This window comes from Pieris brassicae, chromosome 10 (genome assembly GCF_905147105.1).
Source record: "Pieris brassicae chromosome 10, ilPieBrab1.1, whole genome shotgun sequence".
Lineage (NCBI taxonomy): Eukaryota > Metazoa > Arthropoda > Insecta > Lepidoptera > Pieridae > Pieris > Pieris brassicae.
In genome coordinates this window covers 739,119-883,297 of record NC_059674.1, presented here as the reverse complement: position 1 = coordinate 883,297, position 144,179 = coordinate 739,119, and the positions used below count along the sequence as shown (strand labels likewise).

Genomic DNA, 144,179 nt, shown 5'->3' with positions numbered 1-144,179 from the left:
AATCAAACTCATTAAGATAAATATCCCCATATATATATAATAAACAGCCCCCCACACTTGGTCAACAGCGAAACAGTGCAGGGCAGAAAGAAGGAGTGGGCCTGGAGGAGGCCGTTTCGGGATCTGCTTGATTTTTTGTGTGTCTCTCCTCACACAATCTTTAAATAAATTATATAAACGACCACCAAACTTAGGTGTATTTTTTAAATATATTTTCTTACAACATTCTATTAAAACACCAATCAATAAGTCTATATTGAGTAAATTAGTCGAAACGTAACGCACGAGCTGTGTCTAATTCGCAAGCGGACACTCGACTTAATACTGACAGTTAGCAATTACAAATGGTGGCTGAATAATCGGGTGTGGAGTAATGAACACAAGCCCCGGGCCCAGGAGTTTAATTTTCCTCTTCCGCTGCTGTCCGCTGGAGCTCATTAATGGCGACAATACCTCGCGCTACGCCATTTGCTTCGCGCTTTCGCCATACAGTCAACAGCTTAAATAAAACAGCACTTACAGTAGTAAAAAGGTCGCATTTTACATGATACTGACAAAAATCAAAAGTATTGAAAGAAAACTTTTTTTTAACAGGATTAAAGCTATTTGTATCATTATAAAATTATAATTATTTTATTTATAACTTATAATTTATAACTTATTTTATTTAAAAAATTTCCGACACTTCGCGTGCTTTTCAGCGTGCTTGGTTACGATGACTCGGTCAAAACTATTGCCATAATATTTAAAAATAAAACTACTATTTTACATTGATCATGGTTAGAGATTTGAAAGTATATATAAACTGTTAAAAATTATATGAAATGGGTGTTTATTTGATACATAAGTTTTGTTATTATACTCTTAGTCTACCTTAGTTACTATTATTTCCGTGGCTTTGTGTTCTGCAGCACCCCTTTTGGGTTTCCATTTGAAATTGTTCTTAGCTTTTTCCATCCAATTGTCCATATTTTTTAAGTAATGGAGTATTATTTAAATGAATAGTGGTGTTAATTAATGTGTTAATGGAATACAGAAAACCTTATGAGGAAACTGGCCAAAATCGAAGTGTGACAGAGAGGTAGAGGTTAACAGTCACATCATATCATATCTCATTTAAAATTGATGTTAGGAGTATCACGTGTCGGAAAGCAGACAAGGCTCTGCTTTCTGTTACCTCATCCCGGCTATTATTCCCGTGACATTTAGAGGGTAGCAAGTAGCAAGACCCACGACTCCTAAAAAAAACCAGATCAATTTACTGATTTCATTATATACAATATGATTTGCTATGAATTTAAGACAATGTCAAAAAGCCTAGTCTCCTATATGAAATAATTTTTATTTCCAGACAGTTATTTCCACTACGAAAAAAAAAATTGTGCTTAGCCAATTTTTATAATCTGTGGCTATGTTATTCGCGCCTTCGCGCCTGCCGGTGCCATCGAACGCTAAACAATAGGTTTCTACATTTATAAATAATGAACGCTGTATTAAAATATTCCCTTGACATTTGAGTTTATATCAATGTTGAAAATTAATTTCTGAAATAGTGTCATTCCAAATATTAAAGTCGCATTGTCTGTTATATTTCAGTGAAAGATTTATTTAGCATTTGATGGCCCAGACTGTCTGCTTACTATATAAGTAATTTATTCTGTATTTTTAAACGATTAAAAACACTAAAGGTGGTGGTTATAAATTATGTCAGATTCTAAAACAGTAAGTTTTTGCATCCCCAACATGGAATCGTTCATTAAAACCATAACATTCAAATATTCAGTAAAATTTTCTTAACCTACATATAATAACAAAAGTAATTAAATTTAAAAAGTTTGGTCCCTGTGGCAGTGTAGCTTTAACAGTGACAGCATTTTGTCGCTGTGTTGCCATACTTATTTGTTGAGCAAGGAATGTATTAGCTCTGGGGTCACCAGTACTATCTACCAGGCACCAACTTAAATCTTTAATGAGCTCCTGTGAATTTGAATCCCACGGCCCAAGAGTCTACTCCAATGGGAACAAAATGGAATTATTTTTGTCTGTGGCATACGCGTTGGTTTACTATTTGCAATTTTGTAAAAACCTATGAAGTTTTATATAACTTGGAGGTGTAAAAGGATACTCTGTCTGCGGTCGACACACTCGGCATTCATTCAAAAAACTTTTTATCAGAAAACATTTGTTTGATCTTTTAATTTTTCTTTGGTAGTTAGAAGAATAGTCTTTGGATTACGACCGACCATTTGAATTTTCTGGTAACTATTTTATTGTTTAAAAAAGTCTCCTTGGTAAGCATAAACGAATACGAATTGATGAACTGCTTAAATTTAAAATTGGTATGTGAATGTATTAATGTCGTGTCAAATTAAAAAAAGGAGTTAGCAGTGGACCTTTTATACTTATTAGGCAACATACTTATGGTATTGATTCTGAACCAACTCAATTTATAACATAACTCTTTACGTTTCTTAATTGTCTACGGTAAGTAAATTGTGAAAACTGATAAGTTTACTTTTAATTACTTAATTTTATAAGTAAAACTTGTATATTTAAAACTTTTAAAGTTAAACTAAGACACGTTTTACGTCATAGCAGTTACACCAATTTGAATTAAAAACTAATCTTCATCGTAACTGTCAGGTATGAAAAACAAAAGTATTGTATAGGTACATGGAATAATTAAAGTTTAATAAAGATCCAAGAAAAATGTCCCAAAACAAAACTATCGTAGTAAATTCTCAATAATAGTTTAAGAAGCACATTAGTCTCATGAATGAATCATTGCGAACCCGTCCCCAGACCCCGGTGGTCGTATTCGATTAGCAGGAATAATTTTGAAAGGGAAATTGAAAAGCTAAAGCGATGCCCTCAGGACTTGCTCTTTCTGTTATTTGTGGTCTGTCCCGCGCCGTGCGGAATACAAAGCTGGATTCGTATGATTTAGTGATTCATAATGTTAGCAAGAATGTGTTAATCAGTGTCATTTCTAAGAGCCGCTTTTAGTAAACATTATTATACAAACCAATTTTTCAATTTATGTTGTTTTAAAATTGAAATTGCAGTGTTGGCCTGATGGCTTCAGCGTACGACTATTATCCCTGATTTCGTAGGTTCGATCCCCGGCTGTGCACCAATGGGCTTTCATTCGATATGCGCATTTAGCATTCGCTCGAACGGTGAAGGTAACTGGCGTACATAAAAAAATTTAACTAATAAAATGCAAATGTGTGAAAAGTCAAATAAACTTTTATTTTATTAAACATAAATACTACGAATAATTTTTCTCATGTTTTATTTGTTGGGACATGATTTTTAAAAATAAGTCTAAAACGTAAAATAAATCAATGGCGCTATAACCTTTATAGGTCTGGGCCTGAGATTTATGTATCTGTTTTACGATCATGTGTCGACTTTTTAAGACTAACGCTGGCTATAGACAGTCCGCATGTTGCAGCCGAGACCGACTGCTCTAGAGCCGTCGCCACATGGTGATCTGCAGTTTCCATACTAAATTTATATCCGCAATACACGGACCGCTCGAGCAGTTCCTAAGCGGTCGTAGCAGTCGCTGTGTGGTCGACTTCTTAGAGCTGCCGGACCCACCATACACGGCCCGCTACAAGCGGTTGCTTCCGACCTCGCGCCACTCCCTCCCCGCTCCCCGCTGAGAACCAATCCCTTCCTCTCGACTTAAAATACTAAATAATTCATCAAATGAAACTATAGTCTAAAGTAGTTGAAATACTTTTTAGTGTCTTCTCTCAGCTGGGGTTACAAAGTATGAAATATTTTATGTTGTTCTCCTGATTGTAGTACACACCCACATACTACGGTATCTTCTACACCTACGCTTGCGTAATAGTCGTATAAGAAAACAACTGCTCCAAGCAGTCGTAGGCTACTACACATTATGCGGTCGGCTTGCAGTCGACTGCAACATGCGGTCCGTCTAGGGCCAGCGCTAGAGAAACAGATACATAAATCTCAGTCCCAGACCTAAAAAGGTTGTAGCGCCATTGATTTATTTTACGTTTTAGAATTAATTTAAAAATCATGTCTCAACAATGTTTTATACATTATGAGAAAAATGATTAGTAATATTAATGTTTAATAAAATAAAAGTTTGAGTTTTCACACATTTGCATTTTATTACTTGAATTTTTTATGTATACAAACGGGCAGAAGCCCTCTAGTGTTAAGTTATACTGTCGTTTATGGACACTAACATTGCTAAAAGGCTCGCAAGTGCGTTGCCGTCCTTTTAAGAATTTGTCTCTTTTCTTAAAGGACCCTAAGCCGAATTGATTCGGAAATAATTCATTAGGCAGCTGGTTGCATAAATGTTAATAATTTATTATATATTATATATGCCTTCATAAGGCATTTATTTGTATTAACTACATGTAATTTATACACAAAAATGCTATTTGTATGTGAATTATAACTAAGCTCGTTTGTGAAAGCTATGCTATTTGCTTTGTCTTCGAACTCTGTAAACACTGAATGGGCAGACAGGGGTCGACCAGTAATCCTCTGTTAATTAGCTGTAGGTCAACCAGCCGTGACTACACACTGACTTTCCAAGCGTTTATATATTTATCTAAAACGTATTATAGGTTTTAAATGACTAGGCACATGACTTGGATGGTTCGAACCCCAACTGCTAATTGACGTCGTTTCCCAATATCAATGATGTGTGTCAGGATTTTCTACTTGCCTATAAAGTTTACACTCAAGATATTTTGTATCTTTTCTACAAATACAGAAATCTGAGGTTAATACCAAGGTCTATAATGCACTAGGTATTCTTATATTCTTCAGGAAATGTCAATTACAACAGTCCTAGGAGGTTATTGCTAACTTCTAGTTTCATCATCGGACGTCAAGGCACAATACCATACCTCGACGTCCGTCGTTCGACAACTGAGCGTCTCTTGAGGATTTTTCCAACGCACCACCACTTTGTAGATCCCGGCTACCCACTGAAGTAATTCCGAAGCAATTCGACTTCGGGTCCTTCCAAGAAAAGAGCGTTGTCATTTCATACAAGCACTTGCAAGCCTACTGACAATGTCCATGGGCGAACAACATGGCAATGACATATTGGCTTGAAAAATCTTTTAGACACAATTAAAATCGCTTAGAAGGCTACAAAGGGTGTGGGAAAGGTCTTCTTTTGATTTGCTGACAATACCTCTCGATAACCCCTGACACAATGCATGAAAATAATTAATGAACTGCATAGATGACAGACGTTCATAATTGAACTGCTTGAAGGTCTGGGAAATGGTCTTCATGGGGATTCCTATTCTTTTAAAAATAGTCAGTCTTTTTGTAAATATTTTAATTTATTATTGTATAATGGTTTTTCTACGTGTATGTATTGTTTTTGAGAGTATTGGCTTTAGCGTGCGACTCTTATCCCTGAGGTCGTAGGTTCGATTGCCGGCTGTACCAATTGACTTTTTTTCTATGTGCGCATTTAACATTCGCTTGAACCGTAAAGGAAAACATCGTGAATATGATCGCCTACTTGCCTATAAGATTGGCGAATTATCATGACACAGATACATAAATCTGAGACACAGAAGTATAAGGTTGTAGTGCCACTGATTTTTTAATGTAATGTGTGTGTAAATTGTTACAGCTTTAATGTAATCTAAAATAGTAGCTTATCTTGTATAATAAATGAACCAATGAAAACTAGGCTGTATGTAGCGAATAAGGCTTCAGATGTTAACACAAGGCGTAGTGAGAATTCATAATTATGTTCTAACTGGGAGTAATGCTGATGGAGTTTTGGATCACTGTATGTTATTAATACAACTAAACCTTTAAGCCTTTAATGATAAATTTATTATATTTTATATGAAGTGGCTTATAAGTTTATTGTATTTATGTTAATGTATTTATTAATGTAATAGGAGGCACACGGCCAGGAGGTTCATCTGATGTTGAGTGATATTGCCACCCATGAAAACTCTCATTGAACGCTCGCAAGTGCGTTGCCGGCCTTTTTTTTAAGGACCCTAAGTCGAAAAGGTTACATATAGTGGTGGTGTGCGGCAGAAACTGTCTTAAGAAACGTTCAGTTGTGGAATGACGGATGTCGAGGTGATACAGATGGTATCCATTAGTAAATATTCACTCAAACATTTATCGAGTATGCTTTAGTTGACTTGACTTTCGGTGTGGGCTTACTCAACAACAAAGCTATGATAGGTTGCGATTAGTATTTCTTAATGAAGCCCCATTTCGTGCCACTATTTACAATTGGTTTGATGAGTTTAAGCGTCTACGTAGCAATCTCAATGATGACCCGCGTGAGAGACGCCCTTAAACAGCGTGCTGAGCGACGCATGATAGAGGACGATAAGAGAGTGACCTATCAGCAGATACGGCCAAGGGCATTGGTATGAGTCAAGTTCAAAAAATATTACACGAACATTTAGGCGTCAGGAAGCTTTGTACCAGATGAATTCTCCATACATTAACCGACGACCAGAAACACCTTCCCATGGACTGGTAAGATATGACTATGGCAAGTGTCGAGATAATGAGTCATCCGCCATACAGTTCTGACCTGGCGCCCTGCGACTTTCACTTACACCCAAGAACTAAAGATAAAATTCGAGGTATTCCGCCTTACGAGCCCTAAAGTGGGGTGAAAACGTACGAAAATGCCCTAGAAGAGACCAAGGAAGAATGAGCTCACTTATTTTCTCAGTAGTTCCATCGAATGTGACGATGTGTAGAGAGGAACGGAGATTACTTCGAAAAACAATAAAAGTATTGGCAACTTCCTACATTAGGGCGTTTTTTTTATTTTCTAAACATTTTCAGTGTTACCTAGATATTTATTTATAATATTACACCTACAAATATCCATATTATTATAGAAACACTACAATATACAAAACCGAAACAGACTACATTGATAAACAAAATATACGGAGCAGAAAACATTAGTTAATTAAGTACAGTAATGGATAAAAATAATAAAACTGAAATTAAACATTAAGCTAACGATAACGTAATAGTTACTACAGCTAATTAAAGTCAAAGTCTTGTTTTAATATATTTCCTGATATATATTTCTTTGGACAAACATTAAGCTAACGATAACGTAATAGTCCACCATCTTAAGGTGGACAATGTCTACAACTTCATAAATTGTATTGAAGACAGCAAAAATGTAGTGGTATATTGGAGAATTACGCAGATCGTGTTTGTATAAAATCATATATTACTTCAAGATAATAAATAAATAATTTGATTTAAAATCTAATTTAATTTGTATACAATTAAAAGCTTACGACCTATAAGTCTTAGATATAAGTCAGCCACGACGTCGCTAATCCAGGACTAATTGGTGGTCTGAAGTCTATTAGACGTGAAACGGCAATCCCAATGCAATTATCACGACAAAGGATTTGCCGTCTCCATAAATGTACAGCTATTATCTTAATTAATTTGAAAAGAAAACAGGATTGAGCCTAGCCAAGTTAACCTTGTGATTTTAGCGTAATCACCGGATCTTTTTGTTGTAAAAAACACTTGAATATACTGCAATAATGTGGGCTAATATCATCTGTTCAAGACTGGCTCAAGTATTTGTTTACATCAAAGATGTTTAGAAAATATAGAATTATTTATTATAATTTAGTACATTATGCTTCAAGCCAATAATGCAGAAAATTAAATACATGATATCCTCATTAGATAAGATACATATACACATTAAAAAATAAATGAATGTCGCTACAACCTCTTTAGGTCTGGGCCTCAGATTTCTGTATCTGTTTCATGATCATTTGTTAATCGAATAGGCAAGTAGGTGATCAGCCTTCTGTGCCTTAGGCACACCGTCGACTTTTGGGTCTAAGGCAAGCCGGTTTCCTCACGAAGTTTTCTTTCACCGTTTAGCGAATGTTATGCGCACATAGAAAGAAAGTCCATTGGTGCACAACCGGGGATTGAACCTACGACCTCAGGGATAAGAGTCATGCGCTGAAGCCACTAGGCCAACACCGTCGGTTGCCCAAGTCATGAATCAACTTGCATAAAACTTTGCAGTTTCATTGCAGACACGCCATTTGGATTTCTTCCGAACATATACACATTAGTTTTGTCTAAACAATTATGTGTTTTATGTAGTTAACCAGTCTTCCACTCATTTTATCTACACCTGGAAGAGTTCGCTCGAAGCGATAAGGCCGCAAGTGGCTCTAATTTTTATTTAATTATTTTAATTGTATATTGCTGTTCCTACTGTACTATGCTTCCAACGAAGTTTTATTAATAAATACATAAATTAAATAAATATCGCTACTGTGAACTCACTTGGGAACATATAAATATTTTCGATTATGCCGGAGACAGAATTCAGTCAACGTCTTTGTTGAGTGTTCTGTGTCAGCAACGGAATGTTCCTCTCGTCCTTGGTCCTAGAAAATAATTTAGGCCTGCGCTGTCGCACATACCCCCTGGGTACTAAGAAATCGTTTTCTTGGAAGACATGTAGGTTGTACACCACCCCTGCCGCGACGATGTATATTTTAGTCCAACTATAAGTTTGTAACTTTTGACGAAAAACAAAACACTTGTAAATAACTTTTGTACATTTCATTATTAAATTTCTGTACATGTGTATTTACATGTTTAAAATGTTAAATTAAGTCCCTTAAAGTGGTAGTGAACTCGGGGTTGAACTCAGCTACTTTTAAAAATCGCCAAGTATTTGGCAAGATGCGTAACATGCTGAATTATACTTCACTCCACAAGACATTTCAAATTAAACAATAAAGCTTTGAATAAATTTGACAAATATTTAAATGATCTTAATCCTTGGGATTGATTTGCTCCAGTTCAAACAATTTGTATGACTCTAAACTTAGCGATTAAAAAGAGTGGCGAAAAGTGTCTTGCCAGTTCTTCTTACCCGCTCTACGCCCTTGACTTGCGAACTTGGTAAATGTAAATTATACAATTAATTTAACTTCTTTTCTGACATTCATAAGTGTACCTGTTTAGGTATATGAATAAAGTTATTTTAAGTTTGAACTTCTCATATAAGAATTACTGCTTAAGTTTTCCATAAAAAATGCAGTTACATTATAAAATCGTTTCCATACGAAACTCAATCGTTACTATGTCGTAATTTATGTGCCATTTGATGTCTACAAAGTGAGTAACGTAAAGGAAGTGGGCGAAGGAAAACGATTTTGAATTTAGAACTCCATTGTAATCTGAAAGAAAGTCATCTACGGCATAAAAGAAATATCGGCATTCTTTAGGGAAATATTACTTTGCAATCGCTAGATTCTTCACTGAAACAACTCGGAAGGTACCGTTCGTTTCGACAAAAGCAATATTCCGCGCACAAAGGACTAGCAGCCGATATATTCAATGTAGTGACAAGAAACGGTACGAAGTAACAAAGCTGATATTGAAAGTTACAACGGAGAGAATCGTTTGTCGATTTCGCGTTTTCACTACTTTAAAATTTATTAGTACTTAATGATTTGCTTTCAGATCTTGTACTGTGAGATATAATACTTCTCAGTGTCCACGATTTAAAAAAAAAACGGTTAAAGGACTGCCTTCTGAACAAACCTCAAGCAGAGTTGGAGATGCTAGTAAGACCTAACATAACTAATTTACCTAACCTAATAAAAATCAAAATTGTAAGTAAGAAAAAAATTCACAACCTGACAGCTATTCTTTACTTAAAGGGGTTCCCAAAACTTATCTCTTTTATAAAAAGATAACACATTTTGATTATATTTTATCTAAGATGAACACAATTCTACGGTTGTATACAAACACTGTAATGCACCTCACCTAAAACCGAGATACCTGGAACTCCTGGTATCTCGGTTTTGGGTGGATAATTGGGAAATAGATATACAGAAAATAGGAAAACTAATTAGTATAATGTTCTAATTTTTTTTTCTTTGTTCTTTGCAAAAAATCAATAGGTTTTTTTATGTACTATATAAACACTGTATTAATTCGTGATATCAAATGTATATCTTGAACTGAGTCACGGATCACACATAAATTTTAATTATATTTTGATGCAAAACTCAAAATATACTAGAGTAGATTTTTGTACATTTATATTAATTTTGAAACATACTTCAAGCCCGAAACGAAATAATCCTTTAAATGAAAATGTTTTTGTTTTTGTCAAGAATTTGTTCAAGAATTTGCTCTATAATAATACCATCTTGGTATAGCAGCGTGTTTATTATTTTGAGTTTATGTTTATAGAGTCGGAAGTCTAAAAGTAAATTAATAAAGTATTCAATTAGAAGAAGATCTAGATTAACTAAGGAAGATATGGTTAAAATAGATTGGAATGCGAAACTTCTAGAAGTTTTAAAAGTAAGATAGTCCAGTTTCATTTTCATTGTACGAAATATTATGCATATTCCAAGTACTTATCAGCTCTAAAGAAGTTAGTAGTTTGAAAATTTTCAGAAGACGAACGCATGCGCGCGTATTTTACGCACCACCCCTTAGACCACACGACCGCCTTCCTCTTTCAAACATCACAAGAAAATTGAACCTTAACTCAATACTAATAGAGCCTATCATCCGAGCAATCATGAAACTTTAAAATCATACATCATCATCTAAAACAGTCATTATGCTTGTGTAGAAGGATTTAAATTTCGAAACATATTCCACAAGTCTTTTGCGCGTAATAATCTTTTCGCTGTAAATTGAACTTAGTTCCAATGCGATAGAGTTTACTTTTGCTTGAGTTGACGCATTCGTGATTTGTTTTCCAGGATAACTAGAGAGAGAATCTGAATTCAGTCGGCGACGAGCCTTGGTACTGATCGTACCCGGTGCCCCTATCGTGTCCTTCGCGTAACTTATTTCGTGACAATGTTGCTAGTGCTATTTTGTAAGTAAACTTAGAAGTGGTTAAGTTATGTTGAATCGTGATTGCGGATTAAATAAAGAAGTGTATAGGATATAGTTTAACTTTTAAAAATCGAAACTTAAAATAATCAAACAATTAATTTTTAACGAGTTTCATAATATTTTATTAATTTGAAAATCCGTTAGGTAATAAGAATGTAATGAAGTGTGTTCAATTTATTCTCTCGTTACGGTATTTTGTTTCTGTAATAAATTAACGCAAGTTAAATGTAAATCGTACTGGTAGTTGGCGCTGGGGCGGGCGGGCGGCTGGGCGATCCGGGCATATTTGCCATTTTCTCGACATTCCCCAGTTAATTAAACCCATTTATACACTGTCTCAAATATAATTTATGAAATGAGAATTTACTTAAATATTTATTACTAAATATGCAAGGTATTTGTTGTCCATTGCGCAGTTTACGCTCGAGTCTCGTTTAAGACGTTTGAAGGGACGCTTTCGATAAACAACGACCTTTTCTCCACCTCTTTGTCGATATCAAAATAAGCCCGCCTCAATCTTTAGCCACGCCTACTGACAGAAGGTAAATATATAATGTTATATACTTAAATATTGAAGGCTTAGGTAATGATTAGACTCTCCTATCAGAGGTGACTGACTGGTGAGTGAGGACTCTTGATTTTGGCAACGTAATACATAGACCTCGCCTATGTACCAGTTTTCTCAAGAGTAAGTAAACGTGAAACGCAAACGGTCCATCCGGCATTCACTTACAAATCTTCTAGCGTTTCAAATAGGTATAGGCGGCGTTTAGTGGTTTTAGGAGAACTGTCTCACTTGGACCTTATTTCACGTTTTCGTATTTTTTTTTGGTTCTTTTTGTTTCGATATCCATTCGGCAATAGTTGCATGATTACTGCGAGAGAATCAAATAAATTTTAGATAAAACGATATTGTTTCATAAATCCTAAACTCTAAATTATAAAATTGTGTATGTTCAAGATATTTGAAATTCATTTTATCAACGTTACATTTTACGAAATATGAAAGTTGGTAATTCCCAAAGTGCAATTGAAAGAGCCAAATGAGCACGAAAACTTTTGCAGCTAAGAAGTGGAAACAGTGCATACAATGTCGAGACTCTAACAAGCCAACCATCTGAACTTGTTAACCGTACCCGAGCGGCCAGCCGACGTATAATTCCGAGGCTATACTTACTAACTTCACGCAGACACTTTGAAAGTGTTCAACCACATACAGTCCGTATGGAAATTCAAAATCGATAGAATTTAAATATGGAAACGCACTCCTTGGGCCGCACACGCCAAACGCCTGCAGCTAGAAATCACATCGTCTACACAGATCACAAAGGACGCAAGTGAGTATAAAATTTAATTTTACCACAGATCTTAAACACGGCGTTTCTTCATCTTTTTAATTCATAAATGCACCGGCACATTGCAACTCCCAATAGCAGGCAGCAAACCCATCTTTGATTTTGTTTGCTACGCGCTTCTAAAGTAGACGTTACATGAGAGATGTTTAAAAAAATATATTCAATATTACATACAGGATCGTGGTGATCGCTGGCAATGTTCTGAGAAAAACAGGGAACTACGATTGACGTATGACCATTTTTATAAATAATATAAAATATTTATACAATGAAGTTTGAAACTTTTAAATTGGTTTGAAGATGTCAATTGTCAACATCTATTATAATATAATTGACAACGTCAAGTAATGAAGCAAATGCTATAAAATCGCGTTAATATCCCTTAAGGAAGTTATGAAAACAATTTTTCAAGCGTTTAAATAAGGATTGCTCCACGGGAATCGGAACTTCAAGATGTAGATACTAAATGCTACAGATATTCCCATAAAATGGGGAAATTAAACCTAATAAATGGATGGTATTATTTCTCTCAATTGAGCCCCACAAGTAAGGTTGGCCAAAATGTGAAACTCAATGTCCGTGAATTTGTGATCTTCATTAATTTCACCCACAAATTTCCTTAAATATTCACTTTGGATTTTCTCATTTAATTAAAATGTTAATCATGCCAAGGTCAAATCTATATTAATATTAAACTGTGTTTTGTTGAACTTTCTATTTTCAAACTACTAGTTTGGTTTACGTTGTGATAATCCACACGATACACGTGATTATTTAGAAAGTAGGAAAAAATATCTTTACAGACATTTAGGACATTTATTTAAACTTGTACTAGCCCCTACACTAGGATTCCCTGTGTCGTCGGCAGCTAGTCTCTTACATATGATATATTAATAGTACTTGAGGTAATAATTTCTACAATTATTTTTTTATTTACACTACTATTGCACATTAAGAATACTTTTCGTTTCAGTATAAGACAGATTTAGAAGATTTTGTTTCAGACTAGTAAAGTAAAGTAAAAGTAAATGTATAAAGTTTTTAAAAGTGATCAATTTATTTACATCCAAATTATCGTGGGTTAATCTAATAAGCTGGTAGAACACTTTAACAAATAGTTGCTTTTAAGCTCTACCCCGACGAGCTAGATTAAAATAAAGCTATAAAGCCTTTTTAATTATCTATATCTCTTCTTCAGGTGCCACTTTATTACTAAAGGTTGGCTGTTAACAACTTGAATTGCCGGTTTTTTTTGCACTAGCCTAAACAGTTCCTGGGCGAATGTGATGTCAGTCCACTCCCTTACCGCAACCACTTCTTCCATCCAGCCCGTCTCCTGCCTTGAATTAAGCATATCATAATAAACATCGAGTCGTATCGATTATTTATTCAAATATAATTATATATATTCAAAACTTTATAAGTTGATGGCACACAAGAACTGAATTAGCATATTATCATTGCATTAATTACACGAAGAACATAATTCATATTCATTTCCTTCGTACAATTGTACCATTAAAGCAAAATGTATCAAAGAAAGACGAGCAATGAGTTTATTGGTTAATACCAATATTGTTTTTTAATCACTGGAGACTAGCCGGCTTACTCTGTAATATATAAGGACTGCGATTCACTCTATCTCACTCTGCCACAGATGGAATTCGAGTGAACTAAAGCGAGAGTAGGTTTTGTCCCATATCGTCACATATTAGCAGTGTTTATCAATTAATAGAAGGCATCAGTATTGGGTTTACAGAATAAACATTCCGTTGGTATACCATATCAGTCACTGTCTAATTACCCACGTAGACCTAGAAAGCGTGGCTGTGTTTTCCCAACGTGCAGAAATCCTCAGAGCACTGAGGTCGCTTTGTGAAGCCTGAGAAGTGCCCTGGAGACTTCTGTGCTTCTGGAAGGAGCTAGGCTCGCTTAGCCAGGACTTTACGCATAAACCTAAAGAGCGTCTCAGCGCGAAAACTGAGTCCACCAACCATATACCATATGTACCGTCTAATTATTTGCCTTAATGTTCAACGGAGAATTTGGGGCAAACCGTAGCCCGTAATAGTGGTCAATACAACAAAGAGTAGGCTTGTGAAAAATCATTAAACTACCCACATAACCTTGTAATAATTTATAAACTATTAATTTCACCTCAAGTCATTGCATTTTAGCAGCGTGATACTGTACTACTATAATAATCTAGATATAAATACATATAACTATGCAAGCAAGCAGGGTTCTGATATTTTTTTATTAATATATAATAATAATATATATAATAAGAGTAGGCTACAAAAGTACAAAACCCTGACAACACAACATTAAATAAATCGCGTTTATTAAAACTCTTTACATTAAACGAAATACGAATTGTGACAGGTTTCTATAGAGCGTTGAATTTGAATAGATGGTCCTCGTAGGGTGAGAGGCAAAAGTAGAATGTATGTCACGAAAGGACAGTTTACTTGCACAGTTTCCGTTAGTCACATTTTAGCTACAAGGTATTCACATTTCGAGTCTGGAAAGTTGGCGTTATCGTGTTTAAAATAGTACAACACTCGCATCTAACTTTGTGATGCAAAGCGGACGCGTCAGTAAGATGTACATTGTATGTATTTGTATTTATAGAAATGTTAATGAAATTGTTGTGGAAAAAAAAGATCAAAGTCAAAATTAAATGCCAAATCATAATTAGCAGTAAACCTCCTAATCTCGCCCCATCTTTTATATTACTTAATTTAATCTCAGCCTACGACCAAGCCGTTTTAATTTTCTATGATTATTTATGTTATTTTTAGAAATGTTAATATACTGTTGTGAGAAAAAACTCAGTTCACACTTGAAATTTAGCACTAAATCATAATTAATCTAATACTGCGGCTGAGTTTCATTATCGGACGTCAAGGCAAAATACAAAATACCATCCGTATCACCTCGACGTCCATCGTTCCACAACTGAGCGTTTTCTAAGGCAGTTTTTGCCGCGAACCAGCACTATGTGAAACCAGCTGCCCAATGAAGTATTTCCGAACCAATTCGACTTAGGGTCCTTCAAGAAAAGAGCGTACCAATTCTTGAAAGGCCGGCAACGCACTTGCGAACCTTCTGACTGAGTGATATCACTTAACATCAGGTGAGCCTCTTGCCCGTTTGCCTGCTATTACATAAAAAAAAAATTGCGCTAAACCTCCTAATCTCACCCTACCTCTAATATAACTCATTAATGTAATCATAGCCTGGGACAATGCGATTGTATTTAACTATATGATTATATGTTATTTAAATCTGCATGGTATACAGCTGGTGTAACACGTGTTGAGAGCCTCAAGAAAAAAGGCTCTGACGTCCCCACATATTTGTGTGTGTTACATTACATTACGCCTTGCGTAAACTTAAAAGTCTAAGTACAAACATACACATGTGGATGTATTGCAGCCATTCATTTTTATTTCAACGTATCGAAAACTAGAGGTATGTGTAAAATGAAATGGAGGTCAAACCGGTGACTAGCTCACGAAATGAACCCTTCCAATAATTTTCCGCACAATAAGTTAAATAAATTTTTCAGCACTCCGTAATTAATCCAATTAGTACTATTTTATATTATATACAATTTCGAATGTATAAAGTTACAACAATTGTGTTTTTCTATTAATTGGGAATAAATCATATCATACAAAATTGATAATTAAAATACAGCATGTATTATATAAATGACTTTGACTTGACTTTGACTTAAGCGTCAAGACATCATGCCTCAGGAAACTAAAACACTAATCAATTAGCTCTTACACTGAAGAAATAAACTGTGAGTCAGGCACAGATTGATCACTTTCCTTTCCACAATGAAAGTCATGTATGTAACACATTTAGAAACTTCTGCCATTACCAGCTCATCGGGACAATAACTAAATTGAATTTAAGAAGTGGTCCCTGGTACCTGCTGAATGATTTACGATGCTATGACATAATCATAATTTTAGTAGATAAATTAATTTAAAAGTGAATTTTAATTGAACGAAATTTCACAGATTTAACTGACAATGTTTTAACTGGACACGATTATTTCCAGTAACTAAATTAAGTTTTATCCTGTTAAATATTTGTATAAATTTATAATAATAATACGTATGAAGTGTAGCTGCAACCCAATAATTTTGATAGTTTTTCGTTTCTTTGAGAATTTTTTTATTACAAGTAGGTGACCGACCAGGATTCTGATACGTTAACACTTGGATTTGAGACATGTCGGCTTTCTCGCGATGTTGCGTACAAACGAGTGTTTTATGACAGAAATTCCATTGGTGCTGATCTAGGGGACCTTCTTTATGAGGGAAGCAGGCTGGTAGCCTTACTGATCGGTGGTTCAAGGCTGGGGTCTCGACCTCGAGTGGCCCGGAATCGCAGGTCCTGAATGACCTCTGTGTGTCGGATTTAAGCCCGGGTCCCTTGGGTAGAATGCCTGGCGAACCCCGAGGGCCCATCTTAAGTGCGTGTGAAGGGCTGAGGTGTTTTTAGTGGGTCGGGTCTCGCTACCCCTCTGAATAGCAGAGGGATTTGAGTGTAGACCCAGCCCCACAGTCCCCGCGTCAAGCTCGATATCCTTGGCGCGGGCCTGCGCAAGCGCATTTTCAACTCATACAAAAAAAAGCCTGGTAGCCTTACCAGTCGACCACGGTTGTGCAGAGATGACTGCATACGGTTATTCTTTACAGCTAACCTACAACTTCATATAGCTAACAGATAGCCAACAACTAATCGTATGATAGATAAATAATCCATTTGAACTGTGTATGATAAACTTTTATATATTTGATGAATATTTAATGATCTAATCCTAATCCTTGGGATTGATTTGCTCCAGTTCAAACAATTTGTATGACTCAAAACTTAGCGATTAAAGAGTGGCGGATAGTTTCTTGCCAGCTCTTCTTGCTCTACGCCCTTGACTTGCGAACTGGTAGTAAATGTAAATTTAAAATTAATTTAACTTATTTCCTGACGTTCATAAGTGTACTACATGAATAAAGTTATTTTGACCTTGACTTCGGAAGTAACTATATAGTATCATTAACACCACCGCCTTTCACAGGATTCACCTGTTGGAAGACGTCTTTTGCATTCCATTTTAACAAACAGAACTTATAGTTAAAGCTCAGTTTCCATACTAAATCACCTTTAGACATGCCGGTTTTGCCGTAAATCAAACCTATTTCTGTGCGTGTACTAAGCAGTAGCAATTTTCTCGAAAATAGGAAATAACTTTGCAAAGATAATTAAGTAGAAACTACTCCCGTATTCCTTTTAACTGTAATGTGGAAATTTTAACATACTCTCAATGTAACTTGCTCCGTGTGAGTAAAAGTGTACAAATTGATTTATTGAAGTTAAGGCGACTCGAGAGTATTCACAGGCCGTACTGATAAAGTGAAAATAAAAAAGGTAACTTCACGAACAGAAATCCTTGTCGCGAGATTTACGAACGGAACAAGTTGTATGTAAATTTTATGTTTATTTTTTTATTACTTGTTTTCTATTTGGATTTGTTTTTTTTTAAATAAAGCTTATACGTCTCTACGTACGTATAAGCTTTAATCCTTCACAAGTAAAATTTCATGCATCTGACTTCAATTGTAGATAACGTATGAGTAGGATTAATCTTTTTTTTTATAAATTGTCTCCGCCCAAAGACATAATTTAACATTGTAATCTAGCCTAAATTACAACTAATACCTATTAAAAACTAAACTAATTTACTTAAAATAATTTAACACACACACATATAATAATCTCGTGTCACAATTCCCATACTCCTCCGAAACGGCTCGACCGTTCTTATGTAATTTTTTATGCATATACAGTAAGTCTGAGAATCGGCTACTATATTTCAAACCCCTAAGTGATTCGGAGTGTCACCTGAAATTTTTATTTTTTAGACAACTTTTTTATCTTTTTACTATATACAAAAATACATACAACCCTTAATTGTCACTCCTGTACTGTCAACCCATTTTTTTATTACAGTATATAATTATTTTTATTGAATTAAATAAACATTTCCTATAAATAATATGCATGGCAAAACGGGTCAGCTAGTAATTTATAATTAAAAGGAAGTGTTAGTTAATTTAAAACCAATTGAAGATATTATCCAGAGAAATAGCGACATACAGAACTTACATACAAAGATGTTTGAATGAAAGTTATTTCCTACAAAGGATGTTAAGAAAGTTTCCAATAACACTACTTACAGTCGCTATTAAAGCGAAGACACTCTGTTCTTGTGTTCTATTTTTTCACTTCCTATTTACACTTGCACTTAATACTGACGTGTACTAACACTACATCACTAGTTCATGGTTTTGTCCTTTACGATTCCCCACTAGGCTCGTATCAAGACGTTGAATTGGACTAATCTGAGCTGGTGCGAATCGACTGACAAAGTAATGAGTAGATGATGTGATCATACGTAGGAGAAAAATTTTGTCAGCACATAAGAGATTTGTGATATATTATTTTGAATATACAACGAAGTAGTATAAGTCTATATATAAAATTTGTATTGAAAAATGAACCTTTATAAATTTGCAACTTATCTAATCGAAAACTAAAAGATACAGAACAGAACATATTTACAAATAAGATCGACGTTGTTATAAATAAGGCAAATAGTCGTGGACTCATATTTATATTGTTAAAATGCCTAATCGGTAATTCTGGATATTACTGTTCACCTGTGGATCGAACCTACGTACCCAGGGATAAAAGTCGTCCAATGAAGCCAGGCCTACACTTCTCAAGGGTACAATAACAATAACTCAACTTATATAACGTTTTTGTTTATTATATTTTGACATAGTCTATATGTTTATATGTATGTGTGGATGTTATTTGGACTTGGGTAATTGGGCAGGTTGTTTGAAAATCTTTTATTAAATAAACACTGTTATTACTACTAGAATAGATCTTAAGCAAAGAAAAATGTTTCGTTATCACTGTATAAAAAGTGGTTTGATTTTGTCTGTACTCGGCAGCCATGAAACATACAAAATTAACTAAGCTGTATCATCAAAGTGTTTTTCCAAAGTATACCTGCCACATAATGTGTCTGTTCCATACTCCAATGAGAGAACTTCAAAAAGTATTGCTATTGATTTTATCGGATATAGGTTAATGGTGTTAAGTTAGTCGAACTACATTAGAGATTAATTTAGGATTAATACAATTTTAGAAACTTTTAGTAAAACTAACAATTTTCTGTCGTTCGATCATGGCACTGATAATTATGAATAGGCACGCGATATTTTGTCTATATTAACCCAAAGATTAAGTTTAACTATGTAATATTTAGTGTACAAATTGAGTGTACAAAGTCACATAATTTTTTTGAGTACTTAACTGATAGGAACTAGCGATTCTAAAAAAAGTTTGTATAAGTAATAATTAATAGAACTATGACTACGACCACCCTCAGCTCATTCTTAGAACACTCCTATGCTAGAGCTAAAGTTCTATGACGGTGTCAGAACATGCTGCCGAAATGTTTAACGCTGCTTGAGTAATGAGGGCGACGACGTTTTGAAAGCTGGGGGGGGGGGGGTTTACAAATTAATACGGAAATAAATAATATTCTTATTCATAATTAATATGGACGAAAATATAATTTACTAGATTAATAGACTTAATTCTTAAAACTAAATAAAATGTTATTTTAATGTACATATAATATCTTTACTGACGATTATTTAAAAAACTTTTTACAAAATTACTTTATAAGTTATGTAAACAAAGGCTTAGTAAATAAATGAAAAGATTTTTGGTATCTTTATGAGAACCAGATTTTAAATACATATCTATTTTAAATAAATAAATAGAATTTAATAAATTTAATTTCTAGTTAAGATTAAATTTATTGAATATTTTAGTGAATTCCGTTGCAACTTCTGTCATCAAAAGCTTTATTTTTAATCTAAATTGGCTATGGCAGCCAAATATTGAAGCGTGGAAGAATTTGTTTTAAGGTTTTAGTTGAGGAGAAACAAAAGTGACTTGTAATATGGTAGATCTAGTAAAGAGATTCCATTTCTGCATTTCAACTTTATCCATTTTTAAAATTATACTTCTTTTGGCGCGATACGGAAAAATGATGAGAGTAATTTTTTACCATGCACGCCGCACAAGACCGACACTCTGAAGTTAGCATAGTCCACATTTAAAATGAAAAATGCCAATTGCTTTAATTATGTATAAATAATTCTTTTGTGATATTTAAATAAACTTTATTTAACTAGATAATGCGTTATAAAGTCGTTCAATGTATTCAATACCTTTTTTCTATTGTTAGTGTCGTTTACTCTACAAACGATAAAATTTTACTACGCCAGAGACGTATAACTTCAAACACCTGTACAGATACATATCTTTTTTTTAAGACAGTCAACACACAGTTTTGATCTGTCTCACGATATTTTCATATTCATTCGTTGTTTTTAGAGCGTACCATTTCCAAAAAGTCCGGAATTGAAGTCGCGAGCCCTCTGGCAATGCGAGTATGAGCGGCGGTATCACTTAACATCAGGGCCTCCTGCCCGTTTGCTCCTTTGCTTTGTAAAAAAAGACGAGTGGGCTAAGTCCGTGACCTCAACCCTGAGGACCTTCGGATCACAGCTGTGCACGGTTTCTTTGGCCATTATCACTTGTATTCAGGAAAGGCAAACAGATGATATCTTAGATCCAAATAAATGAGTCAGAATGATGACGTTTGAGACCCATATAGAGTTTTAACCCCACCGAATTATTGAAGCACAGTGCGATGAGTTGACATTTTGTTGTATTTGCACAGCAAATGTCACTATTAAGCGTTTTCATCTCCTGTTTGTCAATTAAAATATTTTGAATCACTGACATCATTTCAATAGCAGTTAATTTGATTATTTGAAACTAAATGCATTCGAGGATTTATTTGATTAAAATTGTCCACGCTCTATAAATGTTTAATGACAATATTAAATTAATGACAAACTCTTCATTAGTTAGTGGTTAAATTATAGATGCGTTGTTGTCTTATTTATTTGTATTTATAAGTGAATGTGTATAAAAATGTTACGGCATTATTTTTGCAGGTTAACATTACCTATCACAATGTTTTACAGCATACGTAGACACAGGTTAAGTGATGGGTCAATGCAAATGTTATTTATGATATATTTAGGTAGCCAAGAGCTTATATAAACGTATAAATATTAAAATATATTATATATAGGGAACAGGCCATAGGGAACAATCTTTTAATATTTTTATTTATTTTCTTTGTATTCATTTTTAATTGTTTTTATTATTACTATCTAGGTTTAGATAAAATGTATATATATAATAATATGTAAAAATTTAAAATACCATATATTTGTGTGTTGGATATTTATGATTATTTAAAATTATTTTTTGAAGATTGATAGCAAAAGGAAATTTTAAAATAATGTTTTTTGTACAAATATTTTTTAGTAAACACTTTTTCAACGGATTGATGTTATGTATTGTTATAAACTTATAATTATTTTACATAATTATTATTTCCCCGACGTTTCGTCTGCTTTATAGCGTGCGTGGTCACGGTGACTTTAAAAAGGTGTTGAATGTCACAAAGTATCACAGCTGTAGAGAAAGTTGTATTATCTGTATTTATTTCCCCGGAGTAGATATCGACTAAAAGATGACGGGTTTTTGAAGAAATGACTCACGGTGTCCTCTATTTACGATTATTTGTCTTGGGGTTTTAATTTGGATATTATTGGATCCCAGGTATTTGATAATTTTAGGCCGTCTTCTCTATTGAAATTGGGGTGTTTTTTTTTCAATGGTTTCGCGTACCAATCTTGGGAAGAATCTTTTTTCTTTCGCAAGTACTTTCAGTTGGTCAAAGCGATTAGGCCTATCTAGTGTGTGTTCATAGGCTGCTGATTTTGTGTGTCGTCTCTGTGTCTTTTGTGTGTGTGTTCTTTGGATCTGCTGGGCATATTGCGTTTAGTTTGCCCTATGTAAGACAGGCCGCAATCGCAATCTAGTTTGTATATACCTGCATCTTGCAACAGGATGTTACTTTTGATGAAAATTTTATTAATAGAAGCTCGTTTTAGGATCCGGCTAATTCTATCTGTAACTCCCTTTAATTATGGCAGGTAGCGTGGCTGGCGGGAAACTGTTTGTGTCTTGTTTTTGTTTCTGTGATCCAGCCGGGGAATCCGCAGCTTGTTTTGGTGTAGCACCTGTTGCTGACACCTGACACCTGACATGCTGACACCTCCTCAACGTGGGCAGCATCACAAAGTCGTTGGTGTCTCAGAAATAAAAAAATACCGACACAAAGCATTATATTACACATATTACTATATTACATTATACACACAAATATTTTGTCATTGGGGACAAATGTGTCATCGATATATCTCTCGTACAGTCGAGGTTTAACTGGGGCATTGGCCAGAGGTCTCTCCTCAAAGTCCACCATGGAGATGTCAGTGACTATAGGTGACACTGAAAAACCCATGGCTACCCATCAACCTGCACAGACAACTCATCTTAATCAACAAATAATTAGAAGTTTATAATAATAATTAGTTTAATCCGTTGAAAAAGTGTTTTATTTAAATGTGTAAAAGTAATTTTAATACAAGACAAAATATTTTGTTACTAATGCTCTATAAATCGTAACCAATCTTTCAACTATAATCACTATGACCAACAATTAAAACACTTAAAGCTTATTATAAACCATAGTATTTAACGATTAAAAGGCATTTGGCTTTTTGACAGTTCTAATCCGTTTCGATTAAAAAACTAAAATATACATTTTTATTTAAATTTGGCCGTAATTTTTTTTCAGTGCTTTATAAATATTTATTATATCAAACATATTGTCTATTTTTGATAAACATAAAAACATTGATGCGTTGCCTGCCTTTGGGAAAGAAGTCTTTATTGTTTACCTAAAGGTTATAACACCTTCTCTTAGAGCTGTGAGCGAGAGGAAAATTTCCACCCTTCAAGGTGTCAATCATTTGTAATTGAAATAAAGAAACAAAAGGTCCAAGGCTACAGAACAAAAGTTCCGTCGTTTTAAAGCCTTACATAAACACGTTTTGTATTCAAAATAATAAACGTGATGCCAAATATTTCGATATATTCAGGATTCGTATTGCCTAAAATAATTAATGAGTCAACTGTCGATGAGGTATAAAATTATTCGATTCAGTCGACAGCTAGTTGATTTCAGGTCGTGTTCGCAATTTATATTGCATCATGCATGACACGTACCTACTCAGTGGCGTGTTGGTTCAGATTGGCGAACGAAACTATAAATATATTCGTTTGATAAGAAATCCAAATGGTGCGTCTGCAAAGAAATAGTTTTATGAAAGTTGATTGATGACTTCAACGAGCAGTGTTTGTCTAGTGGCTTCAGTGTGCGACTCACATCCCTGAGATCGTAGGTTTGATCCCTGGCTGTGCACTAATGGACTTTCTTTCTCTTTACGCGAAGAACATTCGCTCGAATAGTTAAGGAAAATATCATGGGCGTGTGTCAGGTACAGGCTGATCACCTACTTGCTTATTAGATCAACAAATGATGACACAGATACAAAAATCTGAGGCCCAAACCTATAAAGGTTGTAGAGCCACTGTTTTTTTTATTGATGACTTCATTATTCCAAAGTACTCGAGGTTTAGAGACGCACGAATAACAACTGCTCACAATACAGCTGTAATCTTCAATAGAAAACACTTTTTATATAGACAGCTTTATATGTTCTTAGTTCTTATCACTATACTTTATAAAATGCTATTTATTTTAAGGATAAAGAAAAAATCTTAAAAGGTAATATAATATACGCGTTGTTTTATTAGTATATCTTGTTTTTATGTAGTTTGCGGTCAGTATATTAATTTAAATATTTAAGTTAGACGCAATCGGAAGCTGATAGTTGCTGTCCTATTACTGGAAGTCAAACATTTTTTTAGCTTTTATACATAATCAGGAACAAAAGGAAAGTCAAAGACTGGGGACAGGGAATCTTCGCTGTTCTTTAGTGGACATTTGTACTGAAGTAACAGTTTTGAATTTGAATATAATTTTATAATTCACTTAAAATATCATTAATCTTAGAATCACAACTATTGCAAAACAAATACTATTATACTTTTGTACAATTTGTGTCTTTTCTTTGTGTTAACAATACTATTTAGTCGACTACTTTATTCATATAGGTAAACAAGTTCACTCTAAATTAACATTTAGAGCATGAAGAACTAGCAAGAAACTTTATGAAGTTTTGTGTCATACAAATTGTTTGAACTAGAGCAAATCAATCCCAAGAATTAGGATCATTTAAGTATTCGTCAAATTTATAATAGGTTTAATTAATTAATTAATTTAGTTAATTTATTGATTAATTTATGTTTAACGAGAGATTTGAATTTATTTAGTGGTCATTCTCTAATTTCGTTTGGGGGTTTGTTGTAAAAACGAATACAATTTCCATATAAGGGGTGGTTAGTCTTCTGGAGTAATAGTTAGAATAGACAAAAATAAACAATTGATTTAAAACGATAGTTGTCTGCGAACAAATCTTAGTGAAACGTTACTTTAAATCGTTAAACGTCTTAATGTAAATTAAAAATATATAACGGCACCCTGGATTATATAATAGGACCTTATATATAGAATCAATCTATTATAAGAGAAAATATAATAGAGAACTGTCTATGTCTAATCATTATTAAACGACGATCCAGCTGTCTTTTATCATCGGACGTCAAAGCAGTCGTTCCACAACTGAGCGTTTCTTAAGGCAAGTATTTTGCCGCGCACCAGCACTTTGTGGAACCAACTGTCCACTAAAGTATTTCTGAACCAATTCAACTCAGGATCTTTCAAGAAATCAGAGTACCAACTCTTAAAAGGCTGGCAAAGCACTTGCGAGCCTTATGACAATGTGAGTGACTATGGGCGAAGGTATACATCAGTCGCGCCTCCTGGTTCTGTAAATGAATGAAAAACAAATGAAGACTGTTTTTTATTCAAACTGTTTGTATCTACATGATACATTAAGGAAAAATATTTTAAAATAATAACTGTTATAAATCGTACTTTGTGTGCTTTGAATTGGGAGTCAAAGCGACATTGGTGATTTATTTGATTACTCCGTTTACTGACTTATATGACTAAAGGTATAAAATCAATTTCAAAGCTAATAATCCATATTGACCTTCGATTAGGCAACTATTTGAATTTCATAATATATATTAAATACAGCTAAGAAAGAATCAATGGAACCTACTAGGCTAGTCTAGGCTGTATTTCTGTATGTGTTTCGCTCACTTGCTAAATCAAATACCTCCGTGACATTGAAGAAATTGTGTATAATTTATTAGGTAAACATAAGGTAAACTAATTTGACAAGTCAAAGGAACATACAATGATTCACTTACAAAACTGTCAATATAATTCAGATAAAGAATGGCAATATTTCATGCAATTCTAACATCTAAATCTAGATTTAGTTAACATAGTAATTGTTATTCACGTGTCCGAACTGATCCGAATATAGTTGGACGATGTGGACATTCGTTTCAGTTCGTAGCGAGATAATATTTCACCTTATTTTTGTTGGTCGTTTTTGCTCTGTTATGTATGAAACAGCCGTAGTAGCCGAAGCATTGTTCAGTATATTTCAACTCTATTCCGACCGAGGGTAATAACAACAATTGTTTATTGTTTTGTGAAGCAATTTAGTTTTTGGTTTCACGTCATTTTTGCCGTTATTTCCGTTGTAATTTCTTAATAGCTGAAAACACTGTCGTCATTTGTTTTTAGTTGTTAATAAAAGCAGTGTTGGCCTAGTGGCTTCAGCGTGCGACTTTCACACTCTCATCCCTGAGGTCGTAGGTTCGACCCCGGCTGTGCATCAATGGACTTTTTGTTTTTTAAACGGAGAAGGAAAACATCGTGAGGAAACCGGCTTGCCTTAGACTCAAAAAATCCGAGCGTGTGTCAATATCACCTACTTGACTATTAGGTTGTAGCGATTTTGATTTTGGTTTTATAGTAGATTAATTATTACAAACCTTTCTGCCATAAGTTCATTTTGATTAAATCTCTGTTATCTATATATCCTATAGTTTTATTATCAATTAAGGCCCTTTGTGTAATTAGCTGTAATATTTAAAAAACGGTGAGGGATGTAATACAGTTTGTCCAATTAGTTAGTAGTAATAGGGTAGCGACGTGCTAGCGATTCGATTGGATCTTGACACTCGTTTTAATGTTTACTTAAACATAAATTAGCCGACTAACCAAAAAAGGCTGCAGAAGCATACATAGTACTAATAAAAACAGGTTCTTTTCAGACGAATATCTGTTTGATATGGTTTTTTTTTAAATTAAGAGAAAGGAGAGTGAAAAGGACAACCCCATTAATCCGCGTTTTCTTAATGTTTTCCCCTGGGATTTTAAAATTACACCCGAAAAATTGTTCCCTACATCTACTTATTATACAATATCTAAACAATTATTATATACAAAAGCAACGGAACCGAAACGGAATACACATTTAAACATAAATATAAAACACAGTGTATATATATATATATACATATTGCCTACTTATAATAAATTGTAAGATGCAAATATATATTTAGTGGTAATTTGTTATAATCAGAAGGTATACGAAACAGGACTGAGATACGGAAAGAGTTGGGTAGGGTTGGGTTTCAGGGTATTTTTTAGCCTAAATTAAATAAGTAAATTTGTACTGTGGTGTGGTCTACACGCGTCAAGGTTTCTGTACTGTGTAATCTATATCTAGTACAAAACAATACATATAAAACTGGTACAGAAACTTAGGCATAAAATTGAAAGAAACGTTAATAAATCTAAAGAATCACCAAATGTTTTAAAAAACACAAATCAAATGATTGAAACAGATTTCTCCCACACAATCACGGAACAGATGTTAGTATTCCACTCGAAGCTCGCGGGAGCAACCTCGCACAGCCTGAATAATTTACACGCACCTTTCCTGATCTCGCATTCTAGGCACTGGATGCATTATGTACATAGCTAACATTGTAAAAATCACTTCTATTGTTATGTCTTCCTGGTAGCTGCATAGTGGTTCATGTTTTACGGCTCAATGGTTCAAGGTTTGATATTAAATACTTTGACAAACACATTGGTTATTTTATGTTATTTTAAATGTATTTAATTAAAATACCATACATAATTATCACTATTTAAAATTCAATAATAAAAACACTTTAAAAGTCAACTTATCTATTAAAAAATACTGAATGTTTAGCTATATCTTACTGTCGTGTTATATTCAAGTTTAAGTAACTGTCCTTCAAGAAAAGAGCATACATACTCCTAAAAGGGCGGCAATGCACTCGAGAGTATATTCTACTGTCCTATGAGTGTAATAGAAATGGAAATGTGGAATTGATTCCCGGCGGTGGTCTTTCCTGATATGACCTCCAACTATTCAAAGTTAGACCTCATCTTTCAAAAGCCGGCAACGGACACACTAAAAATGGCTGTCTATGGACTGCGATGACTGCCCTTTATGGGCCCAAAGGGTCATTTGCCCCCCTAATATATAAAAATGAATAAAATATATATATTTCCAATAAACTATTTTTTTAAATAGCAAAATATCATATTTGTGATTCCATATTGATAAAAATATATGATAAAAAGTGTAAAATTCATTAAAGAGACGAAATTGCAGCGTAATAAATTATTCGAAAAAATACCAACGAAATGCTTGGACATGCAAACTAAGTTAAGATGTCGTAGCTGACTTTACGCCCTCCGGGCAAAGTTCAGAACAAACTTGAAGTACTATAAGTAAAGCGTGTGGTTACATTACTTCCAGCGATTTCACGACATTTCCTGACAAATTTTAAATAAAAATTAAACCGATTTCGAATCGTCTACTAGAAAGACAAACATAACGATAAAATACACTTATTTTTGGACAAAAATAAATCTTCTTATTTTCCAACAGGTGCCACTTTATTACTAAAGGTTGGCTGCTAACAACTTAAACTGTTTAGACTAGACTAGTTACATTGCGGTAGTCTAAGCAGTTCCTCGGCAGGTGTGATGCCGACCACTGCCGTACGTTTCGAAACCACGACTTCTTCCTTCTCCCAATCTTTTACCATAAACTTTTGTGTCATGTGTCATCGTTGAAGGACTCAACAATACATATACATCTATCAGCACATGCTACATATTATCCTATTTTAATAATATCACAAATAGATTAAATTACTAATTTTTTTAACCATTAAAAATTCTAATTATAAAACTTTGTTAGTCTGTGCCTAAAGAAAAATTTAAGTATAATTTGTAATATTTAGCTCGTGTTGCAATAAATAATCATCATTTTCCACTGTAGTTCCATACTCTTATATAAGGTCCTTACATATGAAATTAGCGTTTTATATGGGAGGAACAAAAAGTCGAATATTTTTAAATACAATATATTTAATTAATCAAAGTATGAACCATTGTTTTCTATGCACTTTTGCCGTCTCATAGGTAGTTCATTGATCCCTTTACTAAAAAAACCAGTCGGACGGGAATCAATAAAATCTGTGAAGGCGATTTGGACTGCCCCATCAGAGTTAAATTTTTTCCCTTGCAAGAAGTTTTCCAAATTTCGAAAAAAATGGTAATCTGTTGGAGCAAGGTCCGGGGAGTCGGAGGATGTCTTAGACATTCCAATTGAAGCTCTTCTAATTTGGTAGCCGTCTGTTGTGCAGTGTGTGGTCTAGCGTTGTCGTGAAGTAGCAGTGGCGTGGAGCGATTGACCAGCCTAGGTTGTTTAGCCGCTAGTTTTTCCATCATGGTTTGCAATTGCTGACAATAGACATCAGCCGTAATAGTCTAGCCAGATTTGAGAAAACTGCAATGAACAATACCGGCACTAGTCCACCAAACGCTTACAAGTAACTTTTTTGGGGTTAATTTTCGCTTGGGGCAGGATTTGGCTGGCTGGCCAGGACCATTGCGCTGAGCGCTTCCGATTATCGTAAAGAATCCATTTTTCATCACGGGTAATGATTCGGTTTAAAATACATACATTCATTATTGTGCCGGTTTAATAATGTAACGCAGCAGTCGACGTGCGTTTGCCGGTTTGATTCAGTCAATTCGTGAGGTACCCACCTTTCAAGCTTTTTAATCTTCCCAATTTGCTTCAAGTGAATTAAAACAGTTTTATCACTTACACCACTAAAATATACTGCAGCTAACTCGGACGTGGTTTGCGATGGATTCGCTTCTACAATAGCCTTCAATACTTCATTATCAACTTGGGTCTCAGGCCGTCCACGGGGCTTGTTCTGCAGAGAACATCGTGATTAAAGTGGCCAGTACAAAATACGCCAATTTCATATGTTATGTGTTAAGGACCTAATATAACCAAAAATATATATCAAATGTTTATATAGTTTTGTTATCAAACTCTTCTGTTAGTTATTATTATTTTTGTTTCTTTGTGTTCTGCATTATTCGCTTCCTCCATCAATTTCTTCGCAGAAACGTTAACTTAAAAAATGTTTACTATTGTACAAACGTAAGAAGTGTAACTTCTTTATGACCTTATTTTTCGAAAAATTATCAACTTTACAGAAATTGATTCAATATTTCACTAGAAAATAAATATATTCAAAAGGCTTTTATTATCATAGACATGAATATAAATAATACAACTATTTCATTTTACCGTATTACTACTAAGATTATTACAGAATTTCATTAATTGTAATAGAATAGTTACTATCATTGTTATTATATATTTTTGTTGTTTAATGGTCTAGTCTTTTCGAATCAACCGTGGTAGGGACAATAAAAAGATGACGCGTAACCGAAAAATGTGACGGTAATTTTTTCTCCAACGCCGATAAAGATGTTTCACTGCAATAAATAGTAAGTTTGGAGTATCTAAAAGACATGTTTATCCAACCTTTGCTCAATGCATAAGAGGTCGAGAATATGCCTATCCATTAGCCATTAATTTTATTTACATTTCGTTCTATAACAAAAATTACTTTAAAAGGGAGAGAAATGAAATTTTAATGCAAATTAAGCAGTTGTTTCCACACTGAAACTACGTGAAATAGTCATAACTCATTTAAATGAAATCGTGTTTTATTAAAGCAAAAAGTTTTTTAATAATTCTAAAAATATATACATATTTTATTAGCGTTCAAACGTAAATGAATTATATAAAGAACACGGTCGTAGATAAACCGTTTCCATGTTAGTATTATAATCGTCTACAAAGATTTTTAATTATTAGTACACCATGTAGGCGATACAAATATCTATTCATGTGTGTTTTACACACATATGCAAATATGATTCATTGCTTATTCGAAAGTGCCTCTTTAAGTGTGATCTAGAATTTACTATTGTTAAAATAAAATCGTAACATTAGAGCGTTCTTGCGTTCGTTTTTTTAATAATATTGAGAACTGGACAGATGTTTGGCCACAATCCCACCTGTTAAGTGAAATGTGGCCTATTAGAGGGCACGATTCCCCATATTAAACTGTCTAGGCAATAATTATAATATATCGTTTATTTGCAAAGAAAGTGGTACATTCAGATTGATTTATTATTAAAAAAACTTCACAATCAGCCAAGAACCGAAGGAGTAAAGAGTTTCATTATTTTGCTGTAAGAAACACCGGGGATGTCAACAACGAACGGTGACACTCCAGCATGCTTCTAGCTTAGCGTTCTCATCGTGCGTTATGAAATTCTATTACATAAATATAATGTTACTAGTAATTCCATAGAGTTGCTGAATTAATTTTATAAATTTTCGAGCGTTAAAAGCAAAGTGGTTTTTAACAGACGTTTATCAATGAACGAAGTTTAATCACGTCTCATTAATTTGTAATGCAATTACTTTTGTTGGCCTATACACATGTCAGCGGTCGTTTTATTACATTTGTATTTGGTTTTTATCGTGACAAAACATTCCTATCAGATACTTTGAAAATTTCAACCACTTTGAAACTGTTTTTACTATTTGTTCACTATATTCACATGACAGTATCTGGTCAATAAATTCTTGTAGCCTTGTTGTATGTACAAAAAAATATAAACAAATGGTGACTTTCACCAGTATAATACGCAAAATAGAATTAATTTGAGTGTACGACCAACCAGGCCCCAGAAGATAAACCACTCCTTATATGGAAATTGTTTTCGTTTTTACAACAAACTCCCAAGCGAAATTATAGAATTATCACTAAATAAATTGAAAGCGCTCGTTAAACGTAAATTAATCAATAAAGCTTTTTATAAATTAGACGAATAATTAAATAATCCTAATCCTTGGGATTGGTTTGCAGTTCAAACAATTTGTACTTGGTGATTAAAAACAATGGCGGAAAGTTTCTTGCCACTTCTTCTTACCCGCTCTACGCCCTTGAATTGCGAACTGGTAGTAAATGTAAATTTACAATTGATTTAACTTCTTTATGACGTTCATAAGTGTACATGTTTACCTATATCAATAAAGATATTTTGAGTTTGAGTTTGTTGATTTTAGTGCATATTCATTCATTAAAACATTTTACAATGATTTCGTGGCTTAGTAATAACTCACAGATCCCGGATACAACGATTATAGCGGTCATACAATTTCGATAACATTTTTATTGTACGATTTGTCGTTAACCAAACTGTTTGTGTAGCGAGCATTCTCTTGAAGTCTCAGAACAGAATAAAGTCACTAGCTCAATCTAGAGTAAGCGGTGGATGCGGCAGTCAGATTTGTGACACGGTGCAATGTCTTGATAAAAAAGCAGAAAGTTGTCGAATCCATTTTATAATTCAAAATTCTAACCGTTTGAAAAAACTGTTAATAATGCGAAAAAACTCTCGCGAATAATGATTGTTTCATTATATAACAATTTAGTCAAATTGAAAGATCGAATAGGGGTAGACAAGCGTATCCCTCAGAGATGTCAACGTTGTTTTATGGTCGTCGGGACGCTAGCAAACTTCGGCAACTGCTTTATGATCCTAATTTATAAGTGAGCGTGTATTTACGACTCTTTTCGGAGTCGTCCCGCGAGTGCGTTCATGCTCCATTGCTTCTACTTGTACTCGACTGTAATAACTACATACATTTAAATAATTGACGTGATTAGGGCTTTTCATAAAATATGTTTTGCGTTTGCTTAATAGTTTAGGTGACTAAAATACAAGTAGCTCGTGTTTATATACTGGTGGTTCCATCAAAATAAACCAATCGATTTTATAAAAAAAATATAGATTTTATAATATACGAATATGTATGATTTGAAACTATGAAGATATAAAGACAAAGTGAGATGGATTGTTGAGATGAACAGCTACCCTATAGGCTTCAGCATTAGACTCTTATCTCTGAGGTCGTAGGTTCGATCCCTGACCGTGGACCAATGGACTTTCTTTCTATTTGCGCATTTACAATCGCTACAATGGATGCATGTTTTTACACACGAGTAGTCCTATTTGTCGTTGATTTTAATTCCCATACTGGTGACCTCATAACTCATCATACAAGCAAGCGCACAAGTCTATTGAATAGCCAGTTTTTTTTTTAAATTATATAAAATTTCCAATATCGCCGACTCTTGTGGTACAAACTACTACTACTACTTGTTTGTACAAACATATATATACATACATATAAGAAATTTCCTGATATATATATATCCATATAGACAAGTATATAGCGAACATTACCTGTCCACATCGTATCCCTAACTTTCTTACTAACTACTAACTGACGTCAGACTTATCTTAAATTATCGTGATTTATGTGTCTTTTTACTTTCTATTTTTAACAACTGTAACTTATATAACTGTGTGTAACATGTATTTTGCACTACTTGCCTATCTTATGTAATTTATTACATTTTAATTTATTTATTTATTCTTTACTCACAGCGGTCGCTCGAAAGCGATAAGGCCGCCAGTTGCCCTCCTTTTGATTTAATTATTTTCAATTTTTTATATATTGTAGTGTAACGTGTGTGTATATATATATTACTACATATTGCTATTTTATATTCATGGGCTAGTGGGGACCCGTCTCACCTCTGCTACGCTCTTCCAGTGGCGATCTGGAGTTCCTTAATATTTCGGGTAAATACTCGGTTGTTACCTTTATATCGATTGCTCGAGAACGCACCAGGAGGCTCCAAATATAGGACATGAATATCCAGTAATCGAAGCCCCGACCTCATGGTTGTGAGCACAACTAAGCCCCACTGCATCATCGCATAAAGTTTTTCTAATAACTTAGTTAATTTTCTTTACAAATTGTGTCAATAGTAAGCAAGGGATTTGAGTGATTTACAATTTGAGAGCTTTAAATTTCGCAGGCATAAATTAATTTTCAATTTGCCTTTGACGTTTCGCTGAGCCGGCCTAACATGTCTCTCAGGCGAGGTATTAACCTGAACATGACTCTACCTATGCACCATATCTCTCCATACAGGTATGCCTCGTGTCATACACATGTTATGAGAAACTTAATTGAAATACGCCCCTAGTGAACAAATATTTTGCTGTTATTTTGTCACGACAGCTTGATTGATTAAACCCTTGGAATTTCGATTGTGACCAATTGTTTTTATATCTACGGTTGTATGTGCATAACGACCTCTGTACGTGTAATTAACCTTTATTTAAAAAAGACATGCTACGTTGTAAGTCAGGTACAGAATTTAATTAAAACTATAAAAAATTGACCGTTTGTCATATTTAATTGTTACAATTAAAAATAAAATCACACAGCACAGCAGAATTAGGTACGTAATGTAATTAAATTGACCTTTTTTATATGTATGTTATGTATTCCATATTTGGCTATATATGTAGATCTTTATTTATAAATGAAGTATGGATATGTCCGATTTATTTTATTATCTTTTGCATAGGAAGAAGTATTAATTAATAAAAAACTTTTCTAAATTAATTAATTGTTCATTATTAATGAGAATACAAATACAGATTATCCAAAAAGGTTTTATTGTATAAATCTTTTTACGGTTAAGGAAAGAGGGGTTATGATAATTACCAGACATAAAATTTCAAATGTAAACTGTGGCCTTAATCCAAATGCAATTTGCTAGAAACCGACTTTAGCCGAGAAATGTTACGCAAATAAGTACATAACGAGATAAACTTGTTTCTTTCAGAACTCCCACAATTTAAATTTAGAACTTTATTTTACACTTTCAGTATATACTCTGTTTTGGGGAAAAACTAATAAATAAGTGATTATGTTTTTAAATCTGGTAACATTATTTATAATTATAACAAATTAATCAATTATAATCAACCTAACACTATATTTATAAACTAAATCGTATATAATATAAATTATTTTAAAATTTACTAATCTGTCCTTAAGAAAACCGATAACACGCTATTCAAGCTACATTTTTAAAATTGTTTCTCAGCATATCAAAAGAAAATACGAATACAAAATGCACTTAATTAGGATTTGTAAAATAATAAGTATTTTTTCTGAAACTAAAAAAGATCCAGTGAAAAGTGACAAAAAAGTGCCTGATTTTTGTATCTCGTGGTATTTTTTTTTCTACAAAGCCATATCGTTGATTAGGTAGGCTTACGTGCAGAAAAAATTGGAACTAACGTTTCGATATTTTATTTCATGGATCAACTTTACTGGAGCAAATACAAACCACTGGCTCAAATATAATCGAAAGCAATCAGACAAACAGTATTTTTTTAATTACACAATTACAGACATTAAAGTTCACAGGTTAAAAAGTTTCGTATTGACAATAGAATTTATAGACTGTCGTTAGCGTCCTGTAAACTGACTCAATACATACATCAATCTACGCCGAGTATCGGAATTCTCCAGTGAACTTCAACAGTGTAATATTATTAAGACAGAGATTGTCAAGTTAGATTATTTTTAACATATGTAACTATCGGTATACAGTTTGAAATAGAGTCAAAAAGCGAGCCTTTATTTGGCATCAATGCCAGAGGTATAAAATTAGTGTTTTGTTAATATTATTTATTAAAAGCTGTGTGCGGTGCGATCAAAGAGCATTAATAAATTTCTATGTATTTATTTAGAATTCATAATTAGATCTAAAAATCAGCATCACAGTATAGTACCTCTATTGTTACCTATTCTCCAACGATTATTTAAATTATTGTATTATTATTATTTGCTTGTTTAGTATTCTATTTGTATATATCTTGGAACCCAAAATTAATTGTGATTTTGATCCTTAATATTTATTTATTGTAGCTTTTTGCAATGAAACTTCTTTATTTTGGAAAAAAAAATCCGTTTCATTGTTGAGTTAAGCGCCATCTTTTTCTTGTCCCTACTACGTAGTTAGTTCGAAGCCATTAATAACAAAATTATATAATAACGATAACAATGATAGTAATAATTCTATTACAATTAATATAATTTTGTAATAAACTTAAGAATAAGGTAGAATTAAATAATTGTATTATTTGTATTCATGACTGTGATAATAAACTTTTAACTTTATTTAACCAATTTAATGTCATAAAGAAGTTTCACTTCTTACGTATGTACACTGGAACGCGCACACATTTTCAGACATTTGTTTTGTAATTGTATTAGTCTAAATCAGTGTTTCCCAACGTGGGCCCATGCCCCAGAGGGGGGTAATTCTATTGCTATAGCAATAGAATTGTCATATATGACCTATTCAAAAATTTAGTAAATTATTTGGAATTTGAAATTCACTTTCTCATTATATTTTTTGAAAATTTACTTACTGTTGCCAACAATTTCCTAGTGAATTTCTACATAAAACCTATCATTTATGTTACTGAAGAGAACAAATCAATTAAAATTTGATAATAAATTTGAAATATTATGTTGAGTGGGGCATAATAATTTTAGAGAGGCTACGATGGGCGTGGCATAAAAAAGGTTGTGACTCACTGGTCTTAATTGTTTTCTTATTTTTGTTATGCACAGTTTGCAACTTCTGCAACAACAAAAGTATTTATTTTTCCTTACTAGGGTTGACTGACTTTTGCTTACGTGAACAAGAAATACCCAAAATATTTTTGTTAGTTCGATTTTTTTAGTACAGCGTTTCACTCCATGTCATAGAATGTATTTGCAAAAATATAACTCTTTTAAGTAAAATATATATGTTCCCAGCTTTTCCAAACACAGGTATTTTTTTTCAACCACAATTTTGATTTTTTTAAACTGCTTACAACCACTTCTTCCATTTGTTTAAAGTATTTCACGACGCGAATCGTGCCTTAGTGAGTGTGTGGGAGCATGTGAGTGATTCCATAAAAATGAAAGTTGTCTAAATTAATATATGTTGATTTGTATACTAAAAAGCCATTGGAAGTAGCGGCTTTGAATCAATATCCGTGACTGCGATGATGGTCGCTCGTCACGAAGGAAGAATGTTTCAATGTATTTGATTTATTACTGACGTAATGGAGCGTCGTGTTGCATTCGCTTGCAATAACTGCATTTATAAACATATATACGAATGCTTTGCTATATATATTTATTTATTAGGTATTTTAAACGAGATATAGTATAAGTATAAGTTTAAAATGCTTTTAAACAGAAAACACAGTTAAACAAAAGTTAAGTTAAGAAAGAGTTAAACAAAAATTGCTTCTTCGCCTAAATAATAATTTCATAACCTATCTGAGAAATATCATACTAATAATATAGAAATATATGTTACTAAAATATCAAGAATATTATTTAAATCCTAAATATATAGGAGCTTTTTAATATATAAAAATCTTATTTTCTTATATTACATCCGAAAGTTGACTGGTATTTATGTATTATACGGAAGTTTTATATTACATATATATTATATTATATACAATTATTGAACTTAATTTAATATGACAATTTAATCAACACGAAACAAAATTTGAGGAAGAGAACGGTCCCATATGAGGTATCCGATCAAAGCACTGATGTCCCATTTTATCATGCTGTTGCGTCAGAGGCGTGCTGGCAGGTATTGCTTATGCGGGACAAAGGGCTACAATGCATATGTAACATTGATAACACTTTGTCAATCATGCTAAGTATTTCTATAAATATATATTATTTACAATAATAAGTTTAAGATAATTGTACAGTTGGTTTCAATTTATTTCCAAATACAGGAAATAAAACGTTAATTAAAACTCGTAACGAAGCTCGCGTGTTAATTAAAGCGCGACAAAATCATAACAATAAAAGTGTCAATTTGTGAACTATCATATACAATATAAAAATCACCATGCATGTGGTGTAAGCGTGTGAACTTCGATGACTATTACGTAGGTTCGTTAGTGGAATATTGTTAACTACCATCCAGCATCATTTGTTATTTATTATTAGTAGTATAACAGCCAACAGTAGGCTTGAACCTTACAATGCTGATGTTGGAATTATGTGGAGTATGTCTGTCGGACTGACCAGACAAACACAGGGTCCTTGCTCCGTGACTTCACTTATATTAGATGTCAATGGGTTGTACCGTGCTTCCCACTATTGTGACACCAGCGCTACGGGTATTCAGAGAACTACACTGGACTTTCATACAAAGTCGGTAACTTTGTTGGAAATTTCAGAGTACGGGCGCAGATTTAGAAATCTGAAACCAAGAAGTGGTAATATTTTTGTTATATTGGTTGCCTTTTAGAAATGTTCACGGAACAAATACAGAAATCTTAGGCCCAGAACTAAAAACTTGTAGTGCCATTGGTATATATCAAAGTTTTGATTAACACCAAAATCATGATTTTTATTTTTGATTCTAAAATGTATAAACTAAACTCGACAAAAGTAGCTTAAAAATTTGAAGGTTTTATGGGATAAAATTGACTCTTCTTTAGTTAGCACGTTATTATAGATAATTCAATAAGTTACACGTATTTTTGATGTATAAAATACATTTATACCTAAACTACACCATTGCAGCAACACATAATTTTGGAATAAAATTCTGTATTACGTGATCATTTCTAATAGGCACGTAAGTGAACAACCTACCTGATACCCCATTGACTTTTTGGGTCTATGCCATGTTGGTTTCCTTACGATGTGTTCCTTTACACATACACTAAAAGTCCATTAGTGCACAGCCGGGAATCGTACCTACGACCCAGCAATGACAGTCACACGATAAAGCTATTAGGTCTAAACTCGAAGGCATTAGGCACTTTGACAATATTTTATCATTCCAGACTCGAGTGACTTAATAAAACGTTAACAAAACTTACTTTAAGTAAGTTTACCGTTTAAGCTTTAATTTGGTTTGCATATTCTATGGGTGACGTGATGCGTGACATTGCGGCAGTGGGCAGGCAGCAGAACGCCCAATTAGCAGACTGCACACTATATTTCACTTTTCATATAGATGATTTCAGGGTATGTTGTGTTATTATTGTTGATCATAGCACAACGAGTTTTGTTATAAGATGACGGACCCCTTCTCTGAGTTCGATAATATTTTTTAGAATGTAAACTAACTATAACAATATATGGAGATGTAGACATTTCCCACCTTATCAAAGAGGATGTGACGAAATATTATGAGAAGCGGGAAGACCTGGATGTTTTTTAGAAGTAGTACCATGTTCTTATATCTTTAAAACATTAAGTTGTCGTTTGTTGAATGTTTACTATAAGTTTTACTTTTTTGTCTGTAATGTACTTTTGTTTGGCTTTGCATATTGTCTAAGTGTTTTCTTATATGTTATGGATATGTGTAGCTGTAAGATTACTTATAAATAAATGATAGAACTAAGATGAACACACGAATATTTTAATCATGAGCCATAAGACCGTTTGTTACATATAATTTTGGCGGGTTAAAGTTTGGACATTAGATTACAGTACACTATTCTTATTGCGAGCGAAGCGTTTGTATACATATTAAAACGTTAAAATACTACCCATATAATATCGCATAATTACCAATTATAATTGATATACACAACGGACATTCACAATTCAAGTGTATCTTGCTTTGAACACTACGAAAAATAAATCTGACAAAACGATATTTTGTTAAAAGGAATCGCTTGTCCTATTAAGGCGTATCTGGGACCGGAGGAAGCTCAGAAGTCGAGTTGCCGTGATGGAGATGATTAATATGCCTCATTTGCGGCACGCGCTCCCCTGCTACGAGCTACGGGCTACGGGCTATCGGCTACGAGACGATGCTACGTGCCTGAATACGAACATCGTTTACGCTTCCGCGCGGAAAATTTATTGGATTCAACCCCATTTATACCTTTTATCTCAATTATATATGACGTGTGCAATACACCTATTACTGAATTTTCGTAATAGTCAAATAAAACTCTTCTACTTAATGCCTTGTTCCAATTTTTTTGCTGCGATTATATCCTATTGCCGTGCGAAAATTACGCAACAATTAAATCTTTGTTTATATTTTAAAAACAATTACTTTAATAATAAGCCAATAAAAACTGTATGAAAATATTTACTATACTATGTGAATGCCTTTGTAATTTATATAGTGACATCGCTCGGAGGAACTGGTTTGATTATCGAAACTATTGTCGACTCGGTTATCAATAACTTAGCTAAACTAAGATACATATGTAATAAAAATATATATGTAAAAGCAGGGCGTATAAATTATATTCGTGTACCAGAAGGCAAATGGGCTGGAGGCTTACCACAAGGCTCGCAAGTGCGTTCCCAACCTTTAAAAATATGTAATCTCCAATAAATTATGTAAATAAGGAATATGCTACATTTGCTGTGTTCTATCTATTTATAAAATAATCATAAAAATAAAAATAACCTTTTATATTTCTTGAAAATAACAAAGTAACCTTAATCCTTACTATAAATTACACATTTTTTGTGTGTTATACCAATAAACAGGTAGTTTAATTATATCTATCTAAATTACATAGTATAATTATAGTTAAGGTTCTGTGAGTAGAATTTAAAAGACGTGTGGGCGTAGTGATAATGCTGTAATTGGTTTCTAATGCTACACAAAACCCCCAAACGTGTTGCAAGGCTGGACGAGGAGATAAACAGAGCACCCGGGCTCAAGCGTTGTCTTTGTAAAGTTCTTTATTTTAACGTTCCATTTATTTAAGAATATTTTATTTTTCCTACGCTTACGTGGAGCGAAAACCTTTTTACATCTGGGCCTCTGGGTTTCTGTTTCTGTATCATGAATATTTGCTTGACACGCCGTCGACTATTTGTGGAAGGCAAGCCGGTTATCCCACGATGTTTTCACCGTGCGAGCAAATGTTAAGTGCGCACGTTAAAATAGTCCATTGGTGTGTAGACGGATATTGAACCCACCACCAAAATTTCTTCACAAGATACTTTCTTATACGACAATCAAAGTTTGGAATCGACTCCCAGTGGGGTCTTCCCTGGGAGATACCTGCATGTATGATGCATTCCCGCAACTTACCTATAAAAATGCGTGTCTATGGGTGTGTGCCACCCTTTAAAAAGTTTTTTTTAATGGAGCTTTTAAGCTAGGCATATAAAGTATTGCGTTTTATAAAAAACTAGACATTGACATGAATAATCACAAAACGATTTTATGAAATCAATTTACTTGTGAAAGGTACCTAATATAAATAAACTCAGAATTTAATGTTTTAGGGTAATTGTAAGCCTTTCGGTATTTTTATAAACATTATTTTGAAAGCTAATACGGATTAAACGTCTATTTTAAATTAAGATACTTATTACAAATTATTTGATTAATTTTACTAATAGTAAAAAGTGATGTTATTTTTAAAATACAAAATACATTGTTTGATGAAAAGTCTTGGGAAGTCTCAAAGCCAATATCCACTTTGTGCACTATAAAGCACTTTGGTGATATGTTGCTCCATCAACACTTAATTGCGCCCCCATAGACACTATAAATGTTACGAGGTAAAAAATGAAAGTTAAAAGCATAAGTTGTGAAAACGATACGCAAATATTAAAACAAATAGCACAGATTAACGACACTTTTGGAAGTTAAATTTAAATATATACGTGATATTGAAACTGCAAATTTCCTTTATATACCTACGTTGTTCATTTATAGCATTCCAATTATTTTTTTATCTTAAAGGATACATAAATTTTGTTGTCAAGTTGAATGTAAGCAAAGTGGACAATATTCTTGCATGTTGCGGTGAAATACAAGAATTTTTCACTGTACAGTGCTCCTGTCGCTCCCCAATCCTTGAAAATTTATAGCCGTTGCTGACGCTACATACATTACTATACGTGTCGCTTTAAATATAATAGTCTGCCTTTGATATATATTTATTTAGTAACATGAGTTTGAATATGTATTTTTTTAATACACTTTATTTTTTAAAGAAAACCTGTAATATTAAAACAATCGTATAAATTTAGTGGGTTTGACTTATACTTTTAAATAATTGAATGAGATTAAAACAGTTATTTACGAAGAACTATGACACTTTTTATTTATTGTTGTAAAGGATTATAAATTTACATTGTAATGAGAATATTCAATGAGGTGTTTTTCCTATTCACACATTGTTTTATATGTAACTGGATTGACAATAGCCGGGTTGAGACAGTCGTGATGTCACACATTACAATATCGACAAATAGATGAACAAAAACTCAAAAATTATTTCAACTAAGTAGTACCTGAGATTAGCATTTAATGAAAAAAAAATCCCTCAATAGATTTACTAGGTAAATGGTACTTAAACTAACCTTTTTAACTGCAAACATTCGTTAATGAGTTGAGAAATATAGTTAATTCAATATTATTAAAATGTTTAGTAACAATTAATTAAGCGATGATCAGTCGTAAATATAAAGTCTTTTGAAAACGTGTTTCAATAAACTCGCCGCAGACCAAAAAGCAATAAATGTGTGCAGTCGGCTGTATTCGAAATATTTTATAAAAAGACTCGTTAAAATTCTGAATTAACAAGACTATAAAGTCAATCCATGAATATGAAAGTGCATTCGATTTTCGATGTTATAAACAGCTATTTAACTTCGCTGCGGCGGATTTTACTTTAAAATAAAAGTGCATTTATTAATTTGAGAAATACACAATTTTCGATGGTCGATAACTCGTATGGATTAACAAATTAACGTTGACGTTAATTGTGATTAGTACCTACCCATTTATACTACAATAGATATAGTTTTTGTACATACATAAACATAGACGTAACTTTTATTACTAATGAAAAACTATAAAAATATTTTTAACCTAACCTGAAAAAATATTTTTTTAGGTTAAGATTAAGGTGCATTCTAAGTGTATAATACGTGTGTTTTGTCGTTGTAGCTGGCCCTGGCTCAGCATTATGCTGAGAAGCATACGTGTTCCACATTGCTGGTTATTCTGCCAGAGATTAAAATAGTTAGTTTGGGCCTCAGACGCAAAAAAAGAAAAATAATAAGAATAGAACAAACAATAATAGTAAAAATTAACAGTCTACGTAAAGAAGCCAGTATAAAAGTATAAAGTCAATAAAAATAAACAAGAATAATTGTTAATAAATAAACATTTTTGGGCGGATTAAAAACTAAATTTCGTGGAATTTTTGTTGAGTAACTAGATGTACTTCATAACTGCGAAGGAAATTTGATTTTATTTGAACATTTTATTCCAATATTAGCGGGATTATTCCAACATTTTGTCGCGCTATACGAAATGATGCCGTGCAATGCTGGGGAATGGCGAGATTTTGAGTAGAACTGCTTACTTTGTTCTTGTTGGCATTACTACGCCAGAGGAGCTATACGAACGGTAATGTAAATTAAAGAATACAATATTATGAATAACTAAGGTATGAGAATGAATGTAAATAAACTTATGTGGAAATGGAAATGGGCGGAACACATGGTGAAAAAAATCACATATGGAACAAAATACTGATGGTACAGGAACAAAGAAAATGAGAAACACAATTTAGAAGGTCTCAAGTCAAAATAACTTTATTCACATAGGTAAACTAGAACACTTAGAAACGTAAGTTAAATTAATTGCAAATTTCTATTTATTGCTAGTTCGCAAGTCAAGGGCGTAGAGCGGGCAAAATAACTGGTAGGAAACTTTCCGCCACACTTTTTAATCGCTAAGTTTTGAGTCATACAACTTGTTTGAACTTGAGTGAATCAATCCCAATGATAATTATTAGGATCATTTAAATATTCGTCCAATTTATAAGAAGCTTTATTTACAGTGAACGGGAGCTTTGAATTTATTTAAAGATAATTCTCTCATTTCGCTTGAGATTAGTACATACGGTAACCTCTAATTACCATAGCATAATGCACGATAATTCATTTATAATTACAATTCAATAAATAACTGTTTGGAAAACTTATCAAGATCTTCGCAGGCGTGAAAAATATATTATATACACAAAAAATTCCAAATGTTTGAATAGAAATAATACTTATTTAGAGGGTCTGCATAGACCTATATAAAAATAATAACATTCTAATAGTAGTAGAAAATCTCTCATGCGTTATATTACAGCTATGTTTCTGCCGCTGGTATTTGGCGAAATCTGAACAGTTTTAATGCCATCAATCGGAAAAGGGTGCCTTGATGCATCGCGTTCGATATTGGCATCCATAATGTGTTGATCTTAAAACAATCTTAATGCGTTGTTACGGTGTCCATGCCCCACTATAAGTGTTTTATTTTGTTTACTAACCTAAACTAAGTTTAATATCGTGTAGACCCGGACATACGACGACCACTATTTAAGCCTTGACGTGTTTAAACTATCGTGGTATATGAATGAATATTAATAATATCCATAGTGCTAAATTACTTGAATCTTGAGCACCCCACACATAGACATCCTCAAGTACATACTCGCACTTTTACACCATCATACAACACATTCGACAAGTTGTTAATTATTTTATAAAAAAATATATTTATTGATGTTTTCCTTTTGTATGTATACTTGCTTCATTAAACTTCTTTACCCGCATTCACGTTCTTCACATTTCTCCGTTACGCACCATCTTTTTCTTGTCCCTACTACGATTGTTTCAAAGTTAATCGAAGCCATTAATAACCAAAATATATAATAACGATAACAATGATAGTAATCATTATATACAATTACTGCAATTCTTTAATTACCTTAGTAAAATGAAAACGAAATAATTGTATTATTTGTATTCATGTCTATGATAATAAAAGCCTTTTGTTGAACTTTATCTAATTTAACTTTATTTAACCAATTTCTGTAAAGTTGCATATCTGATCATTTGATATAAATTATGTAACCTAACTTAATTGCTATGCTATATGTATGTGATTACACATAAATATAGCATAGCAATTAAGAACGAATTACTAAAACATTTATCTGAAATAATTATCGCTGTTATAGATAAGTTCAATGAGACCACATTTTTGCTATAAAAAGCACAAGCCAAAATTTTTGTACGGCTTGGTTTAAATCTAGCATCGCGTGATCAAAGTATATTAGGCACGTAGCCCAACTGATGCCGCGGCTTAAAATAAAACTACAATTTTTATTCCTGTTTAACGGATCAGTGTTTTGCTATGTAAATTGTGTAATTTATAACGCGAAATATGCATACGATTATGGTTTCAGATATGCATATAATATCTGTGTAATACGTTATACCGACGTAACATAGTATATGTCGTTTTATGTACGTTTATTGCTTAAGAAGTTTTTGGAGTTTTAAACACTAAACATAACAATCAAATATACAGTGTTTACAATTTTCTTAACCTACGTAGTCAAAATAAAAGTAATTAAAAATTAATACAAATAAATTAAAAACAAATTTTAAAAATTGGCCCCTACTACAAATATTATTTATTTATGTAGGTTATTTATGTACACTTATGAATAGAGATACATCCGATACTGATAGTTGCAATCGATGCACGGACTATCTATGCTCGGGGAATCCCTGCGTTTTATTCAGTCTGTTGTCTCTCTCATCCGGTTTGTCCCTCCTTTTATTCCATTTCGCTAGACACTTTAGTTGGCTTTTAACTGCTATGGCGCTTAGTATTATTTCGATACTAAATTAAATAAAATACAGAATTACAAAAATCTTCATTTTAATTCAATAAGCGTTCGTATCCGTATCGTATCGGTAAAAAGGCGTATCGATACATCCCTTATAAACATAATTCAATTTGAATAATCTTCCAATACTCAAATAAACGACGTTAAATAAATGAAAATTATTGGTAGAAATCTTTTAATTATTATTATTACATTTCAATTATAATTTTTACTAACATAAAGTAGTTCTAGGACTTTAAAATTGGTACTCCATTATTCATATATTTATTTATAAGTAATCTTTCAGCTACACATACACATATTATAAAAAAATCAACTAAGATAATAAATAAAGAGAAAGCAAAAGTACCTACATTATAGATAAAAACAGAAAACTGAAATTGAACATTAAACAAATGATAACAAAATATGTAAAAGTAATCGTTTCTTCTAAATAAAGTTATAATTGTATTAAATAATTCAGTTTATAATAACGATATATGTATTATTCAATTATCTTTCAAGTTTTCCATTTTATAAATAACGACGACGCAAAAAAACGCGAATATGAAATGAATTACGGTTTGTATTACAGCTATTACATTTGTTTGAAAAACAAATGTAATAGCTGTAAAAAATTGAATTTGGAATTCCTTAGCAAAACGCCAATTTAGTATATAACAACCTAATATACTCGTATAACAATTCTCCAGACTCTTCGTCAGCAATAAGAAAACGTAACAATTGTGTGACAATATTATTTAATACAATCTACTTTAGAAGCATTTGTATACCAAAGCGGGATACGCTACGATCTGTTGAGCTAAAGGAAATAAAGTTATGATTTATGCAAGGGAGATGTGTTTCAAAGAGCTAGTTGTAAACGTTTCATCGTAGTCCAAAATATTGTTTCCATTACAATATATTTGGAGCGAGCTTCAAATATTTTATGAGATTCTTGCTTTTATTTACGTTGATCTATTCATACTGTAATAAAAATCCTATCTTGTGGAAGCTTAGTGGTTAAGCTACTTTCGTGTGTTCGATGCCTGTTGTTTATTTATTATGTAATCCTACTGTGAAAATAAAATCTATATAATAATTAAACTAAAGATATAGCCACAGATGGATTATATAATATTAACAAAAAGTGTTTATCACCACTATGCGGAAACACCAGCCCACTGAAATATTTCCAACTTAGGGTGCTTCAAGAAAAGTGCACACCAATTCTTAAAAGGCCGGCAACACATTCGCGAGCCTTCGGGCAATGAGTGTCCATCACTTAATCAGCTGATCCTCTTGGCCGTTGGCCTCCTGTTCAGCACCATGAAAAATTTTAAACATTAAATTTTACATTTTAAATTATTAATATGCAAAGGGCGGCCTTATCGTCAGCAACCGATCTCTTCCAAGCAACCCTAGTAAGGGAAAACACTACTAAAATAAGATGTAATGTGTGAGATGTAAAACCAAATCAACAAAATTTTATTATAAAAATATGACACTGAAAAATAATAGAATTACCGAACATTATCGAAAATAAAACAAAAAAAAAACTAAAACCTAATCTCTCAGTTCTTGAATTAGAATAGACTACAAAAAATATATGATTTACAAAATTCAGATTTAAGTAGGATAGGATATGGTTATGTCTTTCTAGAGGACTTAAAAGAGCCAATCCAAAATATATATGCAGCCAGTGTTAGTACAAAATAAATTCATTAATGAAACGCAGGCATTACAGATTAAAAATAATGACATTCCAATCCTTTTAATCCAGGCATTCAATTTCCAAAGCACATTTCAATAGAATTTACCCTGATGTAATGAAACGTCGCATAACAAGCAATATTTTGTTTTCAGAATCCCTTACGCCGACAAGATCACCCCAGAGCCAATCCTCAACAACAATGCAGGCCGAGACACAAAGGCGGACTCGATCAGAAACAGTTATAATAGCCAATTCAAAGTTGGCATTTATGGCTGGCGAAAGAAATGCCTCTACATTCTTGTCATGGCACTCATGTTTATGATGATAATCAATCTCGCTTTGACGCTTTGGGTTTTGAAAGTTTTAGATTTTAATTCAGTAAGTATCTTTTAATACCACACATATATAAATATATGATATACACACATATATTGATAAATATATGTATATAATATCATTGCAAATTCAACTTTATATATGGAACAATTGATTACCTAAAATTAGGCTTTAATCGGATTAATGATGTAAGCTATTTTCTTTTGTAATTTGACTTGACTTAATCTACTATTACCCTCAGTTGGATCAGAGGCTAGATTCCGCGAGGATGCTTCTGATTCCAATCAAGAGCCTGCTTGGGGATTTAATTGGCATTTCTTTGGAGTGTATGGCCTGGCCTATCCATTTCCATTTGCGTTGTTTGATCTGCTGGTTAACCGGGGTTCCTGGGTAGCGCTCCCAAAATTACTCATTAGAGTCCTTCTCGGGCCAATAAATACTCAGAATATAAATATTAGATCCTACGAAAACCTACAAAAATATATATTCAACGAAATTATTAAGGCAGAAAGATCCTCATTTTTGAAAACAATAAATATATTTTATTTATAGGAAGGAATGGGTCAACTACGAATTGTACCAGGGGGACTACAATTGTTGGGACAAGCTCTTGTATTAGATTCACTTTTCGCGTCAAGTATCAAGTCGCGACGAGGACATCCAATAGCAATTGAGTCGTCAAGGAATTTCACTGTATCAACTCGAGATGCACATGGCTTTGTACAGAGCAGGCTGTATTTAGGTAAGTAAAATGTTTTATTTTTATCTCTTCAAGGCATTTAAAATTAAACCAGCATTAGTGGATTTTTAGTGGGGCAAACCAGCAGGAGGATCACTGGTTACAGCCGCCCATACACACTCACATTTCCAGAGGGCTTGCAAGTATGTTGCCGGCCTTTTATGAATTAGTACGCTCTTTTCTTGAAGGATCCTTAGTCAAATTGGTTCGTAAATACATTGTTGGGCAGTCGTTAATGCGTCGATAGATCACAGTTTATACCTTAAACACAGAATAAAAATTGTAAAGTTAGAATTACACAGATTACAGTATTTAATCTGTTGATATTTTAAGAAAAATAATCGAAGTCGTTGCAATTTCTCTTTTCATAGAAGATTTCTTTCAAAATTGGCTTAAATATTTATGTAGGTAGTTAGGTAGTTATATTTATAAATAAACAAACATAATTATTGGTTAATATATAAACACATGTAATAAAACACAGCACTACTTATGTACCTCCTCCTCCTCTATTCTCTTTGTTAAAAAAATATCCAATTATCTTTTGATTGAGAAAAAATATTTTTTTGTAAATTTGTATCCTAGGTGTGCAATAAAAAGAATAATGTCCTTCATGGTTGAATAAATAGGCTGCTTAACATCTATCCGCTCACCGTCTACAATCTCAAAATACGACTAAAATACTGGCTAATATGTGTGTTCATACTACGCAGTGTTAAAGCTTCTTCTGAGACCTAGTATGTAGTTACATACTTTATTCATTCACTCACTGACTCACTCACTCACCTACACACAGTTGAAAAAAAAAAAAAAAAAAATTAAATTATGTATAGATATATTTTAAGGAATGTATAATTAAGTTTGTTATGGAAGAGCTGGGAGCCAGGTATTTTTTACTTAAAAGGGTTCCCAAACCTTACACATTGCAATGCAATATTTAAAATGAATAAACAAATTTTTATTTTTTTATTATTATACAGGTCATGATCGTTTAGAGGTGAACGTAGCCCGTTTAGAAATAAGAGACTCTCGCGGTGGACTTTTACTCGGCGCTTCGCACGACGCGGTCACTATCGGCGCAGACAACTTATTCATATCCAGCCCAGCGGGTGCAGCCTTCAACACCGCAGTCCAAACTCCACTTGTTAAAGCACCACCCTCTAAACAACTTATGTAAGTGTTCTTGAACAATTGTAGTTATATCACGATTGTCGCATTGACTTTAAAACTTATAATGCCATCGTTCTAAATTCGAATTTAAATCAATTCGATTTAAAAAATATTACCGAGCGAGCTTGTGAGTCGGCCATTAAAGGTATACAACAAGGGCTATCCATTTAGTCAGTGGATGCGTCCAGTCTTTATCGGAAGGGTATTTTATTGACTGAAGGTCATTAAAGATTACTTCTACTAAATCCATTTCGGTAGTTCAAAAAGCAAATGCATTATAGTGAAGTGAAATAAAATATTTTTTTATATGAAGGTACTGATATATGAAGCGCTACGGTGCACCATTCATATGAACTCCGCAAGAAATTTTAGTCATATAGAAAACAGCTTAGTTTTGTGAAAGTGTGTAAAATAAAAACTAGCATCTCATACATTGGAGTCTGTGTATCAAAACTAATAAAAATAACTAAAACTAAAGAAAAAATATTTCAGTAAAGAAATATGAATAATTTAAAGAAATAGATACGGACCAAGATAAATATCATTGTGGCAGTACGAAAAATAAATAAAAATCATCATTTTCCTAATTTGAATTTGGAATTATTTTCTTAAGAATTTAAACTTTTCATCATACCAAAACCAGCCAGATACAAATAGTATAGCCAAAGTAATTTTATTACAAGTTCATACATACTATAATATGAAAAGACTTTTCCCAACCAAGGCAAGGTAAGGAAGTTTAGTATGTATAAAAATAAATAAATAAAAGTGGTACTACAACCTTTTTAGGTCTGTGGCCCAGACACAATTATTATACAGAACTCTGAGGTTTCTGTATCTGTATGTGATGATCATTTGTCAATCTAATAGCCAAGTGGGTGATCAGCCTCCTGTGGCTGATACACGCCGTCAACTTTTTGGGTCTAAGGCAACCTGACAATATTTTTCCATCACCGTTGGAGCGAATGTTAAATGCGTACATAGAAAAAATACCATTGTAGCTTCTATATAATATATAATAAATTTAGTGTAGCTTTGTATAGCAAAGGCTTGTGAGCTGTCCTTAAGTATTAATACCTATAAAGTATAAAAAGACTATAAAGTATATGTTTATTTTTGCAAAGGTTGGAGTCGCCCACACGTTCCTTAGAAATGCACGCGTCCCAAACGATATCGCTGGAGTCCCGAGCTGGTGACATCAGCGCGAGCTGTTTAACTAACTTTAAGTTGCGGTCTACTGCTGGATCGGTATGAATTCTGCTTAAATTCTTTTAATATTATATAAATAGCTTATAAAACCTTTTAACCTTGGAGCATAGAGCAGAAGTACTAGTTTTGTTTCTTTCAGTCAAGTTGATTTTATGTTGTGATGTAAAATTATGAGTCGTTTAGTTAAAACATTGCCATTTAATGAAATCATTTAAATATACACAATATTAATACTACACGTTCAAATATATTTTTTAGTTCGTAGGAATTACATTTGTTTAACAAACAGTTTATTAATTTATTTCTTGTTATTATTGCTCAATATACATAAACTAATAATACAGAAAATGCAAATAACGGTAACTAAAGGTATTGATGCCATTTTTTTATACCTTATATATAATATAACATGTATTTTAAATTTACATACATTGTGTTAAACTAATAAATATATAGTACATGTAGTTATAATTTAAGATATATGCTTACAAAGGCACCCTAAACGCTGAGTGGGGGATTTCGTAGTACACTATGAAACATACATTATTGTAACAGTTGTTTCTTCACGGATGCAATAAAAATGATATATGACTCCTATTTGAAATCGCCGATTTTTTGTGATTTGTTGCTATATATTGTACCTTCAGTATTTAAATAAACGCTCAATTCATTAAATATAACAGTAAATGGATTTTACAAATACCTACTTAAAAATAACAAAAATAATTATTTATTTCTTACTTTTTCTAGATTTTATTAATGAATTGCACTGCCGCAATATATAATATATTTGTGTAAGAGACACATGCTTTTCTTGGCCGGTAAGAGCGTCGCTGTCACGGATTAGCATTGCCAGTTAATAAAAATCAACCATTATAAGGGGAATAATTTGAAGTCATAAAGGCTAACTTAATATTTTATTGAAATGTAAAACAATACTAGTATCTAGAAAATATAGTTGTAGGCTTAAATAAAATTGACACAAACTTAGGAACAACTGATATGAGGTTTTGTTATCTGTACTTATAATATAATATATTTTAAGATACCTAGCTATTAGAACCGTTCGATGATAAAAACTTTGCCACTGTCATTAATATTGCAAGGAATAAAAATAAACACATTTTAGCTGGATTTTTTATCAGATGATGGTAAATAGTAAAGGTATTTATTGTACGCACCAAGAAAATACAATATTCAGTCAGACATTTCAAAATGGCTACGGTAGTACCAATTTGAGCCGCCGCTTTAGAAAATTATTTGGCACTGTACATGTTGTTACATTGAAAGTGTCTATGGGCGGTATTACTCAACATCATCCCTGTTCTAAAAAAAAGTAAAAAGTAACTTATAAACATTAAGAAAACACTTTTTATACCGATTGAAGCTATGTATTACTATTATAAACTTATAATTATTTACATACGGTACGGTCACGGTACGGTGACTTATTTATTGAAATGTTAAATTAAGGAAGATTTTAGTTTTCGTGTCAGAGGGTTACAAAGTCCTTTTTTTATAGAAAAAACATAACGTCTTGTGTTTCTAAGTATTTGTATAATTCAAACTCATTTATTTATATAAGTAACACAATGTACACTTATGAACGTCAAAAACTGGTATGTATTTAAATGCTACTAATTTTGAATTTACTGCAAATTATTAAACAGTATCACTAAAATCCATGGCATTAATAAATTGTGTTCAATCCACTTCCGGTTTAGTTTTCAGGATGCGGGCATCAAACCAACTACACTCGCCTTTGGTTTCGATACCCAAACAGAAGTTTTCTATATTACGTATATATTTCTTAAAAAATACTATGACTACCCCATTTTAAAGGAAGTCAAAATTAGTACCGACTGTATTTAATTTTCTTTTCAGATAAGACTAGACGCGCCCAGTATTTATATGCCAAAGTTAAAATCGGCCCTGCCACTGCCACCTCCAGCGTCGCATACGCACGATCCGCACCATCAAAATATCTACCAGTTGTGCGCGTGCGCAAATGGAAAATTGTTCCTGGCACCGCCGCACGGGGTCTGCGCAGCGCGGGAAGAGAGTCTCATCTGTCGATGATCCTTTAATTAAATTAATTACGATGTTCAAAGATATTGTATTATTTTCAGATTTCATAAATGCGTTTTAGTCTGGTAAGAATTCTTGGAATCTGTTTTCATTTAAATATAACTTTTATAGATTATATAAAAGATAATTAATTATATTATTTATCAAGTTATATACTAGTCTATTCAAATATTGGTTTTTTTAATAGCATTCTTTGCCGGAAATTTTTGTTAACACAGATTTTTTTAATAACGACTTAATTTGTTCTTTGGGTTTTTTGGAATATTTTTTTTACATTATAACTTTTTAATGAAATTATTATGGATTATATCACATATACATCAGCTAAATGATACAAATATTACAACCACAATTTCTATTACTTACTATATAAAATTCGAATACTATAATTGAAGTTACATTAATTTATGTTATTATAATACACCTTTAAAGGGGTGAAGGCCTGCTCCAAAGTCCCTCATATTTGATACTATCTACACTTTTCTTTTATTTCATATTCCCAGGTGGGCTTTCTCTCCTTTTCCTGGCCAATGGGCCATTCTAAGCAATGCTTATTTCTTGCTATATGTAATACAATATCTTTTTTCATCAACGTAGGTATATTAAATAATGGATTTACAGTGTATAGAAAATTATAGACAACAAGCTTTAGATGTGAAATGGTAATATAGTAGAATGACCACAGATAAACATTTATTCGCCTATATTCTATTAGTGAAATTTCTTGAACTATAGTTTATCAAAAACTTATATTTTACTGTTGATAGTTAATTGCACTTTTGGCCCCATATTCTACCAAAACCCATGAATATCGGTAACTCGTAATTGTTTCAATTATACATAAATTTAAATCGATTATTCCTTGTCATACTTAAAAAGGTACTCTAAAATTATATTAATTGTCGAACATTGTAGACAGGTTGAAGCTGTTTGACTACAATGATAGTCTATGCACAGCAAATCCTAGATATATATTCTCTTTCCGAATTACGAACTTTGTTAGTTAAACTCACACGGTCTGCAAGTCAAATTGTTGGCATTAATAAGAGAAAACGAATAATTTAATTGCGTATTTATTATTGAACATACTAAAGTTGTTTCTTACCATTGTTTTATCAGGTTTTAATTATATAATGAATTTGCCGCCTTCTTAGTTTTTGACGTAATCAAAAGTCAATTGTCAAAATATGAGCGTTTGTTTTTTCTGTGCTAGCGAAATTTTTATATAGTGTATGAAAAGGTGGAAATCATAGATTTCTTAACGTTGGTTAGTAAATTATTTTAACCAATTAGTTTGAACTAATTTTGAAATATTGATCTTTTTGTGTATTCTAGGTGCATTTTATTCTAGTTCTAGGCACGAAGCTGTTGGTATATATAACATTTAACCCCTTCGACCACGTAGATATTGTAAATAACACTTGGAATATATAAAGGTAAGTAACAGACATATACATATATGATTTTTTAAATAACGAAATACAACGACAACCTATCAATTAAGGTACATTATATGACCTAGTGCCTTTCCAATTGCAAATAAGAAATGGCTGAAAATCTTCAATGTTTATAGTACAGTGTTGTGATAGAAATAGATGTAGCTTGTGTTCAAATAGCTAAATCTGACATACAAAAAAATTATGTATAACGTATTTGGATTATATATGATAGAATTTAAAGCAAAAGACGAAACTGCGTTTGATTGTGACAAGCGGACGTAATGTCACAACGTGTCATGTCGCATATCTACGCGTGTTGGACTAGAGATTCTATCTGACCAATCACAATCAACTAGAACGCGCCGTCATTTCGCTGTTGTCATCTAAAGTCGAAATGGAGCCGTTTTGCTCGATTTATTACCAAACTAGTAACAAATAAGACTACCAATGAGAAAACCTGCGAATAAAACTTAAAAGGTAAAGCTTTAAGCTCTCGTCCGACACAATACGATACCTTTAAATATAGCGAGCAACCGTTTCGTTTTTGTTTTACTTTCTTAACTTATATAGTAAGTTTGAACTGTCAATTATCAATTTTGAATTGTCAAACCATAAATAATGTATCTGTGACAGGACTTGACTAATTTTACTCTATATATAACAGAATTGGTAATGACCTTTTCTTTTAGCATCAATAATTATAAATGACCTTCTGCGACTACAACAAATGCACTTTTGAAGCTTGATTGTAATGAATAACATAGGCATTTAAAAAAGTCGCAGGAGACAAAATATTGTGTCAAATTTCAGGCTTAAAAAGTATATTTTTAATTATAAAACTTCTGTATGACAATTATTATCGATACAGACAATGAACCAAAATTATTTTTGTTTGCTTCTAAAGCATGTAAATTAAAAAAAATTATTTGTACGTATTTTCTTAAATGTTGAACGTATAAATTGTTAGTTGTACATATGTATCTATTCGTGTAAAGAAAATATGTTTATAAACAATATAATATATCAAATATGGCTTTATTTTTGTATTTATTACCTAGAATCCTACTTGCCTATAAAGATGATCAAATATGCCCAAAGGAAAGCGAGAAGGAGTACACTATTCCCATATGACCAATATTATGTATACACAGTGACACTACAACCTTTTTAGGTCTAGGCCTCAGATTTCTGCATCTGTTTCGTGCTCATTCGTCAATCTAATAGGGAGTAGGTGATAACCCTCTGGTCACCTGAGACCCACGACTTTTTGGGTCTAAGGCAACCCGGATTCCTGACGATGGATTCCTTCATCGTTCGAGCGAAAGTTTAATGCACACGGAAAGTCCATTGGTGCACAGCCGGGGATCGAACCTACGACCTCAGTGATGAGAGTCGCACGCTGAAGCTACTAGACCAAGACTACTATTATCTTTTTCATATTACTAATGAAAATTTAAAAAACAAAACGAATATTTACCTGTCTGTATTCTGCCTTCTCTTTAGAATTGTATTAGTAGTCAAACAAACATAATTCTACTTGAAAGCCTCACATAACGTTCATATAAACCAATATATGTTAAACTGAGATTCGCATTTGTCGTTATTGAATTACGATGTATTTATAAAATATTCAATTAAACAAAGTAACACTATTCCAGGGAATATTCTATCCCGAAGAATAATCGCGAGTTTCATAATTGAATCTTTCCGACTAACCGACAGAAGTATTTAATTGTGTTATAAACAAGCTCGGAATAACTGGAAAGTTTGTCGTTTAATTTTGGTTTAAAGCATGTGCATCGAATTTTTAATATAACATAGCGCTTCGGATATTGTCTGAGATAACGCATAGTTTGGAGTACCTTGGTTCAATTTGAGGTCCAGGAAGATTTGTATTTATATGGGAAAAAACATGTTTTATAATATTTGCATCCATTGCACACGATACATTTATTTTGAAATGAAGACCGAAACGTAACTGGTCCACAAGAAACCTGGGACTAAAAACGGTTTATTATTTGGCGACAATTGGAGTGATTTGAAGACTTGGAAAAAAAACAATGGCGCTACAATTATTTACTTATTTATTCTTAATAGTTAAATACGTGATCAGCTGTCTGTGCCTAACACGCTCCCTTTTATTAGTTTTGCCTTGTTTTCCCTCGCGACTCGTACTCACGACCACAGGATTAAGAGGTGCACGTTCAAGCCAACTGGTCCCTTCTGGTCTGAATAAATACCTGATAAATGATCTGATAAACTATCACATTACGTCTCATCTCCCTCGGACGAGCAAATAAGCTGGGGCGGCCGCAGAGTAGTCGGAAAATAATAAACGGCTCAATTATAAGAGTGTTCCCTCAAACAACGATTTGGTTCCCTTTAGAGAGAGAGACTCCGTTGGGCACAGGCACTTATTAAACATTTAAGTAGTGATCCCAGAGCTGGTGCTTTACTCGATCAACGTATAAGTATCGCAATACAGCGAGAAAATGCTGCCAGCGTTAAAGGTACACTGTATAAATTTGTTTCATTTTCGTTTTATTCATTTTTAATATTACGTAGGGTAAGGAAATTCTAAATATTATTGTTATTACTAATAGACTTTAGTAGTTGTATATTATTAATATTTTTGCAGGTAGTATATTAATGTTCAAACACAGTCTCGGATACTTGCTGTAAGTCAATTCATATTAACGTTGACCAAAAACGTATAAGGTACATCACGTCAGCTAGGTGTAAAAACTTATCTTTTCCAAAGCTTTAGGGCTGGTGAAAAGACGAAAAGTTAAATTAAAGAGTCGTGATTAATTGTTTATGGTTGCACTTATACATTTGTTTTTCCTTATTAAACACTCAACGCTTAATTATTTTTTAATACAAATATGTTTTACTAAAGAGCATAATAAAAAATAAAAAAAAATTGGTTTAGTGTTGATGGAAACTTTTAAGTATTTTCTTAGCTATAAATGAAAAAGCTCTGTTCAGAAAGCACACCTTAAAAAAATAAATCCCAAATGTGTCCCAAATCCATCCAGAAATATTTCTTATAACTCTTAGGACAACAACTCTAAGGACATGCAACCATTGTGAGTGCACAACTCTCTACCTCGAATATAACTACAATATTTTAATTGCTCTGCTAGTAAGTACTGTGCAAAGACATAAGAATATGTCTTTCATATCTTATGCATTAATAAAATGTTGGACCCGTTTGGTTTAAGACAAACACACAAAAGTTATTAACATATTATAAAAACGATGGATGGACGTGTGAATTACTGATTTATTCAAAAATGCGGAATCTCTCAATTTAAAAATCCTTGCTTTGTTACTTAATTGTTCCAACACGAGGGCTTTCATGGACACGAATTTGTACTCAGTTTTGATTTTTTAAGGAAACCAGCCACGCGCTCATTAGCGAACTGGGATTGTGGGTGTTTACGAGCGAGGTTATTACTCAAGAACTTTATATAGAATAGAAATAATTCTATTTCCAATTCTTAAAAATCTGGCAGCGCACTCACCCTCTGTCATTGAGTGTCCATGGGTGTCATCAGGCGGGCCTGCCCGTTTGCCTTCTGTTATATAGAAAAAATACCTTAACCATGAATTTATTAATTACGTTAAAGAGTCAAACGACTACAAAAAGCTCTCAAACTTACCTTACGCTTTCCTTGCAGTCGTTTCAGACCTTTTTGTACATTAGTACTGTTTAAGGATACATAAAATACAATTAAGAAAGTATATTTAAATGAAATGAACCTGCAGTATTAACACTGATGGATTTTACGGTATTTCTTTTATAAGGGGGCATAGTTAATTGATAAATTAATTTATTTATTAATCAACTTTTAGCATGTGTAAAATGTAATAACAAAATGACATCATAGATATATATATATATATATATATATATATATATATATATATATATATATATATATATACATACAGTATTTAGGATTTTACTACGAGTAAGTTTCAAAAGGGCATTGAAAATACATGTCAGAGTGAATCTACTAAACTGAAATTGGGACGTGTATATCGCTCGTATATACATAATGTTTCTCATGTGAATAAAATATAATTTTGTAAGGAGAATGAAAGTTCTTTAAACATTAATAAGTATTTCCCTTTGATACAAGTGACACTGTACAAGGTATATATCTGACCATGCATGACCTACGCTAGCGTAATATTCGCGTAACCTGTGCTCCCTCAAATATCCATTTATATCCCATATCGAAACCATAGCCCAGTGGATCAAGTTGGGGACAACACGGCACTTCAACATGGATAAACATTACCCCAACCAGTTGGTCAAAAACATCAATTATTACCGCTAACACTAAAAATCGGATCCGGATCCAATTACCGTAGCCAATGACAGCTTAATTGCCGCCTACGTCCTTGGCAAACAGCAGTGAGCTTTCGTCCTACCCTTGTGGCCGTCGAACTTGTGGCGGCCCAAACCGTAGTTCAAGTCGTGCACGAGAAAGATTTCGGCAAATTTCAGTCTTTCTTACGGTAGTCAATTATGGATATATGACTTGAGCACCAACAGAAAAAAATAACAACTTGTGCAAAAGCTATCCCATTGCAATAAACTTAAGAGGAAGAGGAGGAGAGGCGCCATACCGCTCGCATGAACAATGGCAGATGGATAAAGAGGGTGACAAGGTGGAAAGGGCCACCTCTCTTCTCTCTGGGCTGGCGAGGTTAAAGAAGTCGGTGGAGAAGATTAGGAGAATATCCATCTCTATCTTGAGCTATTAGAGGAGGCCTGTACTCTATAACAGGTCCTTGAAAAAGTTATATAATTTATTTGTGTATACTTTGACAAGGTGGATGAATGTTTTAAGGAATGAATGAGGCTTAATTATTATTATTAAAAAATATATATATTAGCTTAGTTATTTATTATTGGTTTAGTTATAGATGTAATGTTTACAACCACAAGCACATGATTAAAAATAAATCGTTGTAACATTAATAACTTAATACTTTTGAAATATAATGCATCTTGCTGTTCTCTATCTTCGCCTAATTTAATTTTGCACTCCTTTGTTGTGGTGTAGTGGAAAGCTCTTAATGCGGTTTCAAAGACACCTCGCGTCCTTTGCGAGAGGAAAATAGTGATGCGGTAATATGATGCCATTAAATTTCTCCTTACTGTTGGAGCTTGGAATTGGAATAAACTCATTTTTATATTTAAAAAAAACTGTGCCTATTTAAATAAATAAATTAGAATTTTTCTTTATTACAATATTTTGTCAATGTTATATCAAATTAAATTTATAAGGTTTTTTGTCACCTAATCGCCATTAAGTAAACTCCTCCAGGCAATCGTAATTAAATAAAATACTAGAAAAAGATGTTGAAGAAGTTCAAAAGTTCCAAAATTAATTTATATTTAACAACTAATAACTTATAAATATCAATTTAGAGCAAATGTTAAGATAAAAAATGACTATTAAAACTAAAAGAAAATGGATAAAAATTAAAATAGAGACATTTCTATTAAGCAATTAAAAAGGACACAATCATTTATAAACGTTATTTTCTATTCAAAGGCCAGTAACATTGCATCACTTGGAATTCTTTTGTCACGAACACATATCAACAAACAATTTTAAATTAATTTTCCAACTAAATTAATATTCACACACCTTTGAAATTTCACTACGGCGTCTGTTCTGCCTCATTATTAAAATAGTTACCACGTATTTCCCAAACAGGTATATTTACTACTACTACTCTTACTCTACTCTTTATAATAAATCTAAATAAAAAACCGAAACTACAGTGTCAACGTATTGTACGTGAGATTGAAAACAAGATTGGAAAAGCTATTTGTAACTTTTTTGTGCCCCTAATTTCAAAGTACTTCACGAACTTTTCTCTAACTCAATGTAAAGGCATGTGTAGATTATGCTCAGTTCATTGTTCAGTTTATTCACGTGGCAGTTTTGAAACTTTCCTGTACGCGCTTGATTTTAATCTGCTACGAGCTTACAGTGAGGCAGACCAATTTGTGAAAGATAAAGGAATTTCAGTATTGTCAATATTTTGAGAATGCGTTATTAATGTTAGTTTATTAAGAAAAGGTGTTGATACCTCGGACGATTGCTGGTGGTTCTGTGGGGTTTTATTAGCACAGCAGCGAGTCCCACATAACTCATCACCACCAGGCAACTGTGCATCGAGACGGTATGAGTAACGCATTTTCCAACGAAAAAAAATAAATAAATAATGAACATCTCTTTCAATTCGTTGACGTGTTCTGCACTATAATGAAAAGTGGTTTTGCCATGGTTGAGAAAGCCACAGGAATGATGCCGTTGAGATGTGGTGTTAGAGGCAAGTGTCAGGCATACCGTGGAATGCAAAGCACACCAATACAACGATCCTGATCCAACTCCGCACAGACTCATCTGTCTTGTAGACATCCTACAACGTATTATATCATATTTCGGCCATTCAAAGGGGCGGAGGCGATGAGAACTAGGAGAAACTGATCGTGGTTGGGAACACAGAAGGCATAAATTACGTGGCGGTTCACCAAACAGATTTACCAATTAAGTGAACTTGTCGTTCTTAAAACTGTACACTGTAAGAGAGGCGCTGGACAGAAGCCGGTGGAAACTAATTGTCGGATGTTTCCTTGCTGACCACAAACTGGTGGTAAATGGGGTCGGGCTTTAATGTGGCATTTATAAGCATATTCATATCGTTTCCCAATACTTGCGGGATAAGGTTGCCAAGTGCCTTCATTGTTGAAGTGTGAATAAATAAATATATTATGATGTTAACCTGAAAAAACAATTGAAAACGAAATCGTAACACGTATGTGTCTTATTTATACACCCGTTATGTTTTATCTAAGTGACAGGTCATATTCACTTGGTCGATTTGACGTAGGTCAAGCGTGGCTTCGGCCGATTAGAGCGCTCGACCCAAACGGATTTGATTACGACGTTCAGACTGAGATTATTATACCAAGACTAGTACAAACTGCCGCTTTATCTAGCTCCAATTTACGGTTAAGATATTGTATTTAATTTAGAGTAACTATAATATAATCAAATCAAAATTTATTCATATCACACATCAACATGAAAAATAGGAAGATTTCAATTTACATTTTTCAATTCCGAAATCAAGAAGATAATAAAACTTTATTCAAAATATATTATGGTTGTGACAAAATGTATCTAAAGTTAGTCCCCACACAAGGGAGCTCCTGTGTTGAGGGTAACTAGAAACTATTCCGTGGTATGGTCCATCAAACTCAAGTCAGAAAAGCTAAATTAATTTTAAATATACATTTACTACCAGTTCGCAAGTCAAGGGCGTAGAGCGGGCAAGAAGAACTGACAAGAATCTTTCCGCTAAGTTTAAAGTCATACAAAGGATTAGTGTCATTTAAGTATTCGTCAAATTTATAAAAAGCTTTGTTTAGTAATTTACGTTTAACGAGGGCTTCGAATTTATAAAAACGAATACAATTTCCATATAAGGAGTGGTTTATCTTCTACAAATACCCAAAATAATATCGATTTTTTTTATTTTTATTAATGCGCAGCACAACACTGTAAGAAGGCTTGCTGAAGTGTTGCCGGCCTTAAGAATCAGCTGAGGTTTAAAGGACACAGTCAATGATACCAACAATAAGCGAAAACGGTTTAATATTTATATTCTGGAAAATATATTTGACCATTGATAGAATTATTTATTTTTCTTAACTTTTCAATGATTTATTCTAGCAGTGACCGCCATCAAAACCGCCCGCGTCATAATAGGCAGCTGTCAAAATATCACGCAGCCCGATAAAATTAGTTTTAAATGCCTGTCAACAGAAACAAAAAAGACAGCGTTATACTTGGGGTATTGACCAGGCGATAAAATTATTATCTTAACTAAAATATAATTGTTGCTTTTTCTTTATAAGTAGATGATCTTTCTGTACAGCATATAAGATTCACTGTGTACATAGATATAAAGATCCATTAGAGCGCGATCGGGGTTCGAACTCGTTACCTCAGGGTTCATTGGCACGCTCTTCAGCTAACTGATAAAGAAATTTTACTAACCAAAATATAGTTTTTAAATATTAAACCGTGAGACACGTTAATTGACTTTAGGGTCAGTGTTAAAATAGTATTACAAGATTAATTTTGTTTCTATCGCTAAATAGCACAACAAATTCATTCCAAAATACATTTTTAAAAGTTCTACTGTATCTCTTTTATAAGGGTAGGTACTTTAGCTGTGTCGTGAGATGATTGTCAATGCCATATAACTAATAAGTCTGGTACCTAATAACTCCCAAATATTATTTAGAACTAAGTTGTAACATTAACAAACCATAATGAATATTCCATACTAAAATTATCTAACTTTTAGTCCGCTTAACAAAATCAGTTCTAATAATAACGTACCTACTGGATACGAGTATATATTTTCCTAAATTTTAAAATGGCGTTTCATTGATAATTTTATAAGGCGGTTCCTCACGATGTTAATCTTCCCCGGATGATCATGAATGCACGTATACATTTTAATTAATGCACAGCCAGCGTTCGAAGGGGTTGAGTTAGTAATATATTCAATATGCCAGTAATTTGAAATAGATCTTGTGTATATTTTTACAGAAATATCAATAACAATGTATCAGTGTTCCGAGCGTTGACAAGGTTTTGTAAATAAATAAACAGACTCTAAACCTTCGCTAATTCTTATTCATTAACTTCGCCTTATACACCAGATCGGGAACAATATTGTAATAACATATATGTTACTTAAAACGTTACGTACAGTAACGGTGAGTCACAAATTTGTATTAAAATTATGTTTAATCACAAATGAAATTACTTTTTAAACATATTTTTATTAGTATTTTTGTAAATAAACTAGATTTTATGTGGTCTATATCAAATTCCATTGTTTCCTACACATAAAGATGAAAATTATATGAGCATTGTTATCTCGTACAAACAGATACACTTCAATGCACTTTGGAATGCAGTGTTTAATGTTATGCAACTCAACTGAACATTCGGCAATGGGGAGAGGATTCCTAGGAAGCATTTAGGATCCATCATCTCGGACTAGATATACATAGCCTTACGTCTGCTAAGCTTAACGTGACAGCTATATACAGCTTTGTTTTGAGGTCTTAAGTTGAAACAAAAGAACGATTCATCAAAGTTGGTATCACCAAAGAGTTTCCATAACATTGTTTTGTAAACAGCGCGGATAGTTGGGAATTCTATATACTCTATAATATATTCTTATTTATGAAATGTATTCTTGAAATAGATTCTTCAAACTAATATATATGATAACAAATAATGAACAATTAATCAATTTTCTGAAATAATTATAGAAACATTAATTGTTAACATAAAGTGTGTTATTTCATTGAAGTAATAAATAAGAAAATATTCTAATAAAATTTCTTATTGTGACAAACTACAAACCAAAACTTGCGTCTTTTTTGACACATGAGGGTACATTAACATTCTAAAGGAGATATAATTATTTTTTAACATTTGTATTTCATGAATTAAATAATGACCTAAGGTAAAAGATATAGGTACATAACTATACATTTTCAGTGTTGGTAGTATTTATATTCGAAATGAATTCGAGAATGGTAGATTTATTTTATGGTAGATAATTAGATTTTGATATTGCACACACACTCATTCAGGAAAAAATTAACCTCCAACGTTAGAATTCACAATTTAATATGGAAACAAAACACATATTTTATTAAACATATCAGCGGAAATAATTATCTATATAATGCAAAATCATTATGTTGCAGTGCCCTAATCCTGTGTGCGAGTGGGATGATCGTCAACTGTCAACGGGACTTAGCTGCTCTACAGTCTCTGGCTTTCTGACTCTGTTATTACTGGGTAATCTTACCGCTTAAATACCCGGTCTGATTTGGATAATCTATGGTTCTAATAACGAGCGTAGCGCTTCGAAATGAGTTTCAGGGCTTTTACAAAATATTTGTCAACACTAAAAAAAATTAACAGCCGGTTCAGATTTTGGCTTCTACTTCACAAACATTGGCACATTCTTTACTTATGTTTTTTAGTAATGATCACAAAATCATGTACACGCCAAACAAGTCGTCATATTTTTACGTCGACATATCCTTTTATATTTTATTTTACTTCTTTTAACATTATTATGTACGATATTGTTAGATTATGTAAAACTAAAGTTAATAATCTTTAGCATAGAAATTAATACAGACAAAATGCTTAACTCACAAAGAGACTCGGAGACTATAAAATGTTTTTGTACTTTAATAAGATTATGACTTATAAAGCAGCTATCGGAATAGAGATTTTAATAAAATCGGAGTAGAAATAGTTTCAACGTAGTTTTTAAGGTCACGTCACAAATATTATAAATAAATAATCATCAACCCAACAATCAGGCCTCAGGTCGAGCCTGTGCTGTTCCATGCTTTTTGCTCCCAGTTCGTGACAGGGCAGTGTGATTTGGATCCCTCCGGAGTATGGCCCACCTATCAATTGGAACCTCAATGCATAGTTCCCATAGCTGATGGCTAGAGTATCTCTCGGGCCAGAATATTTCAAGTATTTAACGAAGGCGTTTCACGAAGATTTAGAGCTGTTGAGTGGTGCTAATTATAAGGAATTTCCTAGTTAATAAACACACATTTTAATACCTTAAAAACTACAAAAATGAGTTACAATTACTGTGAACACAAAAGTGAAAAAATATGAAATATCCAATAGAGGATACAGTACGTATATATTCAGCGTTATAAGCACTGTCAGTTATATTCGTGCATCATGTCACCTTCACGCGTAAAAATAACAAGGTAACATCTGAGTTAAGGTTTATTTATACCACAATTTCACAATACAAATATTCAATAGAATATATTAAAAATAAACGAAAAAAATCACAAAAAATAAACCTAGGTTTTCATAAATATATTCACGGTATAAAGATTTTGCTCTCCCATACAAAAACTTGACGTAAAATTAGTTTACGTTAATATTTCATTCAAGTACCACCATAGTACTGTTTTACGTATGAAAATACGTAACTTATTAAATGTACGGACTATAAAATACCGTTTTTTATTTTATCCATCGCACAAAGGTCAAAGGAGGTGGATATTGAGCTATTTCTGGGAACAAAGGCTGTCGTAAAATTTCAATATGATAGTCGATTATAACAAGAAAAACATTTTGTACTAAAGTAGATTTAATACGTACAAAAAAACATTAATAATAATCAATGACGCTACAACCTGTTTAGGTCTGGGCCTTCAGATTTCTGTATCTGGTTCATGATCATTTGTAAATTAAATAGGCAAGTAGGTGTTCAGCCGTCGACTTTTTGGGTCTAAGACAAGTCGGTTTCCTCACGATGTTTTCCTTCACCGTTTGAGCGAATGTTAAATGCGCACAAAGAAAGAAAATCAATTGGTGCACAGCCGGGGATCGAACCTACGACATCAGGGATGAGCGTCGCACGCTGAAGCCACTAGGCCAACACTGCTCTACAAAAAACATTACATTTATAAATAATAAATCAATTGTTTTTACCTTCTATTTACAAGTTACAGTTGCCCTATAGTCATTCAAATTTAGAACAAGTTACATTTTAGTTATTCAAATTAAGAACAATTTTAAATTTGACAGAAACACTTGCAACGAGATAAGTTCGTCGAAATCACTTTGAATAATAGAAATATAAAGGAAATGTATTCACTTATTATCAACAGTAGAATTTCAACACTTAGTTTACGAATGTCATGTATAAGCAAATTACTTTATTTCCTCTAGGCGACAATTTACTTACGATCTCGTCACAAATTGTCGACGATGGTAGACTATTAAGGAAATACAGCAATTCAAACGCCCTTTACCCTATATTATTGTACAATCTTACAATCTTAGAGTGTGAACGCACTGCTATGTGTACCTGCGAGGGAAACTAAAGGCAATATAAAACCTGTCTGTTGTACATTAGTTATTGTTTTATTAATTTTACTTAGTTTTCGTTTTTCTGCTTTTTATTCAATCAAGTTGGAATTGGTATTTTATATATTTTTTTTTTATTTTTTTTTATAAAATAGGGGGCAAACGGGCAGGAGGCTCACCTGATGTTAAGTGATACCGCCGCCCATGGACACTCTCAATGCCAGAGGGCTCGCGAGTGCGTTGCCGGCCTTTTAAGAATTTGTACGCTCTTTTCTTGAAGGACCCTAAGTCGAATTGGTTCGGAAATACTTCAGTGGGCAGCTGGTTCCACATAGCGGTGGTGCGCGGCAAAAATTGCCTTGAGAAACGCTCAGTCGTGGAACGTCGGACGTCGAGGTGATACGGGTGGAATTTTGTATTTTGCCTCGACGTCCGATGCTGAAACTCAGCTGCAGGTATTAAAAAAATTTAGGAAGCGCATCTTGCTAATAATAATGATAAATAAATGAAATTAAAATGTTTTATAACAACGTGTAAGATTTAGGAACCCTTTTACGTAAATAAATACCGGTGTCAGGGTTCCATAACAAACTTAATAGTCCATGGAAAAGTAATTAATATATTTTTTTAATTACAATGTTAATTCATTATAACAAAATGCATTACGTTTTTGCATTAAATATAATATAATATATTTTGGATGTTCTCTCCCTGCATATTTCTTGTGGATTAGTCAGTCCCTACTGTCTGAACGACAACGCCTGTACATATGTATACGTGAAATATATATTTAAAAGTCTTATTTATTTGGACTCCAAGTATTATTTTCAAGCGTTGATAAGTCAATATAAAATACACATAGTCTTTCGTAAACGCACCTTAACCTAAATTTCTATAAAAACAACCTCATATTCGCTTGAATGAAAATAAAAGAACAGGTACAGTTCACGACGACGCCTTTCTCGTTCAGAAGAATTTAAGCTCAAATATTTTCTGCTATCACGCTCAATCTGAGTATTTTACCACTGCATATTTCATTTAAAAAAAAATTTTTCTTTTCCTCACTTGAGGATTTGTCTACAGTGCGGTCATAGCATCACCGTATAATCGTACAGTGAAATTATAAGTTACACCTTATTTCGTGTCAGAAAGCAGTAACCAACATCCAAGGAAATTCCAAAGATATGAAGAGTTTAGGGGGTTCCCGTAAAAATATAAAAGTTTATATGTAAGTGAATAAATTTAAATACATCCAAACAAATACATAATACAAACCAATTCAATACCACTTACGTCAAATTGTCAAATGTCTTTTTGACAATTTGACGTAGTAATAGGGTTAGCCTAGTCCTTTGTTGTTATCATCACGTTTTTATCCTTTATAAAGTTGTACTAATTAAAATCCATAATCACGAAAAATTCATCAGAATCACCTTGATTGAAGTCTTCCACGGACCGCTTCACAAGGTTTCTTTTGCAAACTAGCGAATTGTGGAATCGACTCCCGGAGGGGGTCTTCTGGGAAAATACAGGTCGTAACTTGTTTAATGAAAGAGTATACTCCTCCCTTAAAGGCAACACACCCACTAAGTTGGGTGTCCATGGGCTGCAATGACTACCCTCGTTGGGCAACCTCTAGTCTTGTTTGCCCCCCTATACTATAAAATACGTTAAAATGAATAATATTTTTTATCCACATCATGTGAAAATTCTATGCAATTCACGACTATTTTAGTACTATAATATTACAGTATATTTATTGTTCCTTCTGTATAAAATAATACTTATAGCACACCTAATAGTAAGTACAAAGCAGGCAAATTGTAGCACTGACCTCAGTGCTAAGAACTCGAGAAATAAATTTACAATTCTGTATGTGCACCGGACAAATGCTAAAACTCTTTCCCAAACTTGCTGTACTGAATTTAAATGTCGTAAACAAACAGGACATACATGTATACATAAAGGGTTTGTTTATCTGCAGCTGTTTGTTTATCAGTTTTTATTTGCAGACTCGACAACAAACCTCACTCGTTATTTATTACAATGTATGAGGACAAAGTAATATTATAAAACATAAAATAAAAAAGACTCTATTCGAATGTTAAATTAGATTACATTACGTCCATGTCATAAGTAACTCGACCTCCGACGGTGTGACGACTAGGAAAGAAGACGAGTGTAAAAATCTGGTCCACTTGTCTCATATCCTCGCCACAATTTTCCAATCCTGCCCGGCTATCTCTTTTATTCCATCTTCCCAGTTTTCTGGTGTCATTACTCTCTTTTTTCTTCCTACTGGGCCATTTCTAGAAGAGCCTTTGACACATCTGTGATTACAAGTAACAAAGTTATCTTGGAGACAGATCTCTTGTTTATTTGACTATTTTTTAAAGAACATGTAAAGGAGGAGGTTATCAGTTTGTTGGATATAATTTTCATATCGAGATGTTCATTGTTCATATTCTGAGTGACGATACAGTCTTAACTTTATTAAAATCAGTTCTATAGTTTTTCGGACACGACGCATTTCTAGATACGTCTATAGGTATACCTAGGTTTATTATAAAATCGTTTTCTTTTCATTTCATTTTCAATAATACCTACACCGATAATTCTACAATTAAAATATGTATCTTACATTTAATAACGTAACAAGCAGCTGTTAACTCAGCCAGTGTACAAACAAATAGTTCTACCTCAATAGAAACTTCCACCTCAGGTTCTTGCTTGGAACCCGTAGCCCCAGTACCTGCTTTAAATCCACATGTATTTGTATTACATATGACTTTAAATTACAAATAATATTTAGGTCACTAAGATGATTCTAGCCATAGATCCGTTGTTATACAGTATCTCAATATTGAGTTTCTGTCCCGCGCGACGACCTCAACGCTACGGATATAGAGAACTACAACAAACTTGCATACAAAAACGTTGGTACCAGTATCGCTATTGGAAGATACAAACAGATTAAGGTCGCAGGGGTTGAAGCATAGAGTACATATACGTAGGTGTATATATAGAATATAGGATAAAGAGACACTCGACATTGTAGCACTCGCACTAGCTAACTAATATAGAACTAAAACGTTTAGAATTTTAAAATACCATCTACCATGACACTAATGTGAACACTAAAATAATCAAAGATGGTCATAAAGGTTACAACACTGAGAGCGATAAGCATACAATTTTTAAATTATTATCTGTGGAAATGATAGGAATAAAATATGATTGATTACTTTTTATAGTTAATTTTTTTTCATATAATCAAAAGCATTTTTCCTCTTTTTTATTTGCTAAAATATATTTTCATTTAAACCTAGTTTTAAATTAGCTCGTGACTTATTGTCATTGAAAATGGCAAGACAGAAAATATCTGAAGCCACCCACATCCTCTCAGACCTCTTGTCCTTTACAAACCTTGCCATAATTCTTCCTTCATCTACCTAATGAAAAATATCAACTAAGTATAAACAATTGTAGATTAACCAGTGATATAAGGAAAGTCACATGTCTACTACACAGCATATGGAAAAACAAATTGTCTTTTTATCACTTACCTTATTTTTTACCAAATAAAAAGTTGGAAAATCCTAAGGACTTGTTTTTATATAATACTACTGTTATCAGCGCCACCTATTGGGCGAAAATAAACGTACAATAATTTTGATTCAATACTTTTGTAACATAAATAAAATAAAAAATATATATTAATGTAAATGTAAACCATTCACGAATTCCAAAAAGAGTTCGGTCCAGCCGTTAAGAAGTTAAATTACAAAGACAGACGCAAAAGATTTTTAAATAGAAAGATTTGTCATTCAATGTTCTGTCTGTATCTTCGTTAGTGTTGTATAGAAGTCTGTGACAATCAATTACGTATCTGTGTAAAATTTAAATAAAGAATCTATAATGGAATAAATACCTGGCGATAAATTCAAAAAAAGAGATTCTATAACCCATATTGTAACCTAAAACAGCTTATACAAATAACAATTTTCCGACGACGCACCTGAATCGTCGTCCCCACTGTGCACCGAAATTGATTTGTGCCGCGTCAATCTCACCCACACTTCGATTGATGACGTCTATCACACTTCACTATATTCCATTTTCCTATTTTTGTTGATCAAGTTGTTTGATATATCACTCGTCATTAGAATTTAAGTATTTGGCAAAGTTTATCCAATTTCTGTATATGGAACATAATTCTTTTGTGCATAGACGTAGCAATGTTGCACCAGTGGATTGAGCATGTAAATTTTATAAAGTCTTTATAAAATAATATTAATTAAGAGGCGCTATAACCCTCAATAGTTCTTTCTCACATATTGCATACGTTTCTTTGATCACATTTTTAACCAGCGAACCCGACAGACGTTGTCCTGTCTCAACTATGAATGTAGATTTCGAATTGATATAATTAACTAAAAATGATTTGTGTTATGCAACATTGTTTATTTTTCTGGTGCGTATATAAATAGTTTTGTTGATATTCCGACGGGAACAGGCAGACAGGACATATAACTGGTCATGTAAAAAACATAGATGTTAAAGATTAATGCCATAAAAAATTTGCGACTGTAATTATTTTATATGTATTTTATCAATTTAATAACTCTGATCGAAGCATTGGTTTTAAACGATATTCATTTTTCTTAAATCCTCTTTGACGATATTTGCAGCGCGCATTCTATCAATGTTATGTCAAACTCCATATCAAGTTGTAAAAAAAAATACCGTCACATTTTTCGGTTACGCGTCACATTATTCCGTTACGCGCCATCTTTTTCTTGTCCCTACCACGGTTGATTCGATAAGAGATTCGAAGCCATTAATAACAAAAATATATAATAACGATAACAATGATTGTAATAATTCTATTACACTTAATGACATTCTGTAATAATCTTAGTAGTAATAATATAAATTGAAATAATTCTATTATTTGTATTCATGTCTATGATAATAAAAGCCTTTGGTTAAAATTTATCTTATTTAACTTTATTAGATCATTTTTCGAAAAATAAGGTCTTAAATAAGTTTTACTTCTTGCGTGTGTTCCCTAGTACACTCACACATGTTATTACTATTTTTGTAGTAATAGGGAGTATTTTTATTATAACTCATGACCTCCAACTATTCAAAGTTAGAGTGTACTCCTCCTTCAAAGACCGGCAACGCACCCACTAAAAATGGGTGTGCATGGGCTACGGTGACTACCCTTTTTAGGCGTCCCGTAGGCTCGTTTGGCCCCCTATCATATAAAAAAATGTATGAAGGAAGTTACAGAATAAGACGCTCTTGGTATAGCAGTCGTAGTTCAGAGAAAAGTCTAATTTAACAGCAACAACGATTTATAAGAGGCATAATTTTGCGGACTACTTTATCTTCACGTGCCAGCTTCGTCGCCACCGTCTAGACTTCTTTAAAATTGTTTTCTGTAAGGATTATGATACACGGGTACTTTGAATTCCGTTGTATATCTCTATATAGTCCTTTCGACTCATCGCCGGACAGCAGACCTATTTGTGAAGCGTGAGATGTACTATGATTTAAAAATAGATTTTTTTTTATAATAGCAGGCAAACGGGCAAGAGGCTCACCTGATGTGATGCGATACCGCCGCTCATGGACACTCACATAGCCAGAAGGCTCGCAAGTGCGTTGCCGGCCTTCCAAGAATTGGAACGAAGGAAGGAAGGATCTTGAAGGACCCTAAGTTGAATTGGTTCGGAAATACTTCAGTGGGCAGCTGGTTTCACATAGTGCTGGTTCGCGGCAAAAACTGCCTTAGAAAACGCTCAGTTGTGGAACGAGGGACGTCGAGGTGATACGGATGGTATTTTGTATTTTGCCTTGACGTCCGATAAATACTTATGAAATATTAATGGATGGCAAAAGATTTTACGTTTATTTTATAAAATGGTTTTGATTTTATTATAATATTTTTAGTCGAAATTTGGCCGTAATTAATAAACAATAGTATAATTACTAAAAATATCTCGAAACTTCGTTAAGGTGTAAGAACGATGAAGCATGACGTCGGCCTCTGGCTTACTCGATAGTAATACTTGGCAAAAATTTTGGTCCTGCTCATCTTCAGTTCTGTCACAGATAAATGGCTGGTGTTAGTTTCTCCTTTCGGAGGCCAAGACACATTTTGAGTCACAGCGAAAAGGTCGCTGAGAAATATTGTTACGGTCCAACTTTTACAGATAAGTCAAAGCAAAAGGGACGTTAGAACGCATATTGTTTTATTTATTTCACATCAAATGCCGTTCTTTTCTTTGTGTTTAAGTTATTGTATATTTTATGTAGATCTTTTCTCGCGCATACTAAGTAAAATATGGGTGTATAGGAGGATCTTTGAAACCGGCTTAATGTACTACTCTTGATGATTATTTGAGTGAATCATTATAATTAATATTAATTTAACAATATATTTTAATAATGAGATGATGCAGTAATATTATTATTGCATTTAATGATATGATTCTACGTTTAAATTGTGTAAAACAAATTTAAACGCCATTATGTGTAGCGGAATACGCGACATTTAGATTGTACCACCAGAAAATATGCATATTCTTGCAAATAAATTATTATTGTTCCTTACAGTGATCTCTCGAAGTACGATGAAGCATGACGACGGTCTCTTGCTTACTCGATTGTAATTATTTTGTAAGTGTCCTTGGCAACAATATTGTACCCGCTCAACTTCAGTTCTGCCACAGATAAATGGCTGGTGACAGTTTCTCCTTTCGGAGGCCAAGACACATTTTGAATCGCAGCGGAAAGGGTGTGTAGCTGAGAAATATTGTTACGGTCGGATAATATAGCACATTCTTGCAAATAAATTATTATTACTCCTTAGAGTAATCGCTCGAAGTACGATGAAGCATGGCGTCGGTCTCTTGCTTACTCGATTGTAATTATTTTGTAAGTGTCCTTGCCAACAATATTGTACCCGCTCAACTTCAGTTCTGCCACAGATAAATGGCTGGTGGTAGTTTCTCCTTTCGGAAGCCAAGACACATTATGAGTCGCGGCGGAAAGGGTGTGTAGCTGAGAAATATTGTTACGGTCGGATAATATAGCACATTCTTGCAAATAAATTATTATTACTCCTTAGAGTGATCGCTCGAAGTACGATGAAGCATGGCGTCGGTCTCTTGCTTACTCGATTGTAATTATTTTGTAAGTGTCCTTGCCAACAATATTGTACCCGCTCAACTTCAGTTCTGCCACAGATAAATGGCTGGTGGTAGTTTCTCCTTTCGGAGGCCAAGACACATTATGAGTCGCGGCGGAAACGGTGTGTAGCTGAGAAATATTGTTACGGTCGGATAATATAGCACATTCTTGCAAATAAATTATTATTGTTCCTTACAGTGATCTCTCGAAGTACGATGAAGCATGACGACGGTCTCTTGCTTACTCGATTGTAATTATTTTGTAAGTGTCCTTGGCAACAATATTGTTCCCGCTCAACTTCAGTTCTGCCACAGATAAATGGCTGGTGGCAGTTTCTCCTTTCGGAGGCCAAGACACATTATGAGTCGCGGCGGAAAGGGTGTGTAGCTGAGAAATATTGTTACGGTCGGATAATATAGCACATTCTTGCAAATAAATTATTATTACTCCTTAGAGTGATCGCTCGAAGTACGATGAAGCATGGCGTCGGTCTCTTGCTTACTCGATTGTAATTATTTTGTAAGTGTCCTTGCCAACAATATTGTACCCGCTCAACTTCAGTTCTGCCACAGATAAATGGCTGGTGGTAGTTTCTCCTTTCGGAGGCCAAGACACATTATGAGTCGCGGCGGAAACGGTGTGTAGCTGAGAAATATTGTTACGGTCGGATAATATAGCACATTCTTGCAAATAAATTATTATTACTCCTTAGAGTGATCGCTCGAAGTACGATGAAGCATGGCGTCGGTCTCTTGCTTACTCGATTGTAATTATTTTGTAAGTGTCCTTGGCAACAATATTGTACCCGCTCAACTTCAGTTCTGCCACAGATAAATGGCTGGTGGTAGTTTCTCCTTTCGGAAGCCAAGACACATTATGAGTCGCGGCGGAAAGGGTGTGTAGCTGAGAAATATTGTTACGGTCGGATAATATAGCACATTCTTGCAAATTAATTATTATTGTTCCTTACAGTGATCGCTCGAAAGCTCGAAGCCCGTTTAATGTCATCATTCGGTTAATCTAAGTATACAAAAGCGTTGTTATAGGCACTTTACTTATACCTAAGCAGCTATGTTTATAATTGTCATATGTTTTAGAAAAGATAACTCGTAACATACACTGTATAAGGCATTATAATATGTGGAGAACTTTAATAAATAAATAAAGCTTATTTCACACTCTCTCAAATATGTCAAAATATTATCCAAAAGTCAAAGTATCCACGATAAGTTAAGTGATTCGTTTCAAAGTTAATGTACTGTAAGTTTAGTTTGACTAATCGACGGGTGTCCGAGTTTGGTTAACTTTCGACGCCATGTTTTATTCATGAGAATTAACTTTTGCCAGATAACGATTTGATGTAAAAACAATTCAAGTTGTATACGAATCGTAAGTTATGGCTGTTATTTTTATTGTGAATATATCACAAGTTTCGACGTGTTGGAGATTAGTTGTCTGATAGCGGAATGGGGATTGTATTTCTACTTTTTATTTAGGGGAAATATAATAATTCCTTAGTGCAGATAGATTAATTTTATGAATGAAAGAAAATATTAAGAAAATTGCACGAAAACTTAGAAAATTTAAGTATACATAGTTGTCCACTATATTAAGTTATCATGACTTTTGTTACGATAGCATTTTTTTTTTGCATGGCGTTATTACAATTCAAACTTTTTTCATGTAACCTTATGGGGCTTGACATAACATTGACAGAATACTTTCTGCAAATATCGTCAAAGAGGATGTAAGAAAAATTAATATCGTTTTCACATGGCCAAATATGTCGCCAGAAAAACAAACAAAGAATGTTGTATATTATACCAATTCGAAATTCGTAAATATTTCACAGTTAGGACAGGACAACGTCTGTCGGGTCCGCTAGTTAATTATATATAACAAAAGATATACTAAATAAAGATAGATATAAGATATAGCCGAAGTGGTGAATATACATAATATACAACGTATTTTAAACGTAATCACATTTAATTTATATTTAAAGGATATCAGTGCCAATACTAACGTAAAAGTACAAGGAACATGTTAATAATTAAGAAACCCACTTTTCCACACAAACAAATTCAGGTAAAATGTGTCAATCAATTCAAAACCCTTGCAAATTCATTCATACTAGACACCGGTGAAAAGCGGCAAGGGCGTATATTGGCGTGTTAGATCGGTAGGAATCGAATCAAAAGAATACCTACAATCGTGACGAAAATATTTTAGCTAAGTTCACTTATGTCGAAACCGTAACAATTAAGATTATTAGGATTGTTTACTTTTCATTTGTTAAGAAGTGCCGTAAGAATATTTCAATAAATCTAAACTATACCTAATGTGTAAATGTATCTTTGTAATACATTCAATAGGTTCACGTTTAATTAAACTTAATGTTATAACCATATGACTGTGAAAAATCGGCGCGCGACAAGCTATGAAAGTATGAACTAAGTTGGTGACATTAAAAATTTTTATGCATTTTTCAAATTTATTATAATAGTATAACCTATCATAACAATATTGTTAATTAATACGTAATCGTCTTAATAAAATCAAATACAATATTAAGGTAAGAAACTTCTGTTTTTAAGGTTTTTTACTTTTTGCGTCACTTCAGTTTAACGGTTAACTTTTAGTGATGTCTAAGAAAATTATAATTATAGTTAATTGGTGTTTCTATTCCTAGATTATTAAGCTACTACCACTATTTTAACATAACTTATTAATTCATATTGGGTTTTTACAAATCACAACTTCTTCATTCGAAAGACTTAAGATTAATACTAACTAGTAGGTCTAAGGGGTCAAACGGTAAGTACACTAAGTAAGGCAGGATTGGGAATAGATATAAATTTCCTTACTTTGCGAACAATAGCGTAAAGGTTACATTTGCTGCTTTTTAATACGTTTTTAGCATTCTTTTTACAAGAAATCTAAAAAACACGCATTTCGCAAATGTTAATGTGCTATGCTATAAAGCACGCTAAAAAACTGACCGTCAGATTTTTTATCGTTATCTGTGGTTTTAAAAAAGTGCGGTTATTAAAATGGCGTCGCAAGTGAAGTGGACACGGGATCTGACAACTAAATTGTTATCAGAATACGAAAAACATGCCTGCTTATGGGATTCGTGCAGTGAAACTTATAAAAACAAAATTCTTAGAGATAATGCATATGCAGACATTGAAAAAACTTTAAACATAAATATTAATGATGTGAAACTAAAAATTAAGAATATTCCATCTTGTAGCCAATAACTGTGATAAAATTTCCACCGCTTGCAAAATAATTAGAGATTCCATATTTTCTACTTGCTATGCGAGTGCTTTCGTCGCTTTTGAGACAACTTGTGATGAAAATAGCATAACAAACGTATATCGGCATCTTAATTAGCACCCCTTTAGTTTAGCATGCTAAAAAAACCATGCTTATTAGCACGGAATTTATAGCAAATGTAAACCAGCCATTACACAAACGGCAACGTCACTTGGAAAAATTATCAATGGGAACTATCCATTGTATTTTTACTACATAAAATGTGTCTGTCGTAAATAACAAAAAAAACATTATTGTGACCAAACAGTTTAACAGATTTAATTCAAATTTTGAAAATAGTTTCATCATTCAAATAGTTATCATTTTAATATAATTACCTATTAAACACATTGTATATAAAAAGGTTCAAATATTCGTCTATATTGTGTGATGGTGTAAAAGTAAGGATTTGTACGTAAGGGTGTGTATATGTGGTGTACTCATGATTCAAGTGATTAGCACTATGGATATTCTTAATACGCCTTTTAAGCGTACTCCACGATAATAACACAAGGCTTAAATAATGGGCTTTGTATGGCCAACACTGAGTATTTTGGATAGTTCGTTAATTTTTATTTAATTAAGTCAACGCGATGATGTATAGGAGTTTTAGTTTATGAAGGCTGAAGTATGCGTTGTTATGCACCACAAAGATAAACACCATGTGGATCTATCAGCTCGGGGCTATTTTCAAAACCGATCCGATAAATGTTTTGGCTTTTTCTAGACCTTTTATTTTATTATTTATAAGATGTGACTGCACTGATTAACTTGATACTGTATTAATTTTAATAATTTGATGATGTATTGTTTAAAGAATATAGGCATGATGACATAATTGAATGTGTATGATGGTTTACTTCATAAGACAAATTTGCACGCCTTTATTAGTCGCAGAATATGATAAGTTATCATATGTTTGTGCGTATTCATGCAAATAAATATAACGTTTATTAGTAATCCTAACAATCAAATATACAGTATTCATAATAATAATAATTATAATTGTCACTTCCTCAGTATATAGGTATATTTAAATATGTTCGACGTCCTGGTGCACACAACAACTTATTTTCTATTAAAGATTGTATATCAATAAATAAATATAAATAATTGGCTTTTCGTCGATAGTACCGGTGACCGCAGAGCTGGTGCTTGCCTCACTCTACGAATAAGTATCGCAATACATCGCTGTATTGCGTTGGCCACTTGGACCAAACTTTTTAAATTTGTTTCATTTTCTTTTTACTAATTTTTGCAAATAATTTTTGTATTACAATTGCATAAATCTAAGCAGTGACACCAGAAAGTGGCGTAAATCTAATATGAATCTGAAGGGTTATTTAGCACCTCCAAATAGAAAAGCGCTATTGTGACACCGTATCCTTTTATCTGAGTTACGCACGCTCTTACAGTACCGGAAATTTAACTTCGTTAAGAATGAAATATGTAGCGTCGTTATTCCACGGCTTGTTGCTCGAATACTTACATTTCCAACTCGCCTCTAGTTTTCTCATCAGAGCCAGCGGAAATAATTTCAACCGGGACTGAGTTATTACAAAACTCCAATGAGAATAGAGATATGCCCGAATTTATTATAACAACTGGTTTAGATAATGGATTGACTGTTTTTGCAGGCATTTGAGTTTTCATCTTTTGTATTCCTTATTAGTGCAGATTATGCAACGAAGAGCGGTTAGAATCGTCGATGACCAATCCCTCACCGAGCGGCTCGATCCTTTGGCGTTGCGTAGAGATGTGGGGTCACTCTGCATCTTCTACCGCATTTACCATGGAGAGTGTTCAGAGGAGTTGTTCGGATTAATACCTGCAGCTGAGTTTCAGCATCGGACGTCGAGCAAAATACAAAATTCCACCCGTATCACCTCGACGTCCGACCTTCCACTACCGAGCGTTTTTCAAGGCAATTTTTGCCGCGCACCACCGCTATGTGGAACCAGCTGCCCACTGAAGTATTTCCGAACCAATTCGACTTAGGGTCCTTCAAGAAAAGAGCGTACAAATTCTTAAAAGGCTTAAAAGGCTCGCGAGTGCCGGCAACGCCTCTGGCATTGAGAGTGTCCATGGGCGGCGGTATCACTTAACATCAGGTGAGCCTTCTCCCCGTTTGACCCCTATTTTAAAAAAAAAATATGCGACTGGGATCTAGGGATCATTCATTAACACACACGGGCACTTTACGCACGAATCTGCATTGCCACGGACATGTTTGCCCGGGCTCACACTGATGACTGGGCGATACGTCGCAAGAGAACAGCATTACTTTTACGCAGATTGCGAAGCAGACGACTGTACTTTCGCAAGTTGTTTGTCAATTTTTGCGTACGATTGTCGGCTCGGCAATATTTTTGGAACTCAACTGTCACCGAGTTTTACACTAGTCATGTCGAATTTTTTTTCATGAAACATTTCAGTAAATATCTGAATACAATACATACCCTTTTATAGACTGAAATTAAATCTTAAATCTGTATCAGTTGCGACCTCATCCCCAGGGTTTCTGGGTTTCTGCTTAAGGTATAGTGTATATGAATTTAGTTTTATATACGCAGATGAACTTGACTCAACCGGCAAGAAATATTTACGGCTCCTACTGGTTTCAGGGTTCCAAGTACGTCAGGTGAAAATAGTGGGTGGGAAGTATTTAATTAAATCAGGCGGTGGGGTGCGCTTTGCATCACCTCTACTAATCACAGGTAGGCTGTCTACACGTCCATTTAAATGCCGAAAGCGTCTTGCGAATAAGAAAAATGGTTTTTATGGGGCAATAGATTTCGTGGCCCAGTCACTTTGTTATAATTATGAAAAGGAATTATTATGATAAAAAACAGTATAAATGAAATTTTATTGAAAACTAAGATTCTAATTACGAAGAGAAAGTATTCAATAAAGATATATAAAGATATATATTATGACCTATTTCTATAAACAAGTATGTTCTCATGATACTAATGTTACTTGTGTGTGTGTATGCCATCTGTCATCCAAGACCTCAGCGTTTACTTAGCGTACTGTTATTCATTAATAGTACATCAATGTAATTGACTAAAACACTTTGGATCTTTCTGTCAAATTTTCTATAGGCTGGATTCAAAAGAGACATGAGTATTTTAGTTATAACGTTTACGATTTAGAAACCGATTAGTTTACATTTAAAATTTAGTATATTAGAATTAATAAAAAAGAAAATTGACATTGACGTAATATTTCAGTTCATGAAAATTGTATTTTTGAAAATTTTATCTCTACAAAGTATTTTTTAAATAGTATTTAAATAATATCAAAATATGGAATATAATATAGTAAATACTAGGCTTCACGAAAATAGAGTGAGTAGCACGTATGCTGAAATCTATTTAGACGATGAATATTGTGAAAATAAGTTTATTGGTATCAAAGCAGAGGATAAAGCAAATCTGAAAAGAAGGAAATCCATCAAGCAAGATGATATCAGTGATTGGATTTCACCTAGTGATTTACTTATCGGAATAATAGAGTTGAAGCCTCCTTTTACATCAAAAATCAACCGTGGTAGAACTCATGAGGGAATATTGGAAATAGCTAACTCGGTACTAGAACGTGAGCGTGCAAGATTCCTGAAATCTCTCTCTAAGTTGGTACAAGAAAACGATTCATCATGGCAACATATACTTAAACATGAAAGAGAAACGGTTGTCAAAAAGGTAAAGCAAATTTATGACAATATTTACAAACAAAAAAGTAAGATAATGGTAGAAGAAATCTCCAATTTCTATGAACTGACTTTACAAGATTTAGAAGCTCATTTAAGGACTGAGATACAAGCTGTTTTAAGCAGTACTCACGCTTCTATTATATCAAGATTGAATAATGATATTAAACAAAAATTAAAAATTGAAAAGAAGAAACTTGAAGATGTCTTAAGAAAAAGGCTTTTATCGGAAGTTAAGAAAATAAATACATATTATAATTATCTTTTTCGCAATGAAGTTTTTCGAAATGAAACTATTATTTGTCAAGCTCTTCATGAAAGAAACAATGCTATACAAGCTTTTTTAAGGCAGGCAGAGGCTGAAAAATTTACAAGTTCTATGTACGTAATGAGTTTAGAGCGTAAAAAGTGTTTAATAAAAAATTTGCTTTTAAAAAATCACCATGATGCCGAGATTATGCAAAAAATTTCTAAACTTAAGGAGAATCAGGAAATAATTGATTCTTTTAAGGAAAAAGAAATTCCATTTTTTAATATCAATCAAGAGTGGGAAGAAAAGATAACTAAAGTACTACAACTTTTCCTCAAATTTATCGGTTTTTCACTTAAACTATTACCTGAACAATCTACTTTCTTGCTTGATTTAGAGAAAATGGTGGTTTTACAATTGAATGAAATACAGAAATCTCCTGAATATGCACCTTCTCTACTTGTAGATGAAAATGAATTAATAAATTTATTTAAATTTCAAGAATGCGACAATGAACCAACAGTGTGCGATAAAGAGCCATTTATATTAATAGGAGACTTATCAGATCCCATTCCACCATGTTATGGAAGTAGAGAAACGTTAAACTCTGATGTAGAATTACCATTTATTAGACTACAGAGGCAGTATATGTACGCCAGATGTCACGGGTATGAGAACATAAAACAGTACTTAAAGTCCCAAATATGCAGATGTGATAAGTATCCAACTCCATCGCCTTCCCTTGCCGAAGCTATGAGCATAGATGCTGTTCCTGTAGAAGCTAATATTCCAATGAAAACTGAATCTTCGGAAGAACTTTTACTTTGTGAACATTATAGACAACTTCCAGATTGCCCAGCTCGAAAATGTAATGAATTGATTAGACAAGACTCTTTTCCCTTTTTGCCTTTGTATTTAGATTTTACAGAGGAGAATTATAATCGGGTGACGGCAATATTGGGCGAACACCCTGCGAGGGTTGCATCGCCTGATATGATTCAACCAAAAGAAGTAGTTTACAGAGAATTACCGTTTTCTGCGACTAAAGAACCGTATCATACTGTTGAAACACAATACTCTAGTCAAGAAACCATAAGTGATAAAATCCCATATCCTTGCACATGTGCTGTAAGTGGTAACGGAAGCACGTACGAAATTCATTCGACAGTCAAAGAGTCTTCAAGTGATATAAATATGGCGTTGAACAAAAGAAAAATCTCTTTACAACAATTAATGAGAGAACGACCTAATTTGTTGCAATTATTTACGGATGAATCTTATGACATCCAAGTGTAAATGTTTCATGAATGTTTTTGAAATGAGCTCAAATTTAATTTTCTTCTGATTCGTATTCAAAATTACAGTATAAGTGGTTTTGTTTTTCTCATAGTTTTTTTTATAAACAAAATAGTGGTAAAATGAATGAATACTGTCACTGTCATAATTGATTTTAACTATGTATTTAAGACGGAACTGATTTTAATAGCATTTAGTTATATACAACACTCTACCAATCAAATACGAAAAATTGTGTAATTCGAAGTAGTTTCTGATATATAGATAGAAGTCTGTAGGGTATATATATTTAAAAACTCTTCAATTTTATAATACGGTTATTAAAAGCTGATTAACGAAGCCTCCATCACCTGACAGTCAAGAGGATTCTAATTTGTATACCACGCTTTGTAAGGAGATTTAAAACGAAAAATCTTTTTTTTTAACAAATATAATACCGGAACTGAGCATCTTAGTAATGTTATTCTTATAGATCTGAGCCATGCACTAGTTATTTTCGTTCAGTTCATTAAGTTGTAGACAATATATATATATGTTACAGTTAAGACCCAAGTATTTAAATTAAACAGGTGTGAAACGAGAATGTGCTCGAGTTGAGATCACAAATTGCTTGCAATATCCTGGCGGTCCCCATTACATTTGTTCTCGTTTGCTGTGTGTTTATACGTTGTTACATAATAATATTTTTAATTATCATAATAACCTAATAAATATTTTAGTTGTAAATGAAATACATTCGAAGTGAATATTGTCTTTTGTATATGCGAGTTCTAGATATTAAAAATCTTTTTGATTGCGAATGTATGTTTGTATTTAGTCAGTTACAGCAAATTTTTAACGAAGTAACTCAAAAATTTCTGATATATTATCTGATACATATTAATGGTTATAGACAGACTAATATCATATTTTTTGGGAAAAAAAACATATTATTCAAATAAAACTTTGGAGCTCTTTTGAACAATTATCTTTTATATCCTTCAATTTACACATATGTAGGTAGTGTAAATTATATATGTTTAAGCAAGTTCAAGTTTATAAATCAATATAAACATTCTTTTCCTTAATTTTATAATATGTAAGGAAAACAGTGACTGTGATAAGTGGATTTAATTAATCTAAACAATTAACAATTGCAGGAATTTGGGAGGTACATTAAACTGAGTTAAGATTAATGTGGGGAGCGTGTTAACCTTTACACAAATTATTAAGTCATCATTCGTCTTTAGGCGGGTGTTAATGTAGACGGTTTATTACTGAATAAGCAAACACAGACAAAGATAATGTGACTAGCTAAAAATCTCTAATTGTTAAGTGATTCATGTCGTTACTTGATGTGTATTTAGGGATGTTTTTTTATAAGGCAAGAATTAAATAATAATGCTAAGTTCTCTTGTTACTAATTTTAAGTTCTTTTTTTAAATCATTTATTTTACAAAATAATATAATATAATCGCAATATGTTACATTAGAAAAGCGATGTGGTTTGTAAACGTTTGACACTCTCGGTGACGGTTTTATTTTGAAGGATCTTAAGTCGAGTTAGATCGGAAATACTTCAGAGTATGTAGATTTGTTCTATGGGTGTAGATTTCTGTAATTATTAATTTATTGCAAACAGAGCCTTGAACTTACCAGTTACTGTGTTGCAATATCGAGAATTATAGCAAATTTAATATTGCAAACACAGTATATAAACTTACAATATTTTATTTTACGTATTCCATACAATATAATATACAGAAGTGGTACTAGAATTATTTATTAACTGCGACATGTTTGGAAATAACAACGTTATCAAACGTTATTTGAACTCAATTAAAAAAATATTTAAGAAGCCACAGTTTATCTCTCTGAAAAGGGTATAGCCACCAGTTGTTATTGTCCTTTATTGTCTTTGCTATATATTATTGATACATCTCTAATCTATGGTTTTTTAAAATCAGATAAACATCTGTATCGTTCACAGATACAGATGTTTATCTGATTTTAATCGTAATCAATAATATTGTCATATTAATAAAAACTATAAGAAAACACATAGCAGGCCCGGCCCATGTTTAACAATCTCTGCTACAGGATATCTTCTTTAATTTTTATTTATTATTATTTCTATTTTTGCTCTCAATTATCACCTATGTCAAAAGGAAAATCATAAGATGATTATGAAAATATGTCATAGAAAGGATATATATATGTGTGTGAAAATGACGTGAGAACTTAAGGATTCGCAGCGCTAAACCGTATTGAAGTCAGCGTATTGAAGAAGTCGTATTCGTCAAGTATCCGCGAATATGTTTAATGTTTAAAGAACTTTATTTCTCACTACAAAATTGTATTTTATTTACACGAGAAACATTATGTGTATATGTCCCAATTTCAGTTGAGTAGATTCCCTCTATATGTATTTTTTGTAAATACATAATTATGAATTACAATGGATATTAGGAATAAATAAAATAATAATAATAGCAAATTATTTACTAACACAGCAAGGTCTCTAAAACGACTCCACGAAAGGTCTCATGGACTTGCTGAAAACGTTCACCGAGTTATTTTTTGATCACAGTTGTAAATCCGACACAATATTTGAAATATATTTGTTATTATTATACAGAACGTTTAAAATTCCATTGTCATGTTCAATAATTTTAATTAAATATCCATCAAATCGTGAAGTGTAATTCAGTGAATTCCGAACAATATCAGAAGACAGGAAAACTCAGTCACGCATTAATATGGTGACAGATAACATTGATATTTATCTTTGTTTATGGTTAAATTAATATCTTATGCCACTAATAAGCAGCACCAAAGTCATTCTCAAAAAAACGCTCAGCAACGATGCACGTCGAGGTGTGTCATCTGGAGATGGGTGGAATTTCGTATTCTGCTTATCGGAAGGATCAAATTCAGCTTTAGGATAATCTGAACAACTCCTCTGAATACTTTCCGCGGTCAATACGGTAGAAGATGCAGAGTGACACCACATCTCTACGCGACGACAAAGCATCCACCTATTTAAGCGAGCAAGTTTGTTTAAGTTTCATTAGACCAAAGAAAAAAATAGATAAAAAACGACATTTGATCGCATCTTCAATACATTGACATTACAATTATAAATAACAAGTGAATATAGCGAGGTGGAATGTTATGCTAAGTTGACGCTTTCAGTTCCATAATATTGTGTTAAGCCTCTGATATCTGACACGAGTGCAGTCTGAATAAACTTACGAATGTTACTCTTGGCTTAGTGTCGCGTATATGGAAGCTATACCATTTAACAATAATAACCCAGAGACGATCCACCGATTCAAAGTATAATTTAACATAATGTTATAAATCATACATCTTTAAACTTCTAATTTAAATTCAATTATTTTATTCACAGACCTACAATCTCATGTTGTCCATGCGTCAGGTTTTCTCTCTCCCTAAAATATGGCAAGGGGGCCGATGTCTGTGTCTGTCTGTCATACTCGTGAACGGGTGCTACTTGTGGTGACTGGTCGTAGTTGAATTCATGTATGCGGTGATGTTATGGTCCGGTCAATTTAAACATAAAAATAGTGGGAAAATAACAAAAATTCCCGGAAAGCCAAAAATTTGTGGAGAGCTGGGGTTTACCATCATATATAAAGTTTTAAAAATCACAATCGATCCTATGTGTGCCTCAAAAGTTATTCGGGGTCAAAAGTGATTTTTTTTCTCGAAAACGGTAAGTTTTATCAAAAATCGTTTCAAGCTAAAGTTATAGATCTTAAAATTTTCTACGAAAATGTATGTATCATTTTTTCTCTAAGAGTAACCATTCCTGAGATATCAAGTTTGACGATATCCTATGTACCTGCCATGGCTGTACATTTTGTTCACTTATAAGCGTGATGATTACCGATATCGACGGAGTTACGCCCCGAGAGTATTTCCAGACGTAGTCACTCTCTTCTACATTACAGTCATTCGTTTCATAGCAATTAAATAAATCATTGGTGTTACGCCCCGAGAGTATAGCCAGACGTTGGCATTCTCTTTGACTGTTAAGTTGCATGTATTTAGTGCATAGCGGTTAACTTTTCATTATTTTGCTCATATTCTACTGCAATATGCGAGTGGTTAATATAGAGTTAACCAAGAAACCTCTATTATTTTAAGCACCCTGATGACCTAGGAACAGTACAAACAAAACAAAACAAAATTATATTATGTCATGTGTAAAATAAACATACGGAATGCAATAAAGATTTGACTTTGACTTCTAAAATCCCATTATATGAACCAACCTTCTCACAAAGATGGTTAATACGTGCAGAATGTAAACCTGTTAAATGCAATATTGTGAAGAGGGAAATAAAAATTATTATTATTATATTTTCACGATGTATTCTTTATGGTGCTACACCGAGCGAGCGTCAAATTTATAGGTTTTATAGATTAGTCTTACGAGTTTCTTAACAAATTTTATTTATTAATATAAAAAAAATATTTTCTTTCTTTTCTGTTTTTGCCAAGCGTTAGAATAGTTTTCAAATTGGAAACTAATTGTAATTTTTGTAGATTAATAAAAAAAAACACTTATTAAATCTCAATACTTTAATAATTCCCTGTAAGACTAATACGGAGAAGAAATCTTCGTGAAAGACTGAAAATTAACAGCGTATCTCAGAGACAGACGACAAGGAAATTCATACAAACACAATTAAGAAAACTAATCCATATTATAAAATAAGGTTCATTAAATCACAAATACCCATTGGAAACATGATGATTACATTTATTGATCAAACACAAACATAGTTACATTGTACGAAGCAACGTGGGATAACAAATCTAGTAGGCTCATAATGAGTTTAAAGAGACCGAGAAAAATTGTATATATTAAACCATCGAAATATGAAAGTGCTGAATCGATACATACAAATAAAAAATATTGGAAAAACGTTTTTGATGTTATGGATAGAGATCGAATAGAACCTGTAAGTAACAATTCATTTGAAATAGTGTAATACATGTTCTCGTAATGTATTTTGACTAGAGTCTCATGAATTATTTTTCTATATGCATGCAGGTGATCTGCCTTACGCTCTTGATACAAATTGGGATCTAAACTATGTCAAATTCAAATATATTTATAAGCACGGGATTTGGACTTTTTCTTTTCTTAATCTAACCGTGTTAATGAGATACTGGTCTTTTCTCACAAAGATATATATCCTTGTCCAAACAGAGCTGTTTATTGTTGTGTAACCAATGCCGTTTTGAAAATAACACGCTGATCTACTAAGCTAACATTGCCTTAGAAAGAAATCCAACCTTTTCAACCAGCATGTTGAATCTTGTTCATATTGTACGCACTTGCGACCCTTCGGGCAATGAGTATCCATGGGCGGCGGTATCACTTAACATTAGCCTCCTGCCCGTGTGCCTCCTATTACAGGAAGAACAACCCCACATGCACCATCACACAGCCGAACTAGGTAATACTTTGTTAAATACAATTTTTATTGTTTTTTTTTCCTTTCGAATATTTTCATATATGTTATGTATTCCATACTTGGCCATAGCTTTAGTATAATTGTTTTGTTATATATAATTCATGTCAGCTTTATTACGAAATAAATAAATCAAACAACGGCAAATTCTCTCTTCTCGTTTTGTTGAATTTAATTGCGTTTTAGATAAACGAACGAGAAATGGAAGTTTTATCGGAAGCTTTGCCTGAAGACTTATTTGTCAAAGTATGCGGTATTCTTAATATTCACGCGCCTAAAAGCGGTACGGATACAAATATTGAAACTAAAGGTAATTTATAATCATTCGCTGAAGATACATTAAAATTATAATATTTATGAATTTATTTAATTAATACAACAAATACAAATACAACTATTATAAAAAGTATTTATATAAAACAGTCAAAATTATAATATACAGTGGAATGTCTATAACTCGAATGTCAAGGGAATTGCTAAAAAATCGAGTTAAGGAGTTTTCAAATCGTAAAGTCGAATTTGAATAACAATTAAGCTTAAGTTTTATAATAAATATTTTGTACATAATTAAACGAATTACATATTAATATAAATTTAAAATATTTGCAGATTGTTTATATATTAAGCCTCGAACCCGAACATTCATTTTGGATTTCGTTGCTATTATTTCGGGGAATTCCAAGTAAGACGTAAAAAAATCGAATTATGGAGTATAAATATGTATTATCAATACTTCGTAGGGAAATAAATTTGTTTCGAGTTACAAAGTCTAAAGAATTTGAGATACCGCGTACCGCGAAGTGTTCAGCGAAAGGGAATAGCAATTTTTTTAACTTACTGAGGATTTCGACTTAACGAAGTTCGATTTATCGAGTTTCCATTGTATGTATGAATGTAGTGAATAAATTCGCAAAAAATAATTTGAGTGCCATCTAGCGAAACTACGGTGAACTATCAATGCTGTCAATGTCGGCCTGTTTCATAGTATTACAGTTCTTATAAAAGATGGTGTTAGGTACTAATAAACGCTTAAGTCCGAGCCATAATTGCTTACCTAAAGGACATATTCTAACAAGTTATCCAGTAGTCATCCCTTATTCATTCCCATGGTTTAAAATCACCAGAGGTTTTAATTTCGAAGAGAAATTTTGTGTGTAAAAACCAACCTAGGAGGTCAGGCTCTTTCGAATCAATTTTATAGAAAGAATTATGTGCCTGCCTACCATACCTAATACGCTGTTTTGCTGGTAAATATATTTATTTTTTAATTTCTTTTACATTCATGTTTACTATTATTGTCATACATTTTAGAAATAGCCTTTTAACATATACCGTAGATATAGTATAATGTATGATGTGGGAAACTTGAATTGTCAAATGTAAAATCTAGATTTAAGTTTCTGTTTTGTTCTAAGCCATTCAGTACGGTTAATTAACCATTATTACAGATGCAGTTTCGGTAAGCATATATAATTAATTACAATATTCTTTGAGTCTAAGGCATACAATTTTCCTATGCTTACTTCACCGTACTAGTAAGTGTTAAGTGCGCAATTAAAAAACACTCAACACACAATTACCGATGTCATATGTTGGAATCCTTTTGTTTAATACCAAGTTGGCGTTTACGCATCCCCCGCAGACTAAATGCGGCAGGGCTATGTGGGAGTCCATATCAGATACTCTGCTATTCAGAGAACCCTGTGAGGTAAACCCACAAATACCTCCATGGGTACACAACGACCGCATCAAAAAGATCCTCGAGCTCGCTTTCGCAATCATCGGCTTCGATAAAGTGTAGACTACATTCCTTCTACATAGATGTTAGGAGATCCGACCTAAAGTTCTACTTCTCTTCTCCCCTTTCCACCTCTCAAAAGGCTTCTTACGCGCTATCTCTCTCTTTCTGCAGACGCCTAATACATTATTTGCTCGCAGAACGAAAGCATGACACTCCACGCATATGGGAGTCCTATAGACCTAATACGTTTGAGAAATTTAAATTATGTTATCTTACTACAGAAAATCAGCGGAGGATCACGAAACATCCACTTCTATCGAAGCGAAAAACATTCACCGTTAATAGAGAATTAGACTCCGATACTGACGTAGAAATACACAGGTATTTATCTTAATATAGATAACATTATCTTATCCTTATAAGTATAAGATAAATTGTAAAATTATAGGAGCATCTCGTTTGGCAAGTCCTTCAAGATTAATTAAAATACAACATTATACTATCGTTCTGACTCGTTGAATGTAGGATTATTTGGTGTTCATACATACGTCAAAACATAGAAAAAAGCGCTTGAAATCGCAAAAGCAGTTAAGGCCAACTATAAGTCTAGCGAAATGGAATACGCGGGGATAAGCGGGTGAGAGGAGCATAGATAGTTATTGCCTCCTTTACAACGCACTAGATCAAACAATGAGCTTTTTCATTACTTTTTTAAAGCACGAAATTTGAAAAGTATCGTTATATCCGAAATTAAAATTTCGCCGATACCGATATCCGCAAAGCCAAGGTATCGCCGATATATATCGGTACCGAATGCATCCCTAACCTTAACCTTTAGTCAATCTCAAACTCAAAATAACTTTATTTTCTCTACACTTTCTTCCGACCTATCTCCGTTACTCTAAATTGTACTGGTTGCTCGGAAGGCATTCCACGTTATCAGTACAAAATAAATTATTGATCTACAAACAAGTCCTGACACCTGTATGGACTTATGGTTGCCAGCTGTGTGGCTGTACTAGTAATAGTAACATCCAAGTAATCCAACGATTCCAAAACAAAATGCTCAGGGGAATAGTCAAGGCTCCCTGGTACATTCGCAATTACGACCTCCATCGGGACCTTAATATAGAGGACGTCACCACATCAATAAAAAAGACTGCTGGAGCAGATTGTTTGTAAGGCAAAGCAACTATAAATATATGAACTGGAGCAAATCAATACCAAGGATTAGGATCATTTAAATATTCGTCTAATTTATAAAAAGCTTTATTTATTAATTTACTGAGTCCTTTGTGGAAACGATTACGTTCTACGGAAATCCAAACTAAAATAGACTATATTTGTAAACCTATTTCTGAATAGTGTGGTAGAAGATGATGGTCCAAACATCCACCAAGAGTTTCTACGCAAACCCATTCGTGAGCAGATAACGTGGGCAACACGCTACCTGCAACCTGAGCAAGAACACGAGAAGACTCTGGTCAAAAAGGCTGATGATCTTACAAATAGAGTAATTATTTTTCTTTACTTAAACATGTGAAAGCAATCTTCATATTTATTTTAATAGTTAATACACTTCTATAACCACAAATTGTTTATTGTTGGCGTTGATGATGTTGTTCGAAACCTGCAGCTGACATTCATTTTGCGTACCATATGGAACCAGCTGCACACAGAAGTATTTGCAAAGCAATTTAATTTAGGTTCTTCCTCGCATCAGGTGAACCTGTTGGCCCCCTAAAAAAATAACATCGGAAACTTTTGATCGTATCACCTGCTCGTTATAATACCCTTTGCTGTACGTGTAATTGTGCGCAACCGTGGATTCGAATGACCTGAGTTCAGTGGTGTTTTATTATATTTTTAGATTGCAAATCAATTCTGTGATTACATGAAAGAGCTCGGAGGTGACCAGCAGTCGCAATTATTTACTCCGAAAACAATCAAAGAACTTTTTCAGGTAATTATGAAACTATAAAAAAATTGTTATCAGGATTTATGGTAAATCAACAGGTGTTGAAGGTTATCGAATAGGTCATCATACTTTAAACCGTCACCGCTGTCGGTACCATCGTTTCATTAATAGTTTTTTATTTAATTTAACAAGGAGGTTTACACGTATGTAATGTTCGGGGTCGATAGCGGCTTTGACAGGGGCCGTAAACAATGTACACAAGCAGGACAAAAACTAAGTCGTTAGTAATGGACCCACTATTATTATATATATACTAAATCTCCGTATCATAATAATACAAATAATTAACATTAATAAAAATTCAAACAAATTTAAATAGTTTGGCCCCTGTGGCAGTGTACGCTGGCAGCATTTCCTCGCTCGTATTGCTGTATAGATACCGGCAAACATCTTGAACAAATGTTCTTGCCTGCGCAGAAGCGATTTTTAGGTATCACTGGGAGGGAAGGTAGGAGGGGGGCGGGTGGTGGTGCGCGGCGGCGGGAGAGTGACGTGTCGATCGCGTGATTGGGAAACCAGTTGACGTTTGTTATTTGACGCACTTATTCGTTGAGCGAGGCAAGAATCAGCTCTGGTGTCACTAGTATTTTCTACCAGGCGACAACATAAATCTTTAATTAGCACTTGTGCACTTGTACTCCCTAGCTCAAGTGTCTGTAATACAAAAATTAACTTCGTATATTCGAACAGATTATGATAATTCATGGCTACTATTTGTATAAAGCTCGGTTGGATTAGCTTGAAATATAACTTCTTGCACCTTAGCGATTCAAGTCTTCGGGCCGACTAGTCAATTAGACTGGTCTAATATCCTCTTTTAATTCGATGAGCAGTACCAGTCTTAGTCTTTGTTTCTTATTATATATTTTCAGATTGAATTCGATACACACGCAGCCAGAAGTCTCAAAGTTGTACCAAAGGAACTACCTTCAATAAATGAGAGAATCGCCAACGTCACTGGTAATAAAGAGGTAAACAAAACTTTATAACTCTTAAATAAAGGGTACAATCAAACATTGTCGTTATTCAGACAAAAATCCCTGGTTCATTTTATGACAAAATATATAAGCTTTATTAAAACCAGTTTAAATTGAATTAAGTCATATTTGTTCTACTCTTAGAAGTGTTTTTATGTGAATTTTGAATGAACTTTTTGTCGTCGGTCTTGATAAAGAAATGTATGACAATGACGGAGAAGTCTAAAGCCAAGTGTTTAAAATCAATTGAAATGGACCTACCATTTAATTGTTATAATCACCTTGTAGAATATAAGATATCACATTCGGGAAAATAACGCGTTATAATTCATTTTCCTTCCATATATTACCTTATTTTTTAAGAAGCGGTGAGCAATCAATGTAACTCATAATGAGGTTTATGTTTTAGGTTTTTTCCTATTTGAATGTGTTAAATCTTTATAATAAAATATATTTATTATCGAATATAAGATACAGGTATCACTAATTGCACGTCATTATATTTGTATCGCACTCATCGGCAAAGAAGACAGGGTGTAGGCCGAGAGAAAAAGCCGTTAAAATCGATGTGTATGTGTATAACATTTGTGAAGTGATGTTTTCATTAAAAATTAACTTATAAATAAATAAACGCCTAGTATCCTATGACCATAATTATACAGCAATAGATGCTGTTAAATATTAGATAACTTAAAAATTACACTAAATCTACAGAAATCCCGCTATGCAGCCCTCGACCGAGAGATATCGAAGGATATAAAAGCAGAGAGCCGTGCCAATTATGTCAAATGCTTCGAACGTTCACTACCACGACGTGACCAATGGCGTACACCAGTGAACGACACGAAAAACCAGTGGAAGTCGGCACGCCACGTGCCTAAGGACCTCGTCACATTGAAGACTGTCTGGGAAGGGATCACAAACTTAAGGTATACACCCACTTTTCAACGTATTGTTGATGTCGACGAAAACAGTATATTTATTTTAAAGAGTAGTGCAAAAGTACTGGAGCGATGTTTGCTATTTTTTTCAAGCCTTTCAAGAAATATTAGCCTTTTTTTTCAATTGCCATTGCAGGTACATAAGAAAGTTTTGAATTTATAAGCTTCTGATTTAAAAAAATAATAGAAACTTTATTCATAGAAGAAAAAGAAGAACTTTATTGTAGGTATAGTAAAATGCACTAGGATTCCCTATGTTGTGGGCAGCCAATCCCTTCCTTTTAACATATATACTGTATTTACCTTTATGATGTCTACATAAGACAAATTTATATATATACTAATTTTACGCAATAAGAATATTTTCTGTATCAGCATAGGACAGGTTGACAAGATATTCTTTGAGATTTTTCTAAGTGTATGTAATGTGAGTTTTGAAATGTTAGTGATAATTTTGTTTTTAAGGAAGTGGTTAAAGATGAAAGGGCCTCGGAAGGAAAGAAATTACGTTTTTTTTTAGGTATATATAGGTTTTTGTTTCAAAAAAAGTCTGCATATTGATATCAAGTATAATTGTCTGACATTTAAATGCTTTGTTTCTTGGACAATTTTGAAGTTGAGTATCGGAAAGGTTTCCAATAGGATTTTTAAGAATGGCACGTTTGGTGCGCTCAATTTTCAGTATTGGAGACAAAGCAGCTCCATCCCTAACGATATGCAGTATGATAATATCGACTGGCATAACGCAGTATACACTATCTTCATTGTATGTGGATCAGAAGCGTTTGAAAACATCAAATAGGTTGTGACAAAATTTGTATATCGCTAGTCCCACCACTAATAATTGTGTAAATTAGTCAGTGGTAAATGGTAAATAGTTGTGAGAAGTTTAAGTTAGTGTTAGAACTTATCAAACACAAGAAGACATTAAGTGTGAATGCGTGAGAAACAAAACTCGTACTCGTAGTACGTGGATTTTAAACTGTGTTTACTTAGATTTGAATAGCATGTTTATGTTAGATGAAATTAAATGATGAAAACTGACTCGATGGACATTTTCAGCTTTCTTGCATTATTATATTTCTATTTATGTATTTACATTTTATATGTGCTGCGATATTGCGGGCTACTCGTTTGTGAGAAAGTTGCACAAATCTGGTTAGCGCTTGATTTCTACAGTTCTTGTGTACACACGCGTATATTTTCTAATATATTTTCTGAAGTTTGCATGTGTATGTGATGTTTGAAGGCATAAAAAAATAAAACAAATATACAAATAAAATAAATATTAATAAATAAACTATTCCTATAGCCTTTATAAGAAATATTGTCTTTGACAACCATAGACGCTTCGAGCAGTCTTGCGTTAGCCAATTTGTGTTGTCCAACTTGTATATATGAAGGCTTTTTTTATGTAATAGGAGGCAACCGGATTTAACAGCAGTTAACTGATACCGTCCCCATGGACACTAACATTGCCAGAAGCTTCGGAAGTGCCGGCATTTTAAGAATTGATACGCTCTTTTCCTGATAGACCCTAAGTCGAATTGGTTCGGAAATACTTCATGCTTATTTGACGTGTCAACTATTTTTTTCAGAAGCGTAAAGGAATACTGCCGTTGGATGATTGAGCACCCTGAGCATCGTCGAGCGCCGTATTTGAGCAGTCTTGGAATGTTCGACCGAGCAGTACTTGATGCAAGGCTCACAGTTGAATTGAATGAACCAAATATAGATGCACCAGCTCCTATTGAGCATATACGTCAACGACTTTCAGATTTAATGGAGCCAAATTGATAATAAATATATACTTTCATTATTATTTTAATAATTTGTTAGTAATCAATAATTTAACTTATTAGCGTGAAGGCTTCAAGGGCGTCGCCAAAAGACAGGGGGGACGGGAAAGGTAGGTTAACGCTAGTTAAGTTCGGTTTTTGTAGGGAGATATTCGTATATATGTTAAATGAAACACTTTTTTTGAAGCTGGGTATCCACTAGCTTCAATTGTTCAAGATAAGTTTATAACTAACACAACATAAGGGGTAGTGAGGTTGCGCCGCTGGGATAACCGTGAATTAACTTTAAAAAACTAACTTGACTTATTGAAGAGTTCGTAATAAGTGACACATATGTTACGGGACATTATTGGTAACGAGAATGTGAGGTTATATAACTCTCTTGTAAAGGAAAATATCATAAAACCGGCATATGTCTAAGGTAAGATTCTGCATCGAGGCGTATCGCGAACTCTTACCTCGAACTTTAGTATGCTTGATTTGGTACTAATAACGCTACATCGGTACTCACTATTTGGGTCATAGGGTCTTGGTCTGTAATATAGAAACAAAAGAAAACATTGCAGCCCAATTCACATGGAATTTGAATATTTATTACCGAACAACTCTGAGTAATGATGATCTATATTTTATTTAGTTAAAAACCTGCCTACTTGCTACAGTGCTTATCTACAATGCGTGGAAATAAATTAATTATTTGAATTGTTAAACTTAAACTTTGTACACGAAACGTGTCGCGTACGGCACGATGAAAGTGATTGAGATGTTAAATTTAACAGATAAAAGCAATAAAATATAAATAGTTAATAAATAATGATTATTACTGGATAAATAATAATCCAAACTATTAAACTACAAAAAAGTAATATACTAGTGCACAAGGTACAGCAAACAACAAAGAGAAAGACAAATTAGAATGTGGATAGACCAAATTACAAGGGCACACATCTAACGTAAAAGAAAATTGAAATAGAAACGTGTTTAAATGTAAATGTTTTTGAATTAAAGGGCTATTTTATAATTATAAACACTATTTACATCACGTCAATATCATAACAGATAAAGAATAAAAGTAGATATAGGAGGACACAACAAAAATACAAGCACAGGGTAGGAAATAAACTGTTTCGAAAACTGTTCACGGTGAGCCTACGTGGCGACATGTTCACTTATTTCTATTATGAGATGACAGTATTAGGGATTAAAGAACCTTCTTCCAAAAGTTAGTTGGCATGTTGTCTTTTCTACTCTTTATACTGTTCCGGGGCCCTCACAATAGAGACTTGGGAAACAATAATATTTTAAATTCCGACTAGTAGACACTAGTAAACAACATTTTTTTAGGTATATTTTTTAAATTCTAAAATTATATATTTTTAAATTTTATTTAAAAAATAATTTCGGGCCTCCACTCCTTTTTTGCTCCGAGGCTTCCTGACCTTTAAATCTGGCCCTGAAAATAGGTCTTTATATTACCGTAGTGAGTTAATATTTACCTCCATTGTCAAATAATATACTGTGAAATGTACTTTATGTAACAAATTTTTTGACGAATAAAACCTGCTTGAACCTGTTATTCGAGCATTGCATCGATATACAGACAGTGCGAATCAGTATTCCTTCATTACCTGTCGTTACGTTAGCATTTGAATAAAAATATATCATTTATTACATTATATTACCTTGAGTTATTGTGAATACGTTGTAAACCAGACGAGATATAGTGATAAGGACTGATACTTTGTACCGACTGGAAATATATAGTACCACATATAAACGCAGATTTCCAAGATATTTATCATGTAACATTCATATTTTATACTGTTTGCATAGCTGATAGAAAATGGCACAGAAACAAGAGACAGAAACACCAGCGGAATTCGAGGAAGTGCTAAATCGTGAAGTTGGACAATTCGGCAGATTTCAACTGATAAATTTACTATTGCTTGCGTTACCGGCTATTTCTTCCGGCTTCCTCGCTGGTGACTACAATATCACCGCAGCCAGGCTGCCGCATCGGTGTGCGATACCAGAGTGTGATGGCGAATCTCCTGTATACGATCCCGACTGGATTCTCAACGCAGTGCCGAAGACTGATACCGGTTTTGCGGACTGCACAAGATTTGCGCCGATAAATACAACGGTTATCTACAACGACACATGTCCTGCTCAGATATTTGATAAGATGAAAGTTGTGAACTGTGACGGATTTGTCTATGGAAGGACCAATTCTGTGGTATACGATTTTGGAATCGAATGCCAAGAGTGGATTCGCACCTTATCAATCACATTGAACAGTGTTGGAGCGATGGTTGCTCTTCCTTTAGCGGGTTTCGTGTCTGACTATTTTGGGCGTCGCATATCCATTGTTTTCTTTGCGTTCAACATTGTAGCAATAGGTATTACTAAGGCATTTTCTGTGAATTACGTCATGTACCTCGTTACACAGTTTGCGCATACAGCGTTCGGTGGTGGAATTTTCAGTGCGGCGTATATCTTGGCTGCAGAAATTGTAGGGCCTAAATATCGTGTCACCGCTAGTTGCATTATGTCCTCAGTGTTTACTTTAGGTTTAGGGTTAGTTGGCGCTATCGCGTCGCTTGTTGAGAACTGGCGTAATCTAACATTGACATACTTTGTACCAGTATCAATAGTATTCTCATATTATTGGATCGCTTGTGAGAGCCACCGATGGCTATTAAGTAAACATAAGACTGAGGAAGCACAGGTCGCGCTGGAGCGTGCAGCACGGTTAAATGGGCGTAAGATAAATGATCAATCGATGAAGTTTTTATTAACCGCGATACCTCGTTATACTAAAAATACAGAAAACGAAAATCTCGTACTTCGCGTTATAAAATCCCCGGTTATGCTTAAAAGGTGTTGTACCACACCAATTTACTGGATCGCCACAACATTTATTTACTACGGAATGACAATTAACTCTGTCAGTTTGTCTGGTAATGTGTATTTAAATTACGTGTTAGTAGCATTAATCGAGATACCAGGCTTTTGGACGGCATATCTGGTGTTAGACAAATTCGGTCGTAAAGTGACATTGTTGATCGGATATATGGTCTGTGCAGTGTGTTGTTTCGCATTTGCCTTCACACCTAAGTCGTTTTATGTTCTATCATTAAGTTTATATCTATTAGGTAAATACTGTACTGGCCTTGTAATGACGTCCCTTTATTTGTTCACATCAGAATTGTATCCGACGAGACATAGGCATTCCTTCCTTGGTTTTTCTTCGATGTTAGGCCGTATTGGAACTGTTATTGCGTCTTTTACGCCGCCTTTGATGGACTACTGGTCGGGAATACCGTCAGTAATGTTTGCTGTGATGAGTACATTGGCAGGTGTTTTGGTATTAACACAACCAGAAACGTTTCGTAAAAAAGTTCCTGATACATTCGAGGATGCTGAGTTGCTTGGAAAGATATGAAATAATGTTTTATTATTTTTTGATCATATTGATCTTATTATAGAATGTTTTTTAGTTTTGTGAAGTAGTGATGAAATGTGTAGTTGTATTTTTTATTAAAATAAATAATTACTATACTTATGTAATTTATTATAAATCTACAGTAATCGCCAATCCAAAAACAATTGTTAGTGGTAAACTGTCTAACACTACTCTTACACTTAATCATTTCTTACACTACAGTACCTACTTTAAGCTTAATATATAGGCTTTGATTTGAGTCAGGGAAAAATACATAAATATATTTCATTCTTGAATAATGATTTCCTTTTTTATCAACAGAGATTTGGATTTTATAAAAGCAATATTAGTTATGGCTTTGTTGAGTAATATTTTTTTCGCATAAAGGCAACAATTACAAAGATAACCAAAATATATAAAACGAATTCTTTAAATTATAATAATTTGAATAAACGTCTATCATCCATAGCTTTTAATAAAGTTGAATTAAAAGCAGATCATATTTTATCTTTATCAGAAATATTTTGGCTTAGTGTATGTATTTTGTGAATAAATAAAATATAATTGTTTTAGCGCCACCTGTTGACTGTTAAGTGCATCTTTTAAATTTTTCTTAGAGAATCTTGTTGAATGTTATGTTATGACAATGGTACATTTAATTTTACGTATTTTCGATAGATGGCAGCTTTCTCCGACAAGACTACAACATTCATATTAATACATTTATCATTTATTACCTAGAAAAATATTATAATCTATGATTTTAATTTATGTTTACAATTCTGCAAAATTATTTATTGTAACATATGTTGTATACAATATATAATCACTGTTAATTAAAAAAATATAATGTTCTTGATAACTATAACTTTAAATTTGTTTTAATTATCTTTTTATTAATATGTAAATATTTGAATTATTATTGAGTAGGTTAAGAAAATTCTAAATACTGTATATTATGTTTACTAATATTTGAGATAAATGGATTGTTATGATTACTAACAAAGTATACGATATTATGAAAAAACAATATTTTTAATCAATTTGATACATAGAAAAGATTTTTAGAATATTGACATTATTCATTTTTATACTATGGTCAATCAACCAACATATTCTCCAAGAGTAATTGCTTTTTTACCCTATTAATTTTCAAATATTTGCTATAATTTTATTTTGGAGAGATTTGTTAATCTTTCTTTATAGTTATGTCATGTGGAAAGCGTCCTCTCGTAAAAAATTGGGATAAACCCAAACACTTAAGAGTGATAACTTCATCAAAATATGAACAAAATGAAGCCTCAGTAAAAATTCATTGGAAGAATGTTATTCGCAATTTGGAACTATCCTATAAGGACGAAACGGTAATTTTCTATTAGATTTATAAAAAACTATTTTACCATTATAAAGTATGATAAAGTGTTATTGAGACAAACCCGTATAAAATAGCTTTAAAAAGGTTTATGTAGTATAATACAATTTATCAGTTAATCCATAATACACAAAAAACGATCAAGGACTCAATGAAAGTAAAAATATGTTTAGTCTACCGCAGTGTTTCCCAACGCCAACGTTTCCAATTGCCCCACACCCTACAGGGGGGCAATTGGATTGCTAAGAGGGGCTTTTCGAAAGAAAGCGTCAGAAAGAATTTTAGAAAGGCTAAAGTGAGGCATAGCTCAAACATGGTTATTGTTTAAATTCATTTGAGACTTTTTTGACTTGTTTAATTTGATTTTTTTTTAAACTTAAGAAAAATAACAATTTGCATAGGCTTAATAGTCACTATTAAACAATCTGTAGTACTTACACTATGCTAAGCCGCTTATTACGTAGTATTATAAATATTATTATCATTGACAAAAATCGGAATATTTTACCAAGAAACGATTTCGATTATCTCTAGGTGTATATTTTTAAAAATTATTACACAAGATAAAATATTGCAGAAATGCTATATAATATAATATAATATTTTACGACGTTTTTATCCTTTTAAAATATTTTGGTAAACTGGTTCAATTGCTTTACGTTAAACAATGAAGTGTAAACCCGTGGAATGTATCATCATGACCAACTGGACTTCATCTGATTAATTTTAAATTGTATTGTATCCAAATTTTTAACAACATATTTTCATCACATGGCAATGATGTGCCACGCAATGATGTGGCGAATGCGCCTAAACCATATAGACATTAATTATAACATCATGATTTGTGAAATGAATGAAAGAAAAAACTTTTTTACCGGATTGAAGCTATGTATTATTATAAAGTTATAATTATTTTACATAATTTTAAATGGCACCGTGACCACGCATGCTGTAAAGCACGTGAAGCGTAGGTCGTTCAATCCGGTAAAAAAGTGTTTTCTTTAAATGTGTAAAAGCTATGTTAACAAAAGACGAAAGAAAAAAATAGAAACATTTTTGGCTTTAACCTAGTCACGAACGAATAAAAAAAATATAGAAAAAGGTTGGAACTGTTTTAAAGCGGAGCCGGGATTCGACAAATTTCCAATTGATTCTACATGACTATAATTACGAGACGCAAAACGGAAAACGCCACAATTATTATTTAAGAATAATTATTAAATCTCCCATAATTTAGTTCTGGGATTCACATTATCAAGATGTACGAACATTGGTGGGACCTGTTATATTTAAGAGAATTACGAAAGTATTTCAATTACCGAGGGACGATAAGGTGTATATTACCAAATCGGAAACATCAACGCCTCAAGCCTCTGAAATGTTTTACCAAGCAACAACAGCCGTTGCTACACAGGTATTTTAACTATTATTGCATTCATTATAGAGAACCAGCTTCCAATATTGATTTTCTTAATTTTACGTACCAAGTATGAACCGGTTAGTTCTTCGTTTTCACGTAATTTTTTGTTAGGAGTGCCCAATGCAAATCCTATCAGTATGTATATTTGAGATACTTTTACCCCTTCACACCTCATAAACTATATATAAACAAGAATTTAAATTTTAAGCTTTAAGCAATCTGGACGTATTAGATTGCGATTTATTATAACCAAGTCATCGGCACCCACATATGAAGTCATAAACGAACGAACAAAGCTCTTGTTCACGTTTTGATAGTATTGCGATAAAGATATTTAAATACATTTTTTTTAATATACTTATAACGCTAGTAGACAAAACAATAATCCAGAGTTACATTGAAATTATCTTTTATTATCGAATAATTAAGCCTATTTATATATTAAAAAAGGTAAGGATCTTGACGTTTGTTTACACTTTTCATGTTCAGAGGCATGGTATAGGAACACTAATCGCCATCTTGCCAAGAGAAGCGTTTTGACGGGTTCTTTAAACAACAACTTTTGAAGCCTTCATAAAAAAATAACATATTATATAGGTTCTATATTCTCTAATAAATAATCTGCAGAACTAACACTTAGTGAAGCCGCTTCTTAATTACGCAATATTAAAATATATATTATCAATGATCATCATTGAAAAAATCGAATCATTTTACCAAGTTACCATTTTGACTATCGTTACCTACGTGTATTCATATTTTTTTAATTTTTTATAAAAAATCTAAATATTACTTTACTGTTATTATATACTATAGATAACTAAAAACGATACTATATTATAACATGCGAGTTTTCAGAGTCGCATGCAAGCAACATTCTCGACTACAGATTTCGATGATTCAATGTATGATGATGCTGGAGAAGAGGAAGAAATAGAAGAGCAATCAATTTGGAGTGAATCCACACAATCAGCTGACCTGAAGAGGTCATCGCGGTCCAAGTCAATGACACGCTCCAAATCTATAAGTACAACAAGAGCGCGGAAGTCCATTTCCAAATCGTTCTCTCGGCTTATGTCCAAAAATGTGGTGAAATCAATGTCAAGACAGTCCAGGGCGAGGTCTGAACTATCGACGGCTGATGATGATTCACCGGCGAATACTTTAGATGATTTAATTGTACACGCCAAGTCGAAGGCGGAAAGGTATCCAACAATTTTAATAAAAAAAAATATGTTTGTCGCCTTATTTGCAGAAAACATCAGTGGCGCTGCAACCCCTTTAGGTTTGGGCCTCAGATTTCTGTATCTGTGTCATTATCATTTGTCAATTAAGTCAAGTAGATGATCCTCCTTTGCCTGACTCACGCCGGGTCTAAGGCAAGCAGCTTCGATGTTCACCTTCACCGTTCCAGCGAATGTTAAATGCGCACTTAGAAAAAAATCCATTGGTGCACAGCCGGGGAGCGAACCTGCTCTACAGTTCTTACTTACATATTAAATATATACTTTACCACAAATGTCATGTATTTTAGTAAAGATTGCTTGTAACCTACTGTAGATATAGCGTTATATATGAAACAAATACAAAAGTCTGTGGCCTAGATCTAACAAGCCAAAAACGGTACTTAATGTAACAAATACAAAAATCTGTGGCCCAGATCTAACAAGCCAAAAACGGTACTGAATGTAACGTTGCAGAAAAACTCCATATCGAAAGATAGTGAGGAATCCGCACTTTGATATGCTTTACTGTAATAAATCAGAAACGGACATGATTAAGTGGAAGTCGAATTACAAACAGACAGGCCTCGAGGTTTCCGCCTCGGACGAGTTTAGTAAAAAAGCGGAGATACTGACTAAAAAGGTAAACAATTATAAGTTTTAGCTTACGAACATTAGCTGTTAAAGTATATCAGTGAATTTTTCACTATTTTTCTTTCAGATTATTTTTACGACCTCAATAGGCTAAGAGGCACTATTTTTAGTACATTATCTCCGTCCTATGGCATAACCTGTTTTGGTTTAAATTTAATATTTGTAAATTTTATTTAATTTAAATTAAAGTTGACATAAAACATCATGACATTCGAAATGGTATCAAAACCATAGGATCACGCATATCGCTTACAAATCACCGCGATGAAGTCATACACCGGGAAAAGTGAGAACCTTTACTTCGTACTTCGGACACTCCAGTGAGCTTCTGTCCTGCCCCGCTAATAAATATTTAAAATTGTTGTATCATAGAAATTACGGAAATTATGAGCCATACTTGTTTAACAGATTGCAAAAGAATTCTACGAATGGTGGGTTGGATTGGGTAATGTGGAGTTCAAGAGTGAAATTAAACGTCCCGAAGATATTGAAGACTTATTCCAAGTGAGTATTTTATTTGAGAATTTCATTTCATTTTTACACTTAATTATCACACATGCTACAAGGAGGACAATCAGATTCTTTCTTATTCTATAACATTTTCTGAAACAAAATAATCACGAAACAACTGTTATGTGTCGTTAAGTTCGTACATTATTACTTCTCTCGTTCAAAAACAAGCGTGCCCGTACAACATGGTAGTGCATAAATAAAATTTTATTAATGACAAATGTTTATGAGAAAATTCATTGGTTGGTGCAACAACCCCCTGGCAACGAATTCAGACGATAGAAGGGCAGATCGTAAGGATTTAGTGTGCTGATTCCAAGTAGGATCTGCACCCAGTCCGTCTCTCACTCGTAGTCCAGAAAAACTTGGTAAACACAAGCCAGGCCGCCAAGCGCCCATAAGAACTACTGCTATACTTCCGAATTCGTTGCCCCTGGGCTATCGTACAATGCATCATGCATTTTTAAAACATTTGTTAGCGGTAGTTGATTTAGTTCTTAGGGTAGGAAATTAAACACTTCAATGATGACTTAATTCACTATAATTTACTTCACTGATTTTACGTGAACTGTATAACTTCAAACTTGTACGAAGAAAAGGCCCGTGCGCATGTGTCACAACCTCTTTTATAATCACAACTCCGACTCGACCATCCCACTTCGGGGAGATGGTCGAGTCAATTCGTAACAACTCGTAAACAACCGAACGAGTCAAATGAATAACTATTGCACATGCGCACTTGTAGAAAGATTCTTAAGAATATGTTTCATGAAAATGTTTAGAATTTAATTAAATTAATATTAGAAGCTAACACAATGTTTTAAAGAAAAAGTAAATTCAAAAGTCGTGTAAGAGCTTAAGTATGCTTGAGTGTGTGAGTATGTCAACGGGTGTGTGTGCGTATAATACAGTCTGGATTTGTAAGAAAATGCCAAAATATGTAGTAAGACCTCTCCAATTCGGCTAGCATTATTTATATGTGTTTTGTGAGTTTATATTATTTATTAGTACTTTGTATATAGAATGCAATACATTTCCAACATTTCATTGGACTTAAGAATTTATATAAATGTTCGAACACTTTACATTGGTCTGCCTAATTCCATTTTGTTGAATTGTGTATGGTTGCAGGTGTGGTTCGACGAACACGCTTCAAGGGGTCTTGTTTTGGATCCGAGGATTCTTCCATGTGTGTTGCAAAGCGTTGCCGACTATGTTGGTGTTAAAAAGGTTTGTGTTACCGATGCGTATATGGAATTTATACCTTCACACAACGCTCTATAGTGTTGAGTTCGAGTATACCATAAAAATATGTAAGGCCGTGTTGAAGATTTTAAAATATACCCGAGTGCAACATTCGTTTTGGGTATAGTTTAAAAATATTTACCGTCATGTTAAGGATTTCAAAATATACCCGTAAATATACTAACCTAACCTAACCTAACCTAACCTAACCTAACCTAACCTAACCTAACCTAACCTAACCTAACCTAACCTAACCTGACTTGGTCACAAAATGATGCAACAAACAAAATATTGCGTCAGCAAATAGGGCGAAAAGGATAGAACGATTGAAATAGTAACGTGCCAAAAGAGTACCGAACGATTGCTTCGTTGTGGTCGGGTATGTTTTAAAATGCTTACCGGGGCGTATACTAAATCTGAATGTATACCCGATATCAACACGCGCCAGTGACGTCACAAATGCTAGGTAAAGGTACGCTTTATTGAAATGATTTTTGTTTACTGGATTTGAAAATATACCCGACGGCAACGCGGTCTCTGACGTCATGAGCGTTGTGTGAAGGTATAAATTCCATATACGCGTTACCGATATAGGTATAAAGAATAGAGATTATAAGAATTCCTATAAAACCTTCAAGAAAAGAGTAGATAAAATCAGTCGTGATTCAATCGCTAGAGTTGAGTGCCGCACACCGCACTGTTATTTGTGATATAATTTATTTTGTGTATTCCAGACTGGGTGTCCAGGTGTACTAAAACGTCAAATAGCCTACGACATCCATGCAGAGACAAGTCCTGCGCACACACTTGCGTTTGGTACCTGTTTGCCCCAGAAGTACAAACATATCCCGCCAAAGAATAACACTAAGGAGATGTGGCATTCTGTAAAGATACCAGAGGATCTTAAGTCTATGGCCGCTGTTTGGGATGATATACAGCATCTTACGTGAGTATTGTTAACCGACTTCAAAAGGTTGACGAAAACAAAGATTTCTAAGGGCGTTTTTAAGGCAGTCTCTGCGTCATCACTATGTGGCTACCCACTGAAGTATTTCCGAACCAATTCTTAGGTTCCTCCAAATAGCGTTGATAGTGCTCATGGGCATGATGTTAACATTTTACATCAGATCATCCTTCTGTCGTATTGCCCCGGTTCCATAAAAGCAATTTACAGACAGCAGGCTTACCGCGTAACTTCTTGCGTTTGGATTTTAAGAGGGTAACTATCTGCACTACGTATAACGTCAACGTCACCTGGTTTTATCAGTCATGTCAAAATATAAATATAAGTTGTCAAAATTATTGGAATAACTAATTATAGTGTCGAATTTAAAAAGTAGCCCTGTATTGTTTGGTCTTAGTAAAATACAAGTTTTAAAGTCACAATTAATTTCTTAATATGTTACATTTTTGTTGTTAAACTATTTTCGTCTATATACTAGACTAAATATTATATATTGCTTCTCAAAACCTAATTTCTTCTTTTTCCTAATTATGAAAAACTGATTTTGTACGGTCCACCAATAGATAGGTATGATTATGATAGAGATTGTTTTGATTCATTGTGGTAAATATCACGAGGTCGCAAAACATAAATAATTATACTAAAAAGAAAAACCAGTGGAGCTACAACCTTTTTAGGTCTGGGCCTCAGATTTTTGTATCTGTTTCATGGTCATTTGTCAGTCTAATAAGCAAGTAGGACCTGTGCCTGACACAAGCCGTCGACGTTTTCACCGTTCGAGCGAAAGTTAAACGCGCACATAGAAAGAAAGTCCAGTGTTGGCCTATTGGCTTCAGCGACTCTCGTCCCTGGGGTTGTAAATTCGAGCCCCGTCTGTGTACCAATGGACATTCTGTCAATGTGCACATTTAAAATTCACTCGAACGATGAAGGAAAACGTTGTGAGGAAAGTGGCTTGCTTTGGACCCAAAGAGTTGGCGTGTCAGGCCTGTGCCTGACCTACTTGCCTATAAGATTGTCAAATGATGATGAAACAGATACTCAAATGTGAGGCCAGACCTAATAATGTTTTATCGCCACAGATTTTTTTTTTGGCAAACATTTATAAGTCTAAATAAATTTCAGATCAACAAAGACATTCCACCAATGGCTTCAAAAGCGTCCGCATATGCCGATGCCGCCATTCTTCAAATCGCTGGAGAAGCCAGGAGAAAAGAAATTGCCCTTCGTGGTTCCATCTGACTTCGTCGTTCGAGATAAGGCCTCCTCCATGTCAGCCCAGGAATTGGCTTTACCGGTGTCTCAGTTTGACTTGGAGCTTAAAGATGTTTTAAGTAAACTAATGAACGAATGAATTTCAAACGAAGAAACGAAATAGCGAACCAAGCATTTTTGTTTTGAAAACGCTTGTATTTGCAATTCCTGTAGTACAATACAGTAATCCTCCGAAAGTAGAAACGCGGTATCCTATAACGCGATATGCTTCTACTATTCTCGTAAAACCGTTTTTTTATTTTAAAAAAATAGCATCACTTTAGTAACGTAGATAAGTAGTTTAATTTTATAACACAATTGAAACTGTTGCAAAGGTACGCAAAACTAATTATGGACATGACAAATCATTATAAATTTCACTCTACAAAAATTTAACTTGTGTTAACAAAATTCTAAATCATTTATTCATATAGGTAACACAATGTACTCTTATGAACATCAAGAACAGAAATCTATATAAAATGCTTCTAATATTATATTTACTGCCAGGTCTCAAATCAAGGGCTTAGAACGGAAGGGAAGAACTGGCAATAAACTCTCCGCCACACTTTTTAATCGCCAAGTTTTGTTTGTATTACACAAAGTTTGTAAGGAGCTAAAACCATAACACCATATTCCACATGACATCTGAAGTATAACTGCATTAAAGGAGGGAAATACCGCGTTATATGGGATGTGTAAATCGCGTTATACGAAAACGCGTTCGAGGGGGATTACTGTACTTATTATAATAACATATAGTAAATAAATCGTATGAAAATCCTTTCGAAATTTTATTTATTAACCTTATATATCATGTTAGCAGGAACTCCATGATAGTTTTACAGAGGATAGGCCATGGCTTGTGTTCTTGACAACGGTCGATGGAATGGTTTGACATGGACATTAGACTTGACAATTATATTACAAATGATTGTTACTAACTGTATCTCTTTAAAGCCATTGTCAATTATTTAATTTATTTGTATAATCACGCCTTTCTACCGAAGGGGTAGTAAGAGACATACCTGTCTCGCTTTCTCCAATTTCATGACATTCACACATGGTACAGTTTAGAGTCTCATAAGCCATTGAAAAATCGAATCCCTACATCGTAATATGTGCTAACATAGGACAATCCTATCATATATAATATCATATATGTCAGTGCTAGACAATGAAGTATTTTAATCGGCAAAATCCTGTTTGAAATTCTTCAAGAAAAGAGCGTACCAATTCATAAAAGGCCGACATTGCACTTGCGAGCCTTTAGGCAATGTACGAGCCAAGGCTGTACATTTTACACACTCAGGCTTTCTTAGTTTGATAAGGGTGACTATACGCTAAATAGTCAGAGTTACGCCACGAGATTATAGCCAGACGTAGGCACTGTCTTTGTTAAATTGCATTTATTTGATACAAGCAATTAACATTTCATTATTTCAATTATATTCTATTGTAATACGCGAGCGGTTGATATAGAGCTAAACAAGAATAATTCTCTATAATTTAAACCAGCCCATGAACCGTACAGGCAATATCACTTCACATACGGCCTCAAGGCCGTTTGCCTTTTGTAACATAAAAAAAATTTAATTAAAAAAAAACCGCTTAGTACAAGATTATTGATTGAGATAATGTTTTGACCTTAGTTTTCAAAGAAATAAATTATCTTTTTAAATCGAATCTATCTATCATCGATTTGATAAATTTTATCATAATAATCAATAAGATATAACTATATTCTATGGTGAGATTAGTCCTAAGGGAATTCCTAAATGCAAAATAATTATCATAATCTAAATACTAAAGTGTATTAAAGAAAGAAAATTTTTAAGACATTGAATACCATGTCAAGTTACAAAATATGTAATAATATAGTAGTTCACCCGTAGAATGCATAACTCAATCCTTCCCACCACAACGCTTGGCGTTCCACAGCGCTTTGTTAGGCACTTTTTGCCGCGCTACACTACTTTCACCAGTACTGCCAGATAAGGTTTTTCCGAATACGAATACAAGCCCCCCGGCGCTGGATGAGCACTTAAGTCTACCATCAAGTCCAGTCACTGGCGCCTGATCACTGCAACTGTTTTTTATGGGCAAGTTTGATGACTCACAATTTATGGGCGAATGTAATTTGGATTTTGACCTACGGGTAAAGAAACAGATAAACAATTACAGTATCATTGTATACTATCACTGCACACATAACGCAGAATTATTAGCTCCATTGCACACTAAGCTATTAAATTTCCAAATAAATTCATTTACGTCTGTAAAACTTAATTATTTTAAAGTTTCAATTGACAATTACTGAAAACATTATCAGAAGTACTTCATATTTAGTATATAATAACAATGGACAGTTCACTATAAATTATCGATTAGGCTACTAGCTATTACTTGTTGGGAAAGGAAGTTGAATTATTAATTATGTTATAAATATCTTTGATAAGGTTTTTAAAACATTCGCACTTCAATTGGTGACCGCGATTCGTTTGCGATGGATCTTTCGTCTTTTGACGAAAGTGTTGGTGATAAAGTTTCGGAGACGGAAAATATTGACAATGGACGATCGATTATGTTGTCTGACCCTGGGGTGAGTTATCACGTGATTTTTGGTATTTAGTAAATTAGCAAAGCGACTATATGGAAGTAATGGAGAGTCATGTAGGTTAGTGCATACAGCTGCAATGGTTGATAAACAGTAATTACATCAATTCTACAAAAATACTAATTAGAAACTGATTGATACACTGACCGATAAATCTGATTCTATCATAATTTATGTCGTCTTTAGAAATACTACTAAAGTTGGTACTATGTTGGTATTTGAATTGTCATTAATATCTTCCTAAAAACCTAAAAAAACCTTGGTTTCGATTCTATTATAAGATAAGATTATTTTATTGATATTTCATCACATGATATTGAACCTGTTTGTACAAATTTAGCAGGATTTTGCTATAACCAAGAGATATAGGATATTTATTATATTGAAACGATTATTATCTATAACCATAAATAACTATCAACAAAAACTATTTTTAGACTACAGGCGTTATAAAAGGTGATGTTCTTATTAGATTATCTTAATAAGCTTGGTTTATAACCGTAGGAGCCACTTAAAGTACACGTGATTTCTTCTGAATGTTATTTGTACAATGCGTGATTAGATAACTTTACTTGGACAATTTAAATGCTGGCAACACAATCGCTCTGGTATTGAGTGTCCATGGGCGGCGGTATCACTTAACGTAAGTGGAGCCAAACGCAAATTCGGTCCTATGTGGAATAGTATTCTCACCTCTGTGCGGGAACTCCCACTTACCAGCTCCTTTCGCTTGACCGCGTTCAACGAAGAGCGATTCGAAACGTCAACGACCAGTCACTATCCTAGCGGCTTGATCCCTTGGCGTTGCGTAGAGATGTGGGGTCTCTCTGCATCTGCTACCAAATTTACCATGGCGATAGTTCAGAGCAGTTGTTTGGACTAATAGCTACAGCTGCGTTTCAGTATCGGACGTCAAGGTCGAATATAAAATACCATCCGTTTCACCCCAAGTCCTTTCACAATTAAGCATTTCTTAAGGTAGTTCTTACCTCGCACCACCACTATGTGGAACCAGCTGCCCACTGAAGTATTTCCAATTCTTTCCAATTCCAATTCAATTCCAACCAATTATTTAAATGTCGCCAACAAGGCCGAGCGGTCTGGCAATATAAGTGTCCATGGATATCACTTATCATCTGGTGAGCCTTCTGCCCGTTTGGTTGATAAAAAAATATTTCAGCTTCGTTAAGAGGCATGTTTTTCATGTATTTTAGAATAGATAGCTTGTAACATTATCCGTAGAAAATATATCTGCATTGGAACTATTGGAAATCGTTTACAATTAGCATAGAACAATCCAGAAACTCTGATTCTGAAACGTGAAAATCACGAAACTCTTTATAAACAAAATTATATCGCGCAATCATCAGTCTTAATTAAAAAGAAGTAGAACGTGAATAATAATGGGTGTCTTGCTATACGTAATAAAGCCATTATTTATAGTGTCATTATCTATCAGACATTCCGTGTACAGAGCGTATACTAATATCGTTAGAGCTTTAGGTTCAACATGTAACTAAAACTAACAAAAAGTTTCTACAAAATCGGTCTAAGACAATTTTTCAATGGATTGCAATCGCTGTTACCCTGAAGGGCCTTGACAGCTCAGCAGCTGTTTCAGCGACGTAGCTCAGTCGTAATGGGCTTTTTCCCGCGACTAACACAAAGGCGTCTCCTGCGTGACTCAGGAGGCCTGGCTTGGGCCGGCGCGGGGTGGTCTGTCTTCTGAAGGGAACCCTAAGTAAAAGACCACGTTTTACCCTGTGACTGTGGTTTTTACCCTAACATAATTTTGCGTTGCTTTTTATTTTGTCTATAACTATTGTCAGGATCAACCGGATCCGTAATCACGTCCCTCTTTCGTCCCTTTTTGCCCGGTAGAAAAATTGGTCCTGCCATTTGCAGACCTTATATAAGAAACTTAACAAACATTGCTTTGACAGGTTCAAAACTCATTCGTTGCCAGTCCAACAATGGAAGAACTTCCAGCGCGCCGGAGGACAATGTCCCAACCAGGACCTATATCTGGAAGTCTCCAGACCGCTATAGCTGCCCGCGCGAAGCGAAGATTGCGTAGCGTCATGTACGCTGAAAATACTGAAGCAGTAAGTAAAAAAAAATATTTCAACAACAGTGCATTGTACACTTTAGTGACCGAAGTTGCAGTTTCTTCTTTTGTAAGATAAGGGAAAAAGAAGTTGCTGCCCATGGACACGTTTTTAAACACTAGGAGTTCGTAAATACTTCGTAAGGCCTCCAAAGAGCTAATTGCACAGTTCACTAGTTCTCAAAAGAAAATGGAGAAATTATATAGCGGACTGTGGAAGATTATCAGCCATCAAGGTGGTAAGGACAAAGCCTGGAAGTATTTCGGTTCTTGCGGTGTTACCACCTCCATAGACTTTGGAGAGGGTTCAAATGTGATAAAGAGAATCAATCCTATCACTAATAGATTGAAAATCGTCAATCTGACAATTCTCAGCCCTAAATGATATAGAAATTCACGAAAGCAAATTATAAATTTTACGATCAGATATTAACTGTTTAAAGCACTGTTCCTTAACCTAATAATTTGTTAAATAGATGTTTGTAAAATACTATTATTAATAGGGGTTTAATTTATCGGCCATTGTTATTTGTCATTCTGTGTGAATGTAGGGAAATAACCGTGATGTTTTGATAAGGTTTGTACTAGATAATGTAAAATTACCCGATTTAAAAGTCTTATCTTACTAGGAAGAAGCAACACAAATGCTTTAAAAACAGAAATATAGAAAATTTGCGCTTGAACAAGCCCCGATTTTCGTAAGTTACCTTGACGCGTACTTTTTGAAGAATTTTAATATTTTGATACATGACACCTTTTCGCTACTCCACTTCAAAATTGTACAATGATACAAAACTCTTATCAGTTAGACAACTATATGGAATAAGTAGACTTTTTGGAAACAAGCTCCGACCACACCATATACGCAATGCAAACCTACATAAATAACCTACCCAAAATACGTACTTTTTCGCCCAACGCTTTTTCTTAGGGCTTTTCATCATTAACCACTTTAAAAACATTATACATATACTAATAATCTTCTCAACCTTTCCCATGTTCAAAAAGTATTATTCTTGTACAATAGTAGTGTACGGTTCCTGGGTCATTTCATTTTACTCCACTCCCGTACAAGTATAGAATAAAAGCGAAATAATGAAAAGTTAATTTCTATGTAACGAATGAATGCAATGTAGCAGTCAAAGAGAGTGTCTACGTCCGGCTATACTCTCGGGGCGTAACTCCGACGATTTAGGAAATCGCCACGCTTGTAAAACTAAGAAAGCCTGAGTGAGCGAAATATACAGCTCGGCTCGTACAAGTAGTTTTAATATAAATTGTAAGTGCTATGTAGAAATTATTAGAAACGTTAATACTTCCAATGGAAGAGACTAGTTGCCCAGGATACAGTGAATAATAATGCGTTGTATTTTTATCTAAACATCCTTTTTAACGAATAAAGTTATTTATTTTCTTTTCAACTACAAAAAACAATAATAATGTGATGTATGATAACAATGACATGATTATTCGATGACGATTAAAAATCAATCACTTAGATAAGATCTTGCGAAGTCAATGTACGTTATTATGTTATGAAATCGACATTAATCCACAAACAAATACCAGCTAAATAACGTGTCATACTATTTTTTTACGGGCACTCTTGATGTCAACCCCCCAGAGACTCTTACCGAAGGCAATTTACGCGGTTTGCTAGTATAATAAGTCTATTTAGAAAATAGCTTCGTTCTCAAACATCACACGTTGCAAGGAGGACAATCAGGTAGTTATAAAAATATGTTATAGAAAGGATATGTGTGCAAATGACTTGAGAACTTTAGAAGGCGCCAGGCTAGATCCATGTAACTTCCTCACAATCGAGTAGCTCGCACCATCTCAGCACACTACTTACTCTTTGTATTGAAAAATTCGCATGAGTACAAAGACAAAATATTAAACTCGAATGTTAAGCTAAATGGAAAGGTCTTCGTAAAGAATCCTTACAGTGTGTATAGCATTAACTGATTTATAGTTTAATATGAATTATTTTATCAGTGCCGATTGATGGTCTTTTTGGATAATCTTTGAGTGTATTGATGTATTTAGTTTTCCAAGCACTTGTGTTAAATTTAAACAAACTACACTTATCAATCACTGATATGAATATCATTGTATACTGTAAATAATAATAATACAGTGGCACTACAACCTTAAACGGTTAAATTACATCCGTTTCTGACAAGTTGGGTCTGTCCGTCTTTCACATGTGACTTATGTATTCACAACACTATCACTATTGGTGCACCACGTTTAAGCCACACGGACACCGATAAAAACCTATGTGAATTGTGCATAATATGATGCAACCACATCCTTACAAAACACTGTATGATGTGTGTGCACTTTTGTGTTTTTGAAATATTGAAAATGTGTTTTGATTATGCCCATTCAATATTTATTGTTATCAACACCATATTATCTTAAGATATATGTTACGCGTCACGTTGTTTGTCCACGTTCTAAAGTCCTAAATTTGCACATAGTGTGCAGTTTGATCTAACTTAAAAGATAGCTTATATATATATATATATATATATAAACTCCTCTTGTTCTTGGACCGGTTTGAATGTTTTTTTGTATGGTTTTGGTGGAGCCCTGGATGCTTTATTGCGATATTTAGATGCGGTATTTTCATACTTTGTTTAATATCCTAATCGGTGTATTGGCATTGTTTCACACTTTCGGTTACATTTTTAAACGGATTCACAATTTTGATAAAAATATTATATAGCGTTTATCAAGGATAATATAAAATTCTAATAGTTAAATTCCAATTGCTCTAGAAGTTTTGAAGCCTTAAAATAAACAATCAAATCCTTCTTTTGTATTATATTAGTGTAACAGAATCTATTCTTGCATAATCACGTCACCTTTGGAGTCACATGCTTTTAGAAATTGTGCAAATAACCACAGATATTAGAAATCACGATTATGGCTTGTCTCGTGGAACGTTAATTTTTGATTATATTATCTATTGATAAGCATAAGCTGGATTAGGAATAATTTACAACTTTTAAATATCATTTTAAAAACAGGGAAGTTATAATAATCTATTTTGCGAATATGCATAATGTACGATATTATATAATATTTACCGTAAGACTGTATCACAGATATTTGATAATAATAATATTTATTTATTTGCTCTTACAACTCGTACTCGTATTACATCGTACTGTTATAGTGGTACAATCTTAAGTTCGCATATTCAGCCATACATAATGTCATTCAAATTCTTCTTAAAATTTACAATTTTAAATAATAATAAGAAATCGTTTATTTGTAAAGAAAATGCAAAAAATAGGCATGCAAATGTCACATAAATTATTATAATGCCATAATAATAAGTTGAGTTATTTATAATTGATATCCAATATTTTGGGTATACTCTTGGTACATAGAAGTTACATATTACATATCATATCATTATAGTATATTTTCACAATATTAAAATTATTCCGTTGAAAATTAATATTAATTATAAAGTTTCACGAAAATAAACATTAATAGAATATTTTTATTCCAAAAGTAGTACATTAGGTGTTGATTGGCATTGCCTTGTAAAAGGTGTTTTTCATATTAAACACTTCAAAGGCTATTGTTATTAATATCATTATTCAATAACGTATGACTGCCTTCCTTCTGGTATTGCCAATCCCTTCCTATAGATTTCTTCCTGCCGGCTAATTACCCTCAGACTATTGACCACCCAGCGGCGACCAACGTCCCGATCTCGCAGGATAAGGTCTCCCAGGATGAGGTCTCGCAGGATAAGGTCTCACAGGATAAGGTGTCGCAGGATAAGGTCTCCCAGGATGAGGTCTCGCAGGATAAGGTCTCGCAGGATACCCCGCGCCGTTGCGAAAAGCCGATCGAACTACGCTCTCCAAAACTACCCGAGCTAAACTGTTAATTCCATCCAAAGCCAGGGTACGGACACGACCTCAGGGTATAAATCTAAATTAATATTATCTTAATTAACTTCAATTTGTTTATCTTTAAACCATCAATAACTGCGAACATGATATAACGGACTCGAATTAAATACAAAATTGTAATTGCACCTTATTACAGTCGAAAATAATTACAAAATAAATACTAATTACTCAATTAAGTAGGTATTAAATGGAGAGGCTCTCGATAATTATTTTCAAGTGCTAGATAACACTTTCAATATAAATAAAAATTATTCAATATCAATTAATTATTTTAATAATTCCACGAATTTCTCATTAAGGAAATTGAAAATTATATTTTGTATAAACTGTGTCCTCAAGTATAAGTAATAACTTATATATATATATATATATATCTTTAAATATTTTAAGTAACTATTTAGATATGTAATTAATTCTTATATGTATCCAAATCAGCATGGCCTAGTGGCTTCCGCGTGCGACTCTCATCCCTGAGGTCGTAGGTTCGATCCCCGGCTGTACACCATTTGACTTTCTTTCTATGTGCGCATTTAGCATTCGCGCAGTGAATTAAACATTGCAAAGAAACCGGCTTGACGTAGACCCAAAAAGTCGACGGCGTCATCACCTACTTGCCCATTAGATTACCAAATGATCATGAAACAGATACAGAAATCTGAGGCCCAGACCTAAAAAGTTTGTAGCGCCACTGATTTATTTTGTTTATGTATCTAAATGTTTCCTGTAAGCCTTAGACACGCATGTCAATCTTTATCAAACATAATCTTAAAAGCTATAATATCATATGTGAATTCAAAATCATTTATTCATATAGGTAACACAATGTACACTTATGAACGTCAAAAAAGAAATACATAATAAATGCTTCTAATTTTACATTTACTGCCAGATGATGTTAATGTGACAGATGTATAGCGAAAATGGAGATTAGAGTTGGAATGACACATTATGTTATATAATTATTATTTAAAATTCGTCTAACAGACTGACGACCGAGAGACAAAATTTATTTTCTAATCAATAGGAGAAAAGAAAGATCTATACGAATTGCAAAGTATGATTTTTTTCTTATAGAAAATCTACTACAAAAAGAATCGGAATTTCAATTAGCATTATTTTCTAAAGGCCTATAACTTGAAAACTAAAGATCATTAAAAATTTTACGTATTTGCGTTTATATCAACTAGAGGTATGATTGACCCGAATGTAAACAAATTCTACGACCTCGTATTTTTTGCCCCCAATTCGCTAAAACAAAACGACGCAAATTTTATCTTTTATTTATTCCTATATATTATTCATAATCCATAGATTCAAATATCCTCAATGTAATATAGCCAAAACGTTAACGATTACGTATATACGACGAACGTTAAAAACTAATAATCTTCTTGTTGAGTGTGGGAATGTGGAATGTTGGGATCCATCCAAAAAAAATCTATTCGACACATATTTTCTTCGAAAATACGCGATTCGTGATAATATTAGGGAATGCAATCCCGATCTCGCGGGATCTCGATCTCGCGAGATCCCGTGTAATTTTTCGGGATCAATCCCGAAGCATAATATGATGAGATTCCGTTCGAGATTGACGGGATTGGGCTGCAATGGTCAGCGATTCTACACACATCCGCTCGGGACGCTTCACGCGACATTGCACATTACATAGGGTACATTGCAATGGACATTAGATGCCGGTTAGCAGATAGAGACACTTCAGAAGATACTCTTTTTTTAGAAGCTACTTTCAAAATCACCAATTTTAATCTCCTTGAGCTATACCTACTTTTGTTTTGATTATGTTCATGTAATTAAAATTGTTAGTTATTTAGTTCGTAATGTTAAAGGATAAAGGCTTTTGTTTTCTTTCAAATAATATTTTATTTTAATTAACCTCACTATCCCAAACATGCAGTTTTCATCGTATTCAGTCACGTGAATTATTTTTTTAAACTATACGAGATCCCGAAAATTCCCGAAAGATCCCGAAAAAACTATCTCGAGATTCCCTAGATAATATAGAGTAGTTCCAGGCTCACATAATCCTTATTATATAGATTTACAATACGTGTTAATACTTTAAACATAATTTGGACTAGGGAAAATGAGTATTAGTATGAGTTCAATCAATAAATTAATTCCGGTCAACCAGTATAATTGTTCCATAAACGTATTTACACATTAATAGCCTCCAAATTTCACTGTTTAAGAAAAACATCTGTCTCTTCATCACAGTGGTTTTAGAAACCTTGCTGTCTTATTGATTTGCTATTATTGTTACTTTATTCCATCATAATTATGTATTTACAATGTATATTCGCGGATGCTTGGCGGACCAGAAAAGTCCCCTCGTGAGTTGTATGCTGCGATCTACTCGATTGTGAGAAAGTCGTGTATGGTTAACGCTGCGCCTTCTTAAGTTCTTGTTATTGTAACACATGTATATATTTTCTAAAACTTTCATAAGTATATGATTGTCCTCCTTGTAACACTTGATTGAGAGCGAAAATAAATAAAGAATGTTAAAAAGAGAAAAAAAGTTACTTCAGTTAACAACCATTGAGACTGATGTAGGTTTTATGGGTTTAATTAAAATAATCGAGAGGAAGCTAATAAAATCTATCACTAATCGGGCATTAGCTAAATGCAGCGTTTAGATAAATATATATTAAGCAATCAAGAGATAAATTATTTAAAGTGTAAGGTAAATACAGTCGTTAACGACCCAATGAAAATCTTCACCGATGGCTTTTTCGCAGTTATTATAAACAATAAATAAAACTTGCAGCTGGGTTTCATCATCGGACGTCGAGACAGAATACAAAATCTAATGGATGATCTTAATCATTTACTACCAATACAATTGGTATCAACTGTTAATTTACATACCTTGCCAGTAAAAATAAAATTTATTGTCAAAACTAATTACCACGTGTTTGTGCTATTTATTTATTTGTATATAATTGTAAGAAATTAAGCATATGTTAATTTAGTAAATAAGAAGTTAAAGTTCATAAGTATAATATTGTTTCATTTAGATTTAGCCTTATAGTCGGTAATACCTTCATAAAATGCTTAGCTGTTGATAGGTAATAGAAGCATTTTTTCTAACATCTTATTATTTTTTATTATTATATGATGAATAATTAAAACTACACATTCATAATGTGTAGGCATTTGCCGTAAAAATAACAACGTAATTTAGAAACTTGCCTTGGGGTCGGTAATACCTGCATTTACCTTATAATAATAATACATAGTTCTTATCACGTCCTAAGTACATACGTCACAAAATATTTGTAAGCTGATTTTGATTAATTAATTATGATAATTTTATCGTGTAATTTTAATTGCAATCAGTACAGTTCCAACCAGTGTTTGGCAAACAAATCGTTTTAATTCAACATATGCCGGAAATCGAATTACATAACCAACCAATGAAGGTGAGTAACAAAGATTTTATGGAGTTATTAATAATATATGTTTAATTATAAAGTTTGATTAGAACATGCGTATAGGTATCGTTAGAGCTACATCCTAAGATCCTCAAGAAAAGGCATCTACGACCCCATTTGTAATGTATAATTGTAGTCTATGTTTTGGTCGTGTTCTGTGGTGTAGTGGTTCGACCCTCGATTTTCGTTTTAAGCCTAAAAATTTTGCTATGCTTCCTTCTAAAGACTGTAGTGAGTGTTGGCTTTTCCGTAATAAAAATCTACTAAAACTATATTTTTAATTCCATAAAAACCTTCCACAGAATTCAAGGAAATAATAAAAAAATACTCGAATTTATGAAATTATTTATTTATTGCGTAAACCTTACAGCTAACATATATTATACATAACAATAAACAATTATACTAAATAAATAACCAAAGATGGAATACATTATGTATACAAAAAGGTACAAACATTGTGTGTGTGTTTATGTATCGCTATGCATATTCTAGATACAAGGGGCATATTCTACAGCTTTTATTGATTTATTATTGTATGTACTGGACATTGTAAATAACTTATTGTACGGCCTTTGAATTGATTAATATGTCTATCATATAATTGTTAGTGAATGGATTCGATTACCGGCGAAATAAAAACACCTATGAGACTGTTTTTAATTTTTAGTCGATTGCAAAAAGTGTCGTTGTAAAGGCCTCATAGCGATTGTTTGTGAGGCGGGTCACTCTTGCGCAGCCAACTGGAAACCTTTAGCGTCCAACCGGGCGCATGTCACCCCCCTGCCACCCAGTAGGCCTATTCCGGAGTGACGGTCGTAATATCGCGTAACAATATTACTGCGTTTGCTCACTGCAGCTTGTTTTCGTCTTCAGGCGATTGACCACCCAAGGGAGCACAAACAGCTCGAGCTAAGCTGTAATGGCCTTAAATGCTTATAGTGAGGTTAAAATCACGAATAATTTTGTTTATTATTTATGGTAAATTCCGTTAGCATAGATTACAAATTTATTTTATTTACTTACAATTTTTGCACAAAAATGTAAGCCTCATCGCGACTGACGCCTGGAATATAGCGCTTCTCTTCCAGGCGTCCATAAATATATGTATTTGACATTTATTTTACACAAACAAAAAATTTTGGAAACAAACTCGCGCAAAATGCAATCTAATTCGATTTCAAAATTACAAACTTTTCTTGAGTGCAATAATTGTTTTTGCGTTTATTACATAACGAGAATAATGACGTTTAACCACCCACTCCCGTTACCAGTGCTTTCGCTTAAACAAATTACAGTGTAAGCTATAAATTACAGTAGCACAAAAATACAGTAGATCACAATACAGTAGAACATTTTATCCATGTATTTTTAATACATAGGATATAGACAATATCCTATCAACCACGCGATCAGACAGATCTGTGACCGAGAAGCTAACCCGAGGAGTGTCAAATGTCCAAAAGTAAATAGCAACTTTATATACTAAAACCAGGTCTGGTTGGGCGTCTTCCGCAGATCCAGGGCGATGACTATTTATTCTCAAATGCTGTCGTTGTCTACATAATTTGTTGTTTGTTGCGATTTTGGGACATTGATACTATAAAAAACGATAATTGGTAGTAGCTGCTTGGCTCTGTAAATACTTTATTTATTTGGTTTCCATAAAGACATCATTTAATATTATGGTCTAGCCTTACTTAAGACTAATAAGTAATGTAATTTCACTTTACATCTTCTTTCTTCTTTTCAATCTTGTCACTAGGCTCGTGGTGTCAAGAAGTTGAATAGCCTTGACATTCACGAATTGGTAGAATTTATCAAAATGTCGCAGAATGTGACTTATCCATACCTCAGCACGTGATGTGATCATAATGATAATTTTAGCCCTATTATAGGCACTAGCCCCTCAGGAAGACAGCCAACAGCTATGTTATCTCTTGAATCTATAATTTTATTATATTATTAAATACGTATTTCGATAAAAACAAATTAAATTCTTCAGATTTTTTCCCAACAGCACAGTATATCTACTGTAATTAAAGCGAGTGTTACTCTGTGCGGACACTTCCCGCCCCAACGCCTCGCTTGATGAAAATTCAATCTCTTCATTTATATATTTGCAAACGACTGCTAACTGGCCACAACTCAATAGCATTCATTGGTGCGCGTCAATTGAACAGCTACAAGAATAAACGTTTGCCTGCAATAACATTTAATAAATACTGCTCTCCTTTAACTAAAGAACTCTGTCTAATTATGTGTACTCTATGGTAGAAGTGACAGAGGTGCAAGGGTTTTACGCTTAACTAAATATAGCTAGAATGTACTCTACGGCAGGGCGCGAACGATTTGGGAATTTTTAGAACAGCAAAATGCATTATGTTGTTAGCCTTTGATTTTGTAATTTTTGGTCTCTTTTGTTATACTTATCTATGACTATTTAAATACAGATATTATTTACCGTGGGGAAGATTTAAGAAAACAAGTGAAACGATAGAATAACATGTGAATTAGTGACCGTAAATAAGACTTGGCTTAAAGGTCTCGTTACCAGGCCATAAAATTATTTAAAAAAAAACCAGATATTATTCGCCGTCGGCATCTATTATCGAGGCCACACGTTGTGTCTAGTTTGTGCGAACTGTTTTTCTTTTTCTTTATTCAAAACGAAAACAAAAACAGTATACCGTGTGGCCTTTTTGATAAATAAATAAAACAAATATTTTTATAGTAAAACATAAATTATAATATATAGTTATCAATCAAAACTATAATAACGGACTTTATAATTTACAAAGTTACTGGTTGGAATAAAAAAAAACGAATTGTTATTTAAAAAAATGTTAATTCAAGTCAATTGTCAATTCCACAAAGTTTGTTTGCAAAGACAAGCAAGTAAATACATTGATCGTACGATTACGAATTGGTAGGTTTTAACACAATTTCTCTTGTTACAGGTGTACAAAACTGTTAGTATTTGAGTACTATTGTTTATTAAAATATACTTAAAAAACAAATAAGGCATTATATATTTATTAATGTGACTCAGAACGATTATTTCAAATCACCGAGCAATTTTCTGCGAAATCCATTTAAAAATTGTATGATTACAATGTTATTACATGTCTTAACTGACAATAAAGATATCGTAGAACTATTCCAATTTTGTTATTACGTCAGGACTTGATACTAAAAAACTATCGAAGTGATAACAATTTACGAACATTGTTTCTGTTGCGTAAATAGAATATTGATTATCCAGTAGTGCTGAAAATAATAAAAGACTCGCCGTCACTCTTTTAATTAGCAAAGGTTGTTTTTACATAATGATACAACCATTACATCATGCTCCTCGTCATTGGATTAGGCAGTTGATTATTGTAATGATAAATTTATTAGAAAACCAAACGTGTCCGAAGTCCCTGGGCAAATTGTAAGCAATATTTTTTAGGATCCCTATATATTCAAGAAGAGATGTTGGCCTGATGGCTTGAGTATGCGATTCTCATCCCTGAGCTCGTAGGTTCGGATTCCGACGGCACCAATCTTTCATATTATTTCAAAACTCATTCATAGTATTAATATGGTGAGAATACGTCATGCCTTTGACAAGAAGTCCTCGGAGTGTATCAAGTAACGAAGAATATCTATTAGTCTATTAGAAATAAAATTATCACGAACTACATATAGAAATCTGAAGCCAATATTAAGATTTTTTTGTAATTGTATCAAGGACACCGAGTTATTTATTATTTCGCTTTAAACTTTTAACATTATTATAATTATTAAAGTTTTATTAATTCATATATCGTTAAAATATGTATTAGTTCTTAAAATTAATTTTAGGTCTTATCCATGTTTTTTTTTTCAATTTTTCTTAGTCTTAAGCAACATTCATGCAATTCCCGCTAATTATATTACATCTGTCCAACTTTTCCTTCGTCTTCCTGTACATCTCTTTCCAGTAGGTCCAAAAATATTGACAATACATCCCGCGCTCTAGATTATACATATTCCCAAATGATTCGCTTTGAAAACAATTTATAACGTAAATGCAACTTTGCTAAAAGCAAAAAATAAATCGGCTCGGATGTAAAGCTGTACAAAGCTACTGGTCAAAAATTTGTTTTGCGAGAACGGTGGTCACTAACAGGATTATAGTGAAAAACGGGTAGTGTCGATCGAGAGAAACAAGCGACTAATGAAGTTATTAATCCGATTTTGTTCGGCTCCCGATGTGCACGCAACACTTTTTTATCGCGTAATATTAAAGTCTATCGGTATTCCATTCTACAGACGCTAACTGTTCTATATAAGCTATTATAAGAGTTCATTTTAACGCATTTTTTTTGCAGCGGCTTAGGAGAAAACTGTTGTTGTTTTTAGCTAGGGAGCTGGCGAGCAAAATATCTATATGATTTCTGAGATCTGATGATATAAGGGGCTGTCAATTGTACAGTTTTTACTAGCACTGTACAATTGACAGCCCCTTAAAATGTAAAAACAGATATACTGTATCATTTGCCTTGCCGTGTCTTTAAGAGCCTTTAAGAGTGATGTTTAGAAACCTTGTCGAAATGAAAATGCACCCAACAGTTAGAGATGTTATATACTCAATCATTGTATATCAGAATAATGTGCAATTAATTGTAAGAATGGGCCTGCCTTTTAAGTATGTGTAAAATATGTCTAAAATCACAAAACATGTATTAGGTTTTATATTCATTCAAATGGTTATTAAAATATATCAAATCCCATTGCTAGTAATTATTATTGGCGTTAATAAAGTAGATAAAATATTGCAGTCAGTATAAGCCTACGTGGTAACGATATTGTCTGGATATGGAACACATTCTATAAGGTCTATTGTATTGCTCTGTTCAATTCTTGTAAAATTTGAAGTATTAGTTCAGTGGAAAGTGATAAAAATATGCTAGCACTTTCAATTGGTATTTACAAAACATCTATATACAATAAATATTTGAATACATAATTGATTACATAACGTTAGGATGAATGACACAATTTTCAAATCAGAATTACGTTACATAGCACATAATTAAAAATGAGTGAATTCTTAAAAATTCAGCTCAGGATATTTGAATTTGTGTGCGCTGAATTTGTATTGTCAATTGACATGACGCTTTCACAGTGACTAAAACGTCGTAATTTGACATATGTCTAAATGAATCTCCCGCGTAAAAACAGCTTCGCCATTTGTTGGTTGGTTTATACCATCCAATTTCTGTCTTGATAAAATAAATATTTTCTGCTGTGACAACCTTCCACGTGGGTTCATTTATTATATAAAAATGATTAATAACCACTTAGACGGATAAATTATATTCTTATTTCGTTCGTAAAGCTTGCATGATAAGGAGGAGAACTTAGTCATGCTTTCGATCTCGTACACCGTATGAGGTGTATTAAAACTCGTAAACGTATGTCAGCCACAGCTAATTAATAATATAAAAGAAAAAAAACTATAGTCGAGCCGATTTAATTAAAGGCGCAACCACTTTTAACAATATTATTTTAATTTCAGAGCCCGGACAAATTGAACAAACTAAGTGTGGTCATCAGGGATGATTATTCCATACCACCTGCGACACCAGCTAGTAAGTGGCGATATAGAGTAAAATAATTTGTAAATAATCAGGATCGCTTCTCGTTTGGCAGTTTCCTAAAAATATTAATCAAAAACAACAATTTGTAAAGGTTTTATAATCTGCTTTTAAAGTATTTTTGGAATGTCCCATAGCTGGTAATGATTAAAATCTTGTTTACCGCCTTTTAACCTCTATAAAAGTAAACCAAAGTTTACCATGATTGTAACCATAGTAACGATAATAGATAAACGATAACCATAGAAACAAAATTTAAGTAATATTGCAGTGATCTGTGGGATATTCCAGAATATCGTTTTACTTATTTAGAAAATCTTCACGTCTAACGCACGTAACAGTTGTTAATAAATCGTGAAATATCTTTCAAAGTGGAGGTTAATATCAAAATTATCATTTCAGGTGAAAGAAACAGTCAAAGCCCTTACATCTATAACAACAAAAATGGTGACATAAAATCGCTAAGTAAGTAACCAAACCAAACATATTACATAGGAAGTTTTATATTAGTTAATGTTAGAAACATATTATTAATAAATTTACAAATATTTAAACATGGTTACGTGTAGAGTTGGGAAGGGCCATATGTAGTCCCTATTATTTAATAATAATGATAAAAAATTTAGTTGCATCTATAAATTATCTAATAAAATTTAGGGTACGATAAAGAGTAAACTACTGATAATCCACTACATTTTTGACCCTGTTTGACCTTGTGAATAATTCTACAATAATAATAATTAAGCATCATTTATTCCTTTAAACGTTCATCCATCTTTACAAAAACAAATTCATACAGAAATAATTATATATTTTTTTCCAACGCTTATGGCGTAAGTCTAACTGGCTCCATCTCTCTCTATGTAAGCATTATATATTCAAATATATCATAGCCCTTGTTATTAAGAACTCTTTCAGGCAACCTTCCCTTTAAAAAAGCTTACAACTGAGCGGAAAGAGAATAATTTGAAGTCGCTACAGTGCTGGATTGCCTATTTATGTTGTCAAGGCATTACGTCATTATAGTTCGAGATATTGATGCTTAATAAGATTTTTTTGTAAGTTTTACTTCTTTTGACGCCAAATTAGCATAGTCAACATTTTAAAAAAAATGTCAATTTCTTTAATTACGTAGAATTTTTTTTTTTGGTATTTAAGGAAACTTTATTTAAATAGATAATTAAATACCTTTTTTCTATTGTTTGTGTCATTTTTTCTACAAACGTAGAATAAGGCGAAAGACAAAAAAATTAAATGATTTTTATCTCGTTACGCCAGAGAGACGTATAACTTCTAACGTGTGTACATACCTACACACATGTTTTTTTTAAATGACATAAAAATTACATCACTTTGTCTAACTGCCACGTTTAAAAGCGATTTTATTTTGGTTATATAAAAATCATTAATTATTATCAATTTACATACATTTCAATTAGTTGCATATGCGGGTTAACTGGTCATATAAACTAGCTAACACCGCAACTTCTCGTTAAATAATATTGCCGATACGCAAAACATTGAAATGAAAAGGGATTTATGGAGGCTATTTTTAATAAAATAAAATTAGATAGATGCATAAAATCAAAATACCATTTAGGTAACACATACGTCAATAAAATACTTCATAATATAAATTTACTGCCAGTTCTTAATCCAATAAATACTCCGCCGCTCGATCGTTAACTAAAATCAAAGTTTAAAAGTCCCTAAAAAGGGGAGATTTTGACGCTCCCCTGCTGCCTAGCTTCTCGGCCACAGATTTGCCCGATCGCGTTCCTGATAGGTTACATAAAGGGTCGAAAATAAGTAATGAAATTTTTCGCAATAACCAATTTTTTAATTAGCCAAATATTAAATATCTGCTAATATGCTTCTTCCCCTTACAAATTCTGTCTTAATGCAGTCGTCTGATTGGCTGTTTTAGTTAGCCAATTATTGTACTAAGGGCTAACTAAAGAGTTACAAAAGTGTTTTATAGATATTTAAATTTACCGAATTATCGTTTATTTTGTTAGGTGCGTAATGTTTTGTGTTTGCTTATGTTTCAATTAGGACAACTAAGATCATAAATGCGATAACAATTATTTTTATAAGATTATCGTGAGTATTATTTGGATGATCTCATGCATAACACGCGTTTATTGTTTTTACAATATTAGATATTGTTTTATTATCTTTAAATAGGTCTTAGTAAGTTAGGGAATTGGTAAAATGCTACTATGTCGGGTTAAATAATTCGGGGAAAATCACAATATATAAGCGACCTATCCAGGTAACTGTTTGCGCCAGCCATACACCATTATTGGGTGAATTCAAACTACTGTGTTTTTATTACTTGGATTTATACACAATACGCAATATAATACATTTATCTTATGAATAATTATCTTATTTTATTTCCTCTTTCTTAATTGCTTAAATTTGGAAATCCCAAATCTAATTATGACTCAAAAATTACTAACTGATTGTGAGTATGACTCAACGCTATTTATTTATTTTTAAGAAAATACGGCAGCTTTGGTAATTAAGAACTTCGTTTCCTCCTTCCTTCCGTTTTCATCACTTGTATTATATTGTTTTCTTATTCGTTCTCGCCATTCTTGACCAACAACTTCTAGAAAACAATAGAATTCTCAATTAAGTAGTTTAAGAATTATAATTAGTCAAAGTTTCTTAATTTTGCCACTGACCGATCATCAAAACTCTGAGGCAGACAGACAATAAATTAAGAATACAATTAGTGTTAAGTGAATATCATCATCGATTATACAGTCCCATGGGGGTCTTAGCCTCCTCAAGTACGTATAAAATTCGCCATTGCCATGTATCTAGTGCTTCCCGCGTCCAATTTCGAATACCTATTGTTTCGAGGTCCTTGGCAACTCCATCCCACCAACACAGCCATGGTCTACCGGGTTTTCTCTTGTCAGTGGGTTGTGAGTTCAGTGATGACAAGAGGTTCTGTCGTCCGCTTTCGGTGCATACGTCCCAACTACTTGGGCAGTTGCACTTTATGAATTGGACATATGGTGACATCTATAATGTTATGAAGTTCTTTATTGTATCGAATACGCCGAACAGTCATTGCAAATAAAACCAAAGATTCTTCCAATCGAATATAAGGAGAGAATTAGAATTATGAACCGATTTTCAATACAATAACTGCATAAATAAATAATTCAATATTGCAGTGAATCAATCAGTGTACCTGTGTATAATATAATAATAGAATCAATTGTATAAATAGGAACGTAAATTTTATTAGTTTAGGGTTGAAAAATTTAAATAATCTTTTAAAAAAGAATAAATTCACTTGGCAATCGCACTCGAGAGACTGTGTTTCGATGCGATGGCCAAGTCACTGTATTTCTTAATAACATAACACATTTGTTATTTTGATATGGTGACTATAAAATGTTGTAATATTACCTAATTACGTATTTAGACACCTTAATAACACATAAGACCCTCATACAAAGTCTTTTAAGTAGGGACTGAATAAATTAACCGATTTGGTACAGACACACACATCCCACACCTTTTTACGGAAGTCCTGAGTTGCGTGACTAAACTAGTCAAATTTTTCACTTTTTGTCTTTACTAAAGTACTCATTTGTCTCTATCCAACACAGTGTAAGCACAATTTAATAGAAGGAGATGAAACATATATTCTTTAATTGTGTGGACGAGCTGTCAAGCAGAGCAGAAGCAGTCTGACACCTGAATTGACCGTGTCGAAGTATTGTACCCGACCGACGTCACATCAGGCTATCAGAGTTACGGAATAGGGCCACTTGTATCCGGGCACACAAATGTTTACTGTATATTTATAACATATACTCATGGACATAACATATGTTAATAAGATTCGTATCGCTCTAGTATTTAATATAATCTCCACAAAATAATGGAAATAAAAGCAATCTCCCGTAAGGTTTCGACATTTGGTCGAATAGTGGAAATATTTTTAAGAAACAGGGTCAAATTAGACCCAACTTAAAGCAACGTCGTTGACTGTGTCAATCGCTAAAAGCCTCAGAAAAATCAATAAATTCTATATAAAATATTATCTACCACAAAGAACGGTTCGGTGGCCGTCGATACACAATGCTATACTAGAATAATAAGTCCGGAGTACATACCTCGTTACCTCGAAGAAAGGCACACAATATTATCAGCCGTAAGAATTTTGAGAAATTCTATTAGTTTGGGAACAAAGAGAGGTTAGACTGATGCCAATACCTTGCCTCACGATAGTTCACAAAAACGCATTAAACACTCACTATAGAAATCTAAATAGGTGACGTAACTATTATCAATTATAATTAACAAAAAGTATATATCAAAATAAAAATGTGTCTAACGTAACCCGAGTAAATCTCAACAATAACTCAACTAATAAATGTGACAATCGGCCGATAAAAAGTATTTGAGATCACCCTTTAAAAATTATTAACATTATATAAACATTTCAGGTAATTATCGTCTTCAAGTAAGCGATGTGAGATGTGGAAATACGCCTCGTAAACGTTCAGTTGTCACCATGGATGCCCAATCTATACGGTCTATGGAAACGCAGGCGCCTCCACCCACCAGCCCCGAAGACAATGCCAGGCTTTCAACGTAAATATTCATTTATAATCCATATATAACATGTGTCATGCTAAGAGCAAAGTTCGTCTAGTGGCCTCAGTGTACGACTGCCATCTCTGAGCTCGTAGGTTCGATCCCCGGCTGTGCATAAATGGACTTTCTTTCTATGTGCGCATTTAGGAAAACATTGTGAGGAAACCGACTTGCCTTAGACCCACAAAGTCGGCAGCGTTTGTCAGGCAGATAACTTGCCTATGTTCATGAAACAGATACAGATATCTGCCCAGACTTAAAAAGGCTGTAACGCTGGTATATAAACATAATTAGTTTAATAAATGAATTAAATTATTTCGATTTAACAGTTTTTTTTTTAATAAATTTATTTATTGTTTTCTTTCAGAAAATATCAAGCCCTTATACTAAGCTCAATGTATGCAATATTATTAGTCACGCTCGGTTTACTAATATATCCATCGGAACCTTTTGTGGATTTATATTCGCCATCATTGGTAAGTAATATTTGAAATTTTACTTTTACATGTCACATTTCTTATATTTCCGTCATTTTTGTCATCCTTCAAAGTACTTTTTGATTCATCCTTATATATTATTCTATAAACGAGAGGAACACAAACACAAATATATGCTGAATTTGCTTCCAAGGGATTCATTATAGTTTATATAAATAAACTTCAGTTAAACGACTGCAAAAATCTTGCCAGAACGCATCCTCGCCACGAGCTAATAGCCATTATATTGAGTGTATAAGAATACATCCAAACTTTAAAGTTTTTAATGTTATCGTGCATATACATAGTATATATTTTACCTAAGATATATTGATTATATATTATAAATAAAGTAATAGTACAGAAAACACCACCACCTTGAACCTTGCCTGAAGGGCTACATCACAGTACCAATTTTAAATTCCTTATAAACTAGGGTTAAAAGAATACAGTTATATGTTGCGTTTCAGATTTACTCCCTCTGTCTATTAGCTATTGGATGTATATTCCAATTATACTTATTATTCGATATTGAAAGATATAAAGCGATTCTCAAGAAAAATCAAAAGATTAAAGGGATGCATTTGGACAAGTTTGCAGAGTTTTTCAGGAAACAGGAGGTTTGTTATTACTTTTCGATTATTTTTGTTTTTGTGATCTTAAATCTAAGACATATATTAAAAAAGTACTTAGACAATAAAAAGAACATATTTCATAGATAAACAATAAATATGAAACAGAAAACATAAGTACATTAATAAACAAAGAGAAAAAAACATACTGAATATTTCAAAGAAATACAACATTGGTATTCTTAAGCTAATGTATATTATACAATAAAAAAACAATTATACTTAACATATATCCAAAGTTAATAATTTGTATATACATAAAAATGTTAAAATATTTACGAAAGAAAAAGTCTATAAAAATTATAAGAAACGTAATACCTAATTCGGCTGTGCTGTGTAATTGTGTAAAAGTGTGTATGTACGTGAGGCTGACTATGTGGGTGCTCATGATTCAGTTGATTAAGCTCTTTGGTTATTCTTAAAATAACCAAGAGCGTGCAGCGGTCACAAACTGGAAAAATCTCCATTATCATTTTGTAACACCAAGTTTTTTCTTCCGTTCCATGCCTTTACACCAGTCTCCTCGTGACATCTTTGAGCATTACATGAGTACAACATCTATGCATATAGTTAAATTTAAAAAGATTATTTTCAAATCATTCTAGATAATATATACACTAGCGGACACGACAGACGTTTTCCTTAAACATGTCTTCAATATTCATACAAAATTGATCCAGCTGTTTATGATAAGTTAAATTGCACATGCACAGAAGATTTATATATGATGCAGATTTTAAGCGATTATTATTAGCCACATTTGTATTATATTTTAAAATAGGTCAGTGCACTCTTTTGCTCACAGGCGCCGATCAGAGAGCAACTGCAACAATCGATCGGCACTACCGACTAATTGACAATTTACAACCTATAAGATGTCTGTGAAACACCACGCAATGAGGTGTTTCCATTCTAATAAAACCAATGCCATCTTGTACTCTTATTATAATAAAATTTTAACCACTGAAACCACTAGGCCAACACTGTTCTCTCATTATCTATATTTATAAAAATAAACATGAATAAATATCGTATCAACAATTTCTAACTAAATAAGATGCGTTTCTCTTTTTACCAGGAAGATTTTGCAAACGAACTTGGTGATAGGACTCCGGAGATGAGTCGGAATAGCGCCATACCTTCTCCAGTACTCATACCATTGACACACGATTATTGCTTCAGCCATGGACGACATTCTGGAAGTTTTTATTTGAAACTGGGAGCTGCAGGTTAGTTGACTATAGTTTATTTCCAAAAGTGTTTGTTTAAATTAAGTATATACAACGACTAAAAAATAAGTAACTGTTGTGGTCTCTGGCAGAATTACCAGCGCTGTGGTACACATCTGCTCCTCAGCATAATGCTGAGCCAGGGCTAGGTACAACCACAGCACACACGCATTACACTCTTAAAATGTACCTTATTCTTTTTTTCCTTTCCATCACTTTTTGGTATCTTTCTTTTTTGATTATAAGCTTAGTTGTTTAATATAATTTTAAGATTTTGCCTAGATTTCCGACAAAACAAAGTTTAGGTGCGAGCGCTTGCAAAGTTCAAAATGCGAATAGGAAACACCATTATTCTATGGTGTTTCCTATTATAAACAATAATATAAAATTAGAAAAATTTAAACTTATATAAAGAATAATTATTAAATTTAACAAAGTTAATACAATAGATAAAATTAAATTAGAAAAACCGCCTCGTCAAGATTCCTTCGGGTCTTTAAAACCTAATTTCATGAAAAACCTAAAAAAATCAAATTCACTTCAATAAACAATTTAGAAATTTGTAAACAGTGTATATTGGGGTCCTACGTCATGATTGTATCATATCTTAAACCCCTAAATTAAATCAAAATATTCACAACAATTCAAATAATCACACTACAAAATCAAATCCGTTACTACTTTTAAACGCCAAGTTTTTTATTTGTACAAAATGATTGGAGGGAGCGGCAATTCCATGCCATGCCATTTTACTATGCTCCTTTTGACACCTAGACGCATTATTTATTTAGGAAGCAAAACAAATACATCTCAATAAAATAAAAAGTAAAAAATAAAACATAAAACTAACAAAAAGTTTCACTGATAAAAAATACGAAGACAAAGCAAAACCAGTACAACTTGCAATCACGTACTAGACAAAAACCCATAAACTACATTATTAGGCAATGTTAATTTGGACATCCTCCTCTCAAAAGTTGGCCTACAATATCGTTCATATTGCTACTGTAATACCTAAATAACCACGAGCGAGGCCTCAGTAACAAAGTTCTCTCTTTCAGGCTTTGCATTAGGTCATCTAGTGCATTCCGTACTGCTAATTTCAGTACAAGTAGGATATCTACTAGACGAAACAATATCTAACGATGAATGCGTCAACATACTACAAGTTGTGTTTGATGTTGTGCAGCCATTGTACTGTTTTATACAGCTGTATTTCATCTTTAAGTACTGCAATGTTCTGATATTGAGAGGACAGGTAAGCTGCAATGCTGGAACATATTATATTTCGATAAATATCAATTGATAAAAACGTAAGAGTATAGTTTGAAGAGAATGAAATAAGTTGGATATTCTATAAATGTCAAGTCATGCACGCATATTTACAGATTGACTTGACATGTCAAATTAGATTCAATGGCGTCTCCCGCGCTTTTGGACTACTTACAGAAAATGTATTTTTACAGATACATTAATTGTTACTTATTTCTTAATACACTGTGTTCGTAATTATAATTGCAATGAATTCTTTGGTGTCAGAAAGCCGCTTTCTGATATTTCCCTTAGATATGTATGTATATTATAACTGATTCCTTTTCCAGAAACTGGCATATTTCGGGTTCATGCACATGATTGGAAGTAGTTTATGTTTCTGGATACTTAACATTGTACGTGAAACCGTTTTAGCTTTGACGATTTATGCTCATCAAAAGTATGGAAATACCACAAAAGGCGACACTGAAGGTAGAGTTTTTTTAATATTTTTATACTTATATTTTATATTAGGTCCTTACATATGAAATTGGCGTTTTGTCGTACTGGCCACTTTGACCTCAAATACATCCTCTTTGGTTAGGAATTTCAAATTCAAATTTGTACAGCTATTTACTCATGTATTTGTGCTTCGATGACCGTCATTCATTTGTCTTTTTCTGTTTGCGTCACTCGTTTTACAAAATGGAAAACTTAAAGTATCGCATTATTTAGGAGTACGAGTTCTGCCGTGGCACAAGTGCTGCGGAAACGACTCGAAGGGTGAATGATGTGTATGGCGGTCATGTTACAAAAAAAAACACAGTTCGTTTTTGGTTCCAACGTTTTCGTTCTGGAAATTTCGACCTGCAGAACAAGCCCCGTGGACTAAAAAATAAAACTGTTTTAATTCACTTGAAGCAAATTGGGAATATTAAAAAGCTTGAAAGGTGGGTACCTCACGAATTGACTGAAGCAAACCGGCAAACGCGCGTCGACTGCTGCGTTACATTATTGAAGAGCTTCAATTGGAATGTCTAAGACATCTTCCGTACTCCCCGGACCTTGCTCCAACAGATTACCATTTTTTTCGAAATTTGGACAACTTCTTACAAGGGAAAAAATTTAACTCTGATGGAGCAGACCAAATCGCCTTCACAGATTTTATTGATTCCTGTCCGACTGGTTTTTTTTAGTAAAGGGATCAATGAACTACCTATGAGATGGCAAAAGTGCATAGAAAACAATGGTTCATACTTTGATTAATTAAATATATTATATTTAAAAATATTCGACTTTTTGTTACTCCCATACAAAGCGCCAATTTCATATGTAAGGACTTAATATTATATTCAAAACATTAAAAAACTTGACGTTTTAAGCAACAACGCGTCAATCAGTGCCTCTCTTTAATTCCCTTTTTGCCTATTTTAGTATTAATATAAATTAACTAGCTGACCCGGCAAACGTTATGCTATTTAAAAATGTTTACAGTAACAATATCGATATTAAGAATTGAGGGTTGGTGGTTGATGGTTGATGGTAGAATAAAAATAATAATATAAATTAACAGTGTAATGAATAAACCTTGGAAGTAGTTGGATTTGGACTTTTGTATAAAAATATATTGTAAAGATAAATAAATATTTTTGGGCGGATTAAAAACTAGTTTTCGTGGGACTTACGATGATTTTTGTTAAGTAAATTGATGTACTTTATAAATGCGTCGAAAGTTGAATATATTTCAGCAGAGGAGGTATATTATACATATTATGTTTTAAATTATTGTAGAAATATTTTGCCTCTATCGAGGTATGGGCACAATACTTACTAATATTATACGTAATTCTTATTGCAAGGTGCAATTCTATAACTTACAATAGCGGTAGCGATGCTGAACGCTTTTTGTATGCATGTTAGTTGTCTCTCAATATATTCTATATACCCACCACTAAACTGTGGTTATGGAAAGGATATATTCTTTACATCTGTTTAATCGTGATCTTTGCATATTTTTTTAGAAACTAAAATTAATAATTATTATTTTTGTTTTATATTAACGTCTACATTGTTATCTATAATTCTTTATTCCCATTACCATTAGTATTTATTTTTTCCCTACTAGTGTTGTCTTGAAGGTATCGCTTGGCGGCGATAAGGCCGACCGTTGCCTCCTTAATTTATGTTATCTGAATGTATATTAACCAAATATGCAATTCTTAATAAATAAATAACCGAGCCGCTGATGTCGTTACCTTGGAATCGCGCAGAACGGAAACTCACTATTTCGGTCAGAATCGCTGTCAATATTGCAAGCTACAATGTTTGAACTCCTAATTTAGTTGTAATATTTTACTTGTTATAAATATTTTATTGCCTTAACAACTCGATCCGGAAATGTTAACCAACGAAACCGGAACTGTTTTCAGATGTTATTATCCACCTTGATATAAGCGGTCTGTATAAAAAAAACTGCACTGGTTCTCAACTTATGACAACTATTGTCTCCAGCGTATCACCGTATTTATACCCATTTGGAGTTGAATTTAATATTTTAATTGGTGAGTATTACTCGGCGATCATTGTACCAAAACAAACTATACGTCGAAAAAATTGTGCGTAAGCGCCGATGAAGCTGCGTTCAAAATGTGACAATTTAATATTAACTTCGTATGTGTTGTTGCGATGGCTGGAAGCCCAATAGGGTCGGCGTCGGCGCAGCTAAATCGCCGTCACCGTCTATACACAACAGGCTCAAAAAATATTTTCTAGCTATATACTGAATATATTTTCTCTAATAGAATAAACTCAATAACACTTAGAGTATATTAAAAAAAACTTATCGATAACTATTATATTTTTATAATATATATTATATTATATTATATTTGTGATAATATATTTTTAAAATAAATCTTGAAAGTTTTTTTTAGGTCAAGTTAATATTTTATTATGTGGCAATATATAAAAACATTTATTTAGTTGAAACTAGAGGAAACTGTTCAATATGATGATTTGAAAATTAAAAACGTAGGCTAAGTAAAAAAGATACAAAATGAAGGCAAAACGAAGTGTTCAGAGGTGAATTAATAAGATAAAATATTTATTTTAGTTGCCGTATATTATATAATATGGAGCAATATAGGAAATTGCGAAAACATCGACGCAACAGATGGAAGTTCCAGTTACGATGATACTCAAACTATTTGCAAGTATGTAGCTTGTAGTACGAAACTTTATTATTACACCCTTAATTATACAATTGCATTAAAGCACTCTTTTTTCTCGTTCTGTCAAACTTTATTCACTATAACAGAGACAGAATCTAAGTCTGTTTATGTTCATACTCTGTTTTCTTGACTGTCGTTACAATGACCAAATATTTTATGTAACATTTGTGAACATTTAGGTAAACTGCTAACCAAATCTGTTTGTTGTTTATCTTTACTTTCAATCGCGTTTCATAGTTTTACATTTAATTATTATTTATTTACCTACAAGAAATGACCGAGTAGGTTATGAAGTTGCTGAACACTGTAGTACAAAGTTAATATTCACACGAATTTTATTATGGACAAGCCTATTTGTTTATGTACTGGCAGAAAGAACTGATTGAAATAGTTCCGATCTTGACTCGTTCAGATCAATCCATTTTGCCCTTTCTCTCCCACTCTCATTCATTATCATTCATTCGGTATCATTTTCCAATATTTTGTACTGTCTACACGCTGTATTTTCTTTTTCGGCAACCAACTCATTATTATTTTACTCCACTTCTCAGATCACAAGGTTTGCCCCATTCTAGATGGAATCTTGTCCTTTTTCAAATATAAGCTTATCCATATCTAGTAAACTCTCTTCGGTGCTATTAGGCAAACCTCTTTTTTATGTTTAACAACCATATTTTAGATCTGGATGATTATTATTTCATCTACTCATTTTCTTTTCTTCTTAAGAAGAAGATTGAATTAAAATGAATTGGCATTCTGTTCGAAATGATTTTCTTCACATAGGAATTTAGAGAATATTAAAAAAAAAATTATGATGAATATTTGAGGAAAAATTGTAACTTAGTAACAAATTATTTTTTAGAATACCTACAGCGCACGAAGATAATGATTACACAAGTAATATTGTGATATATGCAGACTGCCACGCTTCGAATAAAGGACTGTTTTTGGGCCTAGTTCTTACAGTCATCGTTGTGGGCAACCTCATTATGGGCTTTGTTTTGGGAAACCTTGGAGAGTAAGATATTTTGATTTTAAACAGTTATATCATTTCGATTAAAAAATTAAATATTAATATTGATGGTAATAATAATAATTATTATTGAATAAAATATAAAATGCAACCTAACATTACTTAAATTACATATCTTGTGTCCTACAATAAATCTAAGACCCAAATATCAGACACTGTTGTTCATCTACTTGATTTATATTTTTATTGAAGAAATTATTATCATTCGTCATCGGATTAAAATAACAATAATAACTTTTTAGGGACTACGCAGTAGTTGGATACATAATTAACAACTGTGTTAAGCTTGGTATGCACACCATCATGCTGCTAGCGGTTGTCATAGCATTTAACCAGATGAGGAAACTTGACATAAACGAACATGCCATCTCCTTGCTGGACGATATTCTTCTATTCGTCTGCTTACCAGCGTTTTTCATAGAGACGAGCCTGTCTATGATAGCGACTATTAACATTCTCAATATTATAAGGAGCGTGGATTTCATGATGATGGTAAGTGTTTTTCCTTTTTTTATACTTATTGAATATGTACGTCCTCTATTTTTTTGAATCTACCCTCTGTTTTATTGAAATTATAGTGCGACAAATAAAATTAAAAACTGAGAGAGCTTCTAAATTAACTTTAATTATAGCTTAGATGGACCTTGTCATACGTAATGTTGACAATAGGGTGACAGTGATATTATTCGAACGGGCAGACTCAATTTCTCACTTTCTTTCCGAGAATTACTTCTTTATATTGTAAACGCCTTAACTGGCTTTTAATAGTTTTCGTATTTTCAGTTATAAATCTTTATGTTATCTTAGGGCTTGACAATGTTAGTTTAAGTCTCTGCTGAAAGAGAATTCGCGAGAGCATGTTACGTCATTACAGTTGGGTATAAATCATATAATTAAAATTAAATTACGCCTATCAAATAAGAATTGTATAAATTCGCACGAAATTCTTTGCCCGTTCTCTTTCCGCGCCAACTATATCAGCTTAGCTTCTCTGTGATTTCACCAACAATGTCCATGTCACGAGTGTATGAGATACGATATTTCTAACAGGTAATCCAAGTGATCCTACAAACCGCCTTATTAGTTGATGGATTACGGCGTTGCAGTAACACACGAAAACTGAGAAGAACGAAGCCAGGCAGAGAAATTCTCATGTTCCTATTGATCGGGAATGTCGCCATGTGGATGATTTATACATTTTCATACAAATCCCCCGATTCATTGGATGAGCGGTACAAGTTTTTCGGGAAGGAGTTGTGGAGTATTTTGGGGCACATTTCTCTTCCCCTTATTATGTTCTATAGGTTCCATTCTAGCGTTTGCTTCTCTGATATCTGGGGTGCAGCGTATAAGCCCGGTTCAGAACATTAATATACCTCGCAATTGGCCGCTCGGATTTTACTTGATTTCAAAAATCAATTTGGTAAGACTTTTAAGGTAAAAAAGCATAGAGAATAAAGATAAAGAAGTGTGATGGGGATTTCAAATATAAATCGTTTTATTAATTGTAAAAAAAAAATATTTTTTTTACATTTCACTTAAAAAAAATTGTATTTATTTTTGTAGCTAACGCTCGGCATTCTGATTCATTGCTACTTCAGAAATACGTGATTTAATATGATACGCACTTATAGATAAATATGAAGAGAGAAAAAAAAAAACATCGATTCATAAATTAAAATTTATTTATTACAGAAATACATACAATCATATCACACACTTAGCGGAATATTGCAAATACCAACTTTACGCCAATAGATGGCGTTGATTTCAATCTAAGTATATAACTAAATATTTTAGTTAAATGTCAACTTGCTATCGACTCCCAAAATTAAGGCAGTAAGAACTTTGTGAAAAATGTAATAAATCCGTTAAAATCAACGCACATTTACTTTCATATCTTTTATTTAATTTATATACAGAATATTATAATTTTAATGATAGTATATTAAATTCATTTGAAAGCGACTGTGGTTTGGTTAGCAGTCTTGTTAGAAGCGCGACAAATGCTCAAATATACAGCTCAATTTCGCATTTATATTGTCAATATATTGACAATATCTAATGCCTAATATTTTTTACTTTTATATTTATGTGCATAATAATATTATGTAAAGTGACATTCCGTATCGGAATATTAAGGTAAATAATAGTTATGTAAGCTATTTTTAAGAAATACTGTACAAATTATATTTTATATAAATTTTATATGACTATTTTTATTGTTTTATTTGCACGTATACCCAGTTGTGTTTGTTAAATTCGTTTAGTATAAGTGAAATAGAAATTACACCATTTATATTTTTACAAAAACACAGAAACAAAATCTTCACGTATTTATACGAATATGTTACCTCATATGAACTGGTGCGACGCCATTTTACCTGTACCATTTGATTTGAATTTTTACAAACATTTTAAACAGGATTACAAATTATTTTTAAAGTCTTGTAAAAAGTAAATTTTATATATATTCTAACGTGCAATATGTTAAGCAATATTGTATATACTTATATATTATACTTATCATATCTTTTATACTTAATGTATATATAATGTAATACACTTCTGAGTAAAAATGTATACGCATTCCTTAAAAAAATAGAACTGACTTATCATTTAAAAAGTATTAAAAAACAATATTTCTTATTTCTAATGATTGGTGTTTTTAAAAAAGATTTCAAAATGATTATTTGACAATTGTTATCCAGGTTTTAATTCATAATATATATAGTAAAATTGTTGTACCTCAAGTTACACATATAGGCGGTAGCAAAATAGGTTTAGTGATTCAGGCATAATATCGTCACATCATTTTTCTAAGAAATTTCCAGTCTTGACATCAAGCTAATAATTTATGCTTCAGCAAAGCCTTCTTGAAAGTAAAAAGGATTATCTTGAAGTATAAATAAGCCTAACACTTCATAAGCTGTCGAGGACGAGCCAAAATTCTGCAATTGTGTATGTCCTGGCTGTTATGACATCAAAGCGCTTTTTAAAGCATTATCTAACGTCTGTTTGTGAAACCAACTGCCAGTTGAAGTTACTTACATTTCCGAACCGATACAACTTAGGGGATTTCAAGAAGCGAAGGCCTGCAAGTCCTGTAGTGCTCCTCGCGTTATAACTTTTCATTGGGGGGCGGTGAAAACTTCTAAACGTCTAAGCAAACAGCCTACCCGATTTGCCCCTGTCCCATCAATGACCCTCTTGCCTTTGTCTAACTCAATTCATACTCACTGTAACACCAGCATAAGCCACCTATAATCAACAAAGATCCTTATATGATTTAGTTTTAAAAGACATTAACTTTATCGTACAAAACTATACGAAGAGAACAAAATATAACATATACAACATTAATTAGCTCAAAAATATGCAAATATATGCAATATGCTCTATCATTTAGGTCACAATGTAGGTATAGGAAACTATCGGACCAGCTGAGAGCCAGTTAATTATGTTGGTACCTGATGCAATTATGGAATATTAGGTTAAGTACTTGGGCGGTCGAGACGCACTCAGTGCTGCATCTAAGATGTAAGCTAGTTACCGACAAGCAACATCAAACCGTTCCAATATACCGAAAATTTGTCATTGAAAACTCGAATTAATAGCAAAAGATTTAGTAAAATCTTAAACATTGGTATGTCTGTGTAATTGAATTCGCAAAGTTGCTTATCACGGCTATGTTTTTTTGCGCTATGGTATCCTTTTATGGGGAAATTCGGTAGTTTTTATGACTCAGCAAAAATTTAAAGCTATTATGAGCGTTGGACATGTTATGAGCTGAAGAGCATGCTTTGACAGTACCAAGTTTACATATCTTAGAAGCTATGACTAGAAGTACTGACTGTAAAAAAGTATCCAAAATTATTAAAAATATTTAAATAATCTTGCTTGTATAACCACGATTTATTTAAAAATTTATAATGCCATGGCTATCAATATATTTAATCACCTTCCTAGAAGTTATAAATCACTGCCGTGTAATGCTTATAAGTGGAAGTGGAAGTGCCTTTATTATGAGAGATTATTTATTTATAACTTAACTGTTCTTATTATTATGATATTATGGTAATTAATATGACATTTGCAACTATATGACTGTGCGGCTTTTTTATAATTAATCAATCTTTGCAAATAAACAAATATTATTATTATTATGAAGTTTTACAATCACAATCTTTATCAGAGGTTCGCTCAGGAACTAATAACGAAAAATACTACCTGTCTGTACTGCAAAAGCGAAATGAAAATGGAGCCTACTACTGCGAATAGACATATACATAAGATTTATTACTAACAAAACACACACACAGAAACACACAAAAAGAAATTAAAAAAATATTTTAAAGAACACGGTATTTAAGTGTGTATTGCGTGTGTGCTGAGGTTGTAATTGGCCGTGGCTCAGCATTATGCTGAGGAGCAGACTGTTCCACAGCGCTGGTCATTCTGCCACAGACCACAGCAGCTAGTTTGCAGCTCAGTCGAATAACAAGAAAAATAATATTAATACTAAGTAGAATAATAATAATATTAGCAGTGTAAAACTTCAGTCTTGTGTAATAGTATTTACGTAGTAAATCAAATAAATTAAAAATAAGAATAATTTAAGATTAAAACTAAATTTCGTGGGATTTTTGTTGATTAACTAGATGTTATTTATGACTGCGGCGAAAATTTGATTTTAGTTGAAGATTATTCAACGGAGGAGAAATATTATTCCAACAATTCGTAGCGCTATATTTAAAATTCCCACGAATGAGAATGACTTCTTCAAAAGGTGAGTTAGTAGCTAATGTTAGCTAATAATTTACAATTTTGGCTTAAGATTTTAATATATTCATTCGTTTTGTAAATAGTTTTGTCGTACTTTCTCTCAGCATTTATTTCGTTTACTCGTAGATCCACAATCACGCGGATATGCGCTCGGTTGACCATTGCCACCGCTCTCTAATTGTTTCCGATCTATGCCACCACTCCGACAAGTTCAATCGACAAAATTTGAGTACGTAAATGCTATATAGATTCGCCTATTTTTTAAGGATTTTGTTACATTTTAACCTCAAAAAATCGTATGGAGGTTTCAAAAATGCAAGTTGAAATATATATGTTATATTTTAATTTAATGAACAAGTTACTTGCTAAACCGAACAGATATTTAAAATTGTAGCTACTTTATGTATAACAAATAGGGCAGTGTTCGCCTAGTGGCTTCGGCGTGCGACTCACATCCTTGAGGTCGTAATTTCGGTGCCCGGCTTTGCACCAATGGGACTTTGTTTATGTGAAGAAAAACGTGAGGAAACCGGCTTGCCTTAGACCCAGTAGACGGCGTGTGTCAGGTACAGGAGTCGATCACCCCTATTAGATCAGCAAATGAGCATGAAACAGATACCTTAGGCCTAGACCTTAAAACATGATAGCGCTACTGGTTTTTTTCTTTTAGTAAGTAACCAACTGATATAATAATATATCTATATTAATCTTAAGTCGCGTTCTTCATTTCTAAAGGTCGTCTTAGTCGCGCCGCACAACTTCCTCCACCCTTCCCTATCCTAGTCTGCTGGCATGTAAGTCTGGTGCCAGTCCAGTCACGATAAGTTTCTGTAAACTTTTTTGAATATCTGCGTGCTACATGATTAAAAAACTCAGAATGCGTCGAAAGACGTTTTTTTTACCTGTATCTATATAGATAATTGAATTTCAGATATGAAAAAGATTTCACAGAAGACATTTCAATTTTTTCACGCAGATATGAACCTATGACCTAAGAGTTTTAGCACGCTTAACAAAAATTGCAGTCTAAACAAAATATTTTTAAAACTTTTGTTGGACCCATTTATTTATTAGCTAACGTAAATTATAAGTAGCAAAAATCAATTGTACTAAAGATATAGCCAATGATTGTATTCCATCTACGTAATCGTAACGTAACGAAAATTATTTATGATATTGAGAATGATGAATTAGATGTCATGTGGAACATGGTGTAATGGTTGCAGCTCCTTACAAACGATGTGTAAAACAAAACTTGGCGATTAGTAAGAGTGGCGGAGAGTTTATTGCCAATTCTTCTCTTCTGTTCTACGCCCTTGATTTGAGAACTGGCAGTAAATGTAAAATTTCTTTTTTTGACGTTCATAAGTGTACCTATATGAATAAATGATTTTTGACATTTGATTTTGACATACATTCGTATTATTTACAGAAAGGTTCAATTATTTGCGAAAGAAAAAAATAATAAAGTTATTAAATACATTTCAATAAGTAATACCTAATCCAGGTGTTGTGTAATGGTCTGAAAGTGAGGGTTTGTACGTGTAGGGTAGGCTCATGATGCAGGTCATTTAGCGCTGGATATTCTTAATACTTCTAAACATATTCTGCTCCTTATAATTTACATGGATAAATAAAAACCACCAGTGTAATTTTAATAGATTATATTTTATATGTAAATAAATAAACCAAGTTAATACATTTAACCGCGAATTTTCATTATGAAAATGATTTTAAACAGTTAGCCGAGTCCTTTAGCATGTCAGTATAAAATTAATTCCCCGTTTGTTTTTCACAACACTTAAAACATTTTCCAATAATTGCATCATAAAAGCCATCCATGCATGTACAGGTTATTAGCTTACAGAGCTTTCTATAGAGTTAATTTTGTTTGTACTAAAATAGTTTCATGTGGAAACATTTTTTCGGATAAATGTTGGTTTAATATATGAATCATATGATGATGTAGAAATTAATAAAGACATCTAGATGATAAATGTTTACTTAAAAGCGTATGTATATTTTGTGATGACTAATATAATTTGCTCGCACTCCCATAGCATCTTACTCCTCATATGTCAAGGACTGATGCTAGCTATTATACCTACTTAAAACTGGTTAGACAAACACATAGAAATATAAAAAATGTCCAACAAATTTAAAAGGCCAGTACTCGTAAGCCCTATGTGAGTGTTCATGAGCAGCACACAGTATCACTTAACATCAAGT

The 144,179-nt window shown here is 33.2% G+C and overlaps 5 protein-coding genes across 6 annotated transcripts; all 5 read left to right on the top strand.

Annotated features, from left to right (window-relative positions):
• Nucleotides 1–12,195: 12,195 nt before the first annotated feature.
• On the top strand, nucleotides 12,196–52,703 carry LOC123715583 (delta-sarcoglycan-like). Its single transcript, XM_045670725.1, has 6 exons — nucleotides 12,196–12,278; nucleotides 47,323–47,548; nucleotides 48,059–48,248; nucleotides 49,226–49,418; nucleotides 50,540–50,663; nucleotides 52,509–52,703. Exons 1-6 carry the CDS (start codon nucleotides 12,196–12,198, stop codon nucleotides 52,701–52,703), a joined length of 1,011 nt encoding a protein of 336 aa, XP_045526681.1.
• Nucleotides 52,704–79,935: 27,232 nt separating this feature from the next.
• On the top strand, nucleotides 79,936–82,370 carry LOC123715780. Its single transcript, XM_045671075.1, has one exon. The coding sequence runs from the start codon at nucleotides 79,974–79,976 to the stop codon at nucleotides 81,921–81,923; it is 1,950 nt and encodes a 649-aa protein (XP_045527031.1). The 5' UTR covers nucleotides 79,936–79,973; the 3' UTR covers nucleotides 81,924–82,370.
• A 4,398-nt stretch (nucleotides 82,371–86,768) lies between these two features.
• Nucleotides 86,769–94,868, top strand: LOC123715339. The gene is made up of 8 exons (XM_045670310.1): nucleotides 86,769–86,896; nucleotides 87,599–87,722; nucleotides 89,435–89,534; nucleotides 90,519–90,666; nucleotides 91,024–91,116; nucleotides 92,004–92,102; nucleotides 92,823–93,037; nucleotides 94,648–94,868. The coding sequence occupies exons 1-8, from the start codon at nucleotides 86,873–86,875 to the stop codon at nucleotides 94,844–94,846; spliced, it is 1,002 nt and encodes a 333-aa protein (XP_045526266.1). The 5' UTR covers nucleotides 86,769–86,872; the 3' UTR covers nucleotides 94,847–94,868.
• Nucleotides 94,869–94,989: 121 nt separating this feature from the next.
• Nucleotides 94,990–107,661, top strand: LOC123715340. Its single transcript, XM_045670311.1, has 9 exons — nucleotides 94,990–96,849; nucleotides 99,498–99,657; nucleotides 100,906–101,082; nucleotides 101,947–102,293; nucleotides 102,789–102,954; nucleotides 103,374–103,469; nucleotides 104,607–104,705; nucleotides 105,455–105,666; nucleotides 106,810–107,661. The coding sequence occupies exons 1-9, from the start codon at nucleotides 96,692–96,694 to the stop codon at nucleotides 107,036–107,038; spliced, it is 1,644 nt and encodes a 547-aa protein (XP_045526267.1). The 5' UTR covers nucleotides 94,990–96,691; the 3' UTR covers nucleotides 107,039–107,661.
• A 1,650-nt stretch (nucleotides 107,662–109,311) lies between these two features.
• Nucleotides 109,312–139,345, top strand: LOC123715635 (proton channel OtopLc-like). 2 transcript variants are annotated; one of them, XM_045670829.1, is made up of 15 exons: nucleotides 109,312–109,540; nucleotides 111,499–111,660; nucleotides 124,607–124,679; nucleotides 125,088–125,150; nucleotides 129,164–129,311; nucleotides 129,682–129,790; nucleotides 130,261–130,410; nucleotides 131,501–131,651; nucleotides 132,713–132,909; nucleotides 133,253–133,394; nucleotides 135,332–135,463; nucleotides 136,015–136,114; nucleotides 136,995–137,150; nucleotides 137,408–137,657; nucleotides 138,216–139,345. In XM_045670829.1, exons 1-15 carry the CDS (start codon nucleotides 109,445–109,447, stop codon nucleotides 138,534–138,536), a joined length of 2,250 nt encoding a protein of 749 aa, XP_045526785.1. In that variant the 5' UTR covers nucleotides 109,312–109,444; the 3' UTR covers nucleotides 138,537–139,345. The 2 variants fall into 2 exon arrangements, with proteins under 2 accessions (XP_045526785.1, XP_045526786.1); XM_045670830.1 differs by lacking the exons at nucleotides 109,312–109,540; nucleotides 111,499–111,660 and adding an exon at nucleotides 118,851–119,046.
• The last annotated feature ends 4,834 nt before the right edge of the window (nucleotides 139,346–144,179 follow it).

What these genes read in the sequence shown, in the direction of transcription:
- LOC123715583 (XM_045670725.1), top strand. Translation starts at nt 12,196, where the DNA reads ATGGAAACGCACTCCTTGGGCCGCACACGCCAAACGCCTGCAGCTAGA. An exon ending in AAGTTTTAGATTTTAATTCA is followed by an intron (nt 47,549 to 48,058) that starts GTAAGTATCTTT and finishes TTTTATTTATAG; the next exon opens with GAAGGAATGGGTCAACTACG. An exon ending in ACAGAGCAGGCTGTATTTAG is followed by an intron (nt 48,249 to 49,225) that starts GTAAGTAAAATG and finishes ATTATTATACAG; the next exon opens with GTCATGATCGTTTAGAGGTG.
- LOC123715780 (XM_045671075.1), top strand. Translation starts at nt 79,974, where the DNA reads ATGGAATATAATATAGTAAATACTAGGCTTCACGAAAATAGAGTGAGT.
- LOC123715339 (XM_045670310.1), top strand. Translation starts at nt 86,873, where the DNA reads ATGGATAGAGATCGAATAGAACCT. An exon ending in CAATCAAAGAACTTTTTCAG is followed by an intron (nt 91,117 to 92,003) that starts GTAATTATGAAA and finishes ATATATTTTCAG; the next exon opens with ATTGAATTCGATACACACGC. An exon ending in ACGTCACTGGTAATAAAGAG is followed by an intron (nt 92,103 to 92,822) that starts GTAAACAAAACT and finishes CTAAATCTACAG; the next exon opens with AAATCCCGCTATGCAGCCCT.
- LOC123715340 (XM_045670311.1), top strand. Translation starts at nt 96,692, where the DNA reads ATGGCACAGAAACAAGAGACAGAAACACCAGCGGAATTCGAGGAAGTG. An exon ending in CAACAGCCGTTGCTACACAG is followed by an intron (nt 101,083 to 101,946) that starts GTATTTTAACTA and finishes GCGAGTTTTCAG; the next exon opens with AGTCGCATGCAAGCAACATT. An exon ending in ACTATGTTGGTGTTAAAAAG is followed by an intron (nt 104,706 to 105,454) that starts GTTTGTGTTACC and finishes TGTGTATTCCAG; the next exon opens with ACTGGGTGTCCAGGTGTACT.
- LOC123715635 (XM_045670829.1), top strand. Translation starts at nt 109,445, where the DNA reads ATGGATCTTTCGTCTTTTGACGAAAGTGTTGGTGATAAAGTTTCGGAG. An exon ending in TGAATTTAATATTTTAATTG is followed by an intron (nt 135,464 to 136,014) that starts GTGAGTATTACT and finishes TATTTATTTTAG; the next exon opens with TTGCCGTATATTATATAATA. An exon ending in GTTTTGGGAAACCTTGGAGA is followed by an intron (nt 137,151 to 137,407) that starts GTAAGATATTTT and finishes ATAACTTTTTAG; the next exon opens with GGACTACGCAGTAGTTGGAT.